The sequence below is a fragment of the Neltuma alba genome, unplaced genomic scaffold, assembly GCF_004799145.2.
Source record: "Neltuma alba isolate B1F8T4 unplaced genomic scaffold, ASM479914v2 tig00003559_pilon, whole genome shotgun sequence".
Classification (NCBI taxonomy): domain Eukaryota; kingdom Viridiplantae; phylum Streptophyta; class Magnoliopsida; order Fabales; family Fabaceae; genus Neltuma; species Neltuma alba.
In genome coordinates, this window is record NW_021633333.1 from 1 (window position 1) to 118224 (window position 118224).

The 118224-nt window shown below is 33.9% G+C and overlaps 9 protein-coding genes across 11 annotated transcripts; 8 read left to right on the forward strand and 1 right to left on the reverse strand.

Annotated features, from left to right (window-relative positions):
* Positions 1 to 44: 44 nt before the first annotated feature.
* On the reverse strand, positions 45 to 13009 carry LOC114741883 (uncharacterized; the record flags this gene model as incomplete). The annotated part of the gene is made up of 7 exons (XM_028930135.1): positions 12978 to 13009; positions 2507 to 2777; positions 2001 to 2212; positions 803 to 1088; positions 595 to 680; positions 422 to 513; positions 45 to 285 (listed from the first exon to the last, which is right to left on the reverse strand). Coding segments are annotated over exons 1-7 (1220 nt in total), but the record flags the coding sequence as incomplete, so codon positions are not given.
* An 11582-nt stretch (positions 13010 to 24591) lies between these two features.
* Positions 24592 to 31631, forward strand: LOC114741884 (LEAF RUST 10 DISEASE-RESISTANCE LOCUS RECEPTOR-LIKE PROTEIN KINASE-like 1.2). Of its 2 annotated transcripts, none has more exons than XM_028930136.1 (4): positions 24592 to 25454; positions 30091 to 30141; positions 30263 to 30526; positions 30610 to 31631. In XM_028930136.1, the coding sequence occupies exons 1-4, from the start codon at positions 24662 to 24664 to the stop codon at positions 31587 to 31589; spliced, it is 2088 nt and encodes a 695-aa protein (XP_028785969.1). In that variant the 5' UTR covers positions 24592 to 24661; the 3' UTR covers positions 31590 to 31631. The 2 variants fall into 2 exon arrangements, with proteins under 2 accessions (XP_028785969.1, XP_028785970.1); XM_028930137.1 differs by having other exon boundaries at positions 24593 to 25454; positions 30103 to 30141.
* Positions 31632 to 32924: 1293 nt separating this feature from the next.
* Positions 32925 to 57440, forward strand: LOC114741885 (LEAF RUST 10 DISEASE-RESISTANCE LOCUS RECEPTOR-LIKE PROTEIN KINASE-like 1.1). Of its 2 annotated transcripts, XM_028930139.1 has the most exons (5): positions 32925 to 33353; positions 46483 to 46766; positions 46976 to 47020; positions 56046 to 56297; positions 56377 to 57440. In XM_028930139.1, exons 1-5 carry the CDS (start codon positions 33310 to 33312, stop codon positions 57348 to 57350), a joined length of 1599 nt encoding a protein of 532 aa, XP_028785972.1. In that variant the 5' UTR covers positions 32925 to 33309; the 3' UTR covers positions 57351 to 57440. The 2 variants fall into 2 exon arrangements, with proteins under 2 accessions (XP_028785972.1, XP_028785971.1); XM_028930138.1 differs by lacking the exon at positions 32925 to 33353 and having other exon boundaries at positions 46026 to 46766.
* On the forward strand, positions 41085 to 43651 carry LOC114741887 (LEAF RUST 10 DISEASE-RESISTANCE LOCUS RECEPTOR-LIKE PROTEIN KINASE-like 1.1). Its single transcript, XM_028930140.1, has 4 exons — positions 41085 to 41906; positions 42011 to 42070; positions 42283 to 42534; positions 42625 to 43651. Exons 1-4 carry the CDS (start codon positions 41192 to 41194, stop codon positions 43572 to 43574), a joined length of 1977 nt encoding a protein of 658 aa, XP_028785973.1. The 5' UTR covers positions 41085 to 41191; the 3' UTR covers positions 43575 to 43651.
* Positions 57441 to 62296: 4856 nt separating the features above from the next.
* On the forward strand, positions 62297 to 62614 carry LOC114741888 (LEAF RUST 10 DISEASE-RESISTANCE LOCUS RECEPTOR-LIKE PROTEIN KINASE-like 1.4). Its single transcript, XM_028930141.1, has one exon. The coding sequence runs from the start codon at positions 62297 to 62299 to the stop codon at positions 62612 to 62614; it is 318 nt and encodes a 105-aa protein (XP_028785974.1).
* Positions 62615 to 67296: 4682 nt separating this feature from the next.
* Positions 67297 to 69794, forward strand: LOC114741889 (LEAF RUST 10 DISEASE-RESISTANCE LOCUS RECEPTOR-LIKE PROTEIN KINASE-like 1.1). Its single transcript, XM_028930142.1, has 4 exons — positions 67297 to 67984; positions 68192 to 68236; positions 68353 to 68604; positions 68693 to 69794. The coding sequence occupies exons 1-4, from the start codon at positions 67297 to 67299 to the stop codon at positions 69601 to 69603; spliced, it is 1896 nt and encodes a 631-aa protein (XP_028785975.1). The 3' UTR covers positions 69604 to 69794.
* Positions 69795 to 80320: 10526 nt separating this feature from the next.
* LOC114741890 (LEAF RUST 10 DISEASE-RESISTANCE LOCUS RECEPTOR-LIKE PROTEIN KINASE-like 1.1) lies at positions 80321 to 82307 on the forward strand. The gene is made up of 5 exons (XM_028930143.1): positions 80321 to 81047; positions 81143 to 81175; positions 81343 to 81594; positions 81674 to 81778; positions 82117 to 82307. Exons 1-5 carry the CDS (start codon positions 80321 to 80323, stop codon positions 82305 to 82307), a joined length of 1308 nt encoding a protein of 435 aa, XP_028785976.1.
* A 3120-nt stretch (positions 82308 to 85427) lies between these two features.
* On the forward strand, positions 85428 to 87351 carry LOC114741891 (LEAF RUST 10 DISEASE-RESISTANCE LOCUS RECEPTOR-LIKE PROTEIN KINASE-like 1.2). The gene is made up of 4 exons (XM_028930144.1): positions 85428 to 85501; positions 85570 to 85667; positions 86031 to 86282; positions 86372 to 87351. The coding sequence occupies exons 1-4, from the start codon at positions 85428 to 85430 to the stop codon at positions 87349 to 87351; spliced, it is 1404 nt and encodes a 467-aa protein (XP_028785977.1).
* A 28623-nt stretch (positions 87352 to 115974) lies between these two features.
* On the forward strand, positions 115975 to 117994 carry LOC114741893 (LEAF RUST 10 DISEASE-RESISTANCE LOCUS RECEPTOR-LIKE PROTEIN KINASE-like 1.1). Its single transcript, XM_028930145.1, has 5 exons — positions 115975 to 116215; positions 116685 to 116918; positions 117012 to 117329; positions 117437 to 117606; positions 117731 to 117994. Exons 1-5 carry the CDS (start codon positions 115975 to 115977, stop codon positions 117992 to 117994), a joined length of 1227 nt encoding a protein of 408 aa, XP_028785978.1.
* The last annotated feature ends 230 nt before the right edge of the window (positions 117995 to 118224 follow it).

Sequence of the window (118224 nt, forward strand, 5' to 3'; positions counted from 1 at the left end):
CAAGACCAAATCTTAGATGGAGAAGGCTGAAATGCCACTGCCACCTCAAGATCATCGACGGCTGAAAAAACAGGAAATCTGGGTGACTGACGTGAAGCAGCCTTAACCATTCGTCCGCAAACTGTAGTAGAGAGCTAGCTAATTGGCGATCATTTCCACCATTAGGAATCCAGAGGGAACCCTTGAACTTATATGAAGCAAGGCCAAATACAGGCAAAGATAATTTAAGCCCACCATCAATTTCACCACGTCGTGTCATGATGGGAGCTTGTGATCTTTGTGAACCTGAAAAAAAAAAAAAAACTGTAATCAGTCTCTCCCTAAACAGAAAATGAACTATCACAAACACACAATACTGGTTGCCATAGACAGACCAATCACCGTAAGAGCTTAAACAGAAATAAAGTCAAAATCCCCCTACCTTCCGTGGGTGTATGAAGAGAATGATACGTCAGAAAGCATGCATCAAGATCCTTCAATGTTGGTCCGGTTGGTATCCTATAAATTGGATACCTGCAAGTAAAACATAACATGGTCAGCCACTTGTGCCTCTTGAAGTTGATTGCTAAAAGCATAGGTATAAATAGAGCATACCAGGCTATAGATATCCAGCTTGAAGAGAGTATGTCACAACTTCTGAGTGTCTTCAGCTCAGGGAAACGAAAAGCAAGGTCCCATATCTGTACCAACATAAAACAGTCTAATCAAAAGGCTACACAAAGGGCCAGTGATGAGATATGATAACTTTGTTCCAGTAAACTGCAGAGAAAGGCAAGGGAAGGGGAGGAAAGTGCAAACAAACCTTATCAGCCAAAGGTTCACGGCTGTAAGGAGGGTCCCGTTCAAGATACTCAAAAATCAAGCAGCCTTGGGAATTAACAGATTCTCCATCGTCACTAGAAAAACCATCTTGAGTGACAGTATGGTGATCTTTCATGGACAATCTGCCCATCCTATGGTGCACCTCCTCTGACAGATGAAGATTCCTGTCCTCCCCCGTGTATTTCAATCCTCTTGCAGGTTCATAATCACTGCTAGCATCACTGCTTGAGTCCCTAAAATCGCTGTCACTGTCCTCACCAAGTTGCCTATAAGAGGAACAATCATACAATTAATATGCAAGAGAACTGAATGAATGAAAATCATCTGAGAAAGAGAAAGCATGCTACTGAAGTTCACTAACCCACACAAACAATAAAGCACTATCACCATCATGACCCGAATTCCCGGCAATCAAAATGATTGGTAAAAAACAAGTCAAAAATTGAACATTGAGCATTGAGCATTGTACTAATCCAGCAAGAAGTCCACAAACGTTGCAATGAAAGATCCAAAATCAGTACAATGCTTACCACCATTTTCCAATTGTACTCACACGTCATACGTATGAGAACTAAACTCAATTGTTTCTTCAAATCAGAAGACAAGAAATAGAATTTTAACCATAAGCAAGCATCCAATATAGCATAAAGCAAAGTAGGGGGAGCAATAAACCATTCTATCTCATCAAGCAAGAGACATAAGTATCATCGGAGATATATGGTTCTAATACCCGTTTAGCAAAGCGTATTCGATATTTATAATTACTGGAGCATGGCGTATGGTTAACACTACATTTGCAGCATTCAATTGGACTGCTTTTAGTTCTCGTGATAGTCAGAATCAGGGAGACGATAATATGCAGCCAAAAGCATGAAAGCGTGCTGCAAAAAAGAAGGGGAGAAAGACACCACCACAACAAGAACGGATGGGGATCCTCTGAAATTGAGGAACCCCTAAAGTGGTGAACTTGAACCTCCCCACTTCACCAGGCTATTTTTCATTTTTCCAAAACACAGCAAAGAAGAAAAGGCATGTAATTTCATCCATTTCAAAAAGTTTAAAAGACTAGCTAAACTTTTAGAAATATCCCGTTGCATATTTTCACACCAAGTGCCGTCCAAGTTGCAATGTTTCAGCCTAGACTTTCACATCTAAAATCATCAAAACAAGCCTTATACCTTGATTTAGCAGAGTGCTTCGGAATATCAGTATATATTTGAATTCCAGAGAGATAAGGAACATAGTATTGAACGACACTATCATTGTCATTTAGTACAAGAGGCACTCCCGCACCATAAGCACTCCACTCCCTGAATGATTCCCACAAATCGCCAAGAACAAAATAAGGCTGAAATTCCCCGCCACAAGTTCCAAAACCTCTAATGTCCGTCTGCAAAAGTCAATTCACAGTTAAAACGTATAGCAAGGAGCTATTCATTACTACAACCACACAAATACATTACCCAATGATTAATCCGTTGCAAACAAAAGCGAAAAGTCACATAATAGTTTTAATGAATCCATAAACCAAGTAAAATTACTAAAAAAGAAATAAAATGCATTATCTTTATTTACTCGCCCAGTTCCAACAACTTTGATAGGGATAAACCAACAAATTATAACAAAGAAAATGTAAACCATATTATCAAACTGATTATACACAAAGGCAACTGAACAAACAGACCTTAGATGGATACTGAGCAGGCACAGAAGGCGTGATCGCCAGCAAGAACCGCTCAAGATTACTCAATCGCTTCAACGCGGGTTTGGTAGCAGATGGCACAGCAGCAGGCTTCTTGGGCTCTTCAGATCCTAGCCGGCTCTCAGGTTCTCCATTTACTGAATCCACTGCTCTCTCTTTAAACAAATGCGATGGACGACGACGCGCGGTCGGTAACGTCACTATGCGCTCTACGGAACTTATCACTTTCCAAGCTATGCGAGGACCGCCGCGCCTTCACCGCATCATAAAATCGGTCCTCTCCGCGGGCATGCCCAAACTGTATTCCAGTACCCAACATTCCTATGCTCGATTGAAAATAAATAAATAAAAAAAATACCACCAAGACCAGATTTGGTGGCTAAGCAGAAAAGAAAAAATCAGAAGTTTTTCTACTACTCCAAGAAACACCGACTGTACAGTCAACGATGTCAGGAATAAGTTTTGTTGATGAGATTGAACAAGTCTGTATCTATGGCGAACAATTCAATCGGAGCAACGAAGAATGAAAGGATCTGTAATGTGGAGGGGTTTTGGTAAAGAGAAAAAGGTTCAAAAGTTCCAGTGAATCGGAACCAGAAGAAAAGAGAGATGCAACTCTCGAGCTAAATAGAAACTCCAAACGAAGAAGACGAAGCGAGGAAGTGGATCTGGTTCAAGTGAGCAGTGGACGTGGATGGAAACGAAGGCCAAAAGGGTTAATTAAGCAACACAGAGGCTAAGTCACAAGCACAGAGAAGAGGCATTCAATTCAATTCTCAATCAATCAAAGGCAATGAATCGAAGCGAAGCAATCAAGGAAGAAAGAAGAAAGAAGAAAGAGACGTGTGAAACCAGGCTCTGAAAAAAAGGGGGAGGCCACGAAGAAGAAAACAATTTTTTAAGTATTTGTTTAAAAAAAAATTCAGAAAGATATTTATTAATATTATTTTATTTTTTCTCGCACAAGATAACTTTGGGGTCCCGGGTTATAAGTCGAAAAGACAAATACACTCCGAAATGAAGCAAGTTTTGGAAGGTGAGGAGAGTAATAATTGGTTTGCAGGAAGGGTATTTCTGGGAGATTGGGTCGATTGATTACGAAGCATGATCTAAGTGAAAAGATCTAGAGAGTGACAAACGGAAAGCTGTGATTGGTGTAAACTAAGGCCTTCGGATTAGTCCCTTCGAATGGGGCTGAAGTAGAGACACGTGTGAGATGAGAGGAAAGAAGGGACACGTGTATGGTGGCGATTAAAGAGAGTAGAATTGGTGAGGCTGTCTCTTTCTTATCCAATTGGAATTAGAATTTAAAGCCGCCTACTTTATTGTTAATATTATACTCTTATTTTTTGGCCAGAGTTATTATTATTATTATAGTGAAAATGAAAAAGATAAAAGGCGGCCTTGTTTATTTGAAAAAAATTTTAATGAAGCGATGCGTGGGACGCTGAGAAACGCAGCATCGTGGCGCGTCAGAAGCGAGCCAAACGCGTTTGCGATTCTCGCGGGAGTAGTTGGGGAGGCACGTACGTCGCCTTTTTTTTTTTTTTTCCTCCCTTACTTTGTTTGACTGAGGTAGATGAAAGATTTTTTAATTTGACCCCAAATAAAATAGCCTTTCATTGGATAGATATTAAAATTAAGGGGGAAAAAAGAATTGGGTCTATTGGAATGAATTATAAAATTCTTAAATATGAAATGTGAACTTAAATTCTTCTAAATATAAAAAAAACATACTTGAAAGAGATGCTTTTAATTAGGGCCATCAATAGTCAATGCTCAAATATGTCTTATAATATTACTAGATCTCATATCACTGCATAAAAAAATTTAAGAAAATGACACATAAAAAACACTTATATTTTTTTAGTAAAAATAATAACAGCTAATTTTTATAATTAATTAATATATTACAAGACATTAAAATTAATAATCCTCCGGTCCTTGATATATAACCTAATTGTTGAGTTAATTTTTTGTTTTAAATGTAAGATCTATTTCTTATATTTATCAATTTTTTAAATTATTTATATAAATATTCTTTCAAGCATAATTAAGTAGGAAATAGAGAGTATATTAAAAAAAATAATTATAGTGTTTTAAAAAAAATCATATTTTTTATAATTAATTAACTTATCTAACTTTTTTCATATAATCAAATTAGTTAAATAAGTTTCATATTAAAGATGAAGGAATATGTAGAATATATTTATTATTGTTTTAAAAGAACATGAAAGATATGTTGTCAATTTTTAAAATTTAATTTCATCACTGAATTATGTACAATATTTTTTTTCATTATAATAGTCTTATCTTTCATTTAAAATTTTCTCCTTCGTGAGAAACTTTGAATCATTAATATTTATAAAAATATAACAATAGTTGTCATTATCTTGTTGTTTACTAATATTTTTAGAAAAATATACTTAATTTGAGAATTTCTGAATTTCCTATGGCGACTTCTAGTCGATATCAATAACCAGTAATCAAATAAAATAATAATAACGCGGCATCACTTTCAAATTAAGTTAACTATTTTTTTAATAATGTATTAAGTTAACTATTTTCACTTACACTAATCTGATTGAGTAAAATAGACTCAACTAATGAATAATAAAAGAAACATAAATATTGAAATAAGTAAAACCGCCTCAACATGAATGAACGAGTCAAACCGGTTTGATTATGGCGATCAAACCATGTGCATGCCGCAGATGAGCAGACCTTATTGAACACCTCTTTGTGGTAAACCATTTTATAAATTTTTGAATTATTATTTTTAGAAGTGGCAAATCGTTCGATGGATTAATCATTATATTCAACTATTGCTGCACTTTTAACATTTTTTAATCAAAACATTTCTATAGTAATATTATTATACTTATCTTTTTAATCCTCCGTCGCTATCCTAATTTAATGTGGTATTAAAAAAACTACAAATACTTTCTAGAAAATACCTTGTGTGTGCATACTCCCTTAGTCCTATTTATTGAGTAGAGAGAAGAAATTTTTTGATCCGATTAAATAGAGGGAAGAGGAAAAAAAAATTATATGAATGTATAAATAAGATAAGAAGACAATATATAGCGTATAGGTCCGGATAGAATTATTTTCTTTTAGATAATGCATGAATAAAGAGGTCAACCTTGCAACTAAATTTGAGGAATTAAAATCAGATATAATATTTTGGGGAAAAAAAATCACATACTCTCTCTGGTACATAATATAAGTTGCTTCTAGAAGAATAACTTGCTACAAAATACAAATCACTTGGTAAGTAATTAACGCTTATTTGTTAATTTTTTCTGTAATTAATAATTAAATAATGTAACTGTTTGTGTTTTTCTCTTCCTCACAACTTCGTTTAATATAAGTAAAGTTTAAAAAAAAAAAAAGACGAATTTCAAATAGGGACAGATTTAATAAGTTAATTATCATTTTTTACAATTAATGAATTAGAAAAAATGACTTATATTGTACACCGAAGGATTACAATGAATGCAATAATATACCACTCTGTTCCTTATTATAGGTCACTTGTAACCCCAAAAGTTTATTTCAAAATATAAGTCACTTGTAGCATAATTAATGATCTTTTTCTAATTTTACTCCTATTAATTTAATAAAAAAATTAATTAATCTCTCTCAACTTTTCATTTCCTATACAATCCATCCCCTCCCCCCTCTCTCTCTATCAACTTTTAATAAGAATAAATATGAAAAAAATGATTAATTAATTTAATGTATTTCTTGGTTTGAGGGTTTAGGATACATGTGACTTATAATAAGGGATAGAACGGTATACCAATTATACTCTCAAGGCATTGATTGTCAATAATAAAGATTTCTCCAGGGAAGTTAATGTCATTATTGCCATAATAAATGCTGCTTATGAAACCAACTCAAATTTGATCCTATAGTAACTGGTAAGGGAGGCCTAGCTATATATGGTATGTATTCTTAAGAAACACAAAAGATAGAGTATATAGAAATGGCTGCATGTTTGAAGAAATCTTTGCTTTTGCTGTTTGCCATGGTTGTTTCAATGTTGAAAGCAGGCAAGGGCGATATAACAGTGCAAATCATCAACGACTTGTATCAAAACCGGGACTTGACGCTTCATTGCAAAGATAGGGTGTATGATCTTGGAGAGATCCATCTCAAGCACGGAGAAGAATTTTCTTCTGATATCAAAGAAGATCCATTCAAGAGCACCTTGTATTTCTGCAGCTTCTGGTGGCCATCCCTAACTCGTCGTTATTACTTTGATATATATATGTAGAGACTCGAGACGAATGCCATTTATGTGGTTGGATAATATATGAAACTGGTCCTTGCACATCTCAGGGACTATGCTATCCTTGGAATCCTCCTCAATCACTTGAGTCCACGGTTGCTCCTCTTAGGGTGTGTTTGGTATGAGGGATTTGGGAGGGAGGGGAGGGGAGGGGAGGGATTTTAATCATTTCCCCTTGTTTGGCAACACACAAATTTTAGGAGGGGAGGGAAAATTTTTTAAAATTTCCCCTCTCCTCCCCTCCTCAACCTCCCCTCCAAAATTGAGAGAATGTGGAGGGAAAAGGCAATATTTTGTCATATTATGACTATTATGCCTATATTTTGTCATGTTGTAACCATTATGTCTATATTTTGTCATGTTGTGACAATTATGTCCATGCCTTAAATAAAATAAGAGCAAAATTGTTCATATTAAAATATTTTCCCCTCCCCTCCCCCTCTTTTTTTATAAATCCAAACAAGATAATATTAAAATCCTTCCACTCCCCTCCCCTCCCCTTCCCTCCATTAAAATCCCTCCCCTCCCCTTCCTCTCATTGAGCCAAACATACCCTTAGTGTTGCTGCAAACAATACTCATCAACCTCGTGTTTGATTACTAATTAAGATCATGTATTCCATGTAATAACCCTTTTTGTGATATATATATATATATATATATATATAAAATGAAAGTCGTGTATATCAAATTTGTTTTCGTTTTAAAGCATTGAATTTTAATGTGGTATGAACTAAATAGTCAAATTACATGCTATGGGACATAGTTTAGAAGGAATTTTTAGTTCTAAATATAAGATATTAACCAACTTATTAATCACTACTTTTCAATTTTACCCTTGTTAATAATTAAGGTTTAATGTTAAAAAGCTCATTAAAATCTGTTTATCTATCTACATTATTTGAGTTGAGGGTAGTCTTGAAAAAATTTATCAATATGGGACAGATTTAATGCTTTAACTGTTATTTCTTGATATGTGAGCATTAGTTAAGGATGCCCTACAACAAGGATCAGAGGGAGTATATTAAATGCAATACAATTCTAATCTCAAGGCATTCATTCTCAAATACTAATAATAGTAAAGGTTTTTCCATCAAAGTTAATATCATTATTGACATAATAAATGCTTCCTAGCTATCTGTTTTTTTTGTGGACAAAGTCTCCTATAAGTGAGTATTGGATGAAACTAATTACAACTCACCCTTTGCCCCATAATAAGAGATATCTACGGTGTGAACTCTAAAGAAACACAAGATAGATGGCTCCATATATGAAATCTTTGATTTTGCTCCTAGCCATATGGGTTTCAATAATTATTGAAAGGTAAGGGCGATTCTCCACCTTTTACAAAAACTATAACTGTGCAAATCATCAACGAGTTCAATCACCACCAAGCCTTGACTCTTCAATGCAAAGATAAGAATAGTGATATTGGAGAGGCGACTATCATCTATAGAGCTCAATATTTGTTCAATTTCACAACAAATCCAATTATAAGGAGAACCTTGTTTTTCTGTAGCTTCTTGTGGCCATCAACTTCGCTTCATTATTTTGATACTACCTCTAGTCCTTAATATAAGACTCTGTTTGACTTTTATTTTGGTCCTAAATAACTAACTCAACTCACTTTCTTAATCTCTTCAAATTAATCAACTGACTTTTATAATTAGGATCGGAAGTAGTATATATGTACAGAAACGAGACAAGTGCCGTTTATGTGTTTGGAGAATATATGAAAATGGTCCTTGCAACGTTGGTGGACTTTGCTATCCTTGGAACTGTCAAACACACTATTCAACGGTTAGTCCTCTTAGTTTTGTTGCAACTGATAATAAAAATAATAATATCAACAAAACTCAACCTCATCTTTAATGTAATAGTCTTGTTTATTATGATAAAGTATAAGAGTGATATCAATCCATGAGTCAAATTTATTTTCGTTTAAAGGACCCAAATTAATGTGGCATGAACTAAATAATCAATTTATCAATAAGTTCATGAGCTAAATATATTTGATATATTATTTTAGAGAACTTTATTTGATTATCGTAATCCTTTTTGCTTGATAATTGCGAGCATTCGAAGAAAAATGAGAGTTCAATGGAGTCTAATAATGGCTGTGAGCATCTCTCTATTAATCTTGGGTCTAACCACATCAAGCTTAAAACCTTGATTGTTGTAATATTTCATTTATTCCATCCTAGTATTAGCTATATTTTTGGGTTTTCTAGCACTACAAAAGAACAGACTTTCAGCGGCGACTTTTTTTGTCACCGCTGAAAGTTCGCTACTGAAACTAAAAATTTTGTCGCCGTTGAAAGTCAGTTTTTTTGTAGTGTAAGTGTACAAAGGTGTTGGGTTTTGGTTAGCATTAACATCTCGTTGACATGCTACAATGAGTAGCGAAATTCAATGTTTCCCTTCTAATTCATTTTTCATGTTCATATGTTTTGAATTGGTTTAGTGAATTTAAATTAGTTAATAAATAGGCTGGACTACCTAAACCAGTCCACGAATCCAGACAACCAAGTTTCATCTAACCCAACTTCGACTTTCTTCTGGACTACACCAGACAATAAGTTGTCTTATTCCACTTGAGGTCTTGTATCCAAATCGGACCTCAAGTTAACGAGTAGCTCAGTCTGATCTGACCTTTGCACACCACCACTGAAAATGATCTAAATTAAGATAAACTGCTCCTTGCTATTTATGAGCTTGAAATGTGCTCCTTCATAATCAACTATTTATTTTGAAAAAAAAAAACTGTAAAAGTTTGGTCATCCTTACATACCCTACGCATAGTTTAACATATTTACTATATTCATTACACATATTCAAATTATATATAGATGTTAATACCTGAAGTATTTTTATGAATTTTTTATGTTGATAATGTAATTTAATGAAGAAATATATTTTTAAAGTCACAGATACTACAACTTGTATCTCAACCTATAGATTGATGCCTCAGATCTTCAGAGATTAATTTTATATATCGTTGTTATTGCGTACACGAATGAAAGCAATTATGAATAATTCTTCCCATTAAGAACGTGAATGACAGAGTAGGATTACTCAACGTGACAGCCTCATTGAAAATTTGAAAAAAATGGAACTCCTAATAATACTCCTCCAATTCTTAATATAGGACCTAATTATTAAATTTGTTTTTATCCTAAATATAAGACCCATTTCTCATATTTATCAATTTTTTTCTAAATTATCCCTATAGATACTCCCTCAACCATAATGAAGTAAAAGAGGGAGATGTGGTATTAAGAAAGATGATTACGATATTTTAGGAAAAATGTGTCACATTTCTTATAATTAACTAACTTACCTAACTTTTTTAATATAATCAAATTAGTTAAATAGCTCTTATATTAAGGATCAAAAGAGTATATATTAAACTACTATGTCATTGTTTTATGCCCAATAATAATACCCCCCGTGTTTTCCTTGACAATGATCTCACATGTTAACTAAACACAGAGTCAGTTTTAAGAACACAATGGCATATTAATTAATTGTTCTTTATGGCATATTGTCGACATTAAAGAAAATGCTTTAGGACACGATCAACTGAGCTGTTCCTTCACATCACATGCATTCATATATTTTTGTATTTCGAATTCAATTTGTCTAGCAGACACTCACTCTCTCTCTCTCTCTATATATATATAGAGTGTTTGTGCGTGGTGTGTCTGAATTAGCCCACATGGGCAAGTGGTATTCATAATATACCCATATTATTCATGTACGTTGCCAAAAGTTTAATAATAATAATAATAATAATAATAATATAATTTTTTATCTTTCAAATTTGCCTATAATTTAACAAAAATTTAGATCATTTTGCTCCTTAATGAAATAAAACATATTATTTGAAATTTGTGGGACTAAAACAAAAATATGTACAAATTTGAGAGATCAAAGATTTTATTAACCTTAATAATGATGATGATGATGATGATGATGATGATGATGATAAAATATTGGTTGTATAAAAAGGAAGCATTATGTGAGAAGTCATTGACAAAGGCAATCCACCTTGACAACGAGTGAAAAATATCCATTAATGTATCCCCCGCCATTTCAATTTTCAGCTCACAAGTCACAATTCAACTTCTCGTCCATTTAATTATTTTTTTTAATTCAATAGACTTTATATTCTTTCCTAAATTTATTCAAATTACATTTTTTATTTTTCTAATCTTATATGAATGTGTCCCATAAAATGATTTATTTTTAATATTTTTAGTCTGAGTTTCGTTTTTTATTAAAAGATTCTAGGTTTCAAAATGCATTGTTGAAAAAATATATATACTTCAACGGATGGAGGATTTTTTTTTTCATTAAAAAATTTCGAATTACACTAAAGTGTTGGTGACTTCTTATTTCAAGAAAAATTGTGTATGTTTTTAAAACAAATGACTAATTTTAATAAATTTATTCACAATTTTTATGAATCCAAATATTTAAAAAAAAATGTACTTAGTTAAGGAAAAACCATATTGAGGTATCTATACTTTCTTTCAATTTTTAATTTGGTACCTATGTGTTTTTTTCTCTCAATTAAATCATTTCATTTTACATTTTTAGCAACATTAGCTATTGTGATTTTGTTTTGTTAGTATTAACGATTTTCATAAGACAAAATTAAAGATTTAATTAAAAAAAACACATAAATGCCAAATTGAAAATTTTAAAAGAATGTATAGGTACCCGATTTTTTCTTTATTAAATTTTGCATGGTTTTTGTAGTGATCATGCCTCCACTCAACATACTTCCTTTTGTATGCTCCCTCTTTTTCTTTTTTCTCTGCATAAAAGATTCAAATTTTTGAATTAACCCCATCCTTTTTATAAGACACGGTTTGGAGTTATCTAAAAATTAAAAGCGCTAACTTCAAACAACAAAATGCAGTATTATCAATTTTATCCCTAATTAATTGTATTATTTTTTTCCATACATTTTTTAATCTTTTTTCCCTCACTGTTTCTCTGTCTCACCAACTTTTTTTATTAGTAGTGAAAGTAAACCAGGTTTTTATTAGGAGCTTACAACCTAACTTATAAAAAATCTAGCTTAGCCTATTTAGTAGGCTCATATTCATGTCTGTTTATGTAAATAGACCGAGCCTAATTCCATAGGCCTGGCGTATTTAATTTTTTAAAATTTGCTCTATTATATATGATATAATATAAATTAATTTTATAAATTATTTATAAAATTGCAAATTTTAGTTTGAACATAAGTTTCATGTCACAACATTTTTATATAAGGTTAGCTTCCTTTCCTTCATCAATCATTCACCCCACCTTTATTCTTCTTGATCGCTTAAGATGACAATATTAGCTCACCTCTTCTTCTTCAATTTATGTTATTGGCTAAAGCAGCACAATAATTATTACATTTTTTTTCTTCGAGTGATGCCTGAATAAAATATTAATAGAAAGAGTTTGCCACAATTTATACGGAAAAAAAGATAAAATCTATTTTTACATATCACTTGTTGTGTTTAGCTAATTTTAAAAAATATATCTATTTAATTAACAAATGATTAGTTTTTCTTATTCCTACTTGATTCGACAATTGTTGCCACCTTGTATTCTTTTCTTTTTATTACTAAACTCTCACATTACAAGTGAGAATAGATTATAGACTTTTAAGATATATTATAGGCTATTAAATAAATAAATAAATCTAAAAGGTTATATATAAACTTAAAGTCATAGACTTTTAAGCTTATTTAAAAGTTTACATTTTAAGTAGGCTTTTAAAAAAATTTTAGACTTCAAAAAAAAATCTGTATGCAGGCAGACCTAGATTCATTTTTATCTGAAAAAAATTTTAAAAAAAATCTGGAGGAGATGGAATCCATTTGTGGCTAATATTAATTGGGAAAAAAAGAAGAAGTTAAAGTGGGGTGTGATATCAATGGGCATATAAATGAAAGCACCGACCAAATTGACTCGTCAAACAATGCTGAACCACCATGTGGGCCAAGCCCTGCTCATGGTCATAGATTTTTTTTAATAATTATTATTAATATATTTTTATTTTTATTATTTCCGCCAAATTTTGTGGTCTTTATGATTGCCTGAGAGAGACATGTGGAAGACACACACGCTTACGATCTGACAACGACCCTACCTTCCCTGGATCCGGATCCCCTCAGCGGCCATTTTCTCAGCGTCCATCAGAATCTTTAAATCCTGTCCGTTAAGATAATCATATGGCTCATGGTTTGCCACATCATTAGACTATTATTATATGCATCTGAACCATTTTATTTCCAATAAATCTCAGGCGTCCATTTCCAGGATCTTCACAGCATGTTTAGAGCGCATCAAATGCGAAGAGAGCGTCGACCTCCGGCAGACCGTAGCTAAGAGTCGAACAGAGCCTCAAATGCAAACACATTCAGATAAAAACTGTTTCTTTTATCCATAAAACATGATAACCTTTGATTTCTTTTCAATAGCCAATGTCAAAAAAAAATCTCTATTATAGGAATGGATTTTATCTCCATTATAGGAATGGATTTTAGTTTGAACAGAAAAGAAAACAGAACCGGATGAAACTAGAAGTCCAATCAATGAGCACTAGAGAAATAAATTACTCCCTCCGTTCCTTATTATAAGAGACATTTGATACTTATGGCATGTTCCTATATATAAGAGACACTTAAAAGTTTTCTTTACTTTTTTATGTTGATTTCCTATTTTACCCATATTTATTATCTCCCTCCCACTTCTCTTTCTTTTAATAATTTAATTGTTCTCTCTCATGCTCTCTCCTTATTAATGAGGGTATTTTTGAAAAAAAAAATTATACTTTTTACACATTAATTATTCTTAACTAATTCTAACTGTTTTTTTTATCAACGTACTTTGGTTATTTGTCTCTTATAATAAAGAACGGAGGGAGTACTAAAGTAGAACGAAGAGATTGATCATAACAAAAGACGAAGATGAATTTAGGATAAACTTTGCATTAGATCAAGCAGAAAACCAATGACAAACTCCTGTCCAGAGGTTGGAAAAATTCTCTCTCTAAAGACACCGAATCTCGTTCATATACTTAGAAAGCATTCAGCCAATTTTTTCAATATGGATAATTTTTTATTTTTCCATTTTCTTAAAAGAAAAAACCCAAAGCCCACTCATAATAACAAAAATGGTTTTGCAGATGATACTTTCGTTTGAGCTTCCCTTTGCTTTGATCCCCCTGTTCAAGTTTAGCAGCAGCAACACCGAGATGGGACCTCACAAGAATTCTATGGAGATTGCCTGACTATAAGCACTCAACAGTCAAAGAATGAGGAAGAGAGGGATAGAGAAGAAGGGCGGAGATAGAGAGGAAGAGGTGTAAGGTAGATTAGGTAATGACGGAGCTTCCCATCTGCGTCGGAAATCCCTGTTTAGGTCACCGAAGGAGTTTGACTTCAACGAGTCGACCGTGGAATGGATTTGGCAAACAGGACGTGATGGCCGAGCCGCGATTACAGAAGCTTCGTGATGTGGCTTTTTGTGAGCTCTTAGATGAATTGGATGGATAGGATTTAAAGATTCTGAGGGACGCTGAGAAAATGGCCGCTGAGAGGATCTGGATCCTACCTTCCTTCTCGCCTGTGATAAGTATAAATCTTTTAAATTTATTACCATCGCATCAGAAAGTGTGAAGTGTGAACCAATTTTAATAATATTTAAAATCAGATTTTACCTTCAAAATAAGTTTGGTATTAAAATCGAATTAAAAAATATTAAAACAATATCTGTTAAATTTTAAAATAATATAACGATAGTCAATATTATTATAAAAATATTTAGCATGAATGATTAATTTTTTTAAATTCAGTCTATATTTTTTATATTTTTAATTCAAATTTAGTTTTTGAGTAAAAGAAATCAATCTCTTAACCAATTTAATTAACAGATTCTAAATGAGATGACCAAGTTAAATTTACAGTTTTTACTCCTCAACGTGTATTTGAAAAATAAGTTTTTTTTGGCTCATTATTTTTAATTAATTTTAATTAATTTTTTTACCTTCATACTCAATTAGTTTAATCTTATGACAAAAAAGATAGGTGTCTAATCCCAACAACTTGATAAATAAATAAATGTATTAAAATGTTTTCAAAATTGACAATTGATTGCAACATGATTTTCAGCCGAGCCTCGAAACTTTCATACAGAAAATTGAAAACTTATTTTCAGAATTAAAAAGAATAAAATTAAATCTCTATTTCATTGATAAAAAAAATCAACACAGGAGAATTTTCACTAATTAAAATCCAGCCCAATTTAAATTCAAATTCATTGATAATACGAGACACTATATATTTTATTGCCAAACAAAAAAAAAACCATTAATTCATGGAAGAAACAAGTGGGATTCTGAGTTCAAATGAAGTGGGAATTGGAGGAATTTTGAGGCCTTTTATAGAAATGGACGTATTATAGCACAGTTGTGGGACTTGCGGTTTTTGTTTTAACTAAGTCATTATCAGCAATTTTTTATTTATATGTGTAATTTCTGGTTAAAAAAGATTTATTTGTGTAATTAATTTGCATCCTTTTTGTTAATTGCTAGCTTATTTTGCCACTTCACCTAAATAAATTTTGGGAAAATTAGGGAGAAGGACCTAAAAAAATTAGTATTTATTAAGAGGGATCTTAAAAATTGTAATTAATTTGAAAGACCAAAATTAAAATAAAATTTTACAATTATCAAATTATCCCTTATCAAATCCCTATATTATCTCTAACACCCTCCTATCTCAATTTGACAATTAATTATCAACTGAACTTGATTTTTCTCTCTCTCTCTCTGTATTTCTTTTTGATGCACCCAAAGTTTTTATCAATAGCAATTGTCTTCTTGTAAATTTAGAACAAAGAAGACAAATTAAAAAGAATCAACTAGTAAACTATTTATTGGACGGTATGTATATTCTGAACATTATTTTCTCTCCTTTAGTTTATTTGTACCAAATGTTTTCTAATTTTCTCATCGCCTCTATATAAAGGCTTTTTGGATGAATATAAAAGTATATATTTGTACCTTCCTTCAATTCCAACTATACATACATATGAACACAATCACACTACCTATACAAAGCTTCTTAGATGAATATAAATATAGTTCTTTGTGTTAATCAAAATATGAAAATCAAGTAAATAGTACCTATTCGTAACCTAAGCTTCACTAATAATTTTTCCAACCACATCGGAATGAGGGGCAAAATTGCCGTTGCGCAAGCTGGAAATTTTTCCAGCCATATTGGAATGAAAGGCTAGTAGATGCAAATATGAATGACTGAAAAATAGGACTCTATTTGTTGTCAATTGCTATATTTAGTTTTTAATTTTAATGAGGGGCAATTTAGTAATTATAAATTTATCTTTTAATTGATAACTGATAGTCAAATATTGAAATGATTCTTGAAGATAATGTAGGGATTTGACCAGTGATAATTTCGTAATTGTAAATTCATGTTTAAATTTTTGGTCCTTCAAATTAATTATAAGTTTTAAGATCCCTCCCCATAAATATTAATTTTTTTAGGTCCTTCTCCTCAATTTTCCCATACATTTTTTGGGGGAAAAAAAAAGGTGTTGGCTCAGTTATCATGGGTGCAAACACGCAGCGTGCTGGCGACTTTTTCTGGCCCACGAAGGGTTAGGATTCAATATTTTATTTTATCTTTTTACTCTTAGAATTCTTAATATAAAATCTAATTATCGAGTTGATTTTAATTTTAAATATAAAATTTATTTTTCATATTTATTAATTTTTTTAAAATTATTTCCATGAATACTCCCTCAACCATAATCAAATAGAAGAGGAGAGAAGGATATTAAGAAAGAAAATTATGGTATTTTAAGAAAAACATGACATATTTCTTATAATTAACAAACTTACCTAACTTTTTTAATCTAATCAAATTAGTTAAATAGGTCTTCTATTAAGGATTAAAGGAGTAATTTTCTTGTTATTGCGTTAAGATTTACCTTAAATCAAACACGTAGCTGATGAAACACTATTTATGGTGGCACCGCCAACAAAGGAACTCATTGAATTATTTGTTTGGGAAAAAATCAAAAAAATGTAATCTAAGACTAGTTTAGGTGATAAGAATGAATAAGGACAGTGTGTGATATATTGATATGTATATAAATCTAAAGTTCAATTTTCTAAAATAATCCTGGGCAATTTTTTAAATAATTTTTTTAAATAGAGTCATAAAGTGGGATGGTATGTGATTTGAATGGTAGTTGTTGTGTTTATTTTTAATTAATGAGGGTGGTGATGTTGCTTTTATGGTTTATGATAATGTTGTTTTGGAATTCACATATTGGAGTTGAAAGACAACAATATTATTTGAGCCAGAGTCCTCCTTTTATTGGTCTTTGGAATTACTCCCTTCTGTCTTTTTTATAAGATCCCGGAATTTGAATTGGTTTGGTTTTTTTTTTTTATAAATAATATCATAATTAGATGTGTTTGAATATTAAATGTCTTTTGACCACTTTTACTCCTAATTAATTTTTATTCTCTCTCATCATTTTCTTCTCATAGTAGTATTACATTTGAATTGGTTTATCAATAGAGATTATCTGTCTCCATTTAAACAAAGCTATAGTTGAAAATTTTTAACTGTTTGCTTCTCATAAGTGAAAGTAAAATTAAAAGTAGACCCCCTTTTTTTTTCCACAGAAAGCACAAAAAACTGATGGATTATATGACACACATTTTGCTTCTTCTACTTTATTCTTCATGTTTTCTGTCCCTTTCCTTTCTTCTTTTCTTGGGCTTTTTTTTTTTGGGACCTGGGTCTCTTGCCTTTCTAAATACACTTTATGATAATGGCTAAAAATTTGGAAGTGCTTTGTATACAATTTAGATTGTCTTAAGTCGAAACAAATTTGCATGAGGTGGATTTAGATAGAGATGGAAGAAAGAAAAGGAAAGAGAGTGAATGAATACTAAAACAAAAATTGCATCACATTTTCATCTTATTTTTTTAGTTGAATATATCCAATTTTTATTTTTATAATTATAATCCATACCTTAGTTAAAGAATTAGGCCCAATTCAAAACCAAGACAAGTTTATGTGAGCCCATATTGCGTTTTAGGCCCAACCCAACAATGATTTTCTTTGGACATAAGAAGTCGCGGTCACCAGACACGCGCAGAGAGAAAGTCAGAAAACACAAGGACATGGTTATATTTTTTGATTTTGAAAATATTTTTGTTTGTTGAAAAGTATATTTTTAATTATTTTTTAGAAGTGATAAAAAGTTCATTCTATAATAATGAAGTTCATCGTTTTGTTAAAAAATTGCTAAGTAACAAATAATTTTTTTAAGAAAACAAAGATCAGATCAGTTATTAAACTAATTCAAAGATTAGTGATCTAATCATGGTTAAATCAAACTGAACCCAATTATGGTTAAAATAATATAATTTAATTAAAATAGATAAATATATTTATATATAACCCCAAAAAGAACAATATTTAAATAGAAAGTGTTAATTCATGAGTAAATGAAATATTCATGTATAGACATAATCCAACAAAACAACATTACTAAAGCATAATATGGTCTGTTGCTGTTGTTTTTCATACAAGGGATATAAAACAAATAGACTACAAAAAGCAACAAGAGGACTATTCGACTAGTGTGTTGTTACATTCTTTTTATAATTCAAAATAATGTCAATTTAAGATCAACGAGAAAAGAAAAAAATATTTAAAAAATTCAATTGGACTATCCAAAACTCTTGATCAGATCAATTAAAAATAATTAATTTCTTAGTTTGATTGGCCAACCCAAATTAGGTTTTAATCTCAAAACCATTTTTAGTATTGATAAATTATTAATAATGAAATCTAATTTACCTTTAAAAATAATTAAGTCCCATATTTAATTTAAATATTCCAGCAAAATACAAAAGAAGGAGAAGGCCAGAAGAAACAGAAGAAAGTTGGCTAATAAATTAAGGATAACGGGTGCCAAACTGCCAATGGCGTACGAGTTATGGGAACTCTCAAGTCTCACATGATCAAGATGAATGTGACCGACAATTAATTAATGAAAAAGACTTACATGTTTAATAATGGATGCCAATGGAATTTGTGATACACGGGCACTGATAAATCCCAATCAATTCGGTTGAAAACTTCATATGTAAGAATCCCAATCAATTCTGACTGCCAAAAAAGGAAATCCCAACCAATTGTAATGAATGTTCCCATGCACTCTGATAAATACTCCGTACATAACACTCTGTTTTTTATTGAGAGAAATTATATTTTGATATAAAAAAAACCAATTTTTTTTTTGTAGATCTAAAAATTCACTTTGAGATAATTTAAGAAAGTTTTTTTTAAAAAATAGAGAAGCCAGATTCATAATTACAACAGTAACAGTTTTCAATTTGGAGCTCGATTCTCTCATTAACTATATAAAAATGCATAATTAGCACCTTTTTATAATTTTTATGTTATATGTAAATATGGAATTGTAAATGGCTAATAAAAGGGAGCAAGATGCGCGTAATGGGTGAGAGTACAAAATGTTTATTTAGTTATTTATTTATTTTTTCATGTCTTTTATTGTAATTAAGTTCTGTATTTTGTCTGACAAAAAATAAGTTCTAGGTTTTGAAATATTAAAATGTTTCTATCCAATGTTATTACTTTTTGTTTTTGTTTTTGTTTTTTGGACCATGCCAATGTTATTATGTTTACTTATCATAAAATCTCTTTTTCTTTTGTGGAGATAATATATTTGGAAAAAATTGAATATATGCACACACACAAGTTAATAAAAAATATTTCAAGAAAAAAAAATAATACTGGGATTTGATTAAAACGTTAGAGGACTTTCATCTTTCTTTTTTTTTGTGTAACAGAGGAATTTCAACTTTAAGAGAACACTCTTGCATATTTTTGAAATATTATTTTCAAGACCATAAAATATCAATACAAAGATGGAAGGGAATGATGCAATTTACCCTCCATTATATTATAAACCATTCCCTTAATCCTGTTAATAAAATGGAGAAATAATATATTTTTGTCCCATAAGTTACACCATTAAATTTTTGAGATGTCACCCTTAATTTATTATTGTGTAAATTATTTGTTTTTTGAAAACTGTATATATTAACTAGAAGTAAAGTTAAAAAATTGTTAAAATTTAAGGTTGAGTTAATGAATTTAAATATTTTTCTTAGTTCTAATTAAAAATATTAGAAGTGACTTATAATTAATATTAGAGAAGCACTTCCTCCAATCCTCACTATTATAGAAGAAATTTTTTTAGAAGCAAAATGTTCAAATTTATAAGAGACATTAATTGACAACTCGTCTAAAATTTTGAATATTATTATTATTTTTGTTCTTATTAATTATTAGTAATTTTCACTATATTAATTATCCTATTGGCTTATTCTTTCATCCACTCGCTCACTCTTCACACATAACATGACTTTTAGGCTCTATTTGGTTGGAGGGGGGAGGGAAGGTGATAAGTGTGTTTGGTTGGGAAAAATAGAAAGAAGAGGAGGAAAGAAATTTGTCTTTTAGCGCTCCCCTCTCCTCTCCATGCTCCCTTCTAAATTTGGAATTTTTTGAAGGGGAGAAAAATATTGTGTCAAATATTGACCAAACTACCTATACTAACTTTTCAATATTCCAAATTTGTCTATCTTATTAAAAATTTTTTTTTCACTTCTTTTTCTTTTTAGCCACTAATAATATTTGAAACGGTTTAACTAATTGAGTTACATTTTCCAAATTTCTCTTTTTTTCACTTCTTTCTCTTTTTAGCCAAATTTGAGTTACGTTTTTTCCTTCATATTGACTGTGTTTAATTAATTAGAAACTGTTGGGCCTAAAAAAAAAATGGAAACGGATTTTTTTTATTTAAAAAATTTCATATGGAGCAAGAAAGATAGTCAAATATTGGTCAATTCCTCTTTTTGGGCTGAGAATTGGGAATTAAAAAATAGAGATGGGGGCTTTTTTTGGGGGGGGGGTAGTTAAAAACTTAGGAAAGAAAAATGGTTGATGAATGATGGATTTGCGTGGTCGGCTTGAAATGGTTCCATTGACCTTGAATTATTCGTTCATTGTCGTTGATATTTGCTGTGTCCAAAAAAAAAAAAAAGAAAAGAAACATCCCTCTTATCTTTAATATAGAACTTAATTGTTGAGTTAATTTTAGTCCTAAATATAAAATCTATTTATCATATTTATCAATTTTTTTAAAATTACCTCTATAGATGCTTCCTCAACTATAATCAAATAGAATGGAGATAGAAGATATTCAGAAAGATGATTATGATGTTTTAGAAAAAACATGTCATATTTCTTATAATTAACTAACTTACCTAATTTTTTTTAATCTAATCAAATTAATTAAATAGGTTTTATATTAAGAATCGGAGGAGAATTGTCATGGGATTTTCCTCCGCCACACTTACAAATGGTATTTTGTCAAAAAGTGTCAATTATCTTGTAATCTAATCACGTAAAAGCTTCCGCTTTTTTAAGTTAAAAGGCAATTTTATTATAAAAAAAATAAAAAGATCTAGATAAAAAGTCGGCTCGTTACCAAAAAAAAAATTGAGCAGAACCCGAACAACCAACAGACACAGGCCCACTTAACGTAAGTCAAAAAAGTAACAAGATAGAAAAGAGAGTAAAATCAAAGTAGCTCAGATTGAGACTCAACAAACCCAACATCCACGACATAAAAACTTCCATATAAAGAGAAAATTGTGATTGCGGGGAAGTTGCCATTTCGGGCGGGCGTTTTGATGCTTCTTGTGATGTCCCAACTCCCCACGTTTCAAAAGTACTTTTTATTTTTTTTATTAATATTTATATTCTATATAAAATGAATGATATTTTGATATTTTCAGAACTAAAATTTTGAAGTTTTTACGATTTTGTAAAAGATTCAAATTGTGCCGTTTTATACCTATTCAAATTTTGCCGTTTTATACCTATGAAATATCAAAATTTCACTAATTTTATAGGTACTCAATATAAAAGTTAGTTTAACTTTTAATTTGATCCTAAATATAAGATCGTAATCCACTTTATCTCTTATGTTTATTCATTTTTTTAACGTAATCTTTTTATTAGTTGCACACGTTAAATGTTTCATCAAATAGTAGTTTTAGCTAATACATATAATTAGTAAAAGTGTTCTAAGAAAGATGATATATGTTTACCATAAATAACTAACATAACTAATTTTCTTTATTCCTTCAAATTAATAAACTTGGTTTTAATATAATATTACTTTTAATTGTAATTATAAGATTTTGTTTATAATTTATAAATAAGATATTATAATTAAGAAGTGATACGATATCTCACAATCGCATCACAGAGGCCATTGAACAGCGTCACATTAGACACGGCTCGCCCAGTCATTTCAATCCTGCTCAGCAGTACCTATCCTCCCTCTTTGACAAAAACCAAAAAGAGAAAAATCCATGTCTTCATCATGCTAGCCAGGGGATGAGGATGTCGGCTATGCCATTATTGGCCACGTCAAAACTCGGTAACTCAATGAATGAATTGGAGTTTCCATTTCATTTTCGAATCAATCCTTTTTTCTTAAATCATCCTACCAAGTACTAATGTCATGGATTCAAAGGACATGAACTCGTTTGATGACTCGTATTAGTTGGATCATGGTGACACGAACCCTTTTGATTACTCGTATTTGTTGGATCATCGTCCAAGAAAGGCCATAAAATACTCCTCCGATTCTTAATTAATATAAGATTTAAATATTAAGTTAGTTTTGGTCTTAAATATAAAACTAATTTATCATATTTATCAATTTTCTCTAAATTACCTTTATAGATATACCTTCAATCATAATCAAGTAGAAAAGGAAGATAAGGTATTAAGAAAAATGATTATGATATTTTAGGAAAAACATGTCACATTTCTTATAATTAACTAACTTACCTAATTTTTTTAATCTAATTAAATTAGTTAAATGTGTCTTATATTAAGGACCGGAAGAATACTACTTCTTTTTTTCGGCCGGCAAAAAATGCTCTAATTTTTTAACTATGACATTTTTTGTCGTATATTTAGTACCAAATAAAGCTTTAAATTTTTGCCATATTATCACCAGATAAAATAATTATTATTGACATATATTTGAGACCAAAGGGCATAAGTAAAATGACCAAACTGCTATTCTTTGTTTCTGAACAATTTTACATTTTATTTATCATTATATAAACTTTGCGCATATCATGCATGCGTAAAGTTACAAATTTATTAAGTTTTAAGATATAGTTAATGAGATTTAATGATTTTCTTAGTTATGAAAAATATAACCTATTCTTTTCTCTTTTTGGGTTACTAGCCATCCGTTAGGGGTTTTTGGGTTTAATAACGATAGTTTAGCAACAAATTTAATAAATTTAAGAGTAGTGCTAAGTGTATTGGTCTTTTTTTTGGGGGGAGAGGAAAGAAAGTATGTGCCAGTTGTTTATTTTCAAAACAGGTAGGATTCAGTCAGCTGCACTTTTTTCTCTCTTAATAAATATTAGAAAAAGGTTGCATGATCTCATAATTTTTTTTGCTAACGATCTCCTAAATTACTTATGAATAAATTATGAATGAATTATTAAAAATGTTAAAACTGGGTTATAAATAAAATCAAAATACTAGTCAAGATAATTATTAGAGATGTTGGAACTAGGAGCCATTGGGATGGGAGGCGCTTCCCTTCTTAAAGTGGAAAAAGTGAAAACCATATAAAAGGGAATAAAGTTTGGCCAAAAAAAAAGGGGAATAAAGTTGTGGCCGTGAGTTGATCAAGTCGTCTCCACTTGCTCGCATATAGGTTCCAATCTGGCAAATCTTCTGCGCACATTCAATTCATTCAACCACCCAATAAAAGTCCAATTTAGAAGCTACACAAGAAGTTAAAGAAACAACAGGCGGACAAATAAAGTCCCCATTTTTCATGGTATTTGAAATATTAAACTAAAACCATCTAAATTCAATTTAAGCAGTCTGGAAGAAAATAAACTAATAAATTTTAATTGAAACTTATATTTAGAAAAAAAATAAAAAGAATAAAATTGAGAGAATACACAAAGATATACATATCAATATAAACATGTAATTATGTACACACGCCCACACATGTGTACACACACACGTGTATCTTTGTTTCCTCACAATGTGTGTATATATATTATATATACATATACCTATATATAATTTCTATTTCTAAATAGAAGTCTTTTTTAACGATTAACACGTACTAATTAAAAAAGTATAAAATTAAATTTATTATAAAATTTAAATGATTTTTGACACTATTCTTACTAAATATACTATTTTTTGTATTAATTTATTTTTTCTTAGTATTTTTATTAAATAAAGTATTTAATATATTTCAAAACTATTAAGGTTTTTAAAAAGTTTAATGAGATATTTGGATAAAAATCAAAATATAGTTTAAAAGTGATTTTATGATATAAATAAATATAAAGTATAATGTATGGATATGGATATGGATATGGATATGGATATGTCCATGTAAAGGCAAGTGGGAGAGGATGATGAATTTGCAATGAGCATTCGAATTTCAGGTCAAATCCTTTGTCATATCTTCATTCAAACTTCAAAGTTCCACCTCTTTGTGTTATCGTTAATTATCATTATTATATTCATTATAACAATAATTGTAATTCTCTTCTCTCTCTCTCTCCTCTCCCTCGGCTTTCCATATCTATCGCCATATCCACACTCTGACATGACACAGCCCAAATGATCCAAAACCGCCACCTCTTCCCATCCTCTTCCTCCTCGTTCTTCGTCTTCGTCTTCGTCTTCCTCTGTTCGCTCGCCAGATTCACCTCGTGTTCATCTCTGAACCCAAAGTTCGAAGCTTGTCAGCCCGCAACCTGCGGCAACCAAACCATAACCTACCCTTTTTACATCGAAGGCCGACAACAACCCTTCTGTGGCTACCCAGGTTTCGGCCTTTCTTGTTCCGATAATGCGTTCCCTATCCTCAATATCTCCCACACCCGCTACATCATCCACGAAATTTCTTACATCACGCAGTCAATTCGAGTGTCCGAAGCTGCTTTGTCTTCATCAAACGCCACATCATCATCATGTGCGATTCCTCGTACTCACAACATCACTATCGACGGGACGAGATTCAGTTTCGCTCCGAACCAGACGAACCTGTTCTTGTTGTTTGGATGCAATCTGGGGTTGCTGCCGGGGAATCTTCTGAAGCACCGAATTGGGTGTTCTGCAGAAAACGAAACGAATCCAGTTTTGGCCATGACGGAGGGGAAGGGTGGAGATTTGAGGTCTGCGACGGAGAAGTGTAATAATACGGTGGTGAGGACGAAGATTAGTGAGAATCAAACGAGAGGAGAGATTAACATAGATGTGGTGAGAAGAGGTTTTGTGTTGAATTGGTTAGTGGCGAGTTGCAGTTTGTGTTCGAAGACGAGAGGCAAGTGTGGGTTCGACTCCAGCAAAAATGTTTACAGTTTCAGATGCTATTGCCCAGATAGAGATCATGCCGTCAGATGCGATACCGGTTAGTGGTCTCAATCCTTTTCAAGTTACTGCAATATACTAATTTTCACCTTTCTATAAAATTTCGAGTTATTTAATTTTTTTTTTGTTAAAATATTGTCACTAGTATTTGAAAAAAGTTTTGATTTTCATAATTGATGATATTAATTGGGACTAAAGACGATAACTTAGGCCAACGACGGTTTAAAATTCAATGGAAAGAAGTGATTACATCTAGCGATATTGATCAGATTGTCTCCATTAAGAAAATTTAATAAGATAATTAAACTAATGAGATAGAAGGGTCTAATGGATGGAAGAGTCTTCTGAGAAGGATTAACGAAACATATGAAGTTTGTTTAGGAGTCTTTTGATTAATAATTTACTTAAAGATTTTAGTGTAAATGAAGTATAATGGCGTTGTGTTATCAATGTGATATGACTGTGTTGACTTTCCTATAAATGGTTTAATGGCTATTGGCTCTCTAGATTACAAAGTTTTGGCCTTTTTCAGATGAACATTTGATAGTTTTACTTTATCTTGTTTTCATGTGATGAGGCCGGACCAAAAAATCTATGGTGTTTGGCAGATTAATGTTACTGAAGGAAGTAAAACATTATTAGATAAAGTAAGGCTGCACAATGGACAGACTAAACAAGATTAGAGCTTAACTTGAAGTTTAGTCTAATTTTTTGTTGGGCTGAATTTGACAGTTTGTAGTTTGGTTTAGTCCAATACTCACTCAGGTTAGGTTGGATTGAATTTGGTCCACCAGACCAATGGACTAGTCTAGGCAATCCAGGTTTCCAATCTTTTTAAAAAATTTTTTTTCCTTACGAAAAGCAAGATTTTGACATGATAAATAGAATTAAGTCAATCCAAAATGCCTTTAACTAAATAAAACACATTCTAAAATATTGTACTTAATCATAAATAAATAAGAATCTCTATAAACATTATATAGCTTATTTGGACTAGATTGAACAGGATTGGATCACCTCAAGTTGGATTGCACCAGACCAGTCCAGGTTGGTTGATTACTTGGTCTGGAACCCAGTCTAACCCGACTAACCAATCTGGTCTAGTTTGGTTTAATTTTATTACATAGCTTATTTAGACTAGACTGAACCAGATTGAATTGCAGCACTGCACGATCACTAGATTTTTGCACACCTCTAATACAAAGGATTTGGTTACGAGTATAATAATGGACGCGAAAAGATGCAAGAGTAAGAGTAAAAGGCTAGTCGAATGATGTTAATTATTTCATTAAAGAAAGGGCATCTTGAGTTAAAATAATTGAACTTATTCCAATATGTTTTTTTTTTTTAAAAAAATCATATTGGGAATTGTTTTTTTTTTAAAAAAATCATATTGGGAATTGTTTTTTTTCTGTTTATCTATTATTTTAAAAGCCCAAGAGAACAGTTACTTTTTAATTACCCCAAACAAAAAAAAAAAGAAGATAATACCACTCCTTTTTCTTGTTCTTGTTTAGGAAGATTTGGATTCTTGATTTTTACCCACATCCATTCTTCTTCATCATCATCAGCTTAATTATTGGGTAAGAGAGATAATTATGAAAATAGTAAATAAAATAACTTAAGAGTATATTGGAGAGTACAATGCTTACATCAAGTTCTTGTATCCATTATGTTAAATTCTTCAATTAAACATGACTTTATGTTCTATTTTTAAAATATTAATATTTAATAGCATTTAATTATTAATCCACATAAGATAAAAAAGGACATTAGAAAATTTAATATAATAGATATAAGAAACCTGACTTAAGTTTTTTTCCCTATAATAGAAAATATAAAAATTAATGTTAACATATTAAGTATATTTTTAATTTGTGTTATAATCCTAAAAGAGAGATGAAAAGAAAGTGGATTATTTAGTTATAGGCAAATATAACTCGGTTACATATTAAATTTTCCCATGTCTTTTTTTTTGTTTTGTTGGTGCTCACATAATTAATTAAATGCAAAGAAAGTTCCATGAGGTAAAAAAGTTTTTGGTTTGCAAGCTGTATAATGTTTGTCACTTGTATTAAGAAGGAAGACGTTGACTCAAAGAAAGAGATTGGTGTTTGCTACTTTTTGAATTTATTTCGTTTTTAGACTCTTCAAATTTGGGTTTCCTCCCACCCAAAACAAAAACGAAAAAAAGTGGCAACCATTGACATCTTGATTTTTTTTAAAAAAATATAATTAGTCAAAAATAGATAACTATTTCCGTATTAGAAGGCAGTCAAAATTGAAAATTCGAAGTAGTCAACCATGTATTTCTGGTTTAATTAAGTTCCAGATTAGGCGTGCTAATTGCAGTGATAATTACAGATAACATAATTTAATTTCCTGTGAACGTAACGCATCCAAAGTTGCCATAAAAAATAATATAATAAAAACAGTAATTAATACTTTGAAATATAAAATTACGTGCTTATGTTTCAAACATTGATGACACGTACTTTACTTTGAATAGTATTCAGATCCATGGATTTTTTTTTTGGGGTGAAGATCAATGTTACTTGCATACGGTAATTAAAAAACAAGAGAAATAAGAGTTTTCAAAATGTCTCTATTCATGATGGCAAAATAAATATTTAATTATTGTACTACCTCCGGTTCTAATTATAAGAGTCAATTGATTAATTTGAAGAAATTAATGAAGTAAGTTGATTTAGTTATTTGTCCTAAATAGATGTTGTCTTTTCTAAAATATCCTTACTAATTAAGTGTATTGACTAGAACTCTTATTATTAGAAGTGCTATTTTGGAAAAAAAAAGTATAAATATTAGAAACAAAGTATATTGGGGTTTTATATTTAGAACCAAAATAAAAGTCAAACAGGGTCTTATATTAAGGACCGGAGGTAGTATCATATAAGCCCAGAATGTCATTTGAAGGAACACGTGATTTTGTTCATATATTACTCCTCTAGTACTTAATGTATGAGCTTGTTAAGAAGCTAAGCTAAATTGGGTAATAAATTTTTAATTCACTTAATCTTTCATATTCATCATTTTGTTTTCAAATTAATTTATCTAACTTATAAACTAATATATAATATAATGCTCCAAGAATATTTTAGGAAGATCATATATATATTTATTATAATTAAGTAATTAGCTTTCTTAATATTTTCAAATTAATTAACTCTTAGGACTAGAAGACTATATATATGCATTATTCAGAGAAGGTACACTTATGTTATTGTTCATGGAGGTCAATATTAATTGGTGTGGAAGATTCCACTTATTTAAGAATGTTTTATCAGAAACTTGCCTGTTTTCGTTCATTCTGGAACTTTGTGTTCGCTGTTTCAACGTCCCATCTTTTCCTGAAAGTTTCAATCTTTTTCTTTTCTTCCTTTCAAATTAGAATCCACAGATATACCAAAACATTCAGGTAGAGAGACGCAGGTTGAAACCAAAATGGTATGCATTTTCAAGAGTCAAAGTCTTTTTGCTGCTAGTCAACAACCAAAACTTGAAATTGCTTTCCCTTCTACTTTTATTTAATATAATCTTTCACTCTGATCAAAGGCAGACTATAGTAAGTAAGGCCATAGCTTAGTGAATCAGATTATTCCCTTCTGTTGATTTGAGGGTATGGCTTCAGTTTTTGTCTTTAGGATCATCTTCTTGCTTTCATGCATTCTTCCACTTCTTGAAGCTGCAGAATCAACATGTCCTACTTCATTTGACTGTGGATATCTGGGAAAGATCCAATTCCCTTGGACCACCACAGAACACAGAGACTGTGGCTTATTTGTAATACAAGGTTGTCATGATCCTGATGTTCCCAAAACTCTGTTAAGCAACAAAGGAACAACCTTTAAGGTTTTAAGTTTCAGTTTTTCTGTTTCTGCTGAATCTACTATTGTTATCAGAGACTTGGATCTCCATGAGCATTTAAGAAGCAGAAGTTGTGAAGCCTTTGTTAGTAACTACACTCTTCCTCTCACCTTCCCTTCTCCTCTGGCTTCTTTCAAGATCAGAAACAATGGATTCTTCTTTAGATGCAACCGAACCCTCCACATCAAACCCCTGCCTTCTTCTTTCTTCAATTTTACCTGTGGTGACTATGATATCATTTATGATCTTACATATCGAGAGAGGAATCAGAGCCATAGCTTATTATCTTCATGTTCTGTTATTCAGTTTCCTGTTAAAGACCTCCCTGATTCTGATGATCCTTTTACTTTCATAACTTCCACGGTCGTTCTTCAAGTACAATTACCCAATTATTGTAGTAAGTGTCATTATGACAGAGCAGGTTGTTGTCAACTTGACCCCAACAGAATCTTTAACTGCGATGCAGGTACAATCTAATTAGTTTTTTGGTCTATGGATATTCTAGTCCAAAAAGATGTGCTTTGTTCTAAGTGACAACAGGATAATAACATCTTGAACAGCTCAAAAATTATGCAGATATTGCATTTTATTTCTTACTTTGGCCTAACATCTTGATAAATTAACAAGAGCTGGTATGGCTCTAGATTGTGTTTGAATATTCAAGTGAGATTCCTTAAGGGTAAAACTGAGTCTGAGATTCTACCTTTTTATCTAGTGAGCTTAACATGATTCTCATTATTGTCTTTTGCTTTAGATTTTGTTGCTTAAACTAAAAACTCTCTTCTTTTTAGTTCCTGCTGCAGAGGATAGGAGCAGGGTTCTGAAGCTGGGACTAGGAATAGGTAATGTTTACATATTCATCATTCATTAGTTACTTTATCGTCTTAAATGACTATGAATTTGTAATATTTGAGAAGTAAAATTCTATCACATGTTAAAGATGGAGATTCCCTGCTGCAACAGGATTAGGCATTGGGCTTTCGGTCATTCTGATGACTGTGTGGCTCATTGGACGATGGTGTTACAGGCGAAAACATGGTTCTGATGATGATTATCAATTCGAACCCAGAAACTCTTTTTCTGCTGATTATTCAAACTCAGACCCAGAAAATGGCAATATCTACTTGGGAGTTCCACTTTTCTCTTGCAAACAGCTTCAAGAAGCAACAAACAACTTCGACCAAGCAAGAGTACTAGGAGATGGCGGCTTTGGAATTGTTTACTATGGTAAGCTATATATTCTCTCACAGATGTCCATATTTTCTGCCAAATCTCCAACCATAGACTCTGACATGAACTTTAATGATTAGGAAAACTCATTGATGGACGAGAAGTTGCTGTGAAACGTTTATATGAACACAATTACAGACGAGTAGAACAGTTCAGAAATGAAGTGAAGATCCTAGCACGCTTACGCCACAAAAATCTTGTGTCTTTATATGGCTGCACTTCACGGCGTAGCCAAGACCTCGTCCTTGTCTACGAATACATCTCAAATGGCACTGTCGCTAGTCATCTTGAAGGTGACTTATCGAACTGTGCATCACTCTCATGGCCTATTCGAATCAAAATCGCCATAGAAACTGCAAGTGCTTTGGTCTACCTTCATGCTTCAGACATCATCCATCGTGATGTCAAAACCAGCAACATCCTCTTAGACAGCAATTTTAACGTTAAAGTTGCTGACTTTGGACTTTCTAGATTGTTCCCCAATGATGTGTCGCATGTTTCCACAGCCCCACAAGGAACTCCAGGATATGTTGACCCAGAATACTACCAATGTTACCAGCTTACTAGTAAGAGTGATGTGTATAGCTTTGGGGTTGTGCTTATTGAGTTGATTTCTTCTAAACCTGCGGTGGATATAAGCAGAAGTAAGGATGAAGTGAACTTGTCGAGTTTGGCGATGAAGAAGATTCAGGAGAGTGCGTTTGTGGAGCTGGTGGATCCAAGTTTGGGGTTTGAGAATGATAGTGAAGTGAAGAGGATGGTGGTTTCTGTGGGGGAATTGGCGTTTCAGTGTTTGCAGAGAGATAAAGATTTGAGGCCTTCCATGGAAGAGGTTTTGGAAGCGCTCAAGAGGATTCAGAGTGGGAAAGGTGAGGTTGAGAATCTTGAAGATGGCAGTAATGTGAATCCATTGGCACCGCGGCCGCCATTGCCGCCGTCAGTGTCACCGGAGAAGGAAGAAGTTGGCTTATTGAAGAAGGTGAACCCACCTCCTTCTTCGCCCAATACTGTGACTGAAAAATGGACGAGTGAATCTACCACCCCTAATGCGAGTGCTTGATTCATGTTGATGTTTCAGGAGAAAAAATGTAGATGAGGCAAATTGGGTTATCAATTCCTGATCCATCCTTCTATTTTTTCAAAGGATGATGATATCACAGTCGTCATCATATACTCATAGTTGAGGCTTGAGGGAAAATGCATGCACAGTTGAATTATATTCCTTCCAGTATTGATAAGCTTTAAATAATTAATTTACGGGTAACGCATAATCAGTTAAAATTAATTAAAAATAATAAATAGGTTATAAATATGCTTTTGTTTCTAAATATGTTTTTCTAATAAATGAGAAAAAAGAATAAAAAAGAATGTTTAGAAAAATGTGATGAAAGGTGGTATAACGAATGAAAGAGAATACATAATTAAAGACAAAATTAAAAAGAATATTAAATGTTAAGAAAAACTCAAATTAAAGCTTATAGAAGAGATTATATTCTTCTTTAAATTTGAAGCTTATAAATAGAACTGAAGGCGGTGTAAAGCAAAAAAAAAGAAATAAAAAAGAAAAAAAAAGTAATGGGAAAAAGAGATACAAATTGTACATGTTTCAAAAAATAAGCATATGATTTTCCTTTGAAGAGCAATTTCTTACTTTTTTTGTGTGGTGTATAAGTATTTTTTGAATTGATTTCATCCAATTATGGGTAGTAAAATCATTGGGCCAGTTGGTTAGTGGCTGACTTAATCAAATTGACTGTCAAGTGTCAACTTCAGTTAACATCAAGATTTTGTGAGAGAGAGATATGCATAACTTTTTTTTTGGATGAAAAAAAGTTAATATGATAAGCCACTACTAAACCATCCAATTAATCTGGTTGATCAAGCACCACACATATTTCAAGAGATTGAACATGATTAATTAATTGATGATTGACAATTTGATGTTTCATGTATGACCTTGTCACATTTACTCGATCACAACCACTAAAATAAGCAAATCTCAAGAAGGTCTCATCCAATAACCTAATGTCATAATTTTTTGTTGCCATTCATACAGTTAAATTGTTATTTGGTTTCATTACCAGGCCTCTGCATTTCCCTTTTCCCCGTTCAAAAGGCAACATAAATAGGCATATCTAGTATGAAAAAGAAAAAGTGATGCAGCCTCTTCATTAGGTAACACAACAGATGAGCTTTTTCACAAGTTCTGATGCGTTCCACGTCCACCCCACGCTTTATCAAACGTTGAGTCGTCTCGTCTTCCCTCCCTCATTCACTTTCCTGCTTCATTATTAATTCCTCTGCTTTTTACACTGTGATGAGCATAATTACTTAAAAAGAACCAGACATTTAAGAAGAGTGTATGAAGCACATTATTTTGAGAGAAGGACTCGTGTCTCAGAGCTTCCATTTGTGCTGTGTTCCACGTAGAACGAGTTGGTACGCTTAATTCCCCAACTGGATAAAACCTTCAAGCTAGTTGTTATAGCTTGAAACAATCACAATCTCTTTCTCTTTGAGTGAGACTTTCAGAAGAATGGTTCTACCTGTTCATTTGTTCTTCTTCTTCTTATTTTTCGCTGACCATTCTGCTTCAGGAGATGAGTGCCCCCCTTTCTTTGACTGTGGGAATCTGGGCAATCTCTGGTTCCCCTTAACTACTTCACAACGCAGAGACTGTGGAATGTTGCCCATTCATGGCTGTGAACATCCCAACGCTGAGAAAACTGTGCAGTTAGGAACAAAGATGTTTCAAGTGACGAGGATAAGACACAAGTTCAATGCTGAAGTTTTCATTAGAGACGCAGATTTACAGAAGCGTCTGGTAAATGATAATTGTGATGCCTTGTGCTGCAATATTACCCTTCCTCCAAGCTCGCTCTTGGGTTCCTTTCATATATTGCCAAATATAACCATGTACAAATGTAATAGTTCGCTCAATTACAGGCTTCCAAAGAAATTCTTGAACTATACAGGATGTGGTAAGAGTACTAATGAGACCATCTTCTTCAGAACGCAAGATGAAGATGATACTCCATCTTCTTTAGCAGCATGTCCAAGGGTTCAAGTTCCAGTGAACATGTTGGCTTTCTCTGCTGATCCATTTACATTCATAGCTTCTGAATTCCATGTTAACATTCAACTTTCTCCTGGTTGTGGTCGATGTTGTTTTGAGAAAGGCTTATGCCGGCTCAACAGCACTGGAGGATTTTATTGTCTCAAATTGAAAGGTATGTAGAACATAGGTTAGAAAAAAGAAGAGAATTTCTAAGGTCCAACAAGTGAAATTTACTCATTCTTTTTTAGAAGCTTGTTTGTCTTGTTGTTCTTGTTGCGTGGATCTAGTCTAAGCAACCCCAATACTAATGCACTCTAATTAAATTGAGACAGAAGATCAAAATAAAAGACGGCCTTGGAGGCTGGAAACCATAATAGGTAATTTTACTTCATTTTTACTGTGTTCACATTATGAGGTTCCCAAGAAACAATAAAAATGATCTTCAAGTGAAAGATTTAATTAAACATTTTTAAGCACTTGACGCTTGGGCAGGTTTTGGAGTGGGATTAGGAATTCTGATATTAGCGTTGCTGCTTTGCTTCGGACTCTATAAACAGAAACAAAATGCTCTGTCCCATGTCAGACTAGGATCAACGAATCAGTACCCAAGTGATGCAGACCCAGATAATGGAAGACTCTTCTTTGGAGTCCCAATCTTCTCTTATAAGGAGCTTCAAGACGCAACAAAGAACTTTGATCCTTCCAACAAACTTGGGGATGGAGGCTTTGGCTCTGTTTAATCAATCACTCTCGTTTCTTTTCCTATAATCCACTATTTTCCTTCATAAAGTTTTAATCTTTAAGCTATTTCATTTACAGGGAAGCTTCCAGATAGGCGTGAAGTTGCAGTGAAACACCTATTCAACCACAACTACAGGCGAGTTGAACAATTCATGACAGAAGTTGAGATCCTCACTCGCTTACGTCACATAAATCTTGTCTCCTTCTATGGCTGCACTTCACATCAGAGCCGTGAACTTCTTCTTGTTTATGAGTACATCCCAAACACCTCCATGGTGGCTCTCCAAATCCTTCATTGCTGACTTGGCCTATTCGAATCAAAATTGCCATAGAAACTGCAAGCGCGCTCTCTTACCTTCATGCTTCTGGCATCATCCACCGTGACATCAAAACCAACAACATTCTCCTTGACAACTATTTTTGTGTTAAGGTTGCTGATTTTAGACTTTCTAGGTTGTTCCCAGATGATGTGTCGTATGTTTCTACAGCATCACAAGGAACTCCGGGTTATCTTGATCCTAAATATTACTTTTGCTTTAGGCTAACTGACAAAAGTGATGTGTATAGTTTGGGATTGTGCTTATGGAGTTGATATCTTCAATGCTGGCTGTTGATATGGGAAGGAACAAAGATGAGATTATGTTGGGGAGTCTTGCAGTTGGGAAGATTCAGAGGAATGAATTTGAGGAGCTGGTGGATCAATATTTGGGGATTGAGAAGGATGGTGAGGTGAAGAAGAAGGTGTTTGCAGTGGGAGAATTGGCGTTCCAATGTTTACAGGCAAATAACGAGATGAGGCCTTCAATGGACGAGGTTTTAGAGATTTTGAAGGAAATAGAGGGTGAGAAAGAAGACGGTGGAAATGTAGAGGAAGATAAAGCTGATACAGATACACGACCTTTGGAGACTCCAATAAGCTATGATCATGCAAAGTTGTTGAAGGCATCGTCTTCACCAAGTAGTGTCACTGTAAAATGGAGTAGTGAATCTACGGTTAATTTCAGTGTTTAGTATTTAGGAGGTGTTTAAGAGCTCCTAAAGCAGTTTAAAAACGTGCTTTCACAAAACAAAAACTTTTTTTACATGCTTATCTTATCTGCCATTTTGTGCTGCGATCATTTATACTAATTGCATCTTACTTCTTGCTTCTTAAGTTCAGAAGTTGTGTCTTTATATGGTTGCGCCTCACGCCGAAACGAAGAGCTCGTCCTCGTCTTTGAATGCATCTCAAATGGCACTATCGCTGGTCGAGCTCATACTCACGGCCACTGTACTTCTGGTACGAGGGAGATGGAGTGGATGTGACGTTAAATGAAAATTTTAATAAGTTCAATTTAAAAAATTAAAAAAATGAGTTAAATTAAAAAATTGAGGTTAAAAAATTTTAATTGATATTTATTATTTATTATTTTACATTTTTTTATTAAAATTTTAAAATTTTATTTTTAAAATTTTTTAAATTAAACTGATTAAAATCTTTCCTTCCTTCCCCTTCATTTTCCTCCTGTCGCGTAAGCAAGTAACCTTTTTACTTCCTTTATCATCCACCCCCTTACCTTTTTATTCTCATCATTAAATTAATTTTGGAAGGTTGACATTCAGTTTCCTATGAAAATATTATTTTATTATCGAATAACAAAAATATATATAAATAAATTCAAATTATTAAAATTCACATATATATACTTTCATTAAAATGCTATATATTTACTTTTTATAATATATTACTTCCCGTCCTAAATATAAAATCTATAACTTTTGTCATAAATACAAGTTAGTTATAAGAAAAAATTTTAATCCTAAATGTAAAGTTACTTGTAGTATATTTAATACTTGTTTTTTTTTTTTTTAATTTTACCCTTATTTGATTCTCATTGGAAAGAGAGAAGTAAGAGAGAGATATGAGAATAATTGGTAGATGTATAGGGAGAAAGAAAAACTTTAATAAGGGTAAATTGAAAAATCTTGTTAATTTAATATATTTCTTAGTATGCAAATATACGTACAAGTGACTTATATGTATGATAAGAGGTACGTAGTATTAGATTTTAGCAATTCAAAGTTGACGTAATCATAAGAATAAAGAAGTGGGGGGAAGTGAATGGTAAGAAAAGTGGAGAGGTTTTCTTTCCCATTGTCATGGCCTATTTGCGTCAAAATCGTCAAGGAAACCACAAGTGCGTTGGTGTACCTGTGCAAGATTACAAAGGAAAAAGAAATAATGACAATTGAAACAAGCAAATCCTAAAAATAACAGTGACGCAAAATGACTTCATTTCTATAAGGTGTTTAAGAACTATTCTAAAAGTAACTTTTTGTGGGGTCAAATTACCTTGTTATCTTTATGCAATAGGAAAAAACTCCCTCCATCACTAACCATATGTCAAGCCCCAATCAAATGGTTGGAGCTCTGGTGCCTATATGATTAGAGAATTAGTAGGAAAATGGTGGCTCGAAAATAAATGATTATTTCAGTTTAAGTAAGAACTTTATGCACGTCTTAATTGGTTCCATGTATAATTGTCATTAACAAATGATCAAATTTGAGAGACATGGATATTAATTAGCCAAGAACATATATGTCATACTTGTATATAGGCCCCTCTGCTTCTTTCTTGATAAAGTATTAATTTAAAAAATAATACTCTATATAAACTTTTGGGTTTCAAATTTTTGCAATAAATTCTTTATATCATGTAACTATTTGAGCATTAGTCCTTAAACTATCATTTGGTTAGTATTGAAGCTCTCTAGAATCTCCATGTCGTTGTAAGCATTTTTCTCAATCTCCTCCTCATCAAATCCTTCTCAAATAATCTCATGAAACAAAAGCATTGATGAGAGGCAAAAACGTAAGCTTTTCAAAACTCTACAGTTGAAGACAGTTTAACTAATTCCAAAATTGATTGATTCCACACGTACAATTACAAATCATGAAAGTATACCCAGATGAGTTCTAATGGAGCAGGAATATTCGCAAAGCCAATGAATGCATGTTCATTATTCATTTGCACTATTCATCCATCTCAGCCTTAATGTAAAGTTATATCTTCATAAGCATACAAACGAAATGTTGTTAAACATGGTTAAAACTTGCACTTTCATTCCATATTATCCCCATACGATGTCATCTTTTACTTGGATGGGCATGGCGATCAAAAGGAAACATGAATATGCATATCTAATCTGAAGAGTGACGCAGCTTCTTTATTAGGCAACGTAGTGCCCGTTTGGTAAGGCGTTTCAGCGGGTAAGCAGTAATTTATAGGTGTGATAAGTCTGTTTGTAAATTTGAGAACAGTTTATAATAGTTTTTGACCAATCTAATTTATGAGTCAAAAGCTGTTTTTTTTTAATGCGATTGTAAAAATACTTAAAACTTACTTACGACTTATGAAAAAATAGTTTTTTGGAATTAAAAGATATTTTTTTTGTAACACCCCACATAATTATATCAATATACTCGATAAAATATTTAATTTAAAAGTCCATACATATTTTTAATACTGCAAATAAGTCAAAATTTCAAAACATTTCTAACATCACTTAACAACATAAACTATTAAAGTCTTATAGTCATGGCAAATAAAAATATAACATAGCATGTGCTTGAGGAGCACAAAAGCCTTCACGGCTCACTCCATTGGTGCCTTCCCTTGATTCTTACTAGATCCTTCGCCTGAAAAATTGTTAATATAGGGGGTGAGATCTAACGTCTCAGTAACTACTGAAATTCTAACCTATACAAGCAAATCATATATGATAAACCAAAAATTTGTTTATATGTGTGTATATAAATATATTAAAAATCACGGATTTGATACATTCAATTCAATTTCATTTTTTTCCCAACATTATACCAATATCATTTTTCTAATATATCCGAAAATAATGCAATATGATGCCTCCCTTATATCACCGTCCACCCTTATACCGCTGACTGGAGCCATAGGCTAACACATAGTCCGATAGGAACTAATCCATTTTACTGAATTATTCCAAGCTCACCAATACAAGAGATATATCCGGCCAAAGATATAGAGCTCAAGCTCGGACTATGGCTCCCCTCCTTTGTGAATAGGGAGGTGTCACATGTCCCACAGCTCCAATGAATTCCTGGCCAAAGGAAAACATGGAAGAAGGGGCCCTGACAAGTGCCATCTACTGTGCACCGAGTGATGGCATACCACGTGGTAATTTTATATCCATGCAATCTCCTTCTATCCTTAGCCCAACAATGCATGTCAGATGCCAACAATGTTACATCATAAATACTTCCTCAAATATATTAAAAATAAGATAGCAATAAAACTTATATACCATTTAATAGCAATTCATGATAATTTCATAGCTATTAATATATTTAAATATTGAACATAATTACTAGCAACAAATCTTAATAAAATCATGTAACATACCAAAACATTTATTTTACAGAAATCATAATATTATATTTCAGGAATATAATAATTAGTAAATCCACAATATAATCATATACAATTCACATGTACAAGAAAGAATTTTCAGAGTTACCTGGTACTCTTTAGCTTACAAATATTCACACAAGGATTACTTCAAAATCTCAAGGGTCTACAAAATTACACATAAATATTTATTAATATAAACTCAGAACTACTCTAAAGCTACTCTAAAATTCTAAGACTACCCTCTAAACCAAAATTACATAAATATATTAACTCTCCCAAATCTAGGCATTTATAATAGATATTATTTCGAAAAATAATTTACATATAAGGCTATTTAAATTTAACAAAAGTATATATATATTTTTAATTATAAACAAACTGTAGCTTTATTTAATTTCACAAAATTCTCAATTTATAATTTTTCAAGCCTTCAAAAATTATTTCAAAAAAATATATATTTAACTTATTCAATATTTAAACCGATTAAAACCTCAATAATATATTAAATAACTCAAATAAATTATTTAACTCAAATTTAATCGGTAAAAACATATTACAAGTCTAAATAACAAACTTTTCAACTAAAATCTTAGTTTAAAATTCTCAAAATAATCATTCAACAAAAATAAACCGATTAAAATTCCTTAATAATGTATCTTTAAATTTCTACGGTCATATATTGTCAAAACTCCATATTTACTCTATACTCAAACGGTAAAATTTTCTCTAAACATGATAATGAAACTAATAATATAAATATATAAATATATAGGAAATATTCATAAAGAAAATATGATAACAAGAAGTAGTTTTGTGTACCTAAATGATCTCCAAAACCGTCAGGTACTCTGCAATTTAGCGCTCTCTCTCTTTTCCTCTCAGCTTCTCACTCTCTTCTCTCTTCCTTCACTCTCTTCCTCCTCCTTCTCCTCTCCCCCTCTTTTATCCTATTTTCCCTTCACCATCTAACTACCCCATCCCCCATTTTTCCTTCTTCAATTTAATGCACCCCCTTATTTCTTCCTCCAATTAATTCATGCGCCCATGTTTTCTTTGTTCTTCACTATGCCTAGCTTTTCCACCGAAGTCGGTGGAAAGCTGGGTATATATATATATATATATATATATATATATATATATATATATATTTATAATATAATAATATTATATTATTTTAATTAATTGATTTCTTTTTTTTTTTAAACAGTATGTTACATTTTTCCTTATGTTTATATTATTCTTATGCTTCTCTTTATATATTTCTTGTGCTAGCCAATCAATTTTTAGTTATTTATTTTTAATATTCTCTTAAGAAAAAATAATTTTAACAATTTTTATAATATTTTTTAATTTTTAATATTATTTTTCACATTATATTTACAAAAATCATGCAGAGTATATCATTCAATTAATTATGTAATATTATTTGGTTAAAAAAATTTCATATTACTATGATTTCTAATTTAAATATATTTTATTCATTAAATATAACTTCTTCCTATTATAATAATTTTAAATTATTATATTTTGTAAGTTTATATTTTTAATCATTTCTTATTGTTTAATAAAAGTCATATTTATTTTGGTCTTTCGACAAACAAACTTACTTATCCAATGATAATCCAAACAATTCTTTTACTTTACAAATTACTCTTTTGGTTCTAAATATAAGACTTATTTTTTAATATAAATTACATCACAAAATGGGTTTTATATTTAGAACCGGAAGAAGTAACTTTTATAAAAGTCAATTTAAACATAAATCACATTGCCTAATTTAACTTTTACCTAATCTTATTTTTCTAAAAGTTAGATTAAAAATAAATTACTTTTTTTACCCTCAATGTAAACGGATCCTATAGTCACATGAGCTTTTTCAAAATTTCTGATGCATTCCACGACCATGACACGCTTTATAAAACGTTGACTCAGGGTCTTCCCTCTACCATTCACGTTTCTGCTATTAGTTTCACACTTGTACTGTTGATTGTTCGGCTTATTTAATATACGATATTGGCAACGTTGAGCATAATTAATTAAGAACCAAACATTAGTATTGATAAGAGAGGGTGTGAAGCAAATTATTGACTTGTTTGGCTTGACGTTTAAAATGAATTATAAACACATTACACATAAATCAAGATGAAATTCTTTTCTTGTATTTTAAAAATTACTATCGAAGAGCTAATTGCAGGTCATTCTAAACTGGCCCTACATTGAGCAAAGTACACGTCTCTCACATTCATCTTCTTGGTCTTGGTCTTTCAGCCAAGTCAACTGCCGTGTCACTGGGCATGGACTTGGGTGTTCCGCGGGGAAAGAATGGCCACCCTTGATTCCCCAACTCGATAACACCATCTTCAAGTAAGTTATTACTTGAAATAATCAAAGTTTCATAGACTAAACTTTTTCTCTCTGAGTGAGAGTTTCAGAAGAATGGTTCTACCCGTTTATTTCTTCTTCGTCTTCTTCTTCTTCTTCTTGTTCGCTGACCTTGTGCTTCCTCTATCCTCTGCCTCTGGAGATTGCCCACCTTTCTTTGACTGTGGGAATCTAGCGAAGCTCTCGTTCCCTTTAACCACTCCCCAACGTAAAGACTGTGGAATGTTGCCGATTCATGGCTGTGAAGACCCCAACGCTCAAAAAACTGTGCTCTTTGGGAAAAAGATGCTTCAAGTGATAAGAATAGACGCTTCCAGTACGGTAGTTTTCGTCAGAGACGCAGATTTACGGAAGCGTTTGGTAAATAATAGCTGTGATGCCTTGTGCCGCAATGTTACACTCCCTCCTAAGTCACCCTTGGGTTCGTTTTCCATAATTCAACACATAACAACCTTTTACAAATGCAATATCACGCTCACAGTTAGCGCTCCAAAGCAATTCTTGAACTATACCGGATGTGGTAAGAGTAACAATGAGATCATCTTCTTCCAAGCGCAAGATGAAGAAGATCCTCCACCTGCTTTGGCAAGATGTCCAAGGGTTCGGGTTCCAGTGAATTCCCTGGCTTTCTCTACAGATTTATCCACATTAATAGCTTCTGAATTTGCCGTTTTAATTCAGCTTTCTCATGACTGTATTCTATGTGTTTTTGACAAAGGCTCATGTCGGCTCAACAGCTCCGGAGGATTTTATTGTCTCAAATTCAAAGGTATGCATCACAAGTAACATGTTAAATTTACTGATTCTTTTTCAGAAGCTCGTTTTTATGCCTGGGGACTATCGGTCTGATTATTCATTTTTTTGTGGTAAAAGATGAAACTGAGACAGAAGATCAGAATAACAGACGGGCTTGGAAGCTGGGGTTGATAATGGGTAATTTTACTTCATTTTTACTCATTTTCAGCTATCTCCTTTTGCCCACATAATTATTTCGGATCCAGTGTCTGCATAGGTCGTTATAAAGTCGTAATTGTATTCACACCATGAGGTTCCCAACAAACATTAGAAGATAATATTTGAGTGAAAGAATTAAGTAAACATTCGCTTTTAAAAGGAAGAGTTTTAAGGACTCGACGCTTGTTCAGGTATTGGAGCGGGATTAGGAATTCTCATATTAGCATTGCTGCTCTGCTTCGGACTCTACAAACAGAAACACAGTGCTCTGTCTCACGTCAGACTCCGATCAGCAAACCAGTACCCAAATGATGCAGACCCGGACAGTGGGAGACTCTTCTTTGGGGTCCCAATCTTCTCCTACATGGAGCTTCAAGACGCAACAAAAAACTTTGATCCCTCCAACAAACTTGGAGACGGAGGCTTCGGCTCTGTTTTCTATGGTAATTTGATGAATCATTCTCATTTTTTCCCCCCTATGATCTCTTGTTTTCCTTCATACAATTTCAAACTTTAAGCTATTTCACTTATAGGGAAGCTTCAAGATGGGCGTGAAGTTGCAGTGAAACACCTATTCAACCACAACTACAAGCGAGTGGAACAGTTTATGACTGAAGTTGAGATCCTCACTCGCCTACGTCACAGAAATCTTGTCTACCTCTATGGCTGCACTTCACGTCAGAGCCGTGAGCTCCTTCTTGTCTATGAATACATCCCAAATGGCACCCTTGCAAGTCACCTACGTGGCAGCTCTGCAAATCCTGCATTGTTGACATGGCCCGTTCGAATCAAAATCGCCGTAGAAACTGCCAGTGCTTTGGCTCACCTTCATGCTTCCGGCATCATCCACCGTGACGTCAAAACCAACAACATTCTTCTTGACAAGAACTTCTGTGTTAAGGTGTCAGATTTTGGACTTTCTAGGTTGTTCCCAGATGATGTCTCGCATGTTTCTACAGCTCCACAAGGAACACCAGGCTATCTTGACCCAGAATATCACTATTGTTTTAGGCTGACCAATAAAAGCGATGTGTATAGTTTTGGGGTTGTGCTTATAGAGCTGATATCTTCAATGCCAGTAGTTGATATGGGAAGGAATAAAGATGAGATTACATTGGCGAGCCTTGCAATTCGGAAAATTGAGAGGAACGAACTTGAGGAGCTGGTGGATCCGTGTTTGGGGATTGAGAAAGATAGTGAGGTGATGAAGAAGGTGTTTGCAGTGGGGGAATTGGCATTTCAGTGTTTGCAGGTAAATAACGAGATGAGGCCTTCCATGGATGAAGTTTTAGAGATTTTGAGGGAAATTGAGAGTGAGAAAGAAGAAGGTAGGGATGTAGAGGAAGGTGAGGCTAATGCAGATACACGATTTGGGGGGACTCCAATAAGCTATGATCAAGTAGAAATGGTGAAGGCATTGTCTTCACCAAATAGTGTCACCGTAAAATGGAGCAGTGAATCTACTGCTAATTTCAGCCTTTAATCTGTAAGCTTATTTGTAATTCATGGTCCATTTTCTACTGCGATCGTTTATACTAATTGCATCTTCTTGCTTCTCAAGTTAGAAGTTGTGTCTCTATATGGTTGCACTTCAAGCCTAAGCCAAGGCCTCGTCGTTGTCTATGAATACCATCTCAAATGGCAGTGTCACTGGTCATCTTCAAGGGCACCAAACTGTACGTCACCACCAGAGCCTATTTGAATCAAAATCGTCATAGAAGCTGTAAGTGCGTTTGAGAACCTATGGGAAAAACATATATATAATGACTTTGGAAATAAGCAAATCCTAAAATTATTCAGAAAAATGGCTTAGTTTCTGTAAGGTTTTTAAGGACTATTTTGAAATTAATTGATTTCTTTTTGAAATAAATTACACCTTATTAGTTATTATCTTTATGTTAGGGGAGAAAAGAAACTTCCTCTATTGACGGCCATGGATATGTGACAGCCGGTTGCCGGAATTTTGGTGCTTGTGACAAGAGAATTATTAGGAAAATTGTGACCTGAAAATAAACGATTATTTCAGATATATACGAAATGATAACAAAATTATAAGAAACGACAAACATCATATACTGTCTATGATTTTTAATACAAGGGCTAGTTATAAGATTAGATTTGATCCTAAATATAAAATTTTAATATATTTTATCTCATATATTTATAATTATTATGTAAACTAATTTAACTAAATTATAAGTTGATCTAATGTTATACATGAATATTTTTAAAAAATTATGTCACATTTGTTATAATCAAATGATTGATTTAACTTACTTAATTTATTTAAATTAGTCCACTAATACTTATACTAAAGACCGGGGGTAGTATTTATTTTAAGTAGCTCCATATAATTGTCTTTGTTGGATGATCAAACCTGAGAGCATGATTATTAATTGTCATGCTTATTTCTTGGTCAAGTGTTATTGCAAAAAAAGGTAAGCTTTTCCATTTTTTTTTGGGAAGATAGTTTAATTAATTCCAAAATGTGTGTATCTAATTTGAAGAGTGATCCAGCTTTCGCATTAGGCACGGCATAGCACATGAGCTTTTCCAAAAGTTCTAATGTGTTCCACGTCCACGACACGCTTTATCAAACGTTGAGTCAATGGTTTTCCCTCAATATCATTCACCTTTCTCTTTCTGCTTAATTATTCATTGCTCTGCTTCCCCCCCCCCCCCAACATTTACAATCCTTATTGGCCTTTTGCCCAGTATATTTGTCCCTATGAAGCCTGATATTAGTTTTACACTGGTGCTGTTGGTTATTCGGCTTATTTATTGGTAGATGATGTTTGCAACGGTGTGGCATAGTTAAGAACCAAACATTAGTGGCCTGTTTGGTTCGATTATATGATAAGGGATTACATGTAATCCTAATGTAAGCAGCTGATTCAAATGTTTGGTTGAGTTCATGTAATGTAAATGAGATTATATTTTGTAATGCTGATTACATTAAATGAGTGCATCATGATCACATTGGGAGGACTATGAATAGGGATGCAGACCTCTTGTAATTGAGTTAAAAAGACAATGTTGCCCTTATAATTTTAAAATTGACTTTATTCTCCCTTGAACTTCTTTCTTCGTCTTCCTCTTTCCACACACCCTACTGTCCCCACTACCGCGGGACGTCCTATGCATTCACCAACGCCACTCGCCATTTTCATCTCCAATGAATAGATCTAGCAACCTTTTTTATCTATCTCCTCACACCATCAAACCTCATCACCGTCATCATCTACCATCAAGACGAACCCAAATGCACATCGCCATTTTTTAGCAATGAGCCCAATCGGATCTGTGATGAGGGAGAATGGATGAGAAGCAACGAATCTCCTTTTCCCTTTTGTTAAAGTTTCCCTCACTCTCCACAAGACACTCTTCATCAACACCATTTGTAGAATACTGATTCATAGGTAGGATATTGATGTTTTATGGTGTTGAGAGGCGACGGTAATAACTGAAGATGAAGGAAAACAGGTGACGGCAGGGGACAAGGTGAAGAGGAAGGAAAAAGGATGGACTATTTTAATCTTTTTACTGATATTATTATTAAATTAACTAAATAAAAATTCAATTTATTATTATTATCTTTACTGTCATACCAAACAAACTTATGTAATTATTATTACATTACATTCCATTCTTTATCATTACGTTACATTGCATTCCCTCTAATTCAATGAACCAAACGGGCACTACTATTGATAAGGGAGTGGGGGAAGCACATAATGTTGAGAGAAGGACACGTATCTGATTCATGTTATTGGTCTTGGTCTTGGTCTTTCAGCCAAGTCAACTGCCGTGTCGCAGAGGTTCAACTTGCGTGGTGTCTTCCATGCAGAAGAAATTGCAAGACTTGCTTCTCCGACTGGATAAAAACTTGAAGCAAGATTTTGCTTCAAACAACAAGAGTCTTGTACATTAAACTTTTTCTCACTGATTGAGAGTTTCGGAAGAATGGTTGTGCCTGTTTATTTGTTCGTCGTCGTCTTCTTGTTCCTGTCGGCTGACCATGTGCTTCTTCTATCGTTTGCTTCTGGAGATTGCCCACCTTTCTTTGAATGTGGGAGTCTGGGCAAGCTCTCGTTCCCTTTAACCACTCCACAAAGCAGAGATTGTGGAATTTTGCCCATTCATGGCTGTGAACACCCCAACGCTGAGAAAACCGTGCAATTAGGAGCAAAGCTGTTTCAAGTGACGGGGATAAGACATAGGTTCCATAATAAAGTTTACATTAGAGACGGAGATTTACAGAAGCGTTTGGTGAATGATAGTTGTGATGCCTTGTGCTGCAATATTACTCTTCCTCCAAGCTCGCCCTTGGGTTCCTTTCATATATTTCCAAATATAACCATGTACAAATGTAATAGTTTGCTCAATTACAGGCTTCCAAAGCAATTCTTGAACTATACAGGATGTGGTCAGAGTAAGAATGAGACCATCTTCTTCAGAACGCAAGATGAAGATGATACTCCATCTTCTTTAGCAGCATGTCCAAGGGTTCAGGTTCCAGTAAACATGCAGGCTTTCTCTGCTAATCCATTTACATTCATAGCTTCTGAATTCGGCGTCAGTATTCAGCTTTCTCCTGATTGTGGTCAATGTCGTTTTGAGAAAGGCTTATGCAGGCTCAACAGCACCGGAGGATTTTATTGTCTCAAATTTAAAGGTATGCATAACATATAGTACAGAATATGAGAATTTCTTAGGTCTAACAAGTAACATATGAGAATTTTTTACTAGGTCCTTCGTATGCCTGTCAACTAATCAAATTAGCTCGGCTTATTTCTTTTTTTCCTTTTTGTGGACCTAATCTAATGAACTCTGAGGCTGATTGGTCCATTTCATATCTGCTTCTCTAAATTGTGGCTGAGACAGAAGATGAAAATAAAAGACAGGCTTGGAAGCAGGGATTGCTAATAGGTAATTTTACTTCGTTTTTACAGTATTCACATTATAAGATTCCTATGCAATAAAGATAATCTTTCAGTGAATTAAGTAAAAATTCTTAAGGACTTCACGCTTGATCAGGTTTTGGAGCAGGATTGGGCATTCTAATGTTAGCTTTGCTGCTCTGCTTCGGACTCTACAAGCACAAACAGAATGTTGTGTCCCATGTCAGACTCCGATCAACAAATCAATACCCAAGTGATGCAGACCCAGACAGTGGCAGACTCTTCTTTGGAGTCCCAATCTTCTCCTACACGGAGCTTCAAGGCGCAACCAATAACTTTGACCCTTCCAACAAACTCGGAGATGGAGGCTTCGGCTCTGTTTTCTATGGTAATATGATCAATCACTCTCGTTTCTTTTCCTATAATCTTGTATTTTACTTCATAAAGTTTTGAACTTTAAGCTCTTTCACTTAAAGGGAAGCTTCAAGATGGGCGTGAAGTTGCAGTGAAACACCTATTCAACCATAACTACAAGCGAGTGGAACAGTTTATGACCGAAGTTGAGATCCTCACTCGCCTGCGTCACAGAAATCTTGTTTGCCTCTATGGCTGCACTTCGCGACAGAGCCGTGAGCTCCTTCTTGTCTATGAATACATCCCAAATGGCACTCTTGCCAGTCACCTACATGGCCGCTCTGCCAATCCTACATTGCTGACGTGGCTTGTTCGAATCAAAATCGCCATAGAAATTGCCAGTGCTTTGGCTTATCTTCATGCTTCTGGCATCATCCACCGTGATGTCAAAACCAACAACATTCTCCTTGACAAGAACTTATGTGTTAAGGTTGCTGATTTTGGACTCTCTAGGTTGTTCCCAGATGATGCCTCACATGTCTTTACAACTCCACAAGGAACACCAGGCTATCTTGACCCAGAATATCACTATTGTTTTAGGCTAACCGATAAAAGTGATGTGTATAGTTTTGGGGTTTTGCTTATGGAACTGATATCTTCAATGCCAGCGATTGATATGAGAAGGAACAAAGATGAGATTATGTTGGCGAGTCTTGCAGTTAGGAAGATTCAGAGGAATGAATTTGAGGAGTTGGTGGATCCATGTTTGGGGGTTGAGAAGGATAGTGAGGTGAAGAAGAAGGTGTTTGCGGTGGGAGAATTGGCATTTCAGTGTTTGCAGATAGATAAAGAGATGAGGCCTTCCATTGATGAGGTTTTAGAGATTTTGAGGAAAATTGAAGGCGGGAAAGTAGAAGAAGACAAGGATACAGGGAAAGACGGAAATGGTGGTGAAGTTTCAAAGAATAAAGCAGATATACAAGCACAAGCAATGACTTCAATAAACTTTGATCAGATAAGGTTGTTCAAGTCAGCATCTTCTCCAAACAACATGATCCAAAAATGGAGAAATGGAAAAGTTGATCAAGCAAAATTGTTTAGCATTTAATCTCTAAGAAGTTTTGGGCACATGATTGTTCTTTTTTTAATATATAAATGTTTAGGTGAGCAATTAGTTGGGTTCTGAGACTTATCAAAACTAGGACAACTATATAATTTATAAGTTAATTTTTCACTAACTGAATGAATTTTTGTTGGCAATTGTTGAATACTCATATTATACATGAAGACATTGCACTGAGTTCACCCTTCTTTGTAAGTATCATGCTCCTAGCTATGTAGACTTCCCTTTCATCTCGTTCCAATCAGATTACACATATAAAATCCCTCTTAGTGCCTGCTTACTTCAAGGAATATCATAGGCAATTTAGTGTAATAGAAAAATGATTATAGAGCATTTGTTTGATGTATCATTAAAAATAATGAAGTTTTAATTTTGTCTAAAAAATAAAAATAAATGTGAAATGATCTTTGAAATTCTATCAATTAGGCTAAAAATGAAAAGTATAAATGTGTAAAGAAATTCATTGAAGATGTAGATGTCCATACATTAATTCATGCAAGATTGAATATGTATTATATAGTTAATAATTTATGTAATGTTGATTATATTATCTAATTTATGTTTATAGACCTCAAAATCAGGAAATTATGTTTCAAGGCCTTCCTTCTCGGCAAAAATAAAAAAAGACATCTTGACTAAAATGCCCCTGGATTAATTGAAAGAAAATTCCCCTCCTTCACTCTGTTACCACCGGCGGAGCTTCCGTCATTGATGGGTGTTTGATCTGATGGCTAAGGAGTGGAATTCTGTACAAGTTCTTCTAAAATTTTTTAGAAATCGCGGATAGGAAATTTCAAATTTTAATGGTGAAACTTTCAATTTCAGAAGTCAGGTCAATTTAAGGTGCTCAATAACTTGTATGTTACTTTTCTTATGAAAAAACAACATAGAAGTCAAATAAAAAGAAATTTAGTACTACCTCCGGTCCTAAATATAAGACTTATTTTGTAGTGTAAATTATACTACAAAATGGATCTATATTTAGGACCAGAAGAGTACTAAGGCAAGGCAAAGATTCCCCCCCCAATTGGGATAGTCAGTCAACTGATGCAATAGCCTACAGCAAAGTTTATCATGAGAAGTCACGGTATATTGGATTAAGATACTATTATAAGAAAGATTTGATTATAAGTAAAATAATCTCCATAAATTATATAAGATTTGAATTAAATCTTTTAGATCCTCTAATGAAAAGTTTCACAAGAGAATTGATGCTGAATCAAAGGGAGTGGAATCGAAGCTTTGTAAATCTTGATCACTAAATTAATTCACCAATCAACTCAATTTACACCTTAATACTGGAAGTGGTGAGGGGAATTAAACCTAAAAAAAAAGCACTATCTTAAAAAAAAGCACGTCTTAAAAATATTGTACACAACTTTCTTTTTCAATCTCTGCTCCTCGCTACATTTCAAAAAACCATTGCCACAAACAATAACATTTGACAAATGTAATATTAGGCTCAAGGTGAGCTCTTCAAAGCAATTCTAGAACTATAGCCCTGCTTATTTTAAGGAACTCCGACAATAATTTGTCCATTTCACATCTACTTCTTTGAATTTTGTAAACGATATAGCTGAGACAGAAGATTAAAACAAAAGACGGGCTTGAAATGAAGCTAGGATTGCTAACAGGTAATTTACTTCCTTTTTACTCATTTCAGCTATATCTCCTTTATCCCACATAATTACTTGGACCCTATATAACTTACGTACTATTTATATTCTAAAGTGAAACAAGTTGTTCGTATAACATGAAAGAAACAAAACTTGTTCTTTGGATTTTAAATTTGCATGAGTACAACAACCATTCAACTGAAATAAATTGTTGTGTATATTTCAGTATAACCGTAATTCTAAAGTAAAATAAAAATAAGTTGTTCTTTATTTCTATCTTGTAACCATCCGTGCTTTCCATTAGGAATAAAAACATAATTATCCATGCTTTCATATTATCTAAACAAATGACAAAAACGCGTTTTGAATACTTTAAGATAATCTTCAGAGCCCTGTCAACATCAGAAGCATTATGTTTCTCTTTGCTTCTCTTCCTTTTCTACATCGGACTGCAATTATCCAGTCAAGTTCTTGATGTCCTGGGCCACAGGCGTAAACATCGTGCGCAGCTGAGGCCCGGTGACTGCTTCATAAATGAGTGAAAGAAGTAAAATTTAATTATTTACTTTTTGAGCCTGACGATGACTATACTAGGCTACTTTTAAAATCATTATTGGTAACTAATTAAAACTTAGAGTTTCTGTCAGTGGTCCTTTTGCCGTTGGGAGAACTTCAAGGTGGGGCAAAACAATGGACTATTGTTCAAGGCATGCTGGCATGACATTTGAAGAAGCGGAGTAGGAATGGATTATTATTCAATCAAATTGAAAGACAGTTCTTATATTAACAACTGCAGTTACTGTTAATTCCTCTACTTTTTGAGAGAAGGACACGTGTCTCATATTCATCTCCTTGGTCTTGGTCTTTCTGCCATGTCGCAGAGCTACAACCAAACCTTAGCAAGTTATTGCTTGAAACAATCATATATAATCTCCATAGACTAAACTCGTTCTCCACCAGTGAGAGTTTCAGAAGAAGATCATGGTTCTACCTGTTTATTTGTTCTTTTTCTTCTTCTTGTTCTGTGCTGACCTTGTGCTTCCTTTATCCTCTGCCACTACAGATTCCCACCATTCTTTGACTGTGGGAATCTAGGGAAGCTCTCCTTCCCTTTAACCACTCCCCAACACAAAGACTGTGGAATGTTGCCGATTCATGCCTGTGAACACCCCAACGCTGAAAAAACTGTGCTCTTTGGGAAAAAGATGTTCCAAGTGACAGGAATAGACAGTTCCAGTATTCTAGTTTTCGTTAGAGACGCAGAGTTACCGAAGCGTTTGATAGATAATAGCTGCGATGCCTTGTGCTGCAATGTTACACTTCCTCCTAACTCAACCTTGGGTTCGTTTTACATACTTCAACACATAATAACCTTTTACAAATGTAATATCAGGTTCAAAGTTAGCCATCCAAAGCAATTCTTGAACTATACAGGATGTGGCAAGAGTAACAATGAGACCATCTTCTTCCAAGCACAAGACGAAGAAGATCCTCCACCTGCTTTGGCAAGATGTCCAAGGGTTCGGGTTCCAGTGAATTCCCTGGCTTTCTCTGCAGATTTATCCACATTAATAGCTTCTGAATTTGCCGTTATAATTCAGCTTTCTCATGACTGTAGTCGATGTGTTTTTGACAAAGGCTGATGTCGGCTCAACAGCTCCGGAGGATTTTATTGTCTCAAATTCAATGGTATGCATAACAAGTAACATGCTAAATTTACTCATTCCTTTTCAGAAGCTCGTTTTATGCCCTGGGACTATCAAACTAGTCTGATGGGTAAAAGATGAAACTGAGACAGAAGATCAGAACAACAGACGGGCTTGGAAGCTGGGATTGATAATGGGTAATTTTACTTCATTTTTACTCATTTTCAGCTATCTCCTTTTGCCCATATTATTATTTGGGATCCTGTATCTGCATAGGTTTTTAGATATCATATATACGATACTATCATATATTAACTGTGTAGATATTACGGGGATATTGAGGAGAGAGAAAGTCGGTCAAACGAAGTATATTTACAGTTAGGATACAGAGAGATATATGCGGCTTACACACCTGTATATATGTAGTCGTTCATATTCGAAAAATACACACTCTCTTGATCCATTCCAATTTCTCATAGGTTGTTATAAAGTCGTATTTGTATTCACATCATGAGGTTCCCAAGAAACATTAGAAGATAATATTTGAGTGAAAGAATTAAGTAAACATTTGCTTTTAAAAGGAAGATTTTTAAGGACTCGACGCTTGTTCAGGTTTCAGAGTGGGATTAGGAATTCTCATATTAGCTTTAGTGCTCTGCTTCGGACTCTACAAACAGAAATATAATGCTCTGCCCCATGTCAGACTCCGATCAACAAATCAGTGCCCAAATAATCCAGACCCAGACAGTGGGAGACTCTTCTTTGGGGTCCCAATCTTGTCCTACATGGAGCTTCAAGATGCAACCGACAACTTTGACCATTCCAACAAACTTGGAGACGGAGGCTTTGGCTCTGTTTTCTATGGTAATCTGATCAATCACTCTCATTTCTTATCCTATCTTTTCTTACCCTATAATCTTGTATTTTACTTCATAAAGTTTTGAATTTTAAGTTATTTCATTTATATGGAAGCTTTAAGATGGGCGTGAAGTTGCAGTGAAACACCTATTCAACTATAATTACAAGCGAGTCGAACAATTTATAACAGAAGTTGAGATCCTCACTTGCCTGCGTCACAAAAATCTTGTCTTCCTCTATGGCTACACTTCGCATCAGAGTTGTGAGCTGCTTCTTGTTTCTGAATACAGACCAAATGGAACCCTTGCTAGTCACCTCCATGGTTGCTCTGCAAATCCTTCACTGTTGACATGGCCTGTTCGAATCAAAATCACCATAGAAAATGCAAGCGCACTCTCTTATATTCATGCTTCTGGCATCATCTATCGTAATGTCCAAACCAACAACATTGTCCTTGGCAACAATTTTTGTGTTAAGGTTGCTGATTTTGGACTTTCTAGGTTGTTCCCAAATGATGTGTCGCATGTTTCTATAGCACCACAAGAAACACTAGGTCATCTTGATCCTGAATATTATTTTTGCTTTAGGCTAACAAACAAAAATGATGTGCATAGTTTTGGGGTTGTGCTCATGGAGTTGATATCTTCAATGCCGGCTATTGGTATGGGAAGGAACCAACACGAGATTATACTGGGGAGTCTTGCAGTTGGGAAGATTCAGAGGAATGAGTTTGAGGATATGGTGGATCTATGTTTAGGGATTGAGAAGGATGATGAGGTGAAGAAGAAGGTGTTTGCAGTGGGAGAATTGGCGTTTCAATGTTTGCAGGTAAATAACGAGATGAGGCCCTCTATCGATGAGGTTTTAGAGACTTTGAAGGAAATAGAGGGTGAGAAAGAAGAAGGTGAAATTTTAGAGGAAGATAAAGCTGATATAGATACAGGACCTGTGGAGACTTCAATAAGCTATGATCCGGCAAAGCTGTTCAAGTCACCGTCTTCATCAAATAGAGTCACTGTAAAATGGAGCAGTGAATGTACTACAAGTTGCAGCGTTTAATAATGTTTGAGCCTATTTGTAATTCTTGGTCCATGTTCTGCGGCTATCATGAATACTTGTCATGCTCGTTTATATTCCCCTGCTTCTTTCTCGATCACGCATTATTACGAAAAATTAATACTCCTCCGGTCTTTAATATAGGACCCAATTCTTGAATTAGTTTTGGTCCTAAATATAAGACCCATTTTTCATATTTATCAATTTCTCAAAATTACTCCTATAGATTCTCCATCAACCATAATCAAGTAGAAGAGGGAGATAGGGTATTAAGAAAGATAATTATGGTGTTTTAGGAAAAATATGTCACTTTTTTTTATAATTAACTAACTTACCTAACTTTCTTAATCTAATCAAATTTATTAAATGAGTCTTATATTAAGAACCGGAGGAGTACTTTATTTTCTATAGTTTACCTCAATTTATAAAGAAGCTTCTGGATTTCAAATTTTGTAATATATTCTTATATCATGTCATTGTTTGAGCGTTAGCCTCTATTTCAAACAAAAGCACGGGCAAAAAGGTAAGCTTTTCAAAAACGCTACAGTTGGAGATAGTTTTAACTAATTCCAAATCGTTGATTCTATACTGGTACAAATCATGGAGAAAGTTAAAGAAGGAATATTTGCAAAGCCAATGAGTGTAATTGTTACTATTTGCATTTATCCAGCTCAGCCTTAATACGACATAACACAAAACATTCATGAGCAAATGAGATAACCAATAAGTACAGATCATCAAAACAATCGAGCGGCAAGAGAAGCAAATATTGATTGGCTTTTCATTTTTCGTTCTTTACTCTTGAGGAGAATCTATTGCAGAACCGGATGTTATAACTACAACATTAGCTGTTCAGTAAAATGCACATAACATAAAAGTTATATATTCATAAATCATAACTCATAAGCATATGAATGAAATGTTATTAAACATAGGTTAGTTGAGATGGTAAGTGATTTCATCCCAAGAAGAAGAACACAAGTTTGATATTCTGAGTTATACTTTTTTTTTTTTTTTTAAAAAAACTCACTTTATTCTATAGACTATTATATTTATCCCCGAGAAACCTGATATTAGTTTTACACTCGCAATGTTGATTATTCGGCTTATTTATTAGATGATATTTGCAACTGGGAGCATAAGTAATTAAGAACCAAACATTAGTATTGATAAGAGTGCGTTTGAAGCACATTATGTCGAGAGAAGGACGCGTGTCTCTCATTCGTCTGCTTCATCTTGGTCTTGGTCTAGGCCTAGGCCTAGTTCTTTTGGCCAAGTCAACTGCCGTGTCATACAGCTTGGACTTGTCTTGAGTGTTCCATGGGGAACGAATTGCAACCCTTAATTCCCCTACCGGATAAAGCTTTCAACCTAGTTATTGCTTGATGAAACAACCAAAGTCTCGTACGTTAAACTTTTTCTGTGAGATTGGGTTTCAGGAGAATGGTTCCACCTGTTCTTTTGTTCTCCTTCTTCTTCTTCGTGTTCGCTGACCATCCTGCTTCAGCAGATGAGTGCCCAAGTTTCTTTGACTGTGGGAATCTGAGCAGGTTCTGGTTCCCTTTGACCACTCAAGAACGCAAAGACTGTGGGATGTTGCCGATTCATGGTTGTGAAGACCCCAACGCTAAAAAAACTGTGCTATTAGGAAAAAAGATGTTCCCAGTGACGAGCATAGAACCCTGGTTTTCTACAGTTGTCGTTAGAGACGCATATTTGGAGAAGCGTCTGGCAAGTAATAGTTGTGACGCCTTGCGTTCCAATATTACTCTTCCTCCCAACTCAGCTTTGGGTTCCTTTTATATCTGGCCATATATAACAATGTACGAATGCAATACTACACTCAATCAGAGTCTTTCAAAGCAATTCTTGAACTATACAGGATGTGCTAAAAGTGAGAATGAGACCATCTTCTTCCGAACGCAGGATCAGGATGACCCTCCACCTCCTTTAACAAAATGTCCAAGGGTTCAGCTTCCATTGAATATGCTGGCTTTCTCTGCTGATCCATTTACATTCATAGCTTCTGAATTCAGTGTTCGTATTCAGCTTTCTCGTGGTTGTGATCAATGTCTTTTTGACAAAGGCTCCTGCCCTCTCAACAGCACCAGAGAATTTTATTGTCTCAAGGTATGCATTGCTTAGTACAAACAAATGAGAATTTCTCTGTTTCAGTTAATTTTCCTCGTTCGTTTTTAGATGGCCATATGTATGCCTGTCAACTCTGCTTATAATTATTTTTTTGTGGATGCAACCTAATTAATTGCAATTAAACTGAGACAGAAAGACGGGCTGGTAAGCTGGGATTGAAGATAGGTAATTTTACTTCATTTTCGCTCATTTTCAGCTATCTTCCCCACCCAGATAATCTTTGAGTGAGAGACTTATAATTGTACTCAGGTTTTGGAGTGGGATCAGGCATTCTGATATTAGCGTTGCTGCTCTGCTTCGGACTCTACAAACACAAACAGAATGCTATATCCCATGTCAGACTTCGATCAACGAATCAATACCCAAATGATGCAGACCCAGACCGTGGCAGACTCTTCTTTGGAGTCCCAATCTTCTCCTACACGGAGCTTCAAGGCGCAACCAACAACTTTGACCCCTCCAAGAAACTTGGAGATGGCGGCTTCGGCTCTGTTTACTATGGTTCCCTTCTCAATTGCTTTAATCTTGTACTTTTCATGCCCAAGTTTTCAACTTTAAAGCTATTTCCTTTTATTTATAGGAAAGCTCCAAGATGGGCGTGAAGTTGCAGTGAAGCACCTATTCAACCACAACTACAAGCGAGTAGAACAATTTATGACAGAAGTTGAGATCCTCACTCTCCTGCGTCACCAAAATCTTGTCTGCCTCTATGGTTGCACTTCACGTCAGAGCCGTGAGCTTCTTCTTGTTTATGAATACATTCCAAATGGCACTCTTGCCAGTCACCTTCATCGCAGCTCTACAAATCCTGCATTGCTGACATGGCCTGTTCGAACCAAAATCGCCATAGAAACCGCCAGTGCTTTGGCTTACCTTCATGCTTCCGGCATTATCCACCGTGACGTCAAAACCAACAACATTCTTCTTGATAAGAACTTTTGTGTTAAGGTTGCAGATTTTGGACTTTCTAGGTTGTTCCCAGATGATGTCTCTCATGTCTCTACAGCTCCACAAGGAACACCAGGCTATCTTGACCCAGAATATCACTATTGCTTTAGACTGACTGATAAAAGTGATGTGTATAGTTTTGGGGTTGTGCTTATGGAGCTGATATCTTCAATGCCAGCAGTTGATATGGGAAGGAGCAAAGATGAGATTACATTGGCGGGTCTTACAGCTAGAAAGATTCAGAGGAATGAATTTGAGGAGTTGGTGGATCCATCTTTAGGGATTGAGAAAGATAGTGAGGTGAAAAAGAAGGTGTTTGCAGTAGGAGAATTGGCATTCCAGTGTTTGCAAATAGATAAAGAGATGAGGCCTTCCATTGATGAGGTTTTAGAGGTTTTGAGGAAAATCGAAGGTGGGAAAGTAGAAGAAGAAGAAGAAGAAGAAGACAAGGATACCGGGAAAGACGGAGATGGTGGTGAAGTTTTAAAGAATAAAGCAAATATAAAAGCACGAGCAGTGACTTCAATAAGCTTTGATCAGGCAAAGTGTTCAAGTCAGTATCTTCTCCAAACACATAATCCAGAAATGGGGAAATGGAAAAATTGATCAGGGAAAGTTGTTTAGCGTTTAATTCTAAGAAGTTTTGGGCACGTGGTTATTCTTTTTTTAATATATAAAAGTTTAGATGAGTAATTAGTTGGGACTTGACACTTACAAGAACCAAGACCAGAACTAGGACAACTATATAGGTTATGAGTCAATTCTTTACTAACTGAATTAATTTTTATTAGTTCACCCCTCCTTTATAAGTATCATACTTCTAGCTATATACTTTCCTTTCATCTCATTCCATTGACATACTGCCTGCTTGCTTCAAGGAATGTCTTAGGCAATTTAGCGTAATAGAACAATGATTATAGAGGATATGTTTGATGTATCATTAAAAAATAATGAAATTTTAATTTTATCTAAAAAATAAAAATAAATGTGAAATAATCTTTGAAATTCTATGAATTAGGCTAAAAATGAAAAGTATAAATGTCTAAAGAAATTCATGGAAGATAGAGATGTCCGCACGTTAATTCATGCAAGATTGAATATGGATTACATAGTTAATAATTTATCTAATTTTGATTATATAATCTAATTTATTACTATAATATATCAAAATTAGTATTATATTAGCTTTTAAATAAAGGACAATTTTCTGATTATGCTCAATATGACCTCAAAATTAGTAAATTATGTTTCAAAACCTCCCTTCTCAGCAAAAAGAAAAAAAGAGATCTTCACCAAAATGCCCATTGATGAATTGAAAGGAAATTTCCCTCCCTCTGTTGCCAGCGAGTTTCCCAGAGGTGAAACTGCGGTCGTTGGTGGCTGGTTGATCTGATCGCTAGGGAGCGGAATTCTGTACAAGTTCTTGTAAAATTTTTTACAAGTCACGGGCAGGAAATTTCAGATTTTAGTGCTGAAACTTTCGATTTCAGCAGTCAAGTCAATTTAAAGTGCTCAATAACTTATGTCACTTCTCTTAAGAAAAAACAATTGAGGAGTCAAATAAAAGAAATTTAGTACTAAGGTAAGGCGAAGATTCTTTTTTTTTTTTAAAGTCAGTCTACTTTTGCATCCTACGGCAAAGTTTATAATGAGAAATCACAATATATTAGATTAAGATATTGTTATATGAAGGGTTTGAATATAAAGGAAGTAATTTTCATAAGTTATATAAAATATGAATTAAATCTTTCAGTTCCTTACAAAAGATTTGATATTGAAAACATTAAAGGAGATGGAATTAAAGCCTTGTAAATCTTGATCACCAAAATAGTTCACCAATCAACCTAATTCATCTCTTCATATTGAAAGATATTGGGCGAATTAAGCTTTAAAAAAAAATATTATACACGTCTTCAAAATATTGCGCACAACTTTTTCCCTCTATCTTTTCTCCTCGTTAAATTTCAAAAAACCATTGCCACTAATAATAACATTTTACAAATCTAATATTAGGCTCAAAGTTAGCTCTCCAAATCAATTCTTGAACTATAGCCCTGCTTATTCTAAATAAGTCCGACACTAATTTGTCCATTTCATATATACTTCTTTGAATTTTGTCAACGATATGACTGAGACAAATGATCAAAACAAAAGACAGGCTTGGAATGAAGCCAGGATTGCTAATAAGTGATTTTACTCCCTTTTTACTCATTTTCAGCTATATCTCCTCCATCCCACATAATTACTTAGACCCTATATAACTTAAGTATTATTTATATTCTAAAGTAAAATAAGTTGTTCGTATAACATGAAAGAAATAAAACCTATGTTTTAGATTTTAAATTTGCATGAGTGCAACAATCATTCAACTAAAATAAGTTGTTGTCTACATTTAAGTATAACTGTAATTCTAAAGTAAAATAAGTTGTTGTTTGTTTCTATCTTGTAACCATCCTGCGCTTTCCATCATGAATAAAAACATACAATTATCCATGCTTTCACATCATCTAAACAAATGACAGAAACGCGTTTTGAATACTTTAAACTAATCTTCAGAACCCTGTCAACATCAGAAGCATCATGTTTCTCTTTACTTCTCTTCTTTTCCTTCATCGGACTCCAATTATCCCATCTAGTTCTTGATGTCCTGGGCCGCACGCGTAAAAATCGTGTACAGCTGGGGCCCGGTTATTGCTTCATAAATGAGGGGAAGAAGTAAAATTTAATTATATACTTTTTTGACCCTGGCAACGAATATACCAGGCTACTTTTAAAATCATTATTGGTACCTAATTAAAACCGGAGTTTCTGTCACAGTTCTTTTTGCCGTTGTGGGAACTTCAAGGTGGACAAAGCCATGGGCTGTTATTCAAGTCATGCTAACATGACATTTGAGGAAGCTGAGTAGGAATGGGTTGGCCCTTACCCTTAGGTTACGTTTGGTAGGGAGCATTGAAAATGAGGGATTGGGATTGAGATTACAATTGAAAAAATCTATTAAGAGAGTGTTTAGTATAAGAAATTGTTTGATATATGGAATTAGCCAAAGCCATGTATGTGGGATTGGAGAATACCATGGGGGGAAGTGGTATTCTCCAATCCCACCTTTATGAGTTTGTCTAATCCCATATAACAAACAATTACTCATGCTAAGTATTATTTTAATGATTTTTTTCAATTGCAATCCCAATTGCAATCCCTCATTTTCAATGCTCCCTACCAAACGGGACCTTATTTTCCAGGCAACTTTTCCAAGTCTTGTTCAAAGTCACTGTCCAAGTCAACGAACGTAGTAAACACACAGATTCATTCGATCATTCCTGACGCAAAGGTTTAATTAGCCATACATGTTCTGACTACTGCATTTACTATCCTCCCAAACAAGCTAGTCAGTGGCCCGACCCTTCAAAAGAATGTTCTCTCACCAACTTCCATTGGAACATCAATCTCATGGCTCCACCGACACATCATCATCCGATGGAATCTATATTCAAGTACAGCTATCTCTCTCTTGTTTGGATTGTATTTCGAGTGGAGGGCAGCGTCTACTCGATGGCAAATGCAGTGTCAATGGTACAGGCACCTTGATTAATTGTGATTATTCAGATAACTTCATTTCTCTTTAGCTTCTTCAAATCTTATTTTTTGATATTTTCCTTGATGATGACAGGGAACAAGGAAAGCGATTCCAATTCTATAACAACAGTTAATGCATTCCCATATCAACCCCATGTTTCTGGCTGGGCCTGAGCCTTATGTCTTTTGTTTCTGGCCCAAGATCTGACAAAACAAATAGAAAGAGTAATTGTCCACAGCCCAAAAGTGCTAAAAAATGGCACTTAATTCCTAACTTGATCAGTTATAATTTTTTTTATTTTTTTCCTACAAAGCAATTACATTTAAATCACAAAATTGCTGTTTGATCTACCGATTAAGCCCAGAATTCTTTGCACAAAAAAGGATTTATCACCAAGTAGACAAGAGTCCCATTCTTTTCCATATCATATGTCTTGAAATCTTATTTGTTGATCTTTAAGTACCTTGATGATGACAGGGCACAAGGAAATCGATCCAAGTCTTTATCAATAGGCAATGCATGCCCATATTTACCCCCACTGGACAAAGAGTCTCATTGTTTTTCATTTATGCCAGAGTGCTATTTCTTTTTATGATCATCTATTGTTACCATATGTGTGTGTGTATATATTATTCATAGACGTTAACTACTATTTTATTTATTTATGAGTGTTTTTCTTAAATTTAGTTTAGATATTGGACTTGACTAATTTCTTTATCCAATGAACTAGGAAATGTTTATATTGTAAGTAAATGAATAACAAGAGATCTTAACTCTTGAGGGAATCACTTCTATCAAATTCTTATTCGTTTACAGCAAGTTTATTTCACAAAAATATTTTGCTCACTATCAATTTTTGATTCGTTTTACTCCTGAATAATTGAATATTTAAAAAGTTCTAAATTAACTTAAATATAGCATTCACTCTGATTAGGACTTGAAGTTGTGCTTCTGAATTGAGCAGACGATTAAACGACATATGTTTTTGCTTTTTCAATCGTTTGCCGGTGTCAAAATCTTACTCATTTAGTTAAGTTTTTCCCTCTATTTCATTCACCTTATTATAGTCTCCATAGACTAAACTCGTTCTCTACCAGTGAGAGTTTCAGAAGAAGATCATGGGTAATTTTATTTCATTTTTACTCATTTTCAGCTATGTTCTTTTTCGCACATTATTATTTCGGATCCTGCATCTGCATTGGTTTTTATAAACTCGTAATTGTATTCACATGATCATGAGGTTCCCAAGAAACATTAGAAGATAATGTTTGGGTGAAATATTTAAGTGAACATTCCCTTTCAAAAGAAAGAGTTTTAAGGATTCGACGCTTGCTCAGGCATTGGCATGGGATTAGGGATTCTCGTACTAGGGTTGGTGCTCTGCTTTGGACTCTACAAACAGAAACAGAATGCCGTATCCCACGTCAGACTCCGATCAACCAATCAGTACCCAAATGATGCACACCGAGATAATGGAAGGCTCTTCTTTGGGGTCCCATTCTTCTCTTATAAGGAGCTTCAAGAAGCAACAAAGAACTTTGATCCCTCCAACAAACTTGGAGACGGGGGCTTCAGGTGTGTCTACTATGGTCATCTTATGAATCACTCTCATTTTCTGTCCAATAATCTTGTATTTTGGTTCATAAAAATTTAATCTTTAAGCCATTTCATTTACAGGGAAGCTTCAAGATGACTGTGAAGTTGCAGTGAAACATCTATTCAACCACAACTACAAACGAGTCAAACAATTCATGATAGAAGTTGAGATCCTCACTCGCTTGCATCACATAAATCTTGTCTCCCTCTATGGCTGCACTTCGCGTAAGAGCCATGAGCTTTTTCTTGTTTATGAATACATCTCAAATGAAACCCTTGCCAGTCACCTCCATGGCGGCTCTACAAATCTTGCATTGCTGACGTGGCTTGCTTTAGGCTAGTTGATAAAAGCGATGTGTATAGTTTTGGGCTTTTGCTTATGGGGTTGATATCTTTATTGCCGACTGTTGATATGGGAAGGAATGAAGATGAGATTATGTTGGTGGATCCGGTGGATCCATGTTTGGAGATTGAGGAGGATTGTGAGGTGAAGAAGAAGATGTTTGTAGTGGGAGAATTGGCGTTTCAGTGTTTACAGGTAAATAACAAGATGAGGCCTTCCATTGATGAGGTTTTAGAGATCTTAAAGAAAATAGAGAGTGAGAAAGAAGAAGGGGGAAATGTAGAGGAAGATAAAGCTGAGACAAATACACTACCTTTGGAGACTCCAATAACTATGATCAGGCAAAGTTGTTGAAGGCATCATCTTCACCAAATAGTGTCATTGTAAAATGGAGCAGTGAATCTACCAATAATTTCAGTGTTTAACATTTAGGGGGTGTTCTAGAAGTAATTTAAAAAAATATTTTCATGTAAATCGAGACAAAATTTTTCTGATATATTTAGCTCGAGCTACATAAAATCTCTTATAAGCTTATTTGTAGTTCGTGGTCCATTTTCTGCTGCGATCATTTATACTAATTGCATCTTACTTCTTGCTTTTCAAGTTAAGAAGCTGTGTCTGTATATGGTTGCTCCTCACGCGTAAGCCAAGACCTCGTCCTTGTTTTTGAATGCATCTCAAATGGCACTATCGCTGATCATCTTTAAGGGAACTCATAGTGATTGCCACTGTACGTTTGGTGGGAGAGAAATGGAGTGGGTGGGAGGGTGAATGAAAATTTTAATGAGCTCAAAAGAATGAGTTAAACTGAAGAAGTAAGGTTAAAAGTTTTTAATTGATTTTTATCATTTTTTATCATATATTTTTTTAATTAAAATTTGAAAATTTCATTTTTTAATTTTTCAAATGAAGCTTATTAAAATTTTTCTCCCCTTTTCTTCCCTCCATTTCCGTCATATGGCATTACAAAAAAACAGCTCATTATCAATAGAATTAGTGACAGAAAAATTTTCTGTCACTAATTTCTGACGGATTACTAACAAAAATTCTGTCGTTAAATTTAGCGACAGATTAGCGATGGAATTTTTGTTCGTCACTAAATTCCATCGCCGATCCATCAAAAAATCAGTCAGTAAATATTTAGCGACATAATTTTTTGTCAGAAATTTTCGTCGCTAATTCCGTCACTAAATTGTTTGTCATAGAAGTTTTCATTGCTAATTTTGTCGCCAATTCTATGATCCGTCGCAATTCCATCACTAACCCGTCACTAATTTTAAATTTCATTATTTTAGATTATAATCTTACAAATATTTATATAATAACATAATTAAAAATATAATAATTTAAATATATTTTTAATTGTAAAATAAATTAATGTATTTGTGGAGTTAGTGTTAGTTAAGATATCATCATCATTTATGTCATCATTAGTTATATGCTGAGAAAAGAAAGACAATGTCTTAGAAAACTTGTTTATATTTTGTTAAAATCAATTCCTCTTGATTATTAATAATAATTAAAAAATATAATAAGAATACTAATAACTTTCTTTTACAAACTGATATATGAAAGAAATAATTTTATCATATGTACAATATATTGAAAGATATAGTATATGATAGAAATTCAAAACCGAAAATGAATTTATATAAATACAAACTAATATTGAAGCAAATTTTCAATTTCAATTATTGAACAATAAAATTTAATTATGAGATAATTAATACTCATGATATAGATCGATTTTGATCTTCAATGCAAAAACAAATGGTATATACAAATAATTTTAAAAAAAATAAATTATATATGATGCATATACAAGTAGGAGACTATTGTATATCATAATCTATTCAAATCATTTAATTTTTTATATAGAATAATTTATTAGATTTTATTATAGTAGCTATTTTTTGAATAACAAATTTTTTTGACTAATTATAAATAGTTTTCATCAAATATATAAAATACATATTGATAATATAATATAATGTAATATACTACATTCGGTCCTTAATATAGGACTTCGTTTGACTTTTATCTTGGTCCTAAATATAACACTCCAATCCACTTTGTTTTTAATATTTATGCATTTTTTCTCAAGATATATAGTTTTTCTAACAATGATAGTTCTAGCCAACACACTTGATTAGCAAAGATATTTTGAGAAAAACAACACCTATTTATGACAAATAACTAACTGAACTTCTTTCCTTAATCTTCTTAAACTAGTCAACTAACTCTTATATTTAGGACCGGAGGTAGTAATACATATATAATTAAATTGTATATCTTATCAATGTTAATTAAAAAAATTTAAAAAAATATTTATGATTTAAAATTCAAAATTAGTGTCATTGGACATTAAAATTATATTAAATTTTTTAAAAAAATAAAAAATTATAAAATAAATAGTAAAATAAATGTTTAAAAATTATTTTTTCATCAAAATAGTTATGATTAAAATTATCATATACTTTATTTTTAGTTTTTAATAATATATATGTATGTATAATTGTTTGTATAAAAGAATATTATATATATTTAATTATGCATAATAAGTTAATAGGTTCATTGCAGTTCAATGGGTGAAACCACACGTGTGCACAGACGAGATCCTATGTTCGATCCATGAAAGTCACTTTGAGGAGGGAATTATGTGGTGGAGACAAGTGGCCTCATAAGATGACATGTGGGGTGGCAGTAACAAGTGATGGTCATCGTCAAAGGTGGCAGGGAGGGACACGTGGAGGTGGTTGGTGATCGTCATTGGTGATGATGTGGCGACTGATAGAGATGCCATGTGGCATTTAAATTTTTTTTTTAAAAAAATCAGGTTAGCAATTCCGTCGCTAATCCAATTAATGACAAAAAAATTAACAATGGAACAAATTTTATTGCTAATTCGTCACTAATTCTATAGCTAAATAAAAAATCCTGCCATTAAATTCTGTCACTAATAACATGTATTTTTTTATAGTGTGGTAAGGAAGGAACATTTTCACTTCCTTTGTCATCCACCTCCTCCTCCTTCTTTATTCTCATCATTGAATTAATTTTGAAGGGTTGAGATTCAATATCCTATAAAAATATTATTTTAATAAAAAAATATGTATCAATAAATTTAAATTATTAAAATTCACATCTGCATACTTTCTTTAAAATATTATATATATATATACTTTTTATAAGATACCACTTTCATTTCTAAATATAAAACCTATCACTTTCGTCATAAATGTAAGTTATTGGCAGGAAAAAAATTTGGTCCTAAATGTAAGTTACTTGTAGTATATTTAATGTTTGTTTTTCAATTTTATCCTTATTTAATTTTCATTGAAAAAAGAGAAGTAAGAGAGAGATATGAGAATAATTGGTAAATGCATAAAGAATAAAAAATTTAATAAAAATTGAAAATTTTTGTTAATTTAATGCATTTCTTAATATGTGAATATATGTACAAGTAACTTATATTTAACATCAGAGATAGTATTAAATTTCAATCGTTAAAAGTTGATGTCACGATAAGAATAAAGAAGTGGAGGGAAGAGAATGGTTAGAAAAGTGGGGAGGTTTTCTTTCCCATTGCCGTAGCCTTTTTGCATCAAAATCGTCATAGAAACCACAAGTGCGTTGGGATACCTATGCAAGATTACAAGGGAAAAAGAAATAATGACCACTGAAGCAAGCAAATCCTAAAAATAATAGGGACGCAAAATGACTTTATTTCTATAAGATCTTTAAGAACTATTCTGGAAGTAACATTTTGTGAGTCAAAACAGAAAAAACTCCTTCCATCACCGACCATCAAGCCCCAATCAAATGGTTAGAGCTCTGGTGCCTGCATGATTAGAGAATTATTTGGAAAATGGTGGCTTGAAAATAAATGATTATTTCAGTTTAAGAAAGAACTTTATGCTTGGCTTAACTGGTTCCATGTATATAATTGTCATTAACGAATGTTCAAATTTGAGGGACATGGATAATTAGGCAAGAACATATATGTCATGCTTGTATATTGTCCCCTCTGCTTCTTTCTGATTAATTTAAAAAATAATATTTTATTTCCTATAGTTTGACCTCAATTCGTAAAGAAGGTTCTGGATTTCAAATTTTTGTAATAAATTCTTTATATCATGTAACTATTTGAGGGTTAGTCCTTAAACTTTCATTTGGTTTGGTTTGCAACGAAGCTCTCTAGAACCTCCATGTCGTTGTAAGCATCATTCTCAATCAAATCCTTCTCAAATAATCTCACGAAACAAAAGCACTAATCAGAGGCAAAAATATAAGCTTTTCAAAACTCTACAGTTGAAGACAGTTTAACTGATTCCAAAATTGATTGATTCCACAGGTACAATAACAGATCATGAAGGTATACCCAGATGAGTTCTAATGGAGCAGGAACAGTTGCAAAGCCAATGAGTGCATGTTCATTATTCATTTGCACTATTCATCCATCTGAGCCTTAATGTAAAAGTTATATCTTCACAAGCATACAAACGAAGTGTTGTTAAACATAGTTAGAAGTAGCACTTTCATTCCGTATTATCGTCATACGATGTCATCTTTTACTTGTATTGGCATGTCGATCAAAAGGAAACATGAATATGCATATCTAATCTGAAGGGTGATGAGCTTTTTCAAAATTTCTGATGTGTTCCACGTCTGTGACACGCTTCATCAAACGTTGACTCAAGGTCTTCCCTCTATCATTCACCTTTCTGCTATTAGTTTTACACTTGTACTGTTGATTATTCGGCTTATTTATTAAGGATCAAACATTAGTATTGATAAGAGGGTGCGGGTGAAGCACATCATGTTGAGAGAAGGACACGTGTCTCAGTCATGTTCTTGGTCTTGGTCTTGAAGCCAAGTCAACTGCCGTGTCATAGGGCATCGACTTGGGTCGTTTGTTTTATGGGGAAGCAATTGCAGCCCCTAATTCCTCAAATGCATAAAACCTTCAAGCTAGTTATTGCTTGAAACAATCGAAGTCTCATAGATTTTTCTCTATGGGTGAGGATTTCAGCAGAATGGTTCTACGTTTTCATTTGGTCGTCTTCTTCTTGCTCGCTAACCATTCTACTTCTGAAGAGTGCCCACGTGTCTTTGAATGTGGGGATCTGGGCAACCTCTCGTTCCCTTTAACTACTCAACGACGCAAAAACTGTGGAATGTTGCCGATTCATGGCTGTGAAGACCCCAACGCTCAAAAAATAGTGTATTTTGGAAAGAAGGAGTTTCAAGTGACACAAATGGGGCCTTTCAAGAATATTATCGTTAGAGACGCAAGATTGCAGCAGAGTTTGGTAAATGATAGATGTGATGCCTTGTGCTGCAATATTACTCTTCCTCCCAGCTCACCCTTGGGTTCTTTTGATATCTTTCCATACGCAAAAACCTTTTACAAATGTAATATTAGTCTCAGAGTTAGCCCTCCAAAGCAGGTGTTGAACTATACAGGATGTCGTAAGAGTAATAACGAGACCATCTTCTTCCGAACGCAAGATCAAGTTGATCCTCCATCTTCTATAGCAACATGTCCAAGGGTTCTGCTTCCAGTAAATATGCTAGCTTTCTCTCCTGATCCTTTTACATTCATAGCTTCTGAATTCCCCGTTAACATTCGACTTTCCGATGACTGTGATCGATGTTCTAAGCACAACAAAGGCATATGCCTTCTTGACGGTAAAGGAGCATTTTATTGCTCCAAATTCAAAGGTATGCATAACAAGCATCATGAGAAATTTACTCATTCTTTTCTACCAGATCGTTTTTTTGCCTGTCAACTATCAAATTACCTCTGCATATTGTTGTTGTTGTTCCCCCCCCCCCCTTTTGGTTGATCTGATCGAAGTAGCTCCGATACTAATCTGTCCATTTCGTATCTACTTCTTTGAATTGTTGTAAACGATGAAATTGAGACAGAGGATCAAAATAAAATACGGGCTTGGAAGCTGGGATTGATAATCGGTAATTTTACTTTTTACCGTATTCACATTATGAGATTCCTAAGAAACAATACATATAATCTTAAACATTACCTTTGAAAAGGAAGATTTTTGAGTAAGAAATTGACGCTTGATCAGGCTTTGGAGTGGGGCTAGGAATTCTGATATTAGCGTCGCTGCTCTGCTTCGGACACTACAAAAAGAAGCAGAATGCTGTGTCCCACGTCAGACTCCGGTCAACAAATCAGTACCCAAATGATGCAGACCCAGACAGTGGCAGACTCTTCTTTGGAGTGCCAATCTTCTCCTACATGGAGCTTCAAGGCGCAACGAACAACTTCAACCCCTCCAACAAACTTGGAGACGGAGGCTTCAGCTCTGTTTACCATGGTCATCTCACGAATGCCTTTCATTCCTTTTCATATAATCTTATGTTTTCCTTCATAAAGCTTTGAATTTTAAGCTATTTCACTTATAGGTAAGCTTCCAGATGGGCGTGAAGTTGCAGTGAAACACCTATTCAGCCACAACTACAAGCGAGTAGAACAGTTCATGACTGAAGTTGGGATCCTCACTCACCTGCGTCACAGAAACCTTGTCTTTCTCTATGGCTGCACTTCACGCCAGAGCCGTGAGCTCCTCCTTGTCTATGAATACATCTCAAACGGAACCCTTGCTAGTCACCTTCATGGCAGCTCTGCAAATCCTACATTGTTGACATGGCCTATTCGAACCAAAATCGCTATAGAAACTGCTAGTGCTTTGTCTTATCTTCATGCCTCTGGCATTATCCACCGTGACGTCAAAACCAACAATATTCTCCTTGACAAGAACTTTTGTGTTAAGGTTGCTGATTTTGGACTTTCTAGGTTATTCCCAGATGATGTTTCACATGTTTCTACGGCTCCACAAGGAACACCAGGCTATCTTGACCCAGAATATCATTATTGCTTTAGGTTGACTGATAAAAGTGATGTGTATAGTTTTGGAGTTGTGCTTATGGAGCTAATATCTTCAATGCCAGCGGTTGATATGGGAAGGAAGAAAGATGAGATTACATTGGCAGGTCTTGCAGTTAGGAAGATTCAAAGGAATGAATTTGATGATCTGGTGGATCCATGTTTGGGGCTTGAGAAGGATAGTGAGGTGAAGAAGAAGGTAGTTGCAGTGGGAGAATTGGCATTTCAGTGTTTGCAGATAGATAAGGAAATGAGGCCTTCCATTGATGAGGTTTTAGAGGTTTTGAGGAAAATCGAAGGTGGGAAAGAAGAAGAAGAGGATACAGGAAAAGACGGAGATGGTGATGAAGTTTCAAAGAATAAAGCAGATATACAAACACGAGCGATGACTTCAATAAGCTTTGATCAAGACAATATGATCCAGAAATGAGGAAATAGAAAAGTTGATCATGCAAAATTGTTTAGCGTTTAATCTCTAAGAAGTTATGGGCACGTGATTGTTTCTTTTTTAATATAACTATGTGGGGTTAATTTTTTACTAATTGAATGAATTTTTGTTGGCAGTTGCTGAGTACTCATTATATATTATATGTGAAGACGTTGCAATGAGTTCACCCCTCCTTTGTACGTATCATGCTTCCAGCTGTATCTCATTCCAATCACATCACACACACACAAAATCTCTCTTGGTGCCTGTTTGCTTCAAGGAATATAATAGGCAATTTAGTGTAATAGAACACTGATTATAGAGCATTTGTTTGATGTATCATTAAAAAAATAATGAAATTTTAATTTTATCTAATTAAAAAGTAAAAATAAATGTGAAATGATCTTTGAGATTCTCTTAATTAGGCTAAAAATGAAAAGTATACATTTCTAAAGAAATTTATGGAAGATACATATGTCCATACATTAATTCATGCAAGATTGAATCTGGATTACATATTTAGTAGTTTATGTAATTTTGATTATACTACCTCCGGTCCTTAATATAAGACCCTGTTTGACTTTTATTTTGGTCTTAAATATAAGACTCCAATTCACTGTCTCTCATATTTATATATTTTTTCTCTCTAAAGTAGCCCTTTTAACAATGATAGTTCTAATCAATATACTTAATTAATAAGGATATTTTAAGAAAGATAATACTTATTTAAGACAAATAACTAACTCAACTTACTTCTTTAATCTCCTCAAATTAGTCAACTGGCTCTTATAATTAGGACTGGAGGTAGTATTATCTAATTTATCACTGTAATACATTATGATTAGTATTATATTGGCTTTTAATTTTTAAATAAAAGGAGAATTTTCTAATTCTGTTCAGTAGGACCTCAAAATTAGTAAATTCTGTTTCAAAACCTTCCTTCTCAGCAAAAAGGAAGAAAAGAAATCTTGACCAAAAAGCACATTCATTAATTGAAAGAAAATTCCCCTCCTTCCCCCTGTTTCCAGCGACATTCCCACCGGGGGAGCTGCCGTCATTGGCGGGTGTTTGATCTCATGGTTAATTGGGGAGTGGAATTCTGTACAAGTTCTTCTGAAATTTTTCAAAAGTCACGGATAGGAAATTTCAAATTTTAGCGGTGAAACTTTCGATTTCAGCAGTCAAGTCAATTTTAAAGTACTTGGTAACTTACGTCACTTCTCTTAAGGAAAAAAAATTTAGGAGTCAACTAGAAGAAATTTATGCCCCGTTTGCTGTGAATTGGAAGTGGAATCATGATTTTTGCTTGTTTGGTACCAAGGAACCCACTTCTTCATGGAACCCACTTCCATCATTTTGATGGAACTGAATTCTTTGCCCAACCCTGAGAACTGACTACACTTTCATGAAACCCACTTTATTTTCCCTTTTTATCCTCAATTTGACCATTTCTATCATTTGCACAATTCTATGACTCAATTTGAAATTTCCTATGTTCCAAGGGGTTTTTTTTTTTTTTGAGATTTTCCCTTGAAAATTGGACCGACAACTAAATTAAATTGGACTTTTATTTACATCACTGTATTGCATTTTAAATTAAATTAAATTTGACTCCAAGGAGACATGAGGATCACCCACATAATTACATATAACTTAATTATTATTTATATTCTAAAGTAAAACAAGTTGTTCGTATGACATGAAAGAAACAAAGCCTGTGTTTTAGATTTTTAATTTGCATGAGTACGACAATCATTCAAATAAAATAACTTGTTGTCTATATTTAAGTATAACTGTAATTCTAAAGTAAATTATAGTTTGGAGAATAGCTTCTAGAGAATAGATTCTTAGGAGAACAGATTTTGTGAACAATAGATTTTGTGAAAAAATGATTCTGATAAAATGAGAGTGTTTGGATAATTGTTATCAGAAACACTTTTTATATGTAAAAATTACTAAAAAAGACATAAGTTAATATGATAATTATATAAAAGATAGATTTTATAATATATTTTAATTTGAAAGAATAAAATTGTTAATAATATATTTTTTACCAACATAATTAATAATATATATAAAATCATATAATTAATAAACAATTAATATGTGTCTATATATTTATAAAATATAAGATTAAATATGTTTATAAAAAAAATAATTGAGGGGTGTTAAAATCATATTATTATTAAAATCTATTTTGACAGATACAATCATATTCTCTAATTTAAGCAAGAAGCAGAATGGGTTCACTTTTTCTTAAACCATGGTTTTGAGCCCAAAACCATGGTTTCTGTTTTTTTTCTTAGTGTTTGGCAATTTTTTTGCCCAAACCATGTTTTGAGCAATTATCCAAACAGGCTCTAAGTTGTTTATTTCTATCTTGTAACCAATGAGAATATCCTAACTTTTTTTTTTTGACCAGCACAATGAGAATATCCTACTCTGCATCAGGAATAAAAACATATAATGATTGTCCATGCTTTCACATCATCTAAAATGTGTTTGGAAGATAAGTTGAGATAAAAAAAATTTTATAATTTTTATTTTGTATATCGTAAACTTATTTTTAAAATCTGGTTTTTGTAAATGATATGAATACTCTAAAGCATCATGTTTCTCTTCACTCGTCTTATTCTCCTTCAGTGGCCCCAATTATCCAGTCAAGTTCTTAATGTCTCGGGCCAACATCACTGTACAGATAAGGCCTTTCGTTTGCTTCATAAATGAGTGAAAGAAGTAAAATTTAATTATACTTTTTGACCCTGCTGACGGATACCAGGCTACTTTTAAAATCATTATTGGTAACGAATTAAAACTTGGATTTTCTGCTACTGGTCTTTTTGCCGTTGTGGGAACTTCAAGGTGGGGCAAAACAATGGACTATTATTCAAATCTTGCTAACGTGACATTTGGGGAATCTGAGTAGGAAGGGATTACCACTTGCCCTTATTTTTCAGGCCAATTTTCCAAGTCTTGATCTAAGTCAATGTCCAAGTCAACCAACGTAGTAAGGACACAGATTAATTTGACCATTATTGACACAAAGGTTTAGCCAAGGATATTGTTTGTGTCGTGAGAATCCGCATACTTCGACCGCCAAAAAGTATGAAATTTAGTACGGTTACTCCTGATTATGTGCTTCCTTTGCTTTGTTTGTGTTATTTTCTGAGTTAACACTCTAAATTAAAAAGAATCTGAACCATTTGAAGCATTAAATTTTAAAAAAATCATAAAAAATTCAAAACTGAGCCATTTTTGGCCCAAAAGATATTAAAATTTTATTCATTTTATGCAGAATATAATGATGCAGAGACATGAAAAAACATTATTTGGGAATTATCTCAAAAATGAGGGACAGGCACAACTGACCTCTTTCTTCTAGTTATGCAGATAAAAGCTTACCCAGTGTTAGGTTTTTTGGAGCAATGAAGAATCTTCTACTAATTTGAGCATTTGCTCTATTGTCCATATTAAATTATTGTAATTATTGATTCTGGAGATGTTTACTGATTCGTATGGTGCGAGAATCAAGTGATAAAGAGGTCGATTTGAAGCAAAGTCTCAACAACGTTGGTCATGGGGCAGTTTGGGGAAAACGAAAGTTAGAAAACTTTAAAAGGACTTTTTATAAGTCAGGAAAATTCTCAATGTAGTTGGAAAAAAAGAAAAAAGAACCCAAGTTTATTTACGTACCAAAGGTTCTTTACTTGCAACGGCAGCTTTTGGAAGTAACTCAATATTTTCTTATGCAAAACTTGCTTCAAACCAAAACGATTTGAGAAAACAATATGTTATGATAGAATATGTTTGTTTAAAAGGGTTTAGAGTACTTTAGAGGCCAAAATTTTCAAAATTGACGTAAACATAGGATTATTACTATATACTTCTCCGATTCTTAATATAGAACTTAATTATTGAACTGATATTGGTCTTAAATATAAAACTCACTTTTTACATTTATCATTTTTTTAAATTACTCCTATTATATTCCCTGAACTATAATCAAGTAAGAGAGGAATGAAGGATTTTAAGAAGAGTGATTATTGTGTTTTAGAAAAAATATGTCATATTTCTTATAATTAACTAACTTATAAGATTTTTTTAATCTACTCAAATTAATTAAATAGGTCTTACATTAAGAACTGTATGAGTATATATTATTTATAGACATTTACAACTATTTTATTTACTTATAAGTGTTTTTCTTAAATTTAGTATAGATATTGGACAACTTGTTCATCTACTCTATGTTATTCATTTACAATTACTCACAGCCTGACTAATTTCTTTATCCAATGAATTAGGAAATGTTTATACCGTAAGTAAATGAATAACAAGAGATCTTAACTCTTGAGGGAATCGCCTGTATCAAATTCGTATTCGTTTACCAAGCTTATTATTTCACAAAATTTTTTGCTCACTATCAATTTTTGATTCGTTTTACACCTGAAAAAGTGAAGACTGTAAAAAGCTCTAAATTAACTTAAATATATATTCACTTGGGGTGGGATTTGAAGTTGTGCTACTAAATTGAGCAAACGATCATTCAGCAGTGCAGGACTACATGAGTTTTTGCTTTTTTAAGTGTTTGCCAATTGCCAGTGTCAAAATCTTACTCATTTAGTTAAGGTTCTCTCTCTATATATCATCCACTGCTTAATTATTAATTCCTCTGCTTCTCTGGTCAAAAAAAAAAAAAAAAAATTCCTCTGCTTCGTGTTGAGAGAAGGACACGTGTCTCATATTCATCTTGTTGGTCTTAGTCTTTCAGCCAAGTCAACTGCCGCGCGTGTCACAGAGCTTCAACCAAACCTTAGCAAGTTAATGCTTGAAACAGTCATACAGTCTCATATAGACTAAACTTGTTCTCCATGAGTGAGAGTTTCAGAAGAATGGTTCGACCTGTTTACCTGTTCGTCTTCTTCCTCTTGTTGTTCGCTGAACACGCTGCTTCTGGAGATGAGTGCCCACCTTTCCTTCACTGTGGGAATCTGGTCAACCTCTGGTTCCCTTTGACCACTCCATAACGCAAAGACTGTGGAATGTTGGCCATTCCTGGCTGTGAACACCCCAACGCTGACAAAACTGTGGAATTAGGAAAAAACAATTTTCAGGTGAAGAGAGTAGACTTTTCCAATACTATAGGTTCCGTTAGAGACGCAGATTTACAAAAGCTTGTGGTAAAGAATAGCTGTGATGCCTTGCGCTACAATATTACTCTTCCTTCCAGCTCAGCCTTGGGTTCCTTTGATACCCCAAGTATAACCATGTACAAATGTCATAATTCGCTCAATCTCACGCTTTCAAAGCAATTCTTGAACTAGTCAGGATGTGGTGAGAATGAGACCATCTTCTTCAGAATGCAAGATGAATATGATACGCTATCTTCTTTAGCAGAATGCTGGCTTTATCTGCTGATCCATTCGCATTCATAGCTTCTGAATTCCCTGTTAACATTTTGCTTTCTCCTGGTTGTGCTCAATGTCGTTTTGAGAAAGGTTTATGCACGCTCAACAGCACCGGAGGATTTTATTGTCTCAAATTTAAAGGTACGCATAACATATAGTACAGAATATGAGAATTTCTTGGGGCTAACAAGTAACATTTGAGAATTTTTTACCAGGTCCTTTGTATGCCTGTCAACTAATCAAATTAACGCGGCTTATTCCCCTTTTTTTTTTTTTTGTGGAGCTAAACTCTGAAACTGATTGGTCCATTTCATATCTGCTTCTCTAAATTGTAGTAAAAGATGAAGCTGAGACAGAAGATCAAAATAAAACACAGGCTTGGAAGCATGGATTGCTAATCGGTAATTTTACTTCGTTTTTACTGTATCCACATTATGAGATTCCTAAGCAATAAAGATAATCTTTCGGTGAATTAAGCAAAAATTCTTAAGGACTTGACGCTTGATCAGGTTTCGGAGCAGGATTAGGCATTCTGATATTAGCTTTGCTGCTCTGCTCCGGACTCTACAAACACAAACAGAATGCTGTGTCCCATGTCAGACTCCGATCAACAAATCAATACCCAAATGATGCAGACCCAGATAGTGGCAGACTCGTCTTTGGAGTCCCAAATCTTCTCCTATACAGAGCTTGAAGGCGCAACCAATAACTTTGACCCCTCCAACAAACTTGGAGACGGAGGCTTCAGCTCTGTTTTCTATGGTAATCAGATGAATCACTCTCATTTCTTTTCCTACAATCTTGAATTCTCCTTCATAAAGTTTTGACCTTTAAGCTATTTCACTTATAGGGAAGCTTCAAGATGGGCGTGAAGTTGCAGTGAAATACCTGTTTAATCACAACCACAAGCGAGTGGAACAGTTCATGACTGAAGTTGAGATCCTTACTCACATACATCACTGATATCTTGTCTGCCTCTGTGGTTGCACTTCGCACCAGAGCTGTGAGCTCCTCCTTGTCTATGAATACATCCCAAATGGCACCCATACCAGTCACCTACGTGGCAGCTATGCACATCCTACATTGTTGAAGTGGCCTGTTTGAATCAAAATTGCCATAGAAACTGCTAGTGCTTTTACGTCAACCGTCAATCTGTTCACGGCTGCTATACTCCAAGAATTGATTAAATTTTCAAGGCTTTTCCTCCTATAGGTACAGCCATTGGAAGTGTTGGCCTGATTATAATTGGCTTTTCCTCCTATAAGTGCTGTGTGTGCAAATATAAATTGACTAGACATTTACTCGGAGTAGAACGGAAACCTAAAAGAATTGAATTGAACAATATGTGGATAAGAAGTAGTTCAATTAGTGTTTAGCGTTCGTTTTTCTGAAACGATTTTTATTTTTATTTTTATTAATTGGTCAAGCAAAGCTGTTGTTTAGTGTCTGATCCCGGAGCTCTTTTTTTTTTTAAAAAAAAAAAGTTTATTTTTACGTCCCTTAGTTCTTTTGCTATCCATGATGGTCCGTGCTCCATGTTTTGCTGCTTTTGAAGAATCGTTGCGAGTTAGCCTTTATCTTTACCCTTTGAATAAGTGCATGACGCTGGCCCAAACGTGACTTAATTTTTTTATTTTTTTGGTGTACAAACGTGACTTAATTTTAACACAAGCCCCATTGAAAATTGATCCAATATTTGGGAGGGCTTATAACATATGGGGCTTGATGGAAATAAGCTGGCTGACTGTGCGAGTGTGCGGGTATAAATTATGCCAGGAAGAGTAGCTTATTGAAGTTTGAGAAGAGCTTATTTAGGGGCTGTTGGGTGCGTGTCAGAAAATTTATTGGGAGCAACTTCTCTCCTTTTCTTTTTCTCTCCGCTGCCGTCTGCTACTTCTCTCTGTGTTTTTTTTTTGGTCCCCCCACTTTCTTAGTCTCTGCTGACACGCTGCCCCTCTCGCCCAACAGAAGTGTTTCATAAATGTTACAGACAAAAGACAAAACTGAAAAATGGTAGTATTTCTATTATTGTTGTACAGTTGATTTATTTTAATTCACTTATTAAATTTCACTTATTCATATTAAATTAATTTAAATTTATTATATTATGTACATTTATTTTTTTTAATCATGTTTCACTTTATATTTAAAATATTTTCTATGATTTCTCTAAAGTTTTAATATTTAATTTACTCATTAAATTTCACTTCTTTATATTAAATTAATTTAAATTCATTGTATTATGTTAAATCATTGTTTTAATCATGTTTCATTATTTATTGAAATTTACACCCATTTTGGTAATTTTACAAACATACTTACTTTTATTCAATCATAATCCAAACAATCTTTTACCAATCTTATTTTTACAAACTAACTTTTTTAAATTTCAATCCAAGTATAATTTAACTTATCCAATTTAACTTTTTATCCAATATTACTTTTCTAAAAGTTAGATTAAAAATAAACTATTTTTTCTACCGTCAATTCAAATAGACTCTAAGTCAACAAAATAACGTGTGACTCACAAGAGTCACTATATACATATTAAGCATGAAAACAATGCAAAATTCTTGTATTCATGCTACTGTCCATGTTTTTTAAATAGTTAAAACTAACTTCTTTGAGTGTTTTCTTATGAAATGAAATCTATCCAACATTTTTAAGCATCTTTATTCTAGTTATATAGATAAAAGTTTATGCAGTCTTTGGTTCGATTAAGTACACTAGGAATGTGTTGCTCTAAAAGAAGTTTCTTATAACTCTATTGACTCTTTTTCTTATTTTTCCTTTTAAATTGTTTCAAAGGTATGTCAAGCTCAAGATCGTCAAATATGGTTTCTTTATCTCTGGTCATGCACAAAGAAATTCAGAACAACAATGTGTGAAAGCAAATGAATATTCAAGTACCAATGGGGGTTGGTCCAAGTTAGTAGCGACTTGGTACCACTTAAACAAGATTTTGAGTTCGAGCATCAGCGTATGCAGAAATCTCCGTTGGGAAACTCACCCACCACAGCCAGGTGCGCAACGGGGTTGGATTCAGATGTAGTCAGAGCAAAGCTGAACTGAGTGGGCAACAAAAAAAAGAATATTCAAGTACAAACACAACGATGCAAAATGCAATGCGAGGTATGCAAAAAAAAATTAAAAAACAAATAAATTAAAAATTAAAATAAAATCAGGATCATTTTTTTTAAAAAAGAATTTTAATGATATGCAAGCAACCTAAACTAGAAAAGAAAAATAAATTCAAAGAAAATACAAAAAACAAAACTGAAACTTAATTCACTAAGAAAATAATTACTTACTCCCTCCGTTCCTTATTATAAGAGACAAATAATCAAATTACGTTGATAAAAAAAACAGTTAAAATTAGTTGAGGGCAATTAATGTGTAAAAAGTATAATATTTTTTCCAACAATGCCCCAATTAATAAGGAGAGAGAGAATAATTAAATTATTAAAAGAAAGAGAAGTGGGAGGGAGGGAGAGTGTGAGTTGGAGACAAAATAAATAAGGGTAAAATAGGAAATCAATACAAAAAAATAGAGACAACTTTTAAATGTCTCTTATATATGGAAACATGTCATAAACATCAAATGTTTCTTATAATAAGGAACAAAGGGAGTATCTCCCTGTCAACGGTATCAGTTAATCTTAAAGGAAGATAAAGTTGATACAGATACATGACCTGTGGAGATTTTAATAAGCTATGATCCGGCAAAGCTGTTTAAGTCATCCTCTTCACCAAATAGTGTCACTGTGAAATGGACCAATGAATGAACAAATTGCAGCGTTTTAAAATCTTTAAGCCTATTTGTAATTCTTGGTCCATGTTCTGCTGCTATCATGAATACTTGTCATGCTCGTATATATGCCACTGCTTCTTTCTCAGTCACGTATTATTGCAAAAAATTAATATATTTTTTTTCTGTTGTTTACCTCAATTTGGAAAGAAGCTTCTGGATTTCAAATTTTTGTAGTAAATTCTTTATATCATGTAATTATTTGAGCGTGAGTCCTTAAACTTTCATTTTGGTTTGTAATGAAGTTCTCTAGAACCTCCATGTCGTTGTAAGCATCTAGTTCAGTCTCCTTCTCATCAAATCCTCTGATGAAACAAAAGCACAGAGGCAAACGCTACAGTTGAAGATAGTTTAGCTAATTCCAAATCGTTGATTCTATACAGTTACAAATCATGGAGACAGTTAAAGACGGAATATTTGCAAAGCCAATGAGTGTATTTGTTATTTATTTGCATTTATCCATCTCAGCCTTACACGACATAACAACAAACATTCATAAGCAAATGAGACAACCAAATAAGTACCGATCGTCAAAACAATCAAGTGGCAAGAGAAGCAAATATTGATTGGCTTTTCATTTTCCGTTCTTTAATTCTTGAGGAGAATCTATTGCAGAATCAGATGTTATAAATACAACATTAGCTGTTCTGCAAAATGCAACATAATATAAAAGTTATATTTTCATAAATCATAAGCATATGAACAAAATGTTGTTAAATATAAATAAAAATTGTACTTTTATTACTAACAAACTGTTAGTTAAGATGGTAAGTAATTTCATCCTAACAAGAAGAAGAATACAAATCTGATATTCTGAGTTATAATTTAAAAAAAAAAAACCCCACTTCATTCTATAGACTATCCTCATATGATGTTATTTCACTTGTATTGGCATGTCAATCAAAAGGTAACATAAAAGTGCATATCTAATCTGAAGAGGGATCCTGCTTCTTTGTCAGAAACTTATCACACGAGCTCTTTCAAAATTTTCTAATGTGTTCCACGTCTACGACACTCTTTATCAAAGGTTTGAGTCAAGGCCTTTTGTCTATATGATTCACCTTTCTGCTTAATTATTAATTCATCTGCTTATTTATTTATCCTCGTGAAACCTGGTATTAGTTTTACACTTGCAATGTTGATTATTCGGCTTATTTATTAGATGATATTTGCAACTGTGAACATAAGTAATTAAGAACCAAACATTAGTATTGATAAGAGTGTGTTTGAGGCACATTATGTTGAGAGAAGACACGTGTCTCTCATTCGGCTTCTTCATCTTGGTCTTCGTCTTGACTAGGCCTAGGCCTAGGCCTAGTCCTAGTTCTTTTGGCCAAGTCAACTGCCGTGTCATAGAGCTTGGACTTGTGTTGAGTGTTCCATGGGGAACGAATTGCAACCTTGATTCCCCACCTGATAAAGCTTTCAACCTAGTTATTGCTTGATGAAACAATCAAAGTCCTAGCACATCAAACTTTTTTCTCTGAGATTGGGTTTCAGGAGAATGGTTCTACCTGTTCTTTTGTTCTTCTTCTTCTTATTGTTCGCTGACCATTCTGCTTCAGAAGATGAGTGCCCAAGTTTCCTTGACTGTGGGAATCTAGGCAAGCTCGAGTTCCCTTTGACTACCGCAGTGCACAAAGACTATGGGATGTTGCCGATTCATGGCTGTGAAGACCCCAATGCTCAAAAAACTATAAAATTGGGTAAAAAGATGTTTCAAATGACGAGGATAGAACTCGGGTTGCTTCCTGAAGTTGTCGTTAGAGACGCATATTTGGAGAAGCGTTTGGCAACTAATAGTTGTGACGCCTTTCGTTCCAATATTACTGTTCCTCCTAACTCAGCTTTGGGTTCCTTTCATATCTGGCCAAATATAACCATGTACAAATGCAATATTCCACTCAATCAGAGTCTTTCAAAGCAATTCTTGAACTATACAGGATGTGTTCAAAGTAAGAATGAGACCATCTTCTTCCGAAAGCAGGATCAGGTTCACCCTCCACCTCCTTTAGCAACATGTCCAAGGGTTCAGCTCCCAGTGAATAAGCTGGCTTTCTCCGCTGATCCATTTACGTTCATAGCTTCTGAATTCCGTGTTAGTTTTCAGCCTTCCCCTGGTTGTGTTCAATGTCTTTTTGACAAAGGCTCATACCGTCTCAACAGCACCAGAGAATTTTATTGTCTCAGTACAACAAATGAGAATTTATCTGGTTCAGTTAATTTTCCTCGTTCGTTCTTAGATGGCCATATGTATGCCTGTCAATTCTGCTTATAATTATTTTTTGTGGATGCAACCTAATTAATTATAATTAAACTGAGGCAGAAAGACGGGCTGGGAAGCTGGGATTGAAGATGGGTAATTTTACTTCATTTTCACTCATTTTCAGCTATCTTCCCCACATAATTACTTAGGATCCTGTATAACTATATCGATGTTATGAACTTCTGATTGTACTCACATTATGAGATTCCTAAGAAACAACACAGATAATCTTTGAGTTAAAGACTTATAATTGTACTCAGGTTTTGGAGTGAGATTAGGCATTCTGACATTATCATTTCTGCTCTGCTTCGGACTCTGCAAACAGAAACAGAACGCTATGTCCCATGTCAGACTTCGATCAACGAATCAATGCCCAACTGATGCAGACCCAGACAGTGGCAGACTGTTTTTTGGAGTCCCAATCTTCTCCTACAGGGAGCTTCAAGGCGCAACCAACAATTTTGACCCCTCCAAGAAACTTGGGGACGGCGGCTACGGCTCTATTTACTATGGTCCCCTTCTCAATTGCTTTAATCTCGTACTTTTCATGTCTAAGTTTTCAACTTTAAAGCTATTTCTTTTTATTTATAGGAAAGCTTCAAGGTGGGCGTGAAGTTGTAGTGAAGCACCTATTCAACCACAACTACAGACGAGTAGAACAGTTCATGACAGAAGTTGATATCCTCACTCATCTGCGTCATTGAAATCTTGTCTGCCTCTATGGCTGCGCTCCACATCAGAGCTGTGAGCTCCTTCTTGTCTATGAATACATCCCAAATGGCACCCTTGCCAGTCACCTTCGTGGCAACTCCGTAGATCCTACATTGTTGACGTGGCCTATTTGAATCAAAATCGCCATAGAAACTGTCAGTCCTTTGGCTTACTTTCATGCTTTCAGCATCATCCATCATGCCGTCAAAACCAACAACATTCTTCTTAACAAGAACTTCTGTGTTAAGGTTACTGATTTTGGACTTTCTAGGTTTTCACATGTTTCTATGCTTCTCGCATGTTTCTATGGCGATTCTGATTAGAAATTTTGAGGGAAATTGAGAGTGAGAAAGAAGAAGGTAGGGATCTAGAGGAAGGTAAAGCTGATGCAGATACACGATCTAGGGAGACTCCAATGAGCTATGATCAGGCAGAGTTGGTGAAGGCATCATTTTCACCAAATAGTGTCACTGTAAAATGGATCAGTGAATCTACTGCTAATTTCAGCCTTTAAGCTTATTTGTATTTCATAGTCCGTTTTCTGCTGCGATCTTTTATTCTAATTGCATCTTACTTCTTGCTTCTCAAGTTAAGAAGTTGTGTCTCTATATGGTTGCACTTCAAGCCTAAGCCAAGACCTCATCGTTGTCTATGAATACCATGTCAAATGGCGGTGTCGCTAGTCATCTTCAAGGGCATCGAACTGTACGTCAACACCATGGCCTATTTGAATCAAAATCGCCATAGAAGCTGCGACTGCGTTGGAGAACCTATGGGAAAAACATGTAATGACTTTGGAAATAAGCAAATCCTAAAATTATTCACCAAAATGGCTTAGTTTTTATAAGGTCTTTAGGAACTGTTTTGAAATTAATTGATTTCTTTTTTAATTAAATTACACCTTATTAGTTATTACCTTTATGTTAGGGGAGAAAAGAAACTTCCTCTATTGACGGCCATGGATCTCTGACAGCCGGTTGCCAGAATTTTGGTGCTTATGAGAGAATTATTAGGAAAAGCGTGAATTGAAAATAAACGCTTATTTCACTTTAAGAAAGAGAAAATCTAATTATACAAGACGATAACAAAATTTTAAGAAACGACAACTATCATGTACTATCTCTGATCCGTAATACAAAAGTTAGTTATGAGATTACATTTGATTTTAAATATAAAGTCTTAATCTACTTTATTTCACATATTTATAATTATTGTATAAACTAATTTACTTAACTTATAAATTGATCTAATGTTATACATGAATATTTTAAAAAATTTATGTCACATTCATTATAATCAAATGATTGATTTAACTTACTTAATCTATTTAGATTAGTCCACCAGTACTTATATTGAAGATGGCGGTAGTATTTAAGTAGCTCTAGAGCCGTCAAAACGGACCAAACCCATTGGGCCGGCCCTTTTAAGCCCTTTTAAATAGAGGGCCGGGCTTGTATTTTAGGTGGTTTAAAAGAAAATTGGGCTTAAAAGGGCTAGCCCTGTAGGGTTCAAAAATAAAAGGGCCAACCCTTTAGGGCCAAGGGCTAGCCCTTTTAAGCCCGCCTATTTTTTTTTTATTATCAATATATTTATAAAGTCATAGATAGTCTTTTATGAATAAGTTTAAATTAGAAAAATACCTAGAAGAGTCAATACTCAAGCTAGATAATTGAAAAGAATTAAATGTCTTGGACTTATGGAAGAACAATTAAAATCAATTTCAATTCTTTCAAGAATGGTAACTGATATTCTTAACATTTTAATTACCATAATAGCTAGTAGATTTTCATTTACCATCGGTTTACATATCTTAACAAAGTGTAAAACTTTTCTCATTCGAACAAATGTTCATATTCTTATTTGTACTTATAACTACTGCATAGTTTTATTTTATATAAGGTAAATGAAGACAAAAACCTAATATTTTTTATCACTGAAGAAGAGCTCACTTGTAGTAAAGAAGAATCAAATATTGCTGATATTGATGATACTGATGAAGATGAAGATAAAGATAATAATTATGTTGATATTGTTAATCTTTAACTGCTAGGTTTTATCTTTCTGTTTTTCGTTTTTCGTGTTTGTTAGATTTTGATTTTTTTATTTGGACAATAGTTTATTGGCATTTAATTTTTTTTTTCTATACACCACTAATTTATTTTACTTATATTTATAATTTGAATAAAAAATCTTAGAAGTTTTGTTGTTTTATTTTTTATTTTAAAATAATTAAAAAGAATTTAAATTTAAAAAAAAAAAACATAAAAGGGTCAGCCCTTTTAAGCCCTGAGCCCGCATGCCTAAGGGCTGGGCTTTAATAATTAGATAATTTTAAGGTATGTGGGCTTTAAAAGGCCAGTCCTTTTAGGCCCTGGCCCTTCAAGGGCAGGCCCTTTAGGGCCGAACTAGCCCTTATTGACAGCTCTAAGTAGCTCCATATAATTGTCTTTGTTGGATGATCAAACCTGACAGCATGATTATTAATTGTCATGCTTATTTCTTGGTCAAGTGTTATTGCAAAAAAGGTAAGCTTTTCGATTTTTTTTTTGAAGATAGTTTTAATTAATTCCAAAACGTGTCTATCTAATCTGAAGAGTGATCCAGCTTTCGTATTAGGCACGGCGCAGCACATGAGCTTTTCCAAAAGTTCTAACGTGTTCCACCTCCACGACACGCTTTATCAAAGTTGAGTCAATGGTTTTCCCTCCATATCATTCACCTTTCTGCTTAATTATTCATTCCTCTGCTTTTTTTTTTTTTTTTTTCACATGTACAATTCCTTGTTGGCCTTTTTTCCTCCTCCCAATTTTCCCAGTATATTTATCCCTATAAAACCTGATATAAAGTTTGCACTGGTACTGTTGATTATTCAGCTTATTTAATTAAGGACCAAACATTAGTATTGATAAGAAAGGGCGTAAAGCACATAATGTGAGGGAAGGACACGTGTCTGAATCATGTTGTTGGTCTGGTCTGGTCTTTCAGCCAAGTCAACTGCCGTGTCGCGGAGCTTCAACTTGTGTGGTGTCTTCCACGCGGAAGAAATTGCAAGACTTGCTTCTCCAACTGGATAAAACGTTGAAGCAAGTATTTGCCTCTTGCTTCAAACAACCAGAGTCTTGTATATTAAACTTTTTCTCTCTGAGTGAGAGTTTTAGAAGAATGGATGTACGTGTTTATTTGTTCGTCGTCGTCTTCTTGTTCCTGTTGGCTGACCATGTGCTTCTTCTATCCTCAGCTACTGGAGATTGCCCACCTTTCTTTGAATGTGGGAGTCTGGGCAATCTCTCGTTCCCTTTAACCACTCCACAACGCAAAGACTGTGGAATGTTGGCGATTCATGGCTGTGAACACCCCAACGATGACAAAACTGTGCAATTAGGAAAAAACAACCTTCAGGTGAGGGGAGTAGACGGTTTCAATACTGCAGTTTTTGTTAGAGACGCAGATTTGCAGAAGCGTTTGGTAAATGATAGTTGTGATGCCTTGTGCTGCAATGTTACTCTTCCTCCAAGCTCGCCCTTGGGTTCCTTTCATATGTGGTCAAGTATGATCATGTACAAATGTAATAGTTCGCTCCCTTACAGGCTTCCAAAGCAATTCTTGAACTATACAGGATGTGGTCAGAGTAAGAATGAGACCATCTTCTTCAGCACGCAAGATGAAGATGATCCTCCATCTTCTTTGGCAGCATGTCCAAGGGTTCAGGTTCCAGTAAACACGCGGGCTTTCTCTGCTGATCCATTTACATTCATAGCTTCTGAATTCCGCATCAGTGTTCAGCTTTCTCCTGCTTGTGATCAATGTCGTCATTTTGAGAAAGGCTTATGCCGGCTCAACAGCACCGGAGGATTTTATTGTCTCAAATTTAAAGGTATGCATAACATATAGTACAGAATATGAGAATTTCTTGGGTCTAAAAAGTAACACGAGAATTTTTTACTAGGTCCTTTGTATGCCAGTCAACTAATCAAATAAGCTCGACTTATTCTTTTTTTTTTTTCCTTTTTTTTTTTGGGGGATAATCTAATGAACTCCCGAGACTGGATTGGTCCATTTCATAGCTGCTTCTCTAAATTGTAGGAAAAGATCAAGCTGAGACAGAAGATCAACATAAAAGACATGCTGGAAGCATGGATTGCTAATAGGTAATTTTACTTCGTTTTTACTGTATTCACATAAAGATAATCTTTCGGTGAATTAAGTGAAAATTCTCAAGGACTTGACGCTTGATCAGGTTTTGGAGCAGGATTAGGCATTCTGTTGTTAGCTTTGCTGCTCTGTTTCGGACTCTACAAGCACAAACAGAATGCTGTGTCCCATGTCAGATTCCGATCATCAAATCAATACCCAAGTGATGCAGACCCAGACAGTGGCAGACTCTTCTTTGGAGTCCCAATCTTCTCCTACACGGAGCTTCAAGGCGCAACCAATAACTTTGACCCTTCCAACAAACTGGGAGACGGAGGGTTCGGCTCTGTTTTCTATGGTAATCTGACCAATCACTCTCATTTCTTTCCCATAATCTTGTATTTTACTTCATAAAGTTTTTGAACTTTTAAGCTATTTCACTTAAAGGGAAGCTTCAAGATGGGCGTGAAGTTGCAGTGAAACACCTATTCAACCACAACTACAAGCGAGTGGAACAGTTTATGACTGAAGTTGAGATCCTCACTCGCCTGCGTCACAAAAATCTTGTCTGTCTCTATGGCTGCACTTCGCGTCAGAGCCGTGAGCTCCTTCTTGTCTACGAATACATCCCAAATGGCACCCTTGCCAGTCACCTACGTGGCAGCTTTGCAAATCCTGCGTTGCTGACTTGGCCTGTTCGAATCAAAATCGCCATAGAAACTGCCAGTGCTTTGGCTTACCTTCATGCTTCCGGCATCATCCATCGTGACGTCAAAACCAACAACATTCTCCTTGACAAGAACTTCTGTGTTAAGGTTGCAGATTTTGGACTTTCTAGGTTGTTCCCAAATGATGTCTCGCATGTTTCTACGGCTCCACAAGGAACACCAGGCTATCTTGATCCAGAATATTACTATTGCTTTAGGCTGACCGATAAAAGTGATGTGTATAGTTTTGGGGTTGTGCTTATGGAGCTGATATCTTCAATGCCAGCAGTTGATATGAGAAGGAACAAAGATGAGATTACATTGGCGGGGCTTGCAGTTAGGAAAATTCAGAGGAATGAATTTGTGGAGCTGGTGGATCCATGTTTGGGGATTGAGAAGGATGGTGAGGTGATGAAGAAGGTGGTTGCAATGGGAGAATTGGCATTTCAGTGTTTGCAGATAGATAAGGAGATGAGGCCTTCCATTGATGAGGTTTTAGAGGTTTTGAGGAAAATCGAAGGTGGTAAAGAAGAAGAGGATGCAGTGAAAGACGGAGATGGAGGTGAAGTTTTAAAGAATAAAGCAGATATACAAGCACGAGCAGTGACTTCAATAAGCTTTGATCAGGGAAAGTTGTTCAAGTCAGCATCTTCTCCAAAGGACATGATCCAGAAATGGGCAAATGGAAAATTTGATCAAGCAAAGCTGTTTAGCGTTTAATTTTTAATAAGAAGTTTTGGGCATGCGATTGTTCTTTTTTGAATATATACACACACACACGTTCAGTTAAGTAATTAGTTGGGTCTCAAGACTCATCAAAACTAGGACAATTATATGTGAATTATGAGTTGATTTTTTACTATTTGAACCAATTGTTGTTGACGATTGTTGAATACTCGTATTATATATGAAGACGTCGCAATGAGTTCACCCCTCCTTTGTAAGTATCATGCTTCTGGCTATATAGACTTTCCTTTCATCTCATTCCAGTCACATTTCACGAACGTAAAATCTCTCTTAGTGCCTGTTTGCTTCAAAGAATATCATAAGCAATTTAGTGTAATAGAACAATGATTATAGAACATTTGTTTGATGTATCATTAAAAAACAATGAAATTTTAATTTTATATAAAAAAATAAAAATAAATGTGAAATGATCTTTGATATTCCCTTAATTAGGCTAAAAATGAAAAGTATAAATGCCTAACGAAATTCATGGAAGATATAGATGTATTGTCCATACATTACTTCATGTAAGATTGAATATGGCTTACGTAGTTACTAATTTATGTAATGTTGATTATATTATCTAATTTATTACTATAATACATTATAATTAGTATATTATGTTTCAAAACCTTCCTTCTCAGCAAAAAGGAAAAAAAGAATGATATCTTGACCAAAATGCCCATTGATTAATTGAAAGAAAATTTCCATCCTTCCCTCTGTTACCAGTCGCTTTCCCACCGGTTGAGCTGCCGTCATTGGTGGGTGTTTGCTCTGACGGCTAGGGAGTGAATTCTGTACAAGTTCTTCTAAAATTTTTTAAAAGTCACGGATAGGAAATTTCTAATTTAAATGGTGAAACTTTCGATTTCAGCAGTCCAGTCAATTTAAAGTGCTTAATAACTTTCGTCACTTTTCTTAAGGAAAAACAACTTAGGAGTCAAATAAAAGAAATTTAGTACTAAGGTAAGGCAAAGATTTTTTTTTTTAGTTAGTCCACCTTTGCATCTAACGGCAAAGTTTCACGATATATTAGATAAAGATATTATTATATAAAGGGTTTGAATATGAATGAAGTAATTTCCATGAATTATATAAAATTTCAATTAAATCTTTCATATCCTTTGGTGAAAGGTCTCACAAGAGATTTGATATTGAAAGCATCAAAGGACATGGAATTAAAGCCTTGTAAATCTTGTTCACCAAAATAATTCGCCAATCAACCTAATTATTCACTTCTTCATATTGAAAGAGGTAGGACGAATTAAGCCTAAAAAAATTATTATGCACGCCTTAAAAATATTATGCACAACTTTCTTCAATTTCTTTTCCTCTACCTTTCAAAAAACCATTACTACAAACAACAACATTTTACCAATGTAATATTAGGCTCAAAGTTAGCTCTTCAAAGCAATTCTTAAACTATAACCCTGCTTATTTTAAATAACTCGACACTAATTTGTCCATTTCATACCTACTTCTTTGAATTTTGTAAACGATATAACTGAGACAGAACGTCAAAACAAAAGATGGGCTTGGAATGAAGGTAGGATTGCTAATAGGTAATTTTACTTCCTTTTTACTCATTTTCAGCTATATCTCTTTTATCCCACGCAATTACTTAGACCTATATAACTTAAGTATTATTTATATTCTAAAGTAAAACAAATTGTTCGTATAACATGAAAGAAACAATACCTGTGTTTTAGATTTTAAATTTGCATGAGTACAACAATCATTCAACTAAAATAAATTGTTGTCTATAATTAAGTATAACTGTAATTCTAAAGTAAAATAAGTTGTTTATTTCTATCTTGTAACCATCCTGTGCTTTCCATCAGGAATAAAATCATATAATTATCCATGCTTTCACATCATCTGAACAAATGACAAAAACGCGTTTTGAATACTCTCAAATAATCTTCAGAACCCTGTCAACATCAGAAGCACTGAGTTTCTCTTTACTTGTCTTCTTTTTCTTCATTGGACTCTAATTATCCAATCAAGTTCTTGATGTCTTGGGCCACACGCGTAAACATCGTGTGCCTGGTGATTGCTTCATAAATGAGTGAAAGAAGTAAAATTTAATACTTTTTGACCCTGAAGACGAATATACTAGGCTACTTTTAAAATCATTATTAGTAACTAATTAAAACTTGGAGCTTCTGTCACTGGTCCTTTTGCCGTTGTGGCAACTTCAAGGTGGGGCAAAACCATGGACTATTATTCAAGTCATGCTAACATGATGTTTGAGGAAGCTGAGTAGGAATGGGTTAGCCCTTACCCTTATTTTCCAGGCAACTTTTCCAAGTCTTGTTCAAAGTCAATGTCCAAGTCAGCGAACGTAGTAAACACACAGATTCATTGGACCCTTACTGACACAAAGGTTTAGCCAAGGAGGTTGTCAACGTCATGAGAATCCGCATACTTTGGCTTCCAAAAGTCATGAATTTTAGCATGGTCACTCCCGATTCCCTGCTTCCTTTGCTTTGTCTGTGGTGTTCTCTACTTCCTGTCTCAGTTGCGTGTCCATATATAGACTCTTCATTGTGAAGGTCTTGGAGACATTTACTTCCCCTTCGACGACACAACAAACTCATCATGTGGTTTACTTCCCACATCAGGCTGTGATGATCCATGCGAACCCAAAATGTTCCATCTGGGGAAAGAATGGTTCCATGTTATCCTTGTGTAAAAGAAAAAACTTCCTCCATCACTGACCATCAAGCCCCAATAAAATGGTTGGAGCCCTGGTGCCTAGATGATTAGAGAAGTATTAGGAAAATGGTGTCTTGAAAATAAATGATTATTTCTGTTTAAGATAGAACTTTATGCATGTCTTAACTAGGTCCATATATAATTGCCATTATCGAATGGTCAAACTTGAGAGACAAGGATATTAATTCGGCAAGAACATATATGTCATACTTGTATATAGGCCCCTCTACTTCTTTCTTGATAAAGTATTAATTTAAAAAAGGAAAAACTAAGGGAAAATGACAACAAAATACCACCTGAATTTCAAAAAGACAAATAAGGCACCTGAATAAGCAAAATGACAAATAGGGCACTGGGTACCAATTTGGAATTTAGATTTTTGGCCTAATGACCGAATTGCCCTGATTGTCTCTGAACATTGAGCAGTGTATTCATGCGATAGAGAAAGGGAGAAACTGATTTCCTTCTACGAAACTAAATCCAAGTTCCTGCAGTCACCAAAAAGGGTTCTTCGAAATCATGTTGCCGCCGTCGTAGTAGTAGATTGCCGTCGCTGAATTTGGTTACCATCGCTGAAATACATTGCCCTGTCTGAAATAACTTGTACCCTTGAAATTGTCGCCGTCAAAGAGGTCACTGAAGTATTTGGATTATTCATGAGTGAGTAGAAGTTGATGGCGGGATTTGGATTATTCATTTTTGTGGCTGTTTCATGGTGAAATAGGAACAGGATTATTGCATTTGAGGGTTCATATTCAGTATTTGGTGAATGATGAAGCAGAAATCAGAAAATAGTGGCAAGCAATTACGTAATGTAATTGTTGTCATATATTTGCTGGTTTTTGGTAAATCCCATTACGTGAATGGTAAATTTTATTATACATGTAGTTAATTATGAAAGTTAATAGTTCAATGTTTATTGTGATGTACTTCAGGTGCACGTTCACTGAATGATTTATTTATGCTTACAAGTTGCTCTTTCGGTGAAAACAGGTTTACAAAACCCATTGAAGAAGTAGTCACTTTCACTATAAAAGTTGTGGATCACATTATGTGTTTTGTAAAATTCAGTGTGAAATTTTATTGGTGGTGAAAAGTAAGTTACTCGTCCTCCAAAAATATGTTGCAAAACTTATTAACAAAGTGGTCACTTTTACTACAAAAGTTGTAAATCCCAGTATATGTTTTGTAAAATTCAACATGAAATTTTATTGGCTTTTAGAAATAAGTGGCCCATCCCCTGAAAACTAGTTGCAAAAGCCATTTAAGAAGTGGTCATTTTCACTATAAAAGTTGTAAATATCACTGTGTGTTTTGTAAAATTCATCGTGAAATTTATTAATTTTTAGAAACAAGCTGCTCATCCCCTGAAAAGAGGTTGTAAAACCCATTTAAGAAGTGGTATTTTCACTAAAAAAGTTGTAAATATCATTATATGTTTTGTAAAATTCAGCATGGAATTTTATTGGTTTTTAGAAACAAGTTGCCAATCCCTTGAAAACATGTTACAAAACCCATTGAAGAAGTGATCATTTTCACTACGAAAGTTGTAAATCTCACTATGTGTTTTGTCAAATTTAGTATGAAATTTTATTAGTTTTTAGAAACAAGTTGCCCATCCCCTAAAAACAAGTTGCAAAACCCATTGAATAAGTGGTCATTTTTACTACAGAAGTTGTAAATCCCACTATACGTTTTGTCAAATTTAGCGTGGAATTTTATTACTTTTTACAAACAAGTTGTTTATCTCCTGAAAACAGGTTTCAAAACCCATTAAAAAGTAGTCACTTTCACTACAAAAGTTGTAAATCACAATATGTGTTTTGTAAAATTCAGGACAAATGGTTTAATAATACTAGAAAACCAGACAGCTTCACATTCTCTGAAAATGGTTTTATGCGAAGAACAGAGACAGAACCAAAAAGAGGAATGCTAGGCAATAACATTTTAAGCTGTGGGAACCCATCAAAAATGCTTTATGAAGAATAATTTTTAAGCTTCCTACTTGTGTATTACAGTTGATGTTACTTTAGCGACCTCTTCGACGACGACAATCTCAGGGAGTACGAGTTCTTTTAGATAGGGCAATGTATTAACTTTCATAATTAACTGCATGTATAATAAAATTTACCATTCACGTAATGGGATTTACCAAAAACCAGCAGACATATAACAACAGTTACATTACGCAATTCTTGCCATTATTTTCTGATTTCTGCTTCATCATTCACTACAAATCCTCTTTCCCACAACCAAAACCCACCAAATCAACAATCTCTACAGAATGGTGATGCGGAGGAGTAAGATAATAGCATTTCCAACATTCTTCTTTCCTTCTTCCCGTATTTCATCGTGTGTTTCCTCTCTCCTTTCTCTCACTTTCAGACAGGGTATTTGGGTCTTTTGGCCAAAAATCTGAATTCCAGATTGGTACCCAGTCCCCTATATGTCATTTTGCTTATTCAGGTGCCTTATTTGTCTTTTTAAAATTCAGGTGGTATTTTGTTGTCATTTTCCCAAAAACTAATTCCCTAGTCCTTATAGTTTCCCTAGGTTTTGAATTAGGTCCCTATATTTTTTTTCTTTTTAATTTATCTGTTAGAGTAGTTAGTTCTTTGTTAAATAGATGTTAACAGTGTTAAAAAATCTGTCAAATATTGATGATGTGGCATATATATTTCCAAGCTAGATCTGATAAGGCATAAGTAAGTCCACATTTGCCATGACTAGACTGTTCTCATTATGAGAGGGGTTAGGGCATTTTTGAGGGAGAACAGAAGCTGGGTTGTCAATTGCAGAGAAGGCCAATGGGGCACAGCGGATCACCAAGCAAGGCATCGTCATCACCATCTCTAGAAAAGGTAAGGGATTTGGATGCCAAGCAAGCCATCGTCAACGCTATCATCATCCCATTTGGTTTCTGGCATTTGAGTCATTGATCGCAGTTGAGTCAAAGAGTGGATGAATATGATATCCAGCACCTTTTGTTGATGCAGCAAGTGTTTGAAATTATTTAATTATTTAATTGTTATCCCAAAGTATTGGTATTTATAGATTTCATATGCTATGACCTGGAAGGTACCAAATGGATGCAGAGGCATGTTCCTGGAAGACAAGGCACTAGTGTGATTATTTTTTGAAGCCTCTTGGAGGTGGTCTACTTTTTCCAATCTTCAGTTTGCCCTTACATTAGGGAAAAAAAAGATTTCATATGCTATATTGCCCCTGATTATTAACTTTCACTTTTATTTGGGAACCACACATAAGACCATTTGGATTTACATTCTTAACAGGCCATACTTTATTTTTTTTTCCCATCGAAATAAAATTTTTTTTTATGTTTTAGTTATGTTAATTGTTTTAAATGTTATATTACTTGTGGATGTTAAGTGTTTAATTTTTCTTGCTCCTGGAATTTGTATTTTAGCAGGGGAATTATAATTACTTTCAGATGTGCAATGATTTTTTTTTCTTTCAGTAGGTTGGGTTTGCTAATATAGGATGGGAATCCATTGAAGAAGTTATGACAAATATTAAAATCCTTGTTGAATCTCAATGCTTATGAGTAATCATATTTTTTCTTTCAAATTGTAGAGATGCTTTTTTCATACATTTGCCTGAAACATGAGATCTGATTAATGGTGATGGATTTTGCAGGATACTTGGATTTATAATTTATTTGGCTGGTATGATGCTGTTGTTCCTAAGAGTATCTCAGATATTGTCAATGAGCAAGAGTAAGACAAGTGAAAACTTGAAGAAGAAATATGATGTTGTCTTGTTGTTTTGATTTTGCAGTATTTATAATATGAAAGTAGGTTGGCAAGACAATGATTTCGTCCATTGTTTAAGTCATTTAGGATGTTGATTTTATTGAGACTTTAAGACGCTGATTGTATTTTGGCACTTTAGGTTGTAAGTTTTGGTGCTTGTAATTTAGGAAGTGTTTTAGGCAATTTGGCAAATAGGAAGTATTGTACTCATTGTATCATAACACCTGTTTAATGTGATATATTTTATTTCAAAACCCAAACTAGTTCCCAAATCAATATGATTGTATCAGCAACAACAAACCATTTTTCTAGTTGGTAAAATGAAAAATAGATAATCCTTGGACTCCACACATATATTGTGCATCATGATTGATGGGCACATGTGCTTACATGCTTTCCAGTACATATTACCATATAAAGACATCCAAATAAAACAAATAAAGTCACTGGAACCATAAACATAACGTAAATTCAATTTTCAATTCATAATTGGCCGATAAAGACATTAAGAAAATACATGAAGTTCTTTTCAGCAAAACATTGGAATATTAAGCCATATCCAAAAAGAAGATATCATATTAAAAGTTGATAACGCATTAATTTTGGTGGCATTCAAGTTGACTACTTGATTGATGTGTCACATTACTAGTGTCTTAAGAGTATTGATTTCTACTTTGCTTGAGTGGTTGAGGGCAAGTCATTCAGTTATGTCTGGAATTCCCACAAATCTTACACTTTACACTTGTATTGCATCTTCTAACCTTGTTGTGAGGGGCTGGTTCATCAAGCTCTCTTCTTGTTTTTTTTTTTTTTGTGGCTTGCTTGGACGCTTATGGTATTTTGGTGGATCAATTGGTTCTATTCTTGTGCGTGCCCACAACTCTTCTCCATTAAAAGGATGGATCACAGGAGCATAACAATCCACATAAGCTTGCAAACTAAGTGTTGGATCCACATAGTCGATGGGGTTGAGTCGACTAGCATAAATGCAACTCACAGCATGCCTATAATAGATAGAATAAGAATATTAAAAATGTGTTGCCAAATAATTTAAAGTTTGAAAGTGAGTTATAAATATACCTGCATGCAATTCCAGTCAACTGCCACCATCGACAGGCACACCACTTGAATTTAAGATTGACTATAAACCATTGAGAATTATATGACACTTCAAATTCATCATTATTTGCAAATCTTGGTTCCCACTTTCTAGATTCTACTATCTCTTTGTCAAGACATTTACGAGGTTGAGGGCACACAATTCCCTTGCCACGATATTTTTCTGCTTTTACCCTATTTTGATTAAACCTATCCATCAAATAAGTTCGGATCTAATCAAGAAGACTAATAATTGGGTGTTCCCTTGCTTCTAATAGTCCACCATTGAAAGACTCTAATATGTCATTCATAATCATACCAGACTTGCAATAATAATCAAAATATGCCTTTGTCTAACAAGATGGAGGAAACCTCATTAAATGTTCATATGCTTCCTTTGAAACTTTTTTTTAGCTCATTCATTATCCCTTCCCATGTCAGTGGGTAGGTTGCTTTTGCTGCACGAATTACTAAATCTCTAACCAAAGTTCCATCATCGTACTTTGCCTTGATATTGGCATATAAGTGCCTTACACAATAACGGTGTTCTGCACCTTCAAGCAATTCTTCAAAAGCTTGAACTAAACCCTACACATTAAAATACATAATTCCTAGGTGAAAAAATAAATAAAAATATAATACATAAAATCACATAATTACAACCTTTTGTTGGTTCGAAATAAATACCCATCTTTTTTTTACCATGGACCCAATATCATTAAATAAATTCTTCAAGAACTATGTCCAAGAATCCCTATTTTCTGTTTCAACCACGGCTAGAGGAAAATATTGTTCATTAGGATCACAAGCTACAGCCACTAATAATATGCCTTCATATGGACCCTTGAGAAAGCAACCATCGAATCCAATAATTGGCCTACATGATGCCTTGAAGCCTCTTTTCACAAGCTCTAAGCACATATACAATCTCCTAAATACTCTTGGCCAGTGTACATATGGTTTATCTGTGACAAGACAAAATGTTGATCCTGGATTTTTAGATTTGACTTCCATGCAGTAGTCCCTCAAGTGAGCATATTCTTCTTTATGATCCCCCTCAATCATCCCCCTTGCTTTTTTTCTAGCCCAAAATGCCTTGTTAAGAGAAGGTTTGGCCATGTAATTCCTTCTGATGGTAGCTTGCAAATCTGCCAACTTCATATTTTTGTTCATTCTCACACTATCTACTATCTTTTCAGCAATCCAATCTATTGAAGCCCTCGTTGCATCAATGGTTACTCCACATGCATGCTTTGGATTTAATGTCTTTAATCAATAGGTCGATGAGTCAGCTTCTTTGCTTACAAACATCAACCATCTGCATTTACTCTTGCATTTCACCTGTCACCTCTCTTGATCATTTTTTACATAGTCAAACACATAACCATTTAGCAAAGAGTGCTCCTTCAAAGCATCCTTAAATTGTTTGATTGAAGTAAACTCTATTAATGAATTCATTGAAGTAATCATATCCCATATCTGCTTCATCACTATCATCTAAATATTCCAGTATTTCATCATCAATTGTTTTTTGTATATTTTCCTGATGCTTCATGATAACCCTGAAATTTAATACATTAAATTATAAAAGTTTGGAATATTATCAATTCAAAATCCAACTTGAAATTATGTATTGCTATATGGATATATAATAATTAGGTTGCAATTTTAAACCAACGCATTTATATATAAAAAAACGTGCGTATATGCAGGAGTCACAACCACATTTTTTCTAAATCTTAAATCGATGGACACCTTGGTCAAATGATAAAAACAATCCATAATCATTGAATCCAAACACATCATCTACTTGTTTGTGATAGTGTCACGGAAAGAAATGGAATGAATAAATTAGTAAAATAAAAGTGCCAGGGATCAACCTTGTGGACAAGTTAGTAACATCATGGGTCCTATATCTAATCATTCCCAAGTCCTGTGAGAACTGAGAAGTAGGCTAACCTTCTGGACAAACAGGGAAAAAAAAGTCAAGAGTTCATAAGCAGAGTCGACTAACCTTCAGGAGATTGTCCGTGATGATTTCGGGTGCCTTCGTTGCAATGTTGTGTGCGTTCAATGGAATAGAAGAGATGAAGAGACAACCCTAATGTGAAGCTTCAATGCTACGCTTCTATCTTCATGTCTTGAGTTTACATGAGCAGAGTCTTATCTGGCTTTATTTTTTCATATTTTTTTCGAAACAATTTTTTTTCCAGTTAGATGCCTAATCAGGTTCTATTTGTAAAAATATGTCCAATTGTTTGCCACCTCATTGCTCATTAACGGCTTTCTTAACACTGTTAGCTTTAATTAAACGGTTTTTAGCTTCAAGGACTAACGGATCTAACGGAGTAAACTTAAAGGACCTGATAAGAAGAAAAAAAAATGCAAGGACCTAATTCAAAACTCGTGAAAACTATAAGGACTTGGAAACTAATTTTCTCTTTGAAAAATAATACTTTATTTCCTATGGTTGATCTCAATTTGTAAAGAAGCTTCTGGGTTTCAAATTTTTGTAATAAATTCTTTATATCATGCAACTATTTGAGTGTTAATCCTTAAACTTTCATTTGGTTAGTATTGAAGCTCTCTAGAACCTCCATGTTGTTATAAGCATCTTTCTCAATCACCTTTTCATCAAATCCTTCTCAAATCATTTCATGAAACAAAAGCATTGATCACACTACCCAAAAAAAAAAAAGACTTTAGGCGATAACTTTTAGCAGCAACAAATAAAGTTGCCGCTGAAAGTGGACTTTCAGCTGCGACAACAAAAGATTGCTGCTAAAAGTAAGACTTTCAATGGCGACAAAAAAGTTGCCACTAAAAGTGGACTTTTAGTGGCAGCGGCGACAAAAATGCCGCCGCTGAAAGCATAACTTTCAGGGACGACTTTTTAGTGCCGTCGTTGAAAGTAGACTTTCAGCGGTGACTATTAGTGTCATCGCCGAAGGTTTGACTTTCAGCGGCGACTTACTAATGTCACCGCTAAAGGTCTGACTTTCAGAATGTCGCCGCAGAAAGTATAATCTAATAATATATATTTTATTTTATAATAATAATAAACAAATTCAATCTAGCTCAACGGCAAGGAGATTAGACACGAAAGGCAGTAGTCACGAGTTTGAACCTTGAAGAAGACACATTTTGGATGAAAATATTTGGGCGGTGACGTGGCAGGGAAGGGTGACGTGGCATGAGAGTGGTGATGTGGCAACGACGTGGAGGTGGTTGATGATGACGTGGTGTCTGATCAGTAATGATGTAGCAACTAGCAGTGATGAGGTGGAGGTGGCCAATGATAACGTGGTGTCGATAGTGATGACATGGCGTCATTAAAGCTAATTTTTCTTAGGCATCACTTTCAGCAGCGACAAAAAAGTCACCTCTAAAAGTCACTTTTGTCGCTGCCAAAAGTTCTTTCAGTGGCGACAATAAGGTCACCACCAAAAGTAGCTCTTAGTGGTGACAAATGTCACCGTTGAAACTCTTAAAAGTTGCCGCTGAAAGTTTTCAACCCCGGTCGCTACGATAACGATTTTTTAGCAGCAACAAAACTTTTAGCAGCGACTTTGATAAAAGTCACCATTGAAAGTTCATTTTTTTGTAATGTCAGAGGAAAAAAATATAAGCTTTTCAACACTCCATTGTTGAAGAGAGTTTAACTAATTCCAAAATTGATTGAGAAAACAGGTACGATTGCAGATCATGAAGGTATACCTAGATGGGTTCTAATGGAGCAGCAATATTTGCAAAGCCAAGGAGTGTATATTCACTATTCATTTGCACTATTTATCCATTCCAGCCTTAGTGTAGAAGTTATATCTTCATAAGCGTACACACGAAATGTTGTTAAACGTAATTAAATATTGCACTTTCATTCCATATTATCCTCATATGATGTCATCTTTTACTTGTATTGGCATGTCGATCAAAAGGAAACATGAATATGCATGTCTAATCTGAAGAGTGATGCAGCTTCTTTATTAGGCAACTTAGTGCCTGTTTGGTAAGATGCCTTAGCAGGCAAAAAAATAGCTTATAAGTGTGATAAATCAGTTTATAAATTTGGGAGCTGTTTGTAACAGTTTTTTTTTTTTTTGCCAATATGACTTATAAGTTAAAAGATGTTTTTTTAAGTACGATTGTAAAAAGATCTAAACCCTACTTATAATTTATGCAAAAGAAATTTTTTCAAATTAAAAGATATTTTTGCACTTATGTTTATGTTGTTCTTAAGCTTCTTTCTATATGTTCCTTGTGCTTCCCAATCAATTTTTAGTTATTCATTTTTAATATTCTCTTAAATGGAAATAATTTTTAACAATTTTTATAATATTGTTTATTTTTAATATTATTTTATATTTTATATTTACATAAATTATGTAAAGTAGATCGTCTAATTAATTATGTAATATTATTTGGTTAAAAAAATTTTGTATTACTATAATTTCTAATTTAAATATATTTTATTCATCAAACATAAGTTCTTCCCATTATAATAATTTTAAATTATTATATTTTGTAAATTTATATTTTTAATCATTTTTGTTATATAATAAAATTCATACCCATTTTGGTCATTGTACAAACTAAACTTACTTAATCAATAATGATCCAATAACTTTTTTACTTTACAAACTAACTTTTATAAAAGTTAATCCAAATATAAATCACATTATTCAACCTAACTTTTACCTAATCTTATTTTTTTAAAAATCAGATTGAAAATAAATTATTTTTACTAGTATCAATTCAAACACACCCTACAGTCACATGAGCTTTTTCAAAATTTCTGATGTGTTCCTCGTCTATGGCGCGCTTTATAAAACGTTGACTCAGGGTCTTCCCTCTACCATTCACCTTTCTGCTATTAGTTTTACACTTGTACTGTTGATTATCCGACTTATTTATTGTACGATATTGGCAACTTTGAGCATAATTAACTGAGAACCAAAAATTAGTATTGATAAGAGCGTATGAAGCACATTATTAGCCTGTTTGGCATAGCATTTAAAATGATTTATAAACACATTTTATATAAGTCGAGACAAAACTTGTCTCATACATTTACCTTGTATTTCATAAATCAATTGAAAAACTACTTATAAGTCATTCCAAATAGGCTTATGTCGTGAAAAGGACGCGCGTCTCTCACATTCATCTTCTTGGTCTTGGTCTTTTAGCCAATTCAACTGCCGTGTCACAGAGCATCGACTTGGGTTGTGTGTTCCACAGGGAAAGAATTGCCACCCTTAATTCCCCCAACTGGATAAAGCTTTCAAGCTAGTGTTCACCAAATAACTTGACCGCAAGTGGACGGGTCGCAAGTAATATAAAAAGTATCGTTCCCTCAGAGACTAAGGCTAGATGAGTTGAAGATCATAATTGTGTACTTGATTAGGTTAAGTGAAACAATTGTTGTAAAAGAGTTTGTGAAATGAAATTAGGAAAACAATGATTTTAAAACAGTATAAAATCAACTCGACCTTGAAATAATTAAGAGACTAGGGTTATTCTTCACTAAAGTACTTCATGAAACTGGATTAATTACTTCTCAAGTAGTGTTTTACAATAAGTTCAGTTAGCCTAGGTTTACAGAATTGATTAAGCTTTCTCAAGTCAAAACCAAATGTTTGCAATCACGATTAAAACACAGCAATCTCTTGCAATTGTTTGAAAAGGTTGCACTTTAAAAACCAAAACCCATTCAGTCTATGTTAGGTCAACAGATACATCTTTGCTCTATCGACAAACCATCTATTCACTCAATATAAATTTCTGGACTAGCATGTTTTTATCAAAGTTCATGAATTAGTTTAACTTTCTCAAGTTAAACTAATCAATCAATCAATCCAAATGATGGCCAGACAAAAGGAAGCATTAAGCTCAAAGTAAAAAACTGAATCTTATCATTAACACTCAAGAGATAGTAAAACCAAGTATCAATCCATACAATAGATCAAAATAACCCTAGAAAAATGGATTTAGCTATACATATCGAGTAAAGAACTACAACTATAAGAGTAGCTAGTATTCATAGCAGAAACAAGAAGGGAAGAAGAAGGAAACCCAAAAAATTCAAGTTACAAGCTTTGAATCTCTTCTAGCTTCAAGCCCAAAGGTTCCAAGCCTCCAAAACTCCAAACCCTAGCAAAGCCAGCCTCCAAAATTGCTCCAAAAGTCGAAGTCCCATTGAAAAACCGACTATCCACCTCTATATGCCCTAATTTTTTAAGTTACCAAGTAAAATGCACAGCTGCGAGGGGCCAGGCACCGCGGCGCCTATTACAGAATGACTTTGAGGCTCAGGCGCCGCGGCGCACGTGATAATCGGTCGCGGCGGATTTTACAGAACAGGTTTCCTCCGGGATAGCTTGGGTGCCGGGGCAGATTCAGAAAGGCGCCACGGCGGATTTCACAGAGGCGCACTCCTCCCTTTCTGTTTGATCCGCCGCGGCTTTTTCTCCCAGAGGCCGCGGCGGATGACTTCTTTTCAGCTTTTCTCCATTCTTTACTCTCCTCAGGCTTTGTTTCCTGCAAAATTGACTTTTAAACCCAATAAAAGAGCGTTAAATCAGCTTAACTTAGTAGGAATTTTGAGAGGTTATCAGCTAGTCATTTCCTGATAAAGCAATCAAAGTCTCGTACATTAAAAGTTTTTCTCTGAGTGGGTTTCAGAAGAATGGTTCTACCTCTTCATTTGTTGTTGTGGTTCTTCTTCTTGTTTGCTGACCTTCTGCTTCAGGAGATGAGTGCTCATGTTTCTTTGATTGTGGGAATTGATGAAACTCCTTAATTACATTTTGTTTGTATAAAATAAAACAAAAGTTTAGAGAGATTTTAACCGGAAATAATAGGGAAAAATGATATTTTGAGAGCCTTAATTTTGTTTCAGATTTGCAATCTTTTAGGGGCAAATTGGGAAAATATAGAGCCAACTTCGGAACAATAAAACGTGGAGTTTTTGAAGAAAGTCTGAAAACAATTGTGTTGGACAGCTGTACACAAATTCAACTTGCATTGAGGGACACGTGGATAGTTCTTCTTTGATCAAGAATTGAAGTTGAAAATCAAGTGGGACCAAATGGAAGTTGGACGGAAATTAAAGAAAGAAGTGGGGACCGGATGATCTATGAAAAAAATATACATATTATTAAAGAAAGAGAGATATACACGGGGTGAGGCACGCACGGCTTGACTTCTTTTTTTCTCACTTTTTCTCTCTCTCGTTTTCAGACTTTCTTTCTCTCCTGCCAAATCGTCGTTCGCACTCGCTCAGCTATGGCGAAACTAATTCAAAGATCTACCAAAGCCACACCTACGGCCATGAGGAGCTAAATCTTCTTCTTCCTTTAGAGATTCAACCGAAGCCTGAGTCATGGAGCTGGAAAGGGAGTTTGCTTAGATTATTTTTCTGGATTTGGAAATTCTCGTCTCTGTTCAGAACTTGTGATTCCTACTCTTATTAGCTGAGTTTGTGCATTTCTTTATGATTGTTTAATCAGGATTTGGAATTTGCTATGTGTTTAGGTGTCTAATGCTCTTTGTTTCAAAGTAGATTCAATTGTGATTTTTGATTTGTTCAAATTGGATTCGTGACTGAGTTGATTAAGATTTAATGGATTCTGTTTAGTATTCATCTTGGAGTGAATGCATTTCATCTTCTTAATCTTTGAAGGCATATTTAGATTTTTCTTCTAATCTAAACGAACTAAATCTTGATAGGCAGTGAAGGCTAAGTGACTCTCCGAAGGAATTCTTTCAATTTGTTGATTTCAATTCTTTTCTTTTGATAATCTGCTTCTAATCATTTTCCTTCTTATTCTACTCTTTGAAAGAATTTCTGAACGAACAATTTGTACAGGATAACTTTTCTTCAACTTAATTTGTTGAGCACTTTATTAACTGATTTTCAAGGAATCTTAGCTCTTCAAGAGATCGACCTAGGACTTACACAATTTACTACATATTTTCTGCAAACTAGAATTTTTGATAAGCTCCTACGGCAGAGCTCATCAGGAATCTGGGCAAGCTCTGCTTTCCTTTGACCACTCCAGAATGCAAAGACTGTGGGATGTTACCGATTCATGGCTGTGAAGACCCCAATGCTCAAAAAACTGGGCAATTCGGGAAAAAGACGTTTCAAGTGACGAGGATAGGATCCAGGCGGCATCCTGGAGTTGTCATTAGAGACGCATATTTGGAGAAGTGTTTGGCAAGTAATAGTTATGACGCCTTGCGTTCCTCCCAGCTCAGCTTTGGGTTTCTTTCATATCTGGCCATATATAACCATGTACGAATGCAATACTCCACTCAATCAGAGTCTTTCAAAGCAATTCCTGAACTATACAGGATGTGCTAAGAGTAAGAATGAGACCATCTTCTTCCAAACACAAGATCAGGATGACCCTTCACCTCCTTTAGCAACATGTCCAAGGGTTCAGCTTCCAGTGAATATGTTGGCTTTCTCTGCTAATCCATTTACATTCATAGCTTCTGAATTTGGTGTTAGTATTCAGCTTTCTCTTGGTTGTGCTCAATGTTTTTTTGACAAAGGCTCATGCCGTCTCAACAGCACCAGAGAATTTTATTGTCTCAAAGGTATGCATTACTTGGTACAACAAACGAGAATTTATCTGGTTCAATTAATTTTCCTCGTTCGTTTTTAGATGGCCATATGTATGCTTGTCAACCCTGCTTATAATTATTTTTTGTGGATGCAACCTTATTAATTATAATTAAACTGAGACAGAAAGACGGGCTGGGAAGCTGGGATAGGTAATTTTACTTAATTTTCACCCATTTTTAGCTATCTTTCCCACATAATTACTTAGGATCCTGTATAACTATACAGATGTTATGAACTTCTGATTGTACTCACATTATGAGATTCCTAAGAAACAACACAGATAATCTTTGAGTGAGAGACTTATAATTGTACTCAAGTGTTGGAGTGGGATCAGGCATTCTAATATTAGCGTTGCTACTCTACTTCGGACTCTACAAACACAAATAGAATGCCATATACAATGTCAGTCTTCGATCAACGAATCAACACCCAAATGATGCAGACCCACACAATGGCAGACTCTTCTTTGGAGTCCCAATCTTGTCCTACACGGTGCTTCAAGGAGCAACCAACAGCTTTGACCCCTCCAAGAAACTTGGAGACGGTGGCTTCGGCTCTGTTTACTATGGTCCCCTTCTTAATTGCTTTAATCTCGTACTTTTCATGTGAAAGTTTTCAACTTTAAAGCTATTTCCTTTTATTTTTAGGAAAGCTCCAAGATGGGCGTGAAGTTGCCGTGAAGCACCTATTCAACCACAACTACAAGCGAGTAGAACAGTTCATGACAGAAGTTGAGATCCTCACTCACCTGTGTCACAGAAATCTTGTCTGCCTCTATGGCTGCACTTTGCGTCAGAGCCATGAGCTCATTCTTGTCTATGAATATATCCCAAATGGCACCCTTGCCAATCAACTCCGTGGCAACTTTGCAAATCCTACATTGTTGACGTGGCCTGTTCGAATCAAAATCGCCATAGAAACTGCCGGTGCTTTGGCTTACCTTCATGCTTCCAGCATCATCCATCGTGATGTCAAAACCAACAACATTCTCCTTGACAAGAACTTATGTGTTAAGGTTGCAGATTTTGGACTTTCTAGGTTGTTCCCAGATGATGTCTCGTATGTTTCTACAGCTCAATCCACAGGGAACACCAGGCTATCTTGACCCAGAATATCACTATTGCTTTAGGCTGACGGATAAAAGTGACGTGTATAGTTTTGGGGTTGTACTTATGAAGCTGATATCTTCAATGCCAATAGTTGATATGGGAAGGAACGAAGATGAGATAACGTTGGCAGGTCTTACAGTTAGAAAAATTCAGAGGAATGAATTTGAGGAGTTGGTGGATCCATGTCTGGGGATTGAGAAGGATAGTAAGGTGAAAAAGAAGGTGTTTGCAGTGGGAGAATTGGCATTCCAGTGTTTGTAGATAGATAAAGAGATGAGGCCTTCCATTGATGAGGTTTTGGAGCTTTTGACGAAAATCGAAAGTGGGAAAGTAGTAGAAGAAGAAAAAGAGAAGGATACTGGGAAAAACAGAGATGGTGGTAAAGTTTCAAAGAATAAAGCAGATATAAAAGCACAAGCAGTGACTTCAATAAGCTTTGATAAGGAAAAGTTGTTCAAGTAGCATCTTCTTCAAACAACATAATCTAGAAATGGGGAAATGGAAAAATTGATCAGGGAAAGTTGTTTAGCGTTTAATTTCTAAGAAGTTTTGGGCACATGGCTGTTCTTTTTTTTAATATATAAAAGTTTAGATGAGTAATTAGTTGGGTCTTGACACTTGCAAGAACCAGGACCAGAACCAGGACAACTATACAAATTATGAGTCAATTCTTTACTAATTGAATTAATTTTTGTTAGGGATTGTTGAATACTCACATATAAGGGTTGCAATTAGTTCACCCCTCCTTTATAAGTATCATACTTCTAGTTATATAGACTTTCCCTTCAACTCATTCCATTCAATACTGCCTGCTTACTTCAAGGAATATCATAGCCAATTTAGTGTAATAGAACAATGATTATAGAGCATTTGTTTGATGTATCATTAAAAAATAATGAAATTTTAATTTTATCTAAAAAATAAAAATGAATGTGAAATAATCTTTGAAATTCTATTAATTAGGCTAAAAAGGAAAAGTATAAACGTCTAAAGAAATTCATGGAAGATATAGATGTCCACACGTTAATTCATGCAAGATTGAATATGGATTACATAGTTAATAATTTATGTAATTTTGATTATATAATCTAATTTATTACTATAATATATTAAAATTAATAGCATTTGTTTGATGTATCATTAAAAAAATAATGAAATTTTAATTTTATCTAAAAAATAAAAATGAATGTGAAATAATCTTTGAAATTCTATTAATTAGGCTAAAAAGGAAAAGTATAAACGTCTAAAGAAATTCATGGAAGATATAGATGTCCACACGTTAATTCATGCAAGATTGAATATGGATTACATAGTTAATAATTTATGTGATTTTGATTATATAATCTAATTTATTACTATAATATATTAAAATTAATAGCATTTGTTTGATGTATCATTAAAAAAATAATGAAATTTTAATTTTATCTAAAAAATAAAAATAAATGTGAAATAATCTTTGAAATTCTATTAATTAGGCTAAAAAGGAAAAGTATAAACGTCTAAAGAAATTCATGGAAGATATAGATGTCCACACGTTAATTCATGCAAGATTGAATATGGATTACATAGTTAATAATTTATGTAATTTTGATTATATAATCTAATTTATTACTATAATATATTAAAATTAGTATTATATTTGCTTTTAAATAAAAGGAGAATTGTCTTATTATGCTCAATAGGACCTCAAAATTAGTAAATTATGTTTCAGAACCTTCCTTCTCAGCAAAAAGAAAAAAAGAGATCTTCACCAAAATGCCCATTGATTAATTGAAGGAAAATTTCCCTACCTCTGTCACCAGCGACTTTCCCATCGATTAGAACTGCCGTCATTGGCGGGTGTTTGATCTGATGATGGCTAGTGAGTGGAATTCTGTGCAGGTTCTTCTAAAAAAAATTTTAAAAGTCACGGACAGGAAATTTCCAATTTTAGTGGTGAAACTTTCGATTCCAGCAGTCAGGTCAATTTAAAGTCCTCAATAACTCGTGTCACTTTTCTTAAGGAAAAACAATTTAGGAGTCAAATAAAAGAAATTTCGTACTAAAGTAAGGCAAAGAATTTTTTTTTAGTCAGTCTACTTTTGCATCCTACGATGAAGTTTACAATGAGAAATCACCATATATTAGATTAAGATATTGTTATGTGAAGGGTTTGAATATGGGTAAAGTAATTTTCACAAGTTATATTTATATGAATTAGATCTTCCAGTTCCTTACAAAATGGTTGATATTGAAAACATCAAGGGAGATGAAATTAACCTAATTCATCCCTTCGTATTGAAAGAGGTAGGGCAAATTAAGCTTAAAAAAAATATTATGCACGCTTTAAAAATATTGTACACAACTTTCTTCTTCAATATCTTCTCCTCGCTACATTTCAAAAAACCATTACCACAAAAAATAACATTTTACAAATGTAATATTAGCCTTAAAGTTAGCTCTCGAAAGCAATTCTTAAACTATAGCCCTACTTATTCTAAATAACTCTGACACTAATCTGTCCATTTTATATCTACTTCTTTGAATTTTGTAAATGATATAACTGAGACAGAATATCAAAACAAAAGTCGGGCTTGGAATGAAGCTAGGATTGCTAATAGGTAATTTTACTTCCTCTTTACTCATTTTCACCTAATCTCCTTTATCCCACAAAATTACGTAGACCCTATATAACTTAAGTATTATTTATATTCTAAAGTAAAACAAGTTGTTCGTATAACATGAAAGAAACAATACCTGTGTTTTAGATTTTAAATTAGCATGAGTACAACAATCATTCAACTAAAATAAATTGTTGTCTATATTTGAGTATTACTGTAATTGTAAAGTAAAATAAGTTGTTTTTATTTCTATCTTGTAACCATCCTGCGTTCTCCATCAGGAATAAAAACATATAATTATCTATGCTTTCACGTCATCTGAACAAATGACAAAAACGCGTTTTGAATGCTCTAAAATAATCTTCAGAACCCTGTCAACATCAGAAGCATCATGTTTCTCTTTACTTGTCTTCTTTTTCTTCATTGGACTCCAATTATCCAATCAAGCTCTTGATGTCTTGCGCCACACTCGTAAACATCATGTATAGATGGAGGCAAGAATCAGGACCGGCCCTTCAAGACTGACGGGTTTAAAAGGGTCAGCCTTTTAAGGTTGAAATTTCAAAAATACCCCATTTACTAAGCCCGGCCCTTAAGTTACAGGGCTCAGGGCCGGCTCGCGAGTTTTTGGCCCGTTTAATAAAAAGAATGCTATTTTTTTTATATTTATCATATTTTTTATAAAAAATAAAAATAAACCAATGAAATTATTAATAAAAGACATAAATATGAATAAAATTAAGTCACAAATATAAAATATCATCATGTATAAATATCCATCAACATCCAAGAACATCTAAAACATTCATTAACAAGATAACAACATCCAAAAGTTTTATCTATAGTGCAATTGTGTAATAAATAAACACTATTATTAATCTTTTGAAACTTTATCATCACTATAATTAATTACTCTTCTTCATAAGTATACTTTTCTTTCATAACAAAAATATTAACTTTTTCTTCTTTATAGGAATTTTACTTTTAAATTTTACAATCTAGCTATTATTTTACTTTAATGTGAGAAACATTCCATCAACATCCAAGAATATCTAAAACATTCATTAACAAGATAACAACATCTAAAAGTTTTATCTGTAGTGCAATTGTGTAATAAATAAACACTATTATTAATCTTTTGAAACTTTATCATCACTATAATTAATTACTCTTCTTCATAAGTATACTTTTCTTTCATAACAAAAATATTAACTTTTTCTTCTTTATAGGAATTTTACTTTTAAATTTTACAATCTAGCTATTATTTACTTTAATGTGAGAAACATTGTTGTTGAAACTTATAAATTTCTAATTCAAATTATAGAATCACATGTTATATAAGTATAAAAATACTCTATTATGAAATATATATATATATATATATAGTTTAAAAATATCAACACATATAATATAAATCAAATCATTATTAAAATCCAAATTAACCCATTTTTTAAAAATTTAATTGGATAAATTATTGTCTAAAACTAAATTTAATTTTAAAATAATAATAATAACAAAATATTTGAAATATTATTAACAATATAAAAACTTAATCACATTAGAATTATATAAAAAAATTTTAAAAACAAAAAAAATTATAAAAAGGCTTAAACGGGCCGACCCGCAGCCCTCGGCCCTCCGGGCTTATTTTCTATTTAAAGGGAAAAATATCAAACCCAACCCTCATAATTTCAAGGTCTAAATAGGCTAGCCCGACGGGTTCGGCCGTTTTCTCGGTTCTATACAGATAAGGCCTGGTGATTGCTTCATAAATGAGTAAAAGAAGTAAAATTTAATTATATACTTTTTGACCCGGACAACGAATATACGAGGCTACTTTTAAAATCATTAGTGGTAACTAATTAAAACTTGGAGTTTCTGTCACTGTTCTTTTTGCCGTTGTGGGAACTTCAAGGTGGGGCAAAACCATGGACTATTATTCAAGTCACGCTAAAGTGGAAGCTGAGTAGGAATGGGTTAGCCCATTTTTTCCAGGCAAACTTTTCCAAGTCTTGGTCAAAGTCACAGTCCAAGTCAACGAACGTAGTAAACACACAGATTCATTCGATCATTACTGACACAAAGGTTTAATTAGCCATACATGTTCTGACTACTACATTTACTATACTCCCAAACAAGCTAGTCAGTGGCCCGACCCTTCAAAAGAATGTTCTCTCACCCAACTTCCATTGGAACATCAATCTCATGGCTCCACCGACACATCCTCATCCGATGGAATCTATGTTCAAGTACATCTATCTCTCTCTTGTTTGGATTGTATTTCCAGAGGAGGGCAATGTCTACTTGATGGCAAATGCAGTGTCAATGGTATAGGCACCTTGATTAATTGTGATCATTCAGATAACTTCATTTCTCTTTAGCTTCTTCAAATCTTATTTTTTGATATTTTCCTTGATCATGACACAGAACAAGGAAAACGATTCCAATTCTATAACAACAGGTAATGCATTCCCATATCAACCCCAAGTTAAAAAGCTTTGTCGTAGGACTCTTTAAAGAAACTAAATCAAATTAATATAATATAGTAGCCTAACCTAGATCGTTTTATAAAGGAGTCTTTTTATGTATCTCAATTCTTTTAGCTAGTTCACTAATTAACAAGTTAACAAATTAAAGATGCAGGCCAATGAACAGCTAATCATCATATTTTTTGGTTTTATAAATGCAGAATGTAAATCTTTGTAAATTTCAGATTTACCTAAACAAGATGGCATGAGGTAAAAAGAAATGATTGAATATCAATTGTGAAAGATCGTTCTCCTAGAAATGCACTTTGCCTTCCTAGTCCACTCAAGAGTTGGAGCTTACTCACTGAATTAGCAGTATGAGCTAACAACTTGCTAGCTCCCTTATCCATCAGACTCTACAACCGTAGCAATCTAATAACAAGTATGGACTCAATTCAGTTGAAATTCATAAGCATAGCAATAATTCAGCATCTCTATGATAATCACAACCGTACATTATCCTGGATATCATTCAAATCACTCATAGAATCTGAATCAATCGACCAGACACTAAAATTGATTCTACCAGAAAACAGAGAAGGCAACTCAACTCGACTTGCAAATGAATTATTACTCTACGGTTCTCAACACATTCCTTAATTCCAGCAGAATAACAATCCAATTCAGATCCTGGAATTATAAGATGAAATGTGCAACTTGTCCAAATCAAAATACAAATCCAGAATAGAATTAAGGAATAAAGGAAGCTCCTTATCAAATCAGAGACTCAGGCTCGGTTACACTTATAGGAAGAACAATGGAGATCAGCCGCGCCTGTTTTGATTTCGCACCACCAAGGAACTGAAGAATGCTTCGGTCATGGTGGAAATGAAGGAGATCGAGCGTGGAAGAGAATGAGAAAGGATCAGAGACGGCAAAAGCAAAGTGAGTGCAGGGAGGAATCGATGATGATCAGATCGAGAGCGAGAGTGTGGAAGACGGCCCTAAATGAAACCCCGTGTGGTGATGTCTGTTAATCGAATCTGGGGTAGTGAATATAGAGCGAAGACGATGATGAGCTGTCTCCCAATCTGTTCCAACGGTTCCTAACAGGATTTTCTCTTTCCCTCCGGTTCCTTCAAAACGCAGCACTTTGTTATTCAAGATCTTTCTCTCATTCTCTTGGGCTAGGTCTGAACCTGATGTCTTGTGTTTCTGGCCCAAGATCTGACAAAACAAATAGAAAGAGTAATTTGTCCACAGCCCAAAAGTGCTAAAAAAATGACACTTAATTCCTAACTTGATCAGTTATATTTTTTTTTTTTTCCTACAAAACAATTGCATTTAAATCACAAAATTGCTGTTTGATCTACCGATTAAGCCCAGAATTCTTTGCACAAAAAGGATTTATCACCAAGTAGACAAGAGTCTCATTCTTTTCCATATCCTTTGTCTTGAAATCTTATTTGTTGATCTTTAATTACCTTGATGATGACAGGGCACAAGGAAATCGATCCCAAGTCTTTATCAATAGGCAATGCATGCCCACATTTACCCCCACTGGACAAAGAGTCTCATTGTTTTCTATTTATGCCAGAGTGCTATTTCTTGTTAATGAGCTCATGAGCATTCCAAGCAATCAAATGGCCATATATTGAAAAGATTTTGTAACCTTTGCATATAATAGATGGAATTTCTTTTATATACACACAGACACACACACACACACATATATATATTGTAGTTGTTTGTGAGCCTTTGTGCTGAGAGGTTTCAGTTCGAAACATTCCAAGTATATAAATTTTTATATTAATTGATTGAGTTCGTGGCTGTTGTGCTCCCAGAATTGATTACAATTTGAACGCTTTTTCCTCCTATAGATGTAGCTATTGGAAGTGCTGGCGTCATTATGATTGGGTTGATGGTTATTCTATTGCGGAACAAACAAAGAATAAAGCAGACATATGTGCAGGAACAGTGGCCTCAGTAAGATTTGAACTGATCAGGCAAAGTTGTTCAAAGTCAAATTCTTCACCAAAAAACATGATTGAGAAATGGGGTAGTTCAGAAGTCAAATGATAAGGCAAGGTTATTTAGCGTTTGATCCCTAAGCTTTTTTTGCCTTATTCATGATGGTCCATATACTCCAAGTTTTGCTGCTTTTGAAGAATCGCTGCATGTTAGCCCTTATCCTTGTACCCTTTCAAGTCAAGAAATATGCGATCCACCAGAATCACTATTTGATGAATATTCATATTAAACATGAAGACAGTGCAAAATTTTCGTATTCATGCTACTGCCCCATGTTTTTTAATTCGTTAAAACTAACTTCTTTGAGTGTTTTGTTTTGAAATGATGAAATCTATCCAACATTTTTAAGTTTCTTTCCTCTAGTTATATGGATAAAAGTTTACGCGGTGTTTGGTTCTTTGGAGCAATGAGGAATCTACTACTAATTTGAGCATTTGGTCTACTGTCCATATTAAATTATCGTAATTATTGATTTTGGAAATGTTTATTGATTCGTATGGTGCGAGAATCAAGTGATAAGGAGGTCGATTTGAAGCAAAGTCTCAACAACGTCGATCAAGGGGCAGTTTGGGAAAAAAAGAAGTTAGAAAGCTTTAGAAGGACTCTCTATAAGCCAGGAAAGTTCAAATTGTAGTTTGAAAAAAATCCAAGTTTACTTATTATAGGTTCTTTACTTGCAATGGCAGCTTTTGGGAGGGAGTAAATATTTTTAAGCAAAACTTGTTTCAAACCAAAATGATTTGAGAAAACAATATTTTGTGATATACTACCTCCGGTCCTAATTATAAGACCTAGTTGACTTATTTGAGAAGATTAAGGAAGTAAGTTAAGTTAGTTATTTGTAATAAATAAGTGTTGTCATTCCTAAAATATCCTTGCTAATTAAGTGTATTGGCTAGAACTATCATTATTAGAAGGATTATTTTGAAAAAAAATGCATAAATATGAGAGACAAAATGGATTAGGGTCTTATAATTAGGACCAAACAAAAAGTCAAACGGGGTCTTATAATAAGGACCGGAGGTAGTAATATGTTTGTATAAAAGGGTTTAGAGTACTTTAGAGGCCAAGGTTTTCAAAATTGACATGAATAAATGATTATTACCATATATATGTGTGTGTTTTTCTCAAATTTAGTTTAGATATTGAACTTGACTAATTCTTTATCCAATGAATTAGGAAATATTTATATTGTAAGTAAATGAATAACAAGAGATATTAAATCGAGGGAATCACTTCTATCAAATTCTTATTCATTTACCAAGCTTATTTCACAAAAATACACTACAAAAAAACAGGTTATTATTGACAGAAAATTATTCCATCACTAACTTCTGAAGGATTACAAATAGAAATTTGGTCGCTAAATTTAGCGACGAAATTTTTTCCATCGCTTATATTAGAGATGGATTAGTGACGGAATTTCTATCCGTCACTAATCCATCGAAAAATCTGTTAATAAATATTTAGCGACTGAATTATGAACGGAATTTTTTTCGTCAGAAATTCCGTCGCTAAATTGTTTGTCACAGAAGTTTTTGTCACTAATTTTGTTGCAATTTCATCGCTAATTCATCACTAATTTTAAATTTCATTGTTTTAGATTATAATCTTGCAACAATTTATATAATAACAATTAAAAATATAATGATTTAAAAAAATTTTAATTATAAATAAATTGACATACTTGTGGCTCTGGTGTTGATAAAGATATCGTCATCATTCATGTTATCAATAGGTATATACTGAAAATAGGAAGACAATTTCTTAGAAAACTTGTTTATATTTCGTTAAAATAAGCTCCTCTTGATTATTAATAATAATTAAAAAATATAATAAGAATATTAATAACTTTCTTATACAAACTGATATAAGAAAAAAAATAATTTTATCATAAGTACAATATGTTGGCGGTAGCACCTGTAAAATAGATAGTTAATCCGAGTCATGTCCTAAGGATATTGTCCTTAAGAGCTATTCCGCAACCACTGATAGATAAGGATGCGGCACTTCCTAAGATTAAATAGATCCTTCCTGTAAAACAGGGTGAGCAGAACAGCAGAAGATAGTAGTAAACTCAACAAGTAAGAGAGTACACAAGAGGAGGAAGAGAGGAACTCGAAAACTCTAGAGCTATGTATAAAACCTTAGACTGAAATATCTTTTTATAGGCCTCATTTTTGGAACGTTGGCAGCCTCTTAATCACATTAAACTGTCAGGTTTTATACATTGAATGCATGCAATCAAGTATTGCAATATTATGAACGTTGAAGTAAATGGTAAATCCGTTTAATCTTTCAAAACCATTGTTTAATGTTTAGTCGGTTAATGCATTGAATGGACCGCATTCAAAATTGCTTCAACACATTTAAATGGCAGGAAGAAACCATTTAGTACTTTAATAGTTGTTATTGCATAATAAAAGATCACCGTTTGATGTTTAAAATCTTCCACCGTTTCATTTTTAAAATCTTCAACGTATTTAAGTGATAAATACCTATTAAGAATTTTCAAACATTCCATCTTTAAGGCATTGAAAATCCATTTATGACATTAAAACTCTTTAACATTTGATTTTCCTATTCTTAATAATAATAAGAAAACCTGTCCACCATTAATGCTCAATTTGTTTTTATGTTCCCACATTCCCAATTAATGTAGGATCCTTTCTTTGACAAACCACAAAAATATTACAACACAATATATTGAAAGATATAATATATGATGGAAATTCAAAGCCGAAAAATGAATTTATATGAACACAAACTAATATTGAAGTGAATTTTGAAATTCAATCATTAAACAATAAAATTTAATCATGATATAATTAATAGCCATGATATAGATTGATTTTGGTCTTCAATACAAACAAAAAAAAGATATATGCAAAGAATTTTAAGAAAATAAATTATATAAGATACATAAATAAGTAGAAGAATATTGTTTATTATAATCTATTCAAATCATTTAATTTTTTATATAGAATAATTTGTTACATTTTATTATAGTAGTTATTTTTTGAATAATTAATTATGAATCGTATGAATAATTTTTCGCGCTTCATTTCATGCAATGCATATGATTCCCTCTTTGGTGCTTCATTAATTCCTTTACCATTCGACATCATTTACACTCGCTTTTTGTTTTTGGCGATTCATTCTTATTATCCTTTTGAAACCTTGATACTCATATTAGCGTGGTAATTACCATTATGCGAGAAATTCTTTCATCAAGCATAACGAACTTACGAATTTTATGTCATACTTTTTCTATTTTTCATACTTATTAGACTTAAATTTATATAATATATATTGTTATTTCCAGTTATTTCTTTGATTTATTTTCCATAAACTGATCTTATTTATTTGACGATATTTGGACAACTATGGACATGACCTAATGTATATATTAATCAAGTTCAAGAGCCTGTGATGAAGCACATTTTGTTGAAATTAAAGAAATAGACATGTGTTCTCATTCACTTTCTTCATGGCTGATTTTAACGTGCATAAATATATTTGAATATTTTTTAAAGAGATGGTTTGACTCTTATAATAATGTAGGCCAATTGGCTTATGGTCAAACAGTCCTTCTAACTTGGAACTCCAAGTCAACCGCCGTATCCCATGCCCAACGTTCTCCATGTTTGTACCGTAAATGACTAATCGACACGCTTCATTTCCTACAGAATAAAACCATGAACTAAGTCATTACTTGAAACGCTCTCATTAATTGATGAGACGCCAAGTTCAGTTTTTGTTCTGTAAATGAGTGAGGATTTCAGAAGAATTGGCTGTGCCTGTTTATTTTTGTTGGTCTTCTTCTTCTTCTTGTTGCTTTCAGACCATGTGCTTCCTCTCTCTTCTGCTTCTGGAGATTGTCCATATTCCTTTGACTGTGGAAATCTGGGCAAGCTCAGTTTCCCTTTCACCACTCCAAAACACAACAAGTGTGGAATATTGGCCATTCGAGGTTTTGAAGACCCTTATCCCAACAAAATTAAAACTGTCCAGTTCAGTGGAAAGGAGTTTCAAGTGAGGAGTGTTGATCGCTTTCATAAAATTAGAGTTATCCTCAGAGACACAGCTTTACAAAATTATTTGGAAAAAGATGACTGCCATGCCTTGTGCTGCAATATTACTCTTCCACCCAGCTCAGCGTTGGGTTCCTTTGACATCCCAAGTATAACCATGTACAAATGTAATAGTTTTCTCGATCACGGGCTTTCAAAGCAGTTCTTGAACTATACAGGATGTGTTAAGAGTAATAATGAGACCATCTTTTTCGAAACGCAAGATCAAGACGATCCTCCACTTTCTTTAGCAACATATTCAAGGGTTCAGCTTCCAGTGAATAAGCTGGCTTTCTCTGCCGATCCCTTTACATTCATAGCCCCTGAATTCATTGTTAGCATTCAACTCTCTCAAGACTGTTTTCGATGTTTTGATCACAATAAAGGCCTATGCCATATCAACAGCACCGAAGGATTTTATTGTTCCAAATTTAAAGATATGCATATTAACTATAAACGTAACTCTGCTTATTTCATTTTCTTTCTGTTCTAATCTAATGAGCCCCAATACTAATTAGTCCATTTAATTTTTGCCGCTGAATCCTGATAACTACTCGAGATGATCAGGAAAAAGATGGCCTTTGATGCTGGGATTGATCATAGGTAATTTACTTCATATTTTCTGTTTTCATTTTCAGCTATCTGCTTTCCAAGATAATTATTTAGAAGCCTGTATTACTACATATATTACTATAGGTTGTTATCAAGTTGTAAAATGTATTCACATTATGAGGTTCCCAAGAAACGATAAGCAGAATCTTCAGGTGAAAATTCTAGGCCAACATTCCGTTTTCAAAAGGCAGAGATTTAAGAATTGATTTTGGACAGGTAGTTTTGGGGTCATTGTACTAGCGTTGGTGCTCCTTTTCTGGCACCACAAACAAAAACAGAAACATGTCAGGCTACGATCAGCGAGTCAATACCCAAATGATGCAGATCCAGATAGTGGCAGAGTCTTCTTCGGAGTCCCAATCTTCTCCTACGTGGAGCTTCAAGGGGCAACCAAGAACTTTGACTCCTCCAACAAACTTGGAGATGGAGGATTCGGCTCTGTTTACTATGGTCATCTTATGAATCACTCTCATTTGTTTTAGTGTAATCTTGTATTTTGCTTCATAAAGTTTTGAACTTTAAGCTATTTCATTTTATTTATAGGGAAGTTTCAAGATGGGCGTGAAGTTGCAGTGAAACACTTATTCAACCACAACTACAAGCCAGTGGAACAGTTCATGACCGAAGTTGAGATCCTCACTCGCCTACCTCATAGAAATCTTGTCTGCCTCTATGGCTGCACTTCACGTCAGAGCCATGAGCTCCTTCTTGTCTATAAATACATCCCAAATGGCACCCTTGCCAGTCACCTACGTGGCAGCTCAACAAATCCTGCATTGCTGACATGGCCTATTCGAATCAAAATCGCTATAGAGACTACCAGTGCTTTGGCTTACCTTCATGCTTCCAGCATCATCCACCGTAATGCAAAACCGACAACATTCTCCTTGACAAGAATTTTTGTGTTAAGGTTGCAAGTTTTGGACTATCTAGATTGTTCCCAGATAATGTGTCATATGTTTCAACAGCACCACAAGGAACACCAGGCTATATTGATCCCCAGTATCACTTTTGCTTTAGGCTAACAAACAAAAGTGATGTGTATATTTTTGGGGTTGTGCTTATAGAGTTGGTATCTTCAATGGTAGCAGTTGATATGGGAAGGAACAGAGATGAGATTACACTGGGGAGTCTTGCAGTTCGGAAGACTCAAAGGAATATAATGAATTTGAGGATCTGGTGGATCTTTGGGGATTGAGAAGGATAATGAGGTGAAGAAAAAGGTGGTTGCAATGGGAGAATTGACATTTCAATGTTTGCAGATAGATAAGGAGACGAGGCCCTCCATTGATGAGGTTTTAGAGATTTTAATGAAAATTGAGAATGGGAACAAAGAAGACAAGAATGCGGGGGGAAATGGTGATGGTGGTGAAAGTTCAAAAAATAAAGCAGATATACATGCAAGACCAGTGACTTCACTAAGCTTTGATCAGGCAAAGTTGCTCAAGTCAGCAACTTCACAAAACGATGCGATTGAGAGATGGGGAAAGGGAGAAGTTGATCAGGCAAAGTTGTTTAGCATCTAATCTCTAAGCTTGTCTATAATTCATGGTCCCTGGTCCATGTTTTGCTGCATTGGAAGCATCGTTGCATGTTATTCCTCATCCTTACCCTTTCAAGCCAAGAATTAAGTGATTGACCATGAATATTTATATTAAACATGAACACAGTACAAAATTTTTGTATTCATGCTACTATTCAACATTTTAAATTATCTTTCTTTCAGCTTTACACATCAAAATTTACGCAGTGTTTG

Bases quoted from the DNA above. Each gene is read 5' to 3' on its own strand.
- LOC114741884 (XM_028930136.1), top strand. From the start codon at position 24,662: ATGATCCAAAACCGCCACCTCTTCCCATCCTCTTCCTCCTCGTTCTTC. The intron at 25,455-30,090 runs GTTAGTGGTCTC...TCTTCTTTTTAG, and splicing joins TGCCGTCAGATGCGATACCG to TTCCTGCTGCAGAGGATAGG. The intron at 30,142-30,262 runs GTAATGTTTACA...CTGCTGCAACAG, and splicing joins GAAGCTGGGACTAGGAATAG to GATTAGGCATTGGGCTTTCG.
- LOC114741887 (XM_028930140.1), top strand. From the start codon at position 41,192: ATGGTTCTACCCGTTTATTTCTTCTTCGTCTTCTTCTTCTTCTTCTTG. The intron at 41,907-42,010 runs GTATGCATCACA...TTGTGGTAAAAG, and splicing joins TTATTGTCTCAAATTCAAAG to ATGAAACTGAGACAGAAGAT. The intron at 42,535-42,624 runs GTAATTTGATGA...TTTCACTTATAG, and splicing joins CTTCGGCTCTGTTTTCTATG to GGAAGCTTCAAGATGGGCGT.
- LOC114741885 (XM_028930138.1), top strand. From the start codon at position 46,055: ATGGTTGTGCCTGTTTATTTGTTCGTCGTCGTCTTCTTGTTCCTGTCG. The intron at 47,021-56,045 runs GTAATTTTACTT...AATTGTACTCAG, and splicing joins GAAGCAGGGATTGCTAATAG to GTTTTGGAGTGGGATCAGGC. The intron at 56,298-56,376 runs GTTCCCTTCTCA...TTTTATTTATAG, and splicing joins CTTCGGCTCTGTTTACTATG to GAAAGCTCCAAGATGGGCGT.
- LOC114741888 (XM_028930141.1), top strand. From the start codon at position 62,297: ATGGGGTTGATATCTTTATTGCCGACTGTTGATATGGGAAGGAATGAA.
- LOC114741889 (XM_028930142.1), top strand. From the start codon at position 67,297: ATGGTTCTACGTTTTCATTTGGTCGTCTTCTTCTTGCTCGCTAACCAT. The intron at 67,985-68,191 runs GTATGCATAACA...AAATTGAGACAG, and splicing joins TTATTGCTCCAAATTCAAAG to AGGATCAAAATAAAATACGG. The intron at 68,237-68,352 runs GTAATTTTACTT...ACGCTTGATCAG, and splicing joins GAAGCTGGGATTGATAATCG to GCTTTGGAGTGGGGCTAGGA.
- LOC114741890 (XM_028930143.1), top strand. From the start codon at position 80,321: ATGGTTCTACCTGTTCTTTTGTTCTTCTTCTTCTTATTGTTCGCTGAC. The intron at 81,595-81,673 runs GTCCCCTTCTCA...TTTTATTTATAG, and splicing joins CTACGGCTCTATTTACTATG to GAAAGCTTCAAGGTGGGCGT. The intron at 81,779-82,116 runs GTCATTGAAATC...GATTCTGATTAG, and splicing joins TGATATCCTCACTCATCTGC to AAATTTTGAGGGAAATTGAG.
- LOC114741891 (XM_028930144.1), top strand. From the start codon at position 85,428: ATGAGACCATCTTCTTCAGCACGCAAGATGAAGATGATCCTCCATCTT. The intron at 85,502-85,569 runs GTTCCAGTAAAC...ATTCCGCATCAG, and splicing joins CAGCATGTCCAAGGGTTCAG to TGTTCAGCTTTCTCCTGCTT. The intron at 86,283-86,371 runs GTAATCTGACCA...TTTCACTTAAAG, and splicing joins GTTCGGCTCTGTTTTCTATG to GGAAGCTTCAAGATGGGCGT.
- LOC114741893 (XM_028930145.1), top strand. From the start codon at position 115,975: ATGTACAAATGTAATAGTTTTCTCGATCACGGGCTTTCAAAGCAGTTC. The intron at 116,919-117,011 runs GTCATCTTATGA...TTTTATTTATAG, and splicing joins ATTCGGCTCTGTTTACTATG to GGAAGTTTCAAGATGGGCGT. The intron at 117,330-117,436 runs GTAATGCAAAAC...ATGTTTCAACAG, and splicing joins TGCTTCCAGCATCATCCACC to CACCACAAGGAACACCAGGC.